The following is a 139,512-nucleotide window of genomic DNA, read 5'->3' as shown; positions in this document are numbered from 1 at the left end:
CCCACATATTATAGATCATTAAACCACTTTCATCTCCTCCCTTTGAGATGCATGCTGTTTTTCCTTTGAAAGTACCCAGCATTGTGCTGCACCAATGGGCCATGCATGGATTAAACAAAAAACAGGGTGGGGAAGATGAGAAGAGGCTTTTCTGTATGTGTGTTAAAGAGGAAAAAGAAAACTGCTCAGAGAATGCCGTCAGTGAAGGAAAGGAAGTGATCCATCACAGCGTCTGCCCACATAGCCATGTTTAATTTATTTCCCTGCAACTCGAGGATTCCCAACTTTCCCTTAATGCACATCTAACACTTAAAGACACACAAGTCTAAATGTATGTCCAAGTGTGCATAAGAAAACCAAGAAAAATAAATAAATAAAAAAATGTTATGTGGAACCAATCATTTACTGACTCACACAGACACTCCTGGTGGCTCATGCTCACATTTTCCCCCGATCAGATCCTACATCTATCAGTGAGGGGTGAGAGATGATTTTGAGCGGCTCAGTGTTTTGATCATTAGTTTGGTCTCATGGAGTGCAGTAGCAGTGAAAAATGAGACCACTATCTCATGGCCACCTGTTCTTTCAATAAGAAGAAGAACAATTCCCAATCATCTGATAGATTGGACTTGATGTATGGAGGGCAAAACATGTTGGTGTGTTTCTCCAGTTGAGTGTTTATTTGTGCCTGCCTGCCTCTGAGTTCCATTCAGCCAATATAGAATATAATAACCACTACAGAGCTTGGTGGAGAATACTAGATGTTCACAGGGCACAATGAATGTACTCTACCTGTCAGGTCACAAGAGAAAAATGTTATTTTACTTTTTTCTCAGATACGTATAATGTTAACATTTCTCAGTCAAAAGGGCTTAGTGATTCCCATGTCTTATAACTCACAGTATTATCAAAGGCAGTTTTTCTTTGCATCAAATCAGAATCTTTCCCCATCCTTATGTCCAGGAAAAGTCAAGAGGAGATGTCAGGGATGGAGGCTTACAGAGCTTACTGAGCTTTTTTAACTTTCAAAATAGAGTTATTCCACATCCTGCAGCATTTTGGAAGAGCAGATGGACATCACTTACGTGGTTCTTCACTACACTGAAGTGTTGCTATGAATTTGTGTCCATTTTGCCACCTACTTACGCCTGCTAAAGCGACATTATCAGCTTTGTTCTTGAGATGCCACCAACGCCACAGCTCAGCATAAAAAGACTTATGTGAACTATTCTCACTACAACATATGCGCTCTCTTAATGCTTGTTTAATTGTTATATGACGATTTTAAAAGGACAAATTTTTAAGAATCAAAAAGATTTTTCCTAAAAACTAAATTATCAGATGGATTTATCTCAAATAAAGGCAAAGCAAAGAAGTGATCCACATTTCTTGTTTGTTTTATAGCTTCTATCTCAGATTTTTATCTGCAGTATGTTTTCCTGTATATTAAGTTTTTTTGCCCCTTTAAGGCAAATAAAATGGTGCCTCAGTTCTCAGTTAAATAAGTATCTTAACAAATCTAAAGAGCAGTGGACGTATGCAGACAACGTTAGCACAGTTGTCAAGAAGGTCTCTCTCTTTGTGAACTTTCTCACAATGTATGCATGGATTTTTATTGGCTGTTGTTTTCCCCAAAGATAAAGACCCCTGAAACATTTTGTTCCCTTACTGATGAACTGGCAAACCATCTCACCTCTCTCCAAGGTCAGCTGGGATCTGCTTTTTTTTTTTTTTAAAGATGACAAATAGAGGCAGTGCTTTTGTTGAGACAGCAGAAGTAAGCCAAGGTAAATTCTGTTAAACTGAAACTTTATGGTGTAAGCAGGTTGTTAAATGCCCTTATTTTTGCTGTTTAGAAAATACTTTCAATTTATAAGAGTCTTACAATGCTTTAAATGGTTTAAGATAAGCTGCTGATGTCTAAAGATTTGGTGCTTGCATTGTTATTTCATTTTAGCCTTCTAAGGGTTAAAATAGGATACTGTTTCTCTCCCAACTTTCATCTTGCACAAAACAGAATAGACTATGTGCATATCAATGACCCGTTACCAGGAGATAATCACATTTTCCATAGGCCATAGTTATTATTTCTGATCTGTTGCTTATCCAGTCTTTTAAACTTTTTGGGGGCCTAGTTTTGGTTTTGTATGTGAATTCACAAGAGGGGGTCCTTGTAAGAAACTGCATGTCTGCTTTTGACATTTTGTCCTTGCTCTGAATAAAATCGATTAATGGGAAAACATCAAAGTTATTGTCTGAGCAAGTGAACCATAACAAAAAGTCTCTGATCCATGCCTTGGATTTGTGAGAGCAAGCAATTTGCTGAAATAAAATGTTGCCTGACTATATTTCTACAAACAATATATCCACCTAATATCAATACTTTTCATGTTGCCATTTCATGTTCCCAGAAGTGAATGACTTATCGGCCATCTAGTAACTAAATATTGAAAGGAGATGAAGGAACCTTCATTCAAGGAAGCAATCTTTTTTAGAAGGTTTCAGGCCTGACTGAGTGTCCTCTGAGTCCTCTATCAAACATTTGTTTTAGCAGTAAAATAACATGTGGATTAGCGAGCTGTTTCAATCAGCAGAAGACCAAAGTGCTTCTTTTCCTCTCATTATTTTGACAAGGATTATGGAGATATCCTGGCCAGACACAGGATACCTGCAAATGTAACATAAGGTGAAAGATAAAGATTTTTTAAGCATTAGTAAAAATTAACATTGACTTATTCATGACAAAGTGCTACAACATTAGAGCTAAATTGATTTGTTTTTGTGTTTTGTTACCAGATCCTTTACACTATTGTGCACTTCTTAATATTTAACACCACTTTATATGATAAGAGCAGGTAACTTAGTCAAATTACATCCCGGTGCTGCAGAAACAATGCCAGTGGCTCGATTTCAGCTTTTCTCTGACTGAGAAAATCTCTTAGCCTTTTTAAAGAAGCAGTGGAGCTGTTACTGGCATGTGGAGCAGCCAAGACTCTGGTGGAAGAGGTTGTTGTACTGGCATGTGTAATCTGTAATATACCATGACTTTACCAGGCAATGCGATTCACGGAAAACATGTTCATTTTATGCATTACTAAGCCCAGTCATTTTGTTCAGATTTGTTTCTAGTTTTCAAATAATAAACATGTCTTGGTTTGGGTGCAGACAGAAGCATACTTTTGAATATTATGCTGCATTAATATTTGTATTTCCTGATAATTATACACAGTGGAACTTCTTGTATATACACAGTTAAACTCTGTACTTAAAACTGCAGTAACTTTTTAAAAAAAAGTTTTCTTACATATTTGTTAAAAATGGCACTATGTTGTGACTCGTGGCAGTGTAGCAGGTGACAAATAAAAATCCTTCCTGTCATCCTACTGCAATCTACAGAAATGCACCGCTCCGAGAAAGAAATAATCAATCAGAATCAGGAAGAAGGATGGTGTGCACACACAATTTTGCTTATGTATGTGCTGCTCAAAATTGTTGGTTTTCTGCAGCTGCTAATGGCAGACAACACCTTTATCTGCCTTCACCAGTGGCCATGGATATTAGCCTGCACATCCATGGTAGGTTCTGCTGTGGGGAAGGAGCTGCAGTGTGGCAGAGAGCAAAGGGGAGGGTGTCACCAGTGCATACACGAGCGTGATGGAAATTGCCCCTCGAGGACAAATAAAGTCATTTGAATTTGGATAAAGCCCTCCTCCTTGTTTTGTTTGTTGTTTCTGACCAAGCGGTATATTTCTGCAGATGGCAGTTGGACCTCAAGCTGGAGACAGAGGAGCTAGATATTTTCACAGATTATCTAAATGAGGTTATACTGTCACTGCATAGTGAAAGTTTGAATAAATATGTAAAAACATGAATTTCCTATAAATGTCACATACTGCATCTTTAAAAAACATTAATAGAAATTCAGTTTTCTTTCTTGAATGAAAATGATATAATTTGTCAAGTAAAACATTTCACATTGACACAAGTCAATGTGCCATACAGTGAATGTACAGGACACACATTTAATAGAAATGACAGGAACATCAATCGGAGGGTAAGTTGAGAATCGTGTCAGCACTATTAACTTATTCAATCCTTTTCCAAGCAGGATATGAATAATTGCTTGTTTTATTTCAGGGTGATGAGTCACAGATTGCCTCTCTATTGTTATACAACCTCAGGCGGAACGTGAGGTGGCAAGCAGGGAGAGCTGTGATTCTGTGGATAAGAGAGCCAAGTCTGGCGCATCCACATTGATTTCTCCCTCCCTCTCATGCTTGTGTAAGCTCTGCCACAGAAGACGGTGCAGGAAGGTGGTGGTGGAAGGGGGAGGGACATCCTATGGGTTCTCACTCCGTGTTTGACTCCCACAGCTTCCTGAAAGCCATGATCAGGATGCCTACATGAGGAAGCTAATCCTACACATTTTTGCAAGTCCAAACACTCAGTAGAGGTGAGCCTCTCCATTTAGGGAAAAATATATATATATATATATTCCAGACGTAAACACCAGGGGGCAGTAGTATTCTTTACGATCCTCCCTTGAACCTGAATCCAGCAGAGTATGTGTGTAAAAACGAAAAAGAGATTCTCAACTGCATCTTCTCTGAAATCCTCACTCCTAAAAATCCTTTTTAAAAGGCTGGATGAAAATTCATTGTGCTTTCAAACTGACCTATTTTGGAAGATTGGTTAGCTTCTCAGAAAATTTCATTTTTTTCCCCCTCACCCATATAGTATGTTTGAATTATGAGGATTTTTAAAAGGTGGCCAAAATAGGGGGAAAATATTTGGGGCAGATTAAATACAGACAACCAATTGCAATGATTTTCACAATCTCTGTACTAAAAATAGAGCTGCCATTTCTAATAAGTCTCTTTATTTTCTCCAAATAACCTAAAGAACATATGGCAGACACGCATGCTCATCCATCCATTCATGTGTGCGCCAACATGGATATAAAACACTTTTTCCTCCTTCTTTTATTCAACTTCATAGACTTTTTAGGACATTTAAAGACACAACCATCCTGGGGTTAGAGCTGCAGACATGCCCTTTAGTAAACACAGTAATCCCCTCCTCCATGTTTTTAGGATTAATATCATCTTTATTCATAAGCATAGCAGGAAGACTACTTGCAAAGGGACACTTAAACTACACACACACACACTTAAACTGAAAGAAATGTGCATGAACCATTAGGTGTCATGTGGTCCGGCTCAGACACACGTGTCCTTGTCTTCTTTCCATGATGACATGATATGTGGGTGGCAGATTGCTTTGGTCTGACAAGAGAGAAAAACAATCAGATCAAAGATGGGGAGGAAGTTGTTGGGAGAGAATGAGCTGGGGTGGTAGAAGGCAGGAGTGGGCTGGGGTGAGGGTGAGAGCAAGTTCTCTTGCCTTTTGATTTGATGGATTTAGTCTTCATTCAAAGAGACAGACTCAAACGCACAGGAAAGACAGTTATCTCCCCTTAAGCAGTCTCTTCTAGGGTGCTGGTTATTCCTCGACAAACCTACCTTTGTAGGTTTGTTCATTTCTACCCCAACTTTTCCAGGTATATAATTGTGCCATCTACCGCATGATGCTTTGTCCTGACCATGTGTATTATAATACCTGGCAGCTGATGATTCAAAGTAATTATCTTTTCTACTCATAATCCACTGTAACAAACTGTGATGATGAAATGTGATGGGAGATTAATATCTACAAGCAGGAAGTCACTTAGTTATTAAAATCTGACATATTATATAGGAGACAACTGGTCTAAACATGGATCAGAACCAAAATGCTTTGGAATAGAGTGTAACACAAAACTTTCAGATAATATATATTAAAATATGCACTAAATTTAAGAAATGTTAAGTCAGCTTACCATAGCTGTGTACGGCATACAAAAGTCTTGTTTATGCTTACACAATAGAAGTAGTTATGAGAAGTAGGGATGAAAAGGCATTGTGTTGATACAAAATGGGGGTAGCAACTGGAAAATGGACGAATTGACTCGGAACAGGAGTGAAACGCACACATTCATGTGGTTGTAAAAACATTTCCAACTCTGCCCTCTTTTCTCCCTCTCTCGCATGGACCTCCAGTGATCATCTCTCCTCACTTACCTAACACTCTGCTATCTACCCTTTCGTTGTCTTTCAGGGATGACTCCTGCTAAGCGGGGCCGGGGCTCAGGGGCTGCATTAGTGAGGCCCACAGTCTGCAGTACCCATTACAGAGCTGGAGGAAAGGTTTCAGGTCCGATTGCCTGTGTGATAAAACATAAAAGCTGTTAGGAGAGGAAAAGGAGGAGAAAGGGGAGTATCATTTTAACAACCTTTGCAGTGCCATACGTTTGGCAAGATGGGAGCATGATTGTGCTCCTCTGAATTCCCTGTTTGCTCAAGTCCAGTGCTGATAAGACTAAGGCAAAGTCTTCAGGGCTTGTGTTTTTGCGTGGTGCCTCAGTTGGTGGCATTTTGGTCTTTTAATGTGTGCCAGAATTATATGTTTGTTAGCTTGTGTATTCACTAGTGGTTCCAGGTGGGGATTACCTGAGCACTCATTATCACTCTTGGCGAAGATCGTCATTGCAGACTTGCCTGCTCCACACTGCTCCCTCAAGTCTCTGGCAAAATACTGCTAATACTCACATTTCACTGATATACTGTAGGCTCCAGTGAGCAGCAAAGGGTACACACTGCATATAAAATGAACCTGTCTGGGAGGAATGTTTTACTTCCATCAGGGAAGAAAAAGCACGATAATTTCGAAATATTAGTGTTAAGTTCACCAAACTCTTCCGCTGAAAGCTCTTCTAAGCTGGCAGATGTATGACTCTGTCGTTCTTGTCGACTGTGTCTCATCTGAGTGAAAGCTGCTTACAAGCTGCTCCGGCAGTTTACAAATCTGTCCCCAGAAAACAATTTCACTTTCACAGATCTGCCTCACACCCATTGTTTTCTGTCTTCCTTGTCTCAAGTAGGCATTATAGCCATCTCACTCCTTCTTTGATCTCAAACTCTGTCACATTTATTGCTACCTGATTGGAGTTCTGTAGTAGCTTTACTGCTTTGTGTATTTTAATAATCGTGATAACAATTCAACTGTATTATTGCTGTTTTATCCCATGTAAGACAAAAGTTCAAAGGAAAATGTTCCATCTGTGCCTCAAAGGTTTAGACAGTTTGCGTGTGTTTTTAACCGCACAAAAGAATGAGGCCAAAGTTAACTGACTTTATGATATTAGATATGACCACTGTGGAGATTGTGATTTTTTTCCACTTTTATAGAGTCTTGTGTTTAGATAAATGTCTGTGTTATTTCAAAACTGAAACAAACATCATGGTTACATTAAAATAACTTTAAGTCTAAGGGTTTTGAAGGGCTCTGAACCTATCTGTACATACTGTGGGATTGTTTTGCAGGCTCTGAAAGCCACTTTCTAATGAGATTTTTCAACATTGATAAGGATTTAGACTATTTCTCTGCATTCTTATGAGTAACGGGATGTTTTTTTATTTGGAAGAAAAACTTTGGCATACCATATTCTTCCTAGGCCAGGCATAAAGAGAAAGCAGGAGATTAATGTCACATTTGGACACACACGTACACAACAGTTGGCAGAAATTAGTTTAACTCCTTCCATGTAGCCATCAGCCTATTGGCAGACTCCATGATTAGTTTCCTTCTTATCTTTCCATCAGTGTTGGAGAAATATCTATATGTTGTAAAATGCACATTTTTAACAAGGGTGTATACCCTTTTCGGAGACACTGAACTCTTCAAGGGATAATTGTTTGGAGATGATTCTGCTCCTCTTAATGTCTTTGGTTTTCAAATGGTAATCCGCTGGGTTTGGTTACACAGCAGCAACAGTTTCTTATGCTTTTTTGACAGTGATATATAGGGAAGATCATTGATAGAATAAACTTAAACATTTTATATTTCTCCTTGACAAAGAAGCTGTGCAGGGAATCTCTCCCGATGGCCTTGGAGCTTCATTCGCAAGATGCAATGAGGTGTGGCTGAGGTGAACACGACTATCGCTAAAAGCAAACACAATGCACTCACAAACCATCAAGGCGCATCTGCCTTTGTCTGCGGATCTGCCTCGCCGTCTTTTTCCACTCACAACCCCAAAATATTCTCCGTCACGCAGGCTCACATATAAACTCCTGTCATTCTCAATCCTATCATCCCAATTCACGCTCCCTTTCAGCTGTTTAATCACTGCAGAGGATTGTGGGACACAGTGCTTGATAGACAATAATAACAAAACAAAAGATATTAGTTGGGCAGCCGTCGACACAGATTCCAGTCTCAGCAGCACAAAGCACTTCTGACCTTGAGCTGTGTTAGAGGAAGATATAGAAAGCTGTTTGTTGGACTTCCTCAGCAATAGACCCCTCTCTCACTTTTCCCCCATACACACAAGCACACGCATGCACACACACGTCCCCTCACCTATGCTCCCTCTTAACCCCAGTCTCACATAAAACTGATGCAGTGTTTCCACTAATCCCTGCAGCTTTTATAGTTCTGTCCCACTTCCTACCCCATCCTCCCCCTCTTTCACACACAATCATACAAGACTAATCTCTTTTATTCCAACACCTAGCGGAAATGAGTGTTGCCGACATTACTGCAAGCCACGTGCAACACAGTTTCATATACTGTATGTAAGTCTGAAAGTATATATGCATATCTCTACTCTAATTCATTATGTATGCTGTTTCTCCTTTTCCTATTGATATTGAATCGACTTTCTACTTTTCCTGTAGAAGCAGGAATTTAGATTTCCGAATGTAATGTAATGTACTAATTACTTAATTGATATGTAGTCAAAAAAAAACAGCTCACGGTGCAAAGCAGCAGGGAAAACAAAACCTCATCCTAATTTAAAAATGTTTGAAAAATTACTTGCTGAATTAGAAATGAATAATCTTTTCCACAGGTGATTCTTAATATTGTGTTAACCAGCTATCACAGTAATTGATTGAATGGAGTGATGGACTACCAAGATGGCCACTTAAAAATAGTTTCACAAGAATTTTGGTTTCACACCAATAAAAGAAAATAAGCTCATGTTGCTGGAGTAAAGTGACTTTTTTTCAGTCATCAACTTCACAAAACTTTTACATCAGGGTCAGCGGCCTCTTAGCACTCAAGCAATTAAGCATCACAAAACCAAGCACAATAAAATGTGGCCCAGTGTTTTGCAGGTCAGATAAACTGCTTATTTTCATCTGGGGTGCAGTCTCTGGATACACAAACACCAGACTGTAATTTACCTAAGATCCAAGGTTTCTTTGAAGATGTAGTCCTTTGCACGGCTGGCGAGTTCCAGACGTTCATGTGTGCATCCTTACCAATGCAGCCTTTGAAGCTGTGGGCAAAGAGGAAGAAAACTGCCAGGGATATGCCTCTGTGATATCACAGGCATTCCAGCTGTGACTCCACCTTCCTGGGAGTTGTGCATGAAATCTGGGATTCAGAGTTTTTCCCAGTCACCTTTGTTCTCTGTGTGTAGTCCAGGCCTTTGTTTCTCTCCCATGTTTGGGCCTAACATATGGTTCTATTGTGCTTTGTTCAGAAATTACTTGACAAAACAGGACCTTGTTCTGACTATGTTTGTTTGTGCTGACTCTTGTACTAACTTCGTCTGGATTTCAAGCCTTTTGAATCTCCCCAAAGCTCTTGAATATGCTTTGCCTCACAATCCTTTGCTTGTTGCTTGTGCTCCTTTTGGTGCCACACTTTTTGATTTTGCTTAACTTTTAATTAATATGCGTGGATACAACTCTAATACAGCAATGACCTTTTGTGGCTTACCCTCCTCACTGAGGGTGTCAGTGAGTGGCTGTGGGACAACCTTTATGTCAACAGTCCTCACCTCAATTGTGCAGACCATACAGAGTCAAAAAATTTACTTTCTGTGTCTAAGAATTCATTTAAATTTCATCTAATGTTTTAATTTTGTGAGAATATAAATTTGGGATTTTCATCAGCTGCGGCCCAAAATCATTCCAATCACCAAAGAAAATAATTGCTTAATTTCTATATCTTTGTGTATATAGGACTGAAAATTATGTGAGTTTCCCTTTTACAACTTTTTGAGATAATTTAATTTATTCAGATGCACCTGTAAAGCTTTCTTTAAAGAAGGAACCACTGTATCTCATAGGATTAAGACATAATAGGTGGAAATAAACCTCATTCAGTTTGGTGATAATAATCACTTTTGGATGTGCATTAAAATAAAAACAATCTTTTGTGTATTCTCCAGCTGTTGTGAAATAATCCCTTTTTATTGAAGACTACAAGCCACCTTCACATTTCTTGTTTCATCTTTCCTATGATGCCTAATAAAAGATTAAGAAGATTATATCAATATAATTTAATTGAGTAATGTATAACTTTGTTGTGTGCTATGATATTTGTTTATACTTCAAAACAAATTAATTCTATATGAAGAAAGGTTCTTTCATGATGTAAAAGATGTATTTTGAGTTTTGTACGTTCAGTTTATTCTTCAGTTAGATTAGCATCTAATGTCACTCTTGTGTTTGTGTTTGTTCAGCCTGGTTATAATTTCTTTTATCCTTGTGTTTTCCCAGTTCAGTCAACCTGACTCAGAGCTGGTTCCCTCTCAGTTGTTCCACCTGACCTTCATTTCTGTACACATACCCAGCATTAATGCCTCCTGCGTTTTTCAGATCCTCCTGAAAAAAGCAGGAGGCCAGTGCTCAGTATTTGGTTCTGCATTGTTGTTCCGTTGTTCAGTCCTCTTGCTTTCTTGTTTGGGATTAAGTGTTCCCATGAAGTATGATTCTGCAAGTGACTAAATTTTACTAAAAACACTTTCCACATCGCCCACCTGCCTACTGCCTGCTCGTCATTCCTCACCACACCGCCAGCAATATATGAAAGGATCAAAGTAACTGACATCAGCCATAAATCATACTTCTGGAATTGAAAGTATGCCTAAGTATAAGATAGATTTGTGTATAATTTTCAAAGTATATGTTTTTTAATGTTTTATTAATTTTTGTTGAATAATAATTAAATAAAAAGGAAAAACTATTTGATGCATATGGCGGGAGCATGTAGATCAGTATGAAACTCTTACACTCAATTTTCACTGCTATGGAGTGTCAGCTTATACATGACAAAAGTCGAGTATTTTAAATACTGCAAAGAACCATCCACCATCCACCCAATGTTTTCTAGATGTCTTAAGTTGTCAAAGTCAAGATAAGGTTATTTGGTAGCCTGTTAAGGATGGAAACCTAGAAAATAAACAATATATGTTTGCTGGATCTATATTGCTGCCTTTACATCACTACAAGAAGGTTACCAGTTAAAATATCAGCTGAGATTGTAGAGTTTTTAGTTTCTTTCCATGCATGCTTCAGTTTTCCCCAGGTACTCCTTCTTCCCACAGTCCCAGAGCATGCATGTTCATTGAAATAGCATCCTTAAATTACCATTAGCTATGAATGTGTCCTTGCACGGTTGTTTGTCTCAGTTCTCTTGTGTTGGCTCTGAGACAAAGCAATGAAAAATCTCACACTTCTTCTAAATGATTCTTTTTTTAGTATGACTCTGTTTTTAGAATTACTTCAGGCCTCATATTTATCCTAGATTAGCAATTATGAATGGTTTCTGTGACACATGCAGGTTGCATTCTGTTTTCATGAAATGCTACAATAAAATACACATTTAACATTTTATTCAAATCTGTGAATAAACAAACATTTTCATTGGAGTATTTATTTTATTTAAATCAAATAAATAAAGGCCAATGTCTATCCATCCAATTTTGCTAATTTCTTTGCTTTTTCCCACTGAGCTCTCTATGCAGTTCTGCACCCCATCGCTTCCTTGTTTGACATAATGATATGATGCTAGATTGCAACAGTAGATTTGGTATTCCATGACAAAATTGGGCTCAACTCGTCCTCTCTAATGAGTTGGATCACTCACAAATGACAGATCACAGTACTATGATAGACTAGTGATTTGCCCAGGGTGTTCCATTCCTTTTATGTGCTCGCTACAGGGACAGACTCCAACTCTTTCATGGCCCAAAGGCAATCTGTGAGTACAGAAATTTGATGAAAATTTTATTTACAGGTTACAACTTTACTTGTTTTTTGCTCATTTGCTGCATCTCAGTGCATCAAAATTGTAAATTCATGTTAAGCCATGAAAAAAAAACAGTATGTATAACAATTTTTTCTAGATCTATTCATCATTTATTATTGTATACAATATAAAATAGGCTTTTAAAATAAAATAAAATAAAATAAAAATCTCACCATTTAACAAGCCAGAGTCTGGAAAATGAGTAAAATTGCTTCAACCTTCAATCCAGAGAAAACCAGCTCTGGAGAAATGTTAACAATGGGTCTAAAGTGAGTATCGTTGTGGCACGTAGGAGTTATGTTAAAAAGGTCATCTATTGCTTGGAGAAAATGAAGTTAGAGCTAAGGAACAGGTTTGAGACATGGAGAGCAAAGAGAACAACAACAAGCAGCATGCCCGTTTCCACAAATGTGTGGAATAGCTGAGCCACGAAGCAGATGTTGCAGATGTGAGTGGGTGTTCTCAGTCTGGAAGTCCGGGGATTCATCTCCATCTTAGTCTCCATTGAGGATTCCACTGCTTACTAGCTCATTAGCAGCCCCAGGCTTCGCTGTGAACATTTATAACGCCTGACTGGCACATTGCCAGGCTACATATAGAGCAAAGTTTAGCATGGTGAAAGTACAAGCTTTGAATTCTGAGAGGTGCTGAAGCGATGCATCATCATTTTCCATTGCTCATCACACAGTAGAGGACAGGGGTTAGGTGTGGGAGAGAAAGAAGAAACGTTTGTCAGTGTGCAGCTATTTCTGAAAAAAGGTATGGCATGTCAAGGTGCTCTGTTGCTGACACCACACAAACCTGCTTTCATCTAATTTCTACAGATTCACATACAGTACCAGGGAGCGGGTGCCACAATTTTGAGTAAACATCTCAAAGACTTTCCCCAGTGTCACTGTTGGCTTACTCCATGGTGACAAAAATTCCCATCATTAATACATGCATGCACCAATTACTCTACAAATCAATTATTTAATCTTCCCATGAATTAACCATCCAAGCAATCAGCCACATATGAGAAAGTCAATCACTGTTGATCTAATAAAAGCATCCGGCAGACTCCTGATAACAGTATGGTCTTCTTGTACCTCAACAGACAAACATGACGTAGGGAACAACTTTTTGCTAGCAGAGTAGCCCACAGCAATCTGGTATTATTATTTCCATTACTTTATCCTAATGTGGGCATTTTCTGGCATATGGTTGGCCATTTTAGCTTGAAAAGTATGGACCTATATTCACCTTTAGCCGTTTAAATTAGTTCTGTATGAAACACTCTTTCTTTGTGGAAGTGTAAATGTTGTATCGTTACAAGATTTGATTACATTGAACTTTTTGACATCTTCAAAAAAAAAAAAAAAATCTGAACACGTTTTTTCTTTTCCATTGAATCATTCTTGTTCACAAGTTCCATAAAGTTTTGAATGAGATTTGCTTTCATGTCTTGAACAAATCTTGAAAAAAATATTTTTCTGAATCAATGTGGTGTGTTAAATATAAAACGATTATTTAATTAAAAACGTAGATGATACACCTGCACTCTGGGCCGAATTGAAATGGCAGAGGCCCCTGGGGACAGAGTGTTGGAAGAGATCCCTCCTTGACATTTGAACTCAAAGTTTCTTACTGAAACAGCTCACAGAAATAGCAGAAGACAATTACAATAGGACCCATTGGATGCTAATGAACATATTGTATTGAGCCAGGATCTTTGCCAGCTGCATTTTCTACATAGTTTTACAGCTATTTAAGCAGGTCAGAATCAGATATGAATTATTCTAGTTTAGTCTGTGCCTTCTTGGCTAGACTCTATAACTTAATAGAGGAGAAAAAAATCAACACTCAACCTGTAGAGCTTTACCGACCTGAATCATTCAGCCTCCTTCAGCATCAGCTGCTCTATCGGCCTTTTACATCTACACTGGTCATTAATTGATTAAAATATCAGTAAAAGCGGTTAACAGGGACACTATGCCATTTAGTTTTTTATGCCAACAGCTGATATAGTAATACATTGATGTAGAGGTTTATGTTTATACTTGCTTTGAGATGAAGCCAGGAGATAACTGGGATCAGAAAATAAATATTTATTTTAAAAATAATGTGTTTTAACACTTCTACATGTGCTAAGCTAGTGTATAAATGTCTTACGCTGCACGTTTCATTTCTTTACCTGGTACATGTGATTTTATACACAGGAGCCTGGAAGCAGAGACACCAATAGATGCAATAATTATTTTTCCTTGGGGTATTAACATGACCTGCTTTATTTTGAGTCATCAGAGCACTTAAATTTCCATGAACATGACCTCAGGTGGTGCCTAATTAGCCACATAAACAAAAAGGTTCCTTGTTAGTACAGATTGATTTGCTATCACAACCCAATGCTGCTCCACACCTCAGTAAGTTGGTCTAAAGAGTTAATTAGAAATAAGTTTTACCTGTAGATGCTTTTCAAGACAAACAGAGAACTAATATTGGTTGCCTCTCTTATATGTGAAGTTACAGCTTCACCTACCTAAAGCTGTGCAAACATTTAGCTACAGCTAACAGGATTTATAACCACTATACATGTCACTGGAAAGTATTGAAAACTGTTCTAAATAAAAATTAGCATAAGCAGATATTTTACATCAGACTTTATCAATCAATCACATTTGCTTGTTTTTTTTATCCCCGTTTTCTTCAATTTCGGGGAAGAAAACGCACAGTAGATGAGCATACTTTAAATGCTCATCTACTGTATGAGCATATACAGTAGATGCTCATCTACTGTATATGATGATTTAACCTTGACTTTTCTCTATTAGTCCTCCACTTGTTTAACTTTTCTGAAACCTATTCTGCGCTTTGTATTTATAGGGTCCAGGGACTGGTCAAAATTGAATCAGAAAGCAGCTCAAGTTGAAATGAAAATGTTTGAAGTCGTTGAGCCTTGAGAACTACTGACCAATTTCAAAATATTGGAAGAGAAGCTGGTTTCTCAGGAGCAAAGTAAAAATGAATGATTTAAAAGTCTTGAGCAGAACTGTATGTGAGAAATCTGAGAAAGCCTTATCTTCAGCCTCCATATTTTGAGTGGGGGGATCTTCTTGTATCCTCTGCTGTTGATACCTGCAGCACTCTCAGATGCTTTCAACAAAGTGAGTCAACTTTTTGCCTGATAACAAGCTCTGATTTTAGATTTGCAATGGTCTGAAAGCATCATAGAATAAGTGTCACGTTTTGAGGTGGTGAGGTAGACGAAGCGGATCCAGGTTGTTGTGAATGAAATTATTTTAATGATAATGTCAGAAATATAAAAGTCCAGGCAGCACAGAATGAGCGGAAGGCTAATCGGCTCAATACTGGTAACAACTGATTCACTATAACTGACAACAGACCTGATGGAAGACAAGACGACTGGATAGACGACTAGACAAGGACCCGACAAGGAAACAAGGATCACAGGTGGGTTTAAATACACAGGGAGACAATCAGGGGAAACAAGGAACATGTGTAACTAATCAATGGGTGGTCAGGACAACACAGAGACTCCACAGGACACAGAAACCTAAATAAACTTACAGAAAAACTCAAATCCTCACAATTAGAAGCTTACTTGCGTTCAGTTTGTGCAAAAATAGAAAAAAAATCTTTTGAATGACTGTTTTTCATTTTAACAAAGACCCATCAGGAGGACCTAGTGCTGAATATTCTTGAAATGCTCTTTGTTTATAAGTGATACACAATGTGGTTCAAAAGAGCGATGCATAATTATGGAATGATGGGAGCTCAATAAACATCTTTTGGAGAATAGTCAAACTAGACAAAAAGGTAGAACACCTCATATCATGGGAGACTTGAAATGAGAAACATTATTGTGCTGATTTCCATTGCAATATCGGGTAGTAGACAGACAGTCCTCTAAGTAGCCCTTCAAGGGTCAAAGTGAGAGTACTTTGCCTCGTTTTTGCTGAGCTTCTTTCCATTAAAAATGAGTAAAAAGATATGAATAGAGAATTTGGTTGTCAGAAAATCCAAAGCCATTTTATTAAGGCCATGCATAAATTTCACATCTGCAGGTCAACTCTCACTTTATAATGCCTTTTTCTTTAATTGTTTGAAATAAAAAAAATTATCAGGAGTTATTGAAAGGTCGATGCATTTTTTTTCAGATCTGGATGCATACTGCTGGACCCTTGTATTCATACAGTGATGTTCTAACAGATTTCTTTCTTGCTTCTTTTTTGTGACACTTGAATGTTAAGACTTAAAAAACATTTTGAATCATCCCAATACAAAGGCCCATTTTGAACTGTGACTTAGTTTATTGAGGGGTAAAAAAATACAAATACCCAAACCAACCTGGAACTGCCAGAAAAGGAATCTTGTGAAATTATTGATTAATCTGACAGTTTTGTGGTTGAGCTGAATTTCACCAGTAATCAGGCCTTGGTTGTTCTGATTTTTTTTATCTTTAAAATCAGGAAAACACCTGGATAGAATATGTCTGATAACATGAAGTGGACTAAAACACCTAAGCTGATAGATATTCTACAGAACCAAAGTGAAAGCCAAACTTAAAATTGCTCTACAACCATCTCTACGACTCATCCAGGAGGGTACCATGGAACCCAAAACATTAAAAGCACTCACATGTCTAAGTTGAGGTCAGTGTGCATGATTTGACAATAGGCAACAAGTGTTTGCCAAGTGTTTACCCAAGTTTCCAAAAGACACATCATGATGATGCCCAAGAATATAGTAAGATAATCTTCCAATTGAACGGGGAATTTCTTGGAAATGTGTGTATTCTGTTACATTTATTGCATAACCAATAATTTTTTTTTAGAAAAAGACCATACCTATTTTGGAACATGGTGGTGGTAGTGTGAGGGTTTCTGTTTGCTTTGCTGCTCTACAAGAAGGGCACCTAGCAAAAATCCCTAAATGACAATGTCTTATGATTTGTGTGTGCTTTTAAGCTCAATGACACTTGGGTTATGCAGCCAAACAATGTTTCAAATGCAGCAAGTCCACCAAAAAGAAAAAAAAAAAAAAACACAGCTAATGAAGCTTTTGAAGTAGCCTGCCTAAAGATGCTGTGGCATGAACTCAAACTGAATATTTGTGGTCCACAATATTTAAATGCGACAAAAAGGTGAAAAGAGATGCAATCCTTAATGGAACAAATGTTCAGAGTACTATTTTATTCAGGTCAGCTGAACCACGGCATTCTGCTCATACATGCAGTCTCTACTACTTCATTTTAGGCAAAGAAAAAGAGAAGAATGCAACTGAAACATAATGTGATTATGCACCTTTGATTCTTTGTGTCACTGACACACACTGTATATTATTCAAATCAGAAAAATGGCAGATCTCCCCAAGTGAAATTTCTTTAGAACAAGCATTGCTGTCATTTCTGCTCCACTCATGATCTGTTAATGTTGATTTGATATGTTGCAAATCATGTACACTCAAAACTTTCTGTGATAATTGAGTTTCAGTGGCTTCAAAGGGACGGCCTGTGGTAAACTAAATAAGAATCATGGGGGCATTCAAAAAAAGAGATAAAAAGAAGCATTAAAAAAAAAGTCAAAACATATCTGTGCAGGATAATTTCAAAATGTCAAACACAGAACAGCAGAGCTTTGGACTTGATGGAGGGAGAGCAGATCAACATCCATTAAGCCCCCATGTGGGTAGCTTTTTTTTTTTTCTTTGATCGGCATGTCATTTGTCAATAAGCTGCTTCATTTGCTGGCCTCTGGCGGGGTGTGCATGCGTGTGCGTGTAGGGGTGTGTATGTAAGGCTGGGCATTGTCTGTTAATCAGTTTGAAATAATCAGGCCTCTGTTACTGCCCTTTTGAACCACAGGAGAAAACCCAGAGCTTGCTGTCAATCGACAGAATTACTAACACAAAGTGGGAGCTTGTTTGAGAAAAGAGAGGACAGGATGAACACAGAGATATAAAAAGTCAAGTCAAGTTTTTTGTACTGCACACTTCAGGAAGAAAGCAGGACAAAAAGACACCAGACCAGGTGACATCCTTACAAATGTTCTTCAACTTGCATAGATTATTGAATCCTATTTACAAAAAAAATGTTTTAATGGGAAAATGCAGATGCACTTTGCTTTCTTGGTGTTATGGAGATGGTGTTATAGTTTATTGTTTTCAAATATATTTTAACTCTACAGGAAAATAAATAAATTTTAAAAAATTGTGTCAACAAGAAATATTTCCAGATTTTGAGCGATTTTTATTTTATTACAACACAAAATGTCAGAATTTCATAAGCAAACAGAACAATGTTAGCATACTGTGAAAATAGCCTCTGATACACAAGAGCAAGTAGAACAAATAGGACTCTCCATGGTTTGTCACTTCTACAGCACATCAAATATTGGTTTTATTGAATTTAATGCAACAGTGGCCAAATCTATCACCCAATACAAGAATTCAATCAACAAAATTTTAATATTGAGAGATGGAATATAAAAAGATGATGACACAGTGATGTCACTGCCTGTTTTTATATGTATTTCACACATATGTCCAATTTAGAAATGCTAATCCTTTAACTTATCCAACACATGTCTGTAGAGCAATCTTCTAATGAATAATTAGGCACTAACTGCAACTGATAAGCATGTCTGCTCGGGTAGATAATATTTCAGTCCCCGGGTGTTACGAGAACAGACTATTAACATGCTCTAAAAGTACCCCGTTTCTGTGCAGCAAAGCATCATGGTACATTTAAAAGGTAGTTAACATTTCAGATGTGCTCACAGGCTTATCCGTTCTCTGTCACTACAAACAGGTGGTGATTTCACTGGTTGAAAGGAGCTTTAATTCCAGATGACTAGCAGCAAACAATATCACACGCCTGTGCAGCCAGAGAGGCCTGCCATAAATGCCACCACTGGGGAAATAGAATGTGCTAACATGCATAATCTCCTACTGCAATGTAAATATTGCACTATAAAACCCAGTCAATACAGAGTAGGGAGTATGCCTGGGTCCTCCCGTCCTAAATCACCCCATTAAGTACTCAGTATGGTGTGAACAGTTCAATTAAATTCAGTTTATCTGTGTAGCACCACTTCATAACAAAACGTAATCCTGGAGAAGGTAAAGCTGCAGGTTCAGTTAAGATACAGTTGCATTTAAAACTGTACAACAACTGGAAAACATATCAATGTAGTTTCATTGTTAAGATATCAGTTTGTGATTAAACTGCATTTTATTCACTCTGTTCCATCCCATTGTCAGCATTACTCACTGTGAGGTTTAGCTTTATAGCTGATGTTAAATTATGCTGCTGCATACAGTATCAATCAGTCCCTTATATTTACCCATCAGCCAATCTATGTAAATTATGTTACTTTCTCAAGGAAGGGACTGTTATACATTCAAAAAGAGCACTAGCTTGAAATTATGTCACATAACTGTGCTTTATTTTCAGTAAAAAAAAAAAAAAAAAGCTTTATGTTCAGAGAAAACATTGTCAAAAGATAAGAAAATTCCTATGAGCAATTAATGGAATCAAATATTTACTTTATTTACTGACCATTAAAAAAACTAAAGTAAACTACATGAGGACAAGCTAGGAATAAATAAACTTCTGGTAGAGATAAAAGGGCTCCTAAAGTAATGAAATGTTTGCAAGCCTATAATGACATTTATGATTATGAAGACATCACCATCTTGAAACCTTGTAGGAGATGAACTCCACACATCTTCTGATTAATTCTTTATCCTATCTAGGGAGGAAACAGGAGAAAGAGTTTGACTTCTTTCTTCCATATCTATGCAGAAGTTTTTATCTTTTGACCGTTCTCATCATTCTCTTGCTTTCTGGACGTCAGCAATCAAGCAGGATAGCAGTTCAGCTCTTCATCATCAATCTGTTTCCCTTACGACGAGTTTGAGTTGCTCTGAGCAATGAGAGGAGGCACCAAGTTTGACATGTTTGGCTCAAAATAATGTTTGCTTTCTCTGCCCACCACCAGGTTTTAACATAACAGCAGAAAAGAAAAGGGGTTACTTGGTGGGCTGAGTCAAATGTGGTTTTACAAGTGAATGACAAGGGACCAGATTTTTTTTCCAGGAGTTGCATAAAAATGCCTGAGGAATATTGGCAGAAAAAAAAAGTCTCCGAAATCTTAGAGTCAGACAAACAGGCAGCATTGACGAAAGAAAAATCTTGCCAAGAATCATTTTGTGTACAACTCAGACTGGAGCATGATGACAACATATCTGTTGGCTGGATTGAAACCTCACACATTTTGTTCTTTTTCTGTAACACTAAGGATCCCAGCTTTAAAATCCTACTTCCATATCTGAGATGTTTCTCCAGTGAGGAAGAAACCTGAACGGCAGCTTACGTATTGGATCAGAACACTTTCCAGGCTGATCTGTTTGCAAATGATACTTAAACCTTGAGTGACAACCTTGAGTGTCACCTTGAGTGACACTCAAGGTGAGTGTCAAGCCTAGAACAGGTTACTTTCACACAAGACGTCAGAAAATCTACCAAGATTCTCTGTTCCTCCAAACTAAATTTTGAAATGCTATAAACATGAAAATTATCATTACAATCCTGTAATAAGACAGTCAAAATAACCTGGAAATTCAGCCAGACAGAATATGTTTAAAAAGATTTCTTTTAAATCTAAAATCGGCAGACATAAGGAAACCTTTGCAGGAGCAGACCAGAAACTCTGGAAGGGGAGAGAACAACTTAGAGACTGCCAAAGAGTAAGCGAATTTCAGAGGACTCAAAATGAAATACGCCAACTTTTTTATGATTAGTATGAGGTCTTTGATCCTGATGGAATGCTCCTCAACAAACTCGTCAGCGCCAGGAATCTTAAAGAGTGTGTCTGTCTCCAGATAGATCCTCATCAGCCTGCATGCTGTGAAGTTCCTCTCTGGAGAGAAACCAGGATCAGCATGGTGGGGTCATAACACGTAATATGGAAACCGAGTCATGGCCAGACTTTTTTTTAAGTTCACACACCTAGTGAAACCTGTCAGCAATATTTTTGGAGTCCAGAGGGTGAAACAGGAGAAGACAAAGATCTAATTATGTATCCAAGGAAAAGGCAAAGCTCAGATGTCAGGACATAAAAACCAGGTCAGTGTCCGGAGATCAGTGTGGTTTGGTAGAAGTCAGATGAGGGCAAGGCAGAGAAATCTAGGACAAAAAATCTAGATCGCAATGAGGAGAACAGATGAGGGCAAGGAAAACCACTGGACGTCCACCGACAGAAGTGTTTCATAACCTGGCAGACTAAAAGGCTGGAGAGCATTTAAACAGAGCGGGTCACAGGTGAGTGAATTTGTGCTGACTGCAGCAGAGGAGGTAGGCATGGCTGAGTGGAGAGAAGACACTATTTTAAAGCAATAAATTCATAATCACTGTCATAATAATAATCATTCATAAAATAATCAGAGTTTTGTCTATTAGAAATAATTCCAGTCTGTGTGTGTTTGTAAGAGAAATTCTAGATGCACCGTTTATCAGGCTCTCAAGATCTGATTTCTACCCACACTGGAGAGGACAGTCTGTGTGACCTGTCACAGATGTGAGAGTGGGGTACAGCAGCGATCCTCAAATCCAGGCCTCAAACTTTAGGAGTGGTTCTGCACACCTGAATAAACCTCCTCTGTACACTGTCAAATTCTTCAGAGTCCTTCTAATGACCTCGTTATTTGACCCAGGTGTGTTGTAGCAGAGAAACATCACTTCCTTTTTCTACTACTCCCCATTTTGCATTATTTGCTGTTATTTCAACTTACTGGGGAGTTTCAGCTGCACTACAGCATCTTGGTCACTAAATTATGTATCTGTAGGGATTAAGGTCAATCCAGCCAGCTAAATATAATATTTGTATGAAAAGTGTGACTGAAAGCCCCTTGAACACATTTGTATTCTAAAGTTTACACAACAGCAGTCCTGTGCGATTGCAAGAATTCACACCTTGAAATTGTGAAGATTATAGAGATTTTTTTTTTTAAAAGGCCTCCTTATGTGAGTTGTGCAGTCTTCCATGCGCCACCACAGCATCCCCTATATTGGCAACAATTTTAATAGCAAAATTAAATTCTTACCTTTTTTGAAGTTTATAAACGTTGTTTACTGTGAATGAGTAAGGCAGTATTTTGTAAGAACAAATTGGGATATTTTAGTTTGATAAGACAAATTAAATAAAAATATTGCTCTTTAGGCCCCACAATCCAAAATAAATGAATTTGAGTGAAATTCATTTAGCTAATGCTAATGTTTTCACAATATAACTGGTTACTAGACTATGCAGTTAATTTGAATAAGGTAATGTAGAGTGAGTTGAACGTATTGAAGTTCGGTGTCAAGGAGTTAGACAGACAGCTTGGACATCTTTACTGTCTTTATGCTTACACATGTGAGATGTGCAGAGTGATGATTAATAGCATCTGTGTTTTTCCAGACTTCCAAATTGTTCCCACTAGCAGCTTAACAGACAGAGGTTAGTACAATTTAACCCCTGCTCACTGCCTCACTATCCAGGCCACATCCAGCATCACTGAGTCTGATTAGACTCAGAAACGTGCATAAATCATATTTTGTCAATTATTTTGTCAATTCATTACATATTGCACCCTATTTTCCTCAACTATTACAGTGATTTACAAAGGCCAGGACAATGTACAATGGGTCTGTTTGCCCTCAACATTTCACATGCAAATACCAGTTTACTGGGCTGGATGTTGCCAGGTGCGTTTGTTTACAAATCCCTGTCTATACATCATGTATCATCACATCAGTTTGTGTGTGTTTACACTTGTATTCGTTTCCTTCCATCTACATCTCACTAATGTCGGAATACACCTTTCGCACTCTTCCCCTCCATGCACCCCTCCTCCTCCGGAGAGGACCAACAAGGGCTAAAATTTCACATCGAGCCAATTAAGCTGACAGGAAGCTGCTGTGCTGGCACGAGCATATGTTTACGATCTCATTATAAACAGTCTTCCTTGTCCTGATAGGGACCGCCTCATCATTATTCGGTGCCAGGAGTAATTCCCAGGTCCTTAATTTGGCAAGGCTCTGAGTCGGCCCACCAAGACTGGAAAGCTTTGCTGAGATTGCTATTACCTGTGACTCAAAGGTGGCAATAGCTGTTTTTTTTGGGGGGGGGGGTTCTACTGATGGTGCAGGGAACCAGGTAAACCCATTCAGAGTGGGTTTACCTTTAAAAACCTTGCATTTTTGTTCAAAGCATACCTTTAGTGCTGAAGATTTTATACATAGCAATCTGTGAATGAGTAATTCATAGCTTTTAGAAGCCTGTCTTTTTCCCAAAAAACTATTATGACCTTTTGTCACATTTACAAAACTACTGAACTTTTTACCCAAAACTAGACCTTTCAAAAATGCAGTGAAAAGCATTGGTTTGTAGCACAAACCTAACAGAGAAATTTTCTCAAATTAGATACTTTCTGTTCTAATCCTGTTCTGCTTGCATACAAGCAGAACAGGAGCACAGAGGATGCAGTCTCTATAGCGCTGCACTCTGTCACCTGGACAGTAAGAACACTTACGCCAGACTGCTGTTCTTAGATTTTAGTTCAGCATTCAACACTGTCATCCCATCACAGCTCATTGCCAAACTCACAGACCTCGGCATCAGTCCACTCATGTGTAAGTGGTTGCTGGACTTCCTGACCAGTCGACCTTAACATGTCCGGCTGGACAACCACTTCTCATCCACCATCATCATAAACACTGGAGTGCCACAAGGCTGTGTGATGAGTCCCTTCCTCTACTCCCTCTTCACCTACGACTGCAGACCTGTCCATGGCTCTAACGCCATCATCAAGTTCGCAGACGACACCACGGTGATCGGCCTCATCAGAGATAATGACGAGGCCGCTTACAGGGAGGAGATAGACCGTCTGGCTGAGTGGTGCAACAAAAACAACCTGCAGCTGAACACCGAGAAGACCAAGGAGCTTATCATGGACTTCAGGAGGAACGCTGACCCACATCCACCCATCCACATTAAGGGGACAGTGGTGGAGCGTGTGAACACCTTTAAGTTCCTGGGAGTCCACATCTCAGAGGACCTGACTTGGACAACCAGCTGCTCCAAACTCATTAAGAAGGCGCATCAGCGCCTCTTCTTCATGAGGACCCTGAGGAAGAACCACCTGTCCTCAGAGATCCTCACGAACTTCTACTGCTGCACCATTGAGAGCATCCTCACCAACTGTATTACAGCTTGGTACGGGAACTGCTCTGTCTCCGACCGGCAGGCGCTGCAGAGGGTGGTGAAAACTGCCCGGTATATCACCGGGGCACCGCTCCCTGCCATCAAGGACATCTACAGGAAGCGGTGTTTGAAAAGGGCCGGGAAAATCACAAAGGACTCCACTCACCCAGCACACACACTCTTTTCCCTCCTGCCCTCTGGGAGGCGTTACAGAAGCCTACGGACCAGAACCACCAGGCACCGGAACAGCTTCTTTCCCACAGCTGTCACGCTTTTGAACGTCTCCTGACATAAAACATAAACTATAAGGACTGTACTCCCCTATCCTCTCATACAACAATAACACATGGACTATCCTCACACACACACACATCACGGACTGTTTTCTTCACACACACATACAACCTGTAAATTTTATCTGCCATTATTTATCTTGTATTATATTATATACATATATAATCCATTCCCTAACATTCTTGTATAATCTGTATATTCTGTATAATCTGTGCATACAGCTCCCATATTTATATTTATACACAATATCTACTGTATATCTCTTTGCTATAACCCCTTATAGTCCATACATACATAGTCTTGTACATCTGTAAATAAATATTTATATCTCGTAGAGCACTTCTGGATAGATGCAAACTACATCTCGTTGCTTTTGCTTGTACTTGTGATAGTGCAATGACAATAAAGTTGAATTCTATTCTATTCTATTTATTGCTAAAAGTAAACTTTTTTATCATCTATTCTGCCAAATGTAAATAACATTTTTGGAGATTAGCATAGAGGTAAAATCAATCGTAACTAAAATTACATTAACTAAATTTGGAAATTTCTTGTTCTCAAATACCAGTTTTAAATAATACTATCTAAAGTTTCAACCAGAAGTTTACATGCAACAAATAAAAAAGTCATAACTTATGTCTGAAGTTAAAATCAGATCAAACTTCTCTTTTTTATATGAGCAGAATCACCTGTATATTTATATTTGTTAAATGCCACAATAATGAAAGAAAAAATATGTCAGAGAGGTTTTTTATTATTGTCTTAAAAATCAAATCAGACTTATTACGGTCTCCTTGAACAAATGAGGGAAACCCCTGATGATGTCATGACTCTGGAAATTTCTAATACACTAACTGACACATTTTAGTCAACTGGAGGCACATGTATGAATGTATTTTAAGGTCACATCTGGAACACACCGCTTTCTTGTTCCACAAGATTTGAAAATGAAAAGAAATCAGCCAAGACATCTGGGAGAGAATCGTGAAACTGAAAACATATGGTACGATCTTGGGAACATGTTTTCATAAACTTGATGTATATCACTTGCCTAAAACATAAAATCATCATAAAATTTACTGCAGTTTGGCACAAAGTGGAAAAGTTCAAAATGTATCTGAGTTGACTTCACATTTATGTCGTGCAGAGAGATGCTCTCTCCTTGCAGCATGCAATATACAGCAATAAACTGCATGTTCCATAAAGAAAGCCACTTCCGCACTTTCAGCTTGCAGTCATTCTGACATTTCCCTGCAGGCTTTACACCTGTATGGATAAGTCACATTGGGAATGTTTTCATGAATTAAAAGTGGTTAGAACTGGTACATATTTTCATGCTCTGGTGCACAGGGAACTCTTGGGCTTGTGCATGGGCACCACATTCTGTTAGCTGCAGCTGTGTTGCCGCTGGTCATCTCAGTGTTCACACAAAAGGAAAAGACATAATCAGTCAGTGAAGCATTTAGACCATAAATGCAGTGATGGAAGAATGTTTTAAAGCTCTGTTTAAATAGCTTGAAGGGTTAATAAAAATAAAATCCTGACTGAGTCAAGAATATTAATGAGCAGCACATTGGAATCCTGCGATGCACTAACATAACAACACCAGAAGAGAAAAACATCCCTGTAAAAATCCAGAAGATTTATTCAAATTTTCTCATGGAGATTGTTTCTCTTCTTGTTACCCTGAGGAAAAGACAAACTTAAAAACACTTGGAGTTTTACTGCAGAACAGAAATAACCCAAAAAATGAACTGTCTCCGGTGGTGTTAAAGTTAATTCAACCGGAAGTGATTTCACACTGTTGTGACAGAGTTTAATATAAACATATGGCTTTGAAGTGGAAGGGAGGATGAGGGTGGAGGAAGTAGACCAAATTTCACTAGAGACTCCACCAGGCTTCTGGTGGCACCTGACAGGGGCATTTATACCATCACCTCCACTGGTTCAATGGGCCATGAAAATCTGCCAGCAGCGCATCTAATGCAGTGCTCCACTTCTGAGCACCAGCAGTCGGCCAGCTATCCGGCTGCTAAGTGAAAGTGAATCTACATCAATAATAATTAGTCCATGCCGAGCACTTTGCCCCACTTATTATCTGCAGCCATTTTGATATAGATGGTTGTTTTTTTTTTTTCCTAGCAGTACACGGCATAATTAATTCATGTTACCAGTCAGGTAAAGGGGAGGAAGTACAGTGCTGCCCCACATCAGAATGCCCTAGGGCAACGGTTTTTGCAAGGAACGGGAGCTTGTATCAAATGTGCATTCTTTGTGGACCCAAGAGAGTGACTGGAGTTTTGTTTTCTATTGCCCTCTGCCCCTGCATGGAAATTGCCAGTTTATTTTCCAGTATGTTTTTGTCATACGGGCTAGCTAAGATTTTCATGGAAATCCAAGAGAGCAAATGTTGCTTCTGTGCATCTTTTGTCTGAATTAAATCCTGCCTTCACTTGCCTCTAAGTTATGCAAGTCCCAAAAGAGTTGATGGAAAGTAAGCAGATATCACCCAGTGTGAGTTCAGCTTATTACTTCCTAGAAGCTCAGCAGGGTGCGCATGCATAGTTTTCAGGATGGCAGCAGCAAATACCACAGCAAAGCCCACTGAATGTGAAGGTCAAGGTAAATATACAAAAACGAACCAGTTTTACCAACCTACCTGGCAATATATATGTTTTATTTATTAGATAAATAACATGTGCACTGCTCAATATTCTGTTACCTGGGGCTGGACAATATCTATTTTTTATGCTGTTAAATTATTGTTGATAAAAGTTTGAAATATACCATATTACTGTCCTCATGGACGGTAAGGGTTTAAAGAATATATATATATATATATATATATATATATATATATATATATATATATATATATATATATATATATATATACTGTATATACATATACAGTATATATATATATATATATACATACATACAAACAAACATACATACATACAAACATACATAAGTGATTACATTCATTTGAATGATTAATTTGAATATGTAACAATGCTAAATGAATGCTTTGGCAGAATGGAAGGGTTTGATCCTATTTAGCCTGATAGAACAGCATTAATTCATAATTCCATAGATTCAACACAAGCATTCATTTAAGATTTTGGTCAAAATTTGTTTGATAGCATCATGCGGTTTGGTCACATCCATAGCACCAACCTCTAAAAGAAGATGTAAGAGTGAGCAGTCATAAAAAAAACAGTGTGAAAATATGTGTTTTAGTTTTAACTCTTCCACGGCAGCTTAACTTTTCTTATTTGGAGTGAGATCTTTTCTGGTCAAAAAAAGTTCAAGTTTAACTTCAAAAGGGTGAGAGTTGGTAACCCTGCTTATAAGCTTTGATCTGTCCACAAAGAACAAACAAACAATGCAATGCCAAGTTTAGATATACTTTGGTAAATGCTGCAAACAAATTCAACAGGTCCGAATCATTGTAACCACACTACTGAACACAAGGCACCTCTGTTAAAAAAACATACACTAAACATCAGGAATTAAAGAACAACATTTAGCAAGAAGTATATTTTTAACAGAAAAATCATGTCATCTTTTTTCAACTGATGCAAGATGTGATGGTTATTAAAAATACCGTTGCTACTTGTCGACACACTTGTGTGCGTCTTTGCCCTGTCTACATTATCAACACTCAATGTTGGATCTTATGAACAGCAGGTACATTTTTAAGTCAATAATAACATCAAATCATCTTACATATCTAACAGACACTTTTTCCCTCATTTATCTCGAGATGTAGAACAGAAAAGCTTTTTTTTTTACTTTGTTTGAATGTCATTTATATTGTGTAGTGTTAAACATCTGCAAATGCAGTTCATAATTCAAGTGAATATGAACCAATTTCCCTACTCCCCCCTCAATAAAAGCTCTAGGAGAAAATAGAAAATGGATTATATTAATGTGCTCCGCAAACGGCATGGCAGAAAGCATATTGAATTATTCCTGTGGTCTGCTAAGAGCTGAGGGGAAAACTGAACTCAGCCAAGTAGTACGTGTAATGACACTCATGAGAGCTACATCAAAAACCCACAGTGCTAACGTGTCCCCTGACATGATGCTGTGGTCAGTGGAGGGAAATCAAATGTGATGATCATCCTAAGGGTATAAGACATATTTATCTGTTTATCTATCCTCCACCTGTTGTGTGTGCGCGTCTGGATTTATTAGGTGCAATTGCAGAGCTCTCTGCTGACACCTCAGAGGGCAAAGGTCCTGAGAAGGAATTCATCCTTTAATTCCTCTAAATAAATAGATGGCGGGTTTACCGCAGCGGCAGTGCGGTGGCACAGGACCAGCAACACACAGCAGTCTGCCTGACTGCAACAATTTGCCTCCAAGATATGCTCAGGAGGATAGAGATCAGAACGAGAAACAGAAAGAGACAGACAGATAGGGAACACTGTGAGCGCTACAAAGTAAGAGAGAGGCAGGCTGTATGTGAGAAAGGAGAGGTAGCAGAGATGAACAGAGAGCAGCAAGGCAACCTGAAGGACACAGAGAAAATGATGGGGGCTGGGTGGTGGGGACGGGCGGAGGAGGGAGGCTTGTGTGAAAGAAATTCAGCTCATATGGGCCTTTGCCGGCTTGTAAAATTGAAATTCATCCAAGGCAGAATGCACAATCCATCATATTTCTATTCTTGACTTTTGGAAACAGAGATAGATTTAGATAAATAAAGCTGCTTTTCATCACATGCAACACATTGCCTCCCTAATCTCCTCCATAATCTTAACAGGACCATTTCTTAAATGTGCTTCTCATCCATCAATAAATGATTCTTTTAAATCCATTTTGTCTGGTACAAAAAAGAAACCAGGTTGCAAAAAACTTGTGAAACTTGCAAAGTTATAGATTTGATGTATCTAAAAGTTCAGCATAATCACAATTAGATTTAATGATCAAAGTAAAACAAGGCAAATTAAATGTAGCTTTAAACCAATGACTGTACACAACACCGGGACTTTGAAAGCAATGTTTAGCTGTAAAAGTTTAACTTTTGCAGCAGATGTTTGTTAAAACAGAACAGAATGAACATTATTATTTCTTAAAATGTCAAAAACACCTTTTTCAGCTGAAAATAAAACCATTTGTACAATAAAATTCAAGTTTATTATTAAAAACTAAAGAAAAACATGACAGGAACCCTGAAATAATGTAGCAGTAAAGTTTCCAGCTTCAATTCATGAAGTTAAGACTCAAATTACAATTTGCTCACTGTGATGGGCAGATGCTTGGAGATTTAATAGGCCATGCTACTTGGGATGTGACCAACCACAATAAGTACTGTTTATGAACAAATAAATAAACAAACAGAAACTCGCACTAGGTAGATGTTTTTTTCTTTATTTCTGCTCTGGTTTGAAAAGCATTACTGATTCCTTTGACAAGAGGTGATCATTTAAAACATACTATAGTTTCTGGACTGTTGAATGAACCAGAAAATAAGCCGCATCCATTAACATTGAAAAGAGAAAAAAAAAGTACATGTATAGACGGCACTTGACCATAAGCTGCAGGTGTTCTCATTGTAGCAAGAAATATTTAAACAGATTTTTTTTTATATATTTTTTTTTATTTTAACAAAATTTGTACGGGTAACATACACAAGTATGTGCCATAACTCCTTTTGCCAAACTGACACAGCTGTCCTCTTCATCACACAGCAGTCCAGCCTTTCAAAACCCATTGATAAAGAGCTACACACAAGCTCCATCCCATTGTTCACAGTGTGTGACAAAAGTGGTAGCTCATAGTCCGGAAATTATACTGGTAGTGAATGGAGCTGGCTGAAAGACTCACCATGTTTTACTTGTGAAGATTTAATTGTTGTATTGAAATGCAATTGCTAACACATTAGTTCAAGAACAGTAAATGGTAAATGGCTTTCACTTCTATGGAACGTTACCAAGTCTGAACATGTACACACACAACAAGCTATGATTCATTTAAGCTACACCTTTTTACATGTCATCTTTAAAAGGTTTAAAAACATTTCATGCTTTAAAACATGGTTCAAGTTAAAATTAGTAATGTAATAATTTTTTGTACATTCTTTTGTATCTTTTGTTCTAAATGACAAGAAATCAGAATTTCAAAACATTTGAAAATTTAAATTGAATATAAATTCAATGGTGTTGGACATTTATTTTCAGTGGTCACTTTGGGATAGTTAATCCATCTGGTTTAAATAATCCCGATGTTTCAATTATTTTTCAATCAAATTTTTGTTCTTTTTATCAGGCATATTCACTTTTTTGGTCCTTTGGCAGCATGCATTCTCCTGATGGAAGACATACTATCTGGTGCCACTGTGTTCGTTTCTTTTTTTTTTCCCTTCATGTGACGTTCAAAGATCAATATTATATTGTGTGGCTCAACAAAAATAGCACTTTGATACCAGGGGGAAATTGCAACAGCCCAATCTCCACTATTGATGTTGCATTTCCAATAAGCTCTACCTCAGTTTTCAGTGACATGGTTTTTGACATCACTGGTTATGCCTTCTGCAAAAAAATAACACAGGACTAGATAAGAAAATAGATCAAAAAGTTTAAGCTCCAATGCCAACAGCTATTTTACCAGTGTAAAATGTTTCACAGCAGATTGTTAAACAACCCACGGGAAGGGCAAATGAGAAGTGTGTTGGGGGGGGTGTGTGTGTGTGTATTTGTTGTGTCTGGCTGGTAGGAGAGGTTGCATAACAAACACACGAGCGGGTGGTGGTGTCCAGCCGCGAGCGAATACGGATTAGGAGGAAACTCACCCTGTGGAGATCTGGGTTAATTAAAATTGTTTTGGTAAGCTTGGTGACCTACCCAGCAAGATGTAAAGAAATGCAGGCTCCATCTGTTTAAGCGATGATAAAACTCTAGTGCTTAGTCATTCACTTTTTGCGTAATTAATGCACTATAAATATATCCCCAATTGTTACAAAGAACATAAGATAGTCGTCGTTGTTGTTAATTTTATTGCCAAGTGCTTTTACACGGACGTGCCGTCCGGTTAAACTGTAAATAAAGTAAGAAAAAACAAAACATCAATACTTAGTATTGCAGAATTCAATCAACACAAACTTAAACATAGATTTATTAGCTAGGCTTGACTAACCAGTTATAAGGCAGTTTATTCTTAGAACACTTCGTCATATAATAAACATCGGCATTCAACTATCACAGTGCAGCAAACACAGCTAGCATTGGGCTAATTAGCGCTAGCAAATTCAGCAAGCTCACGCTTAGAACAGATAACAAAAAACTCATCTCCCCACAGCTTACAGCATTAATAACTCACCACGTTGGGCAACACTCATGAACGCCAGTAGAATATGATTTTATTGTAGCTTCAGCTTGTTAGCTTCAGCTAACGGCAGTCTCGGTGCATTACTGGCCTGCCGTAAGTTTCTTCTCTTGTTTCACCTCCCCTCCACAACCAATGCAAAACAACTACAGAGCCCCCTAGCGGAATGGGAGGAGTGAATCCAACACCAATTCTCTCAATTTGAACAATAACATTGAATCCTGCATCTAAAAAAGGAACATTACAGTACAAACCATATTATTACCATTTTATGAGAAAAAACATACTTTAGCAGCCAATAATACATCAGAAATTGTGCCATATTTGACAAAAAATAAATAAATAAATTTCTGAGGTTGTGTAACTGTAGTAGAGTGTTTCAATTCTATGAAAACATAAAAACTGTCATACTAAATAACAGTTATGATCATTCATGGAAACACAGCTAATCCTTTAGTTTTAATCTAAAACAATCCCACTAAAAGTTTAATTTTAAGTCTGTAAATTATTACGCAGAGCAACCTTACAATCCCCAACAAATGGTCAATGAATTATTAGTTCTAAGCATAACCCAAAAGTGAATGGGTACCTGGGCAGCCTTACCCTATAAGCATTTGAAAGTCAGAAGGGAAAAAGTTTCACTAACTTTAAGCCCATCATATTCAGATATTTAAGGAAAGTACAAGTTGGCAATATCACCATCTGACATAAATACTGCTTGAAACAATGCAAATGTCTTGTGTTTGTTGATCAAAATTACCAATGAAAGTGTAATTCTATACTTTGAGGAGTTTCTAAAGCACACTTTGATCCATAGAAGCTCACTAACAGTTAGAGGACATGTTTTCTTCTGCAAATGGAAAAAACAAACCAGGTTTTTCCTCGAGACAGCTTAGTACTGGAACCAACTAGTACTGCTGTTAAAATGTCTCATCAAAAATGGTAATCATTCCACTCATAACTCATCAATGAAATCTAAGAATCCAATATTACATGAGAATGTCTAATTCTCCACTTTAAAAATAACACATTTCCATTCCCTGTGCATTAATTACAGGCTCTGTAATTGAAACTTATTGCATGACATACAAGGAATAGCTTTGAGAGCCTGTAATTTCTGCTGTCACTACTGAGGAAAGGATAATGTGTAACACATTGAGACTCAACACTATATCCTACAAAATGAAGAAGTCAGAACCTACCTGTTAAGAAGACATTTGTCTCTCTTGCACATTTACCCTGATAAGTTGGACACAAGCTCTATGTCTAGCATGCCCTCCATTTGTGGTGACCTGTTCTGTGATACATTTTCTGTAGACTTTTGTGTAAGTGATAACTAAGCACCCACAAAGCACTGAACTGAGCTTAATATGACAGGTGGTTAAAAAAAAGAAGTGGAGCAGCAGGAGTAGTAGCTGATGGTATCAGTGGAGACACAGGGCAGGTGGTAGAGCTTCAAAGCAGCTTAGACAGATAGCAGATATTTTCTCCAGAAAGATTTGATAAAAATCAGTGTAACTATATTGATAATGCGATTTGCATGTTCCAATTTTTGGATTATTAATGTGGATGTCTGCAACAGATGCTTTGCTCATCATATGCAAGAAAGAACCCCAAACTTGTTTTTTAGTTTTTCTTACCTGTTCAAATTGCAAATTAACCATCATAGTGTATTTCTTGACTTTATTTGAGTTGAGTTGAACTGCATTACATGAAACTAATATCACTGCTCTATTCTGGAAACACACTAAAATGGTGATTTCCACAGCTTGGCTCTGGTTTATTGCTCGCCCTCCTGCACACTCCACTGTGTTTGAGCATTTAGAAATGCTGTAAATGACACAACAGAGCTTAATTTACTTGAGCTTGTCAGCCATATTCAGTATGTCCTAACACATTTAAGCACAACGGGAAGCGATTTGCCAAACCCCTACAAGTGTTCAACACTGACAGCCACTGTGAACACTTTATGGGTTTAGCAAAAAGCAGTAAACAAACTACAGTCAACCCCATGTCAGTCCCTCAAGGAAGCGCTTTCATTTAATCCCAGATTCATAGACCCTAGAGGGAATGGAGAATTAATTTAATCAAATTGAATCCCTTCATTTCTACAATCTGTTGTTCCCCCTCACACCAGAGATTTCCTGTTAAACTTTTCTATCATAGTAAGTTTCAGGGTGAAACATATTACTTTGTCACTAAAATGAGAAGCCATCACTTTGCTTCATTAAACCTCAGATATAGCAAGGATAACAGTTTGCTAATCTGGTAGTTTGCTACTTTAATCTGCTTCACATATGGTCTACCAGATAAATCAGACAAGCTCAGTGCTGCTCCTCACAACATTGCCACACTGGGGTTATCAACACCTCTTGCCCTCAGCAATAACCAGGCTACAATAAGCCAAAGCCAAGTTTCATCTACAGTTTGTACTCTGCTATCCCTTCCTGACACCCTCACATATATACACTTTTTTGTCACAGATAGTTGGGAAAGAGAGTCTGTAGTATCTGGTGCAGATAAAGTTTTATAAAATGTGACAAGCACTTTTCTGCACTGGCAGAATATTTTAAAGCATTTTAAAGCTCTAGGCTAAATGTGTTAATCTTTTGCGAAAACGACACCTTCAACTCTGCATGCTCCCCATCAACTTGAATGATCTGAGCTGAACGTGACACTTTTTCACTTTAACTAAGTTCACAATAACTATTTTAATGCAAACCTAGGTTAGGGGTTTTGTTTGGCCAGTTGTCAAACTTGAGTTTTTATTTAACAGTGCTGAACTATGGTAATGTCAAACTGTTGAGCTTAGAGTTTAATCCAACTGTTATTCCATTAAAGTTATAGCTAATCTCCAGAAAATGTGGCATGTTTTGTCAGAAAAAAAGAAAGAGAAATCCTTGGTTTTTGTCTGGATCCTACTCTGTGGATCCTCTAAGGGGTTTAAGTCAGGTTAATGTGCTAGCCAAACAAACACAATGAGATCACTGTCAGTGTGTGTGTGCAGGTTCCAGAAAACTAACAATGAAATTGTTATCTCCATAAAACTTGTCAGTGGAGGGAAGCACTTTCTGCCACTAACTTTGGATTAGATAAAACACTGTGGACCAACTCTAGCATTTGGCTCCCCAAATTATGATTGACTGTAAAAACTTCACACTGCAGATTGTGCATCTTTCCATTTTTTCTCCAGACCCTGGGACATTATTTTCCAAGTGCAATGCAACATTTACTTCTAGGTGAAGAGAAACGTTGAATAACTAAGCATCAGTCCAGTCCTGTTGTGCCTTAGTTCAGGTTAGATGCTAATGATTTATGTGCTTCAGGAGCACCTTAAAGCCGTACTGTACAACTTTTATATAAAATTGTTTTTTTTACACGGTTGTTAAAACTATCTCTATCTATCTCTTGACAGTATGGTGTGACAAATAATCTGTGCTACAAGGCCAGAAAATATTGAAAGAAAAATGTTGTAAGAATGATAAAAAACAACTGTTAAATTAACACTTTTCTACACAAACTTGCCAATGTGCTGTAGCTGTTCCTGTTCATGTCTGCATTTTCACTACTTTTGTGATCTTACCAACAGGAGACCTCAGGAGAAAATATGTTTTAATATGCTGCTGTTGTACATGTTGCACATCATCATAAGTAGGCATCAAACATCCTTTGTCCAAAATTAAACAAAATAATGAATCTTTCAGAATCCTCCGCTACAATTTGTTTATTTCAAAAATATTTGCTCATTCCAAAGGGTAATTGTGCTATTTCTGCCCTAACCTAACCAACATACACACAGAAGGCAATCTTAATACTAGCAAGTAGGATGCAGAGAGAGGTCCGTTCATGCCTTGGACATGCTTGAAAGTAGTATTTGGCTTGATGCACACTCTTGAATGGGAAGCACATCAAAGGGGGACAGAACTGCATACTCAGTGCTGACAGAATAGTAAGTGAGTATGTTCTGTATGCCCTGCACTGCACCACTGGCCATGTGTGTTGATGATTACAAGGAATAACAATCTTTGACAGTTTTCCAGTGAAGTTCACCTGATCAGATCAGTGCAACACAGAGGTCACCGTGATAAAAAGGAAAATAATTTTACATCTTATTGAACTGTTGGTTGCCTGATGTTGAAGTGTTTACTTGGTTAAAAATAACATGACATTTTTGAGATTCAAACTCTGGCCAGTTTGACCTTATTGGAGACATTTTTAATTACTTACTGGCCAATAAAGATCATTTCAACCTGAATTTAATAGAATAATATTTCTATACTCTCTTTGTGCTTCCCAGCAAATATTAAAATACTAGAAATTGTTTCCTAAATAAATTCAAACATCAAATAAATGAGACTAGGTTTAATAAATTATGATTGACCACTTCTACAAATCTCTCCTTGGTAATTCAAAAATAAAACCTTAGAGTTTATCACAGGTTTCTCTCTGGTATCACTGCTATTGAGGGAAATATTATTTACTGAACATTCTTGTGAGAAAGCACAATTTTATTCAGTGAAATTAAAAAAGTTAAACACAGCAGTAGGCTCATGTTGATTGAGTAACTATGCCTGTTTAGCTTAACAGATAAAATATAAATATCTGTAAATAGAAACTCTTTGGACACATTGCTACTACAATTTTCAGTGTCTTATTTGGATTTGAAAACAATTTGTGGTTTTCAAAATTGGGACAGTAGAACAGTAACCTGAAAAGCAGCCAAAAGGCCCATAGTGATTCCAAAGCAGATGCAGAGTTCCTCAACTCAGGTTGGTGAATCTCTTGATTGGACAACTACTAGTTGTGCACACAACAAATCTGGTCTTTGAAAGAATGGCAAGAAAAATAAATTCCATTTTCCTTTGTGTATACCAAAAGAAAATGGAATGACTTTTAATTACTTATTAGTGACTTTTAATGGAGACTTTTAATTTCTTCAAAATTAAAAGTCTTAATTAAAATGCCTGTAATGCCACGCCATATTCACTTTTCTGCTAGTTATCCTTGAATGCATTCTCTCTGCAAATAAAGCTTGCTGCAGATTCTTTTGCAAATAAAATAACAACTACAATGTACCTATAAAATTGTTTTAGGAACCCATTCAAATTGTGTAATTAGTTTTAATGTACTGTGAAAAAGTGGGAAGTCAACCTCACAAGGTAAAGTGCAACGTATGCATGTGTGAAACTTTAAACAGTGAGGATTCGCCTCATTTAACTCTTTGCATGGTTGACTCCATACCCCTTGAATCAGTATCATTAATTTAAATATCCCCTTCTAAATGTCTTTACCTTCTCTATGTGCGGCTATGAAAACCCATCAATCACGCCTTGAGCATTTGTGGGGTTTTACCTTGTTTGTGAGTACACTAGCTTCACTGTGAAGCTCAGTACTTAGTGGTGTGCTTTCTAGTTTGTAAAACTTGAGATGACATTTATATGGGACAGTAAATGTCTCCATTATTTTGACATAAGAATCTAAAGAAATATGAGGTTTCAACTATGCTAACTTATAGACCTAAAGACCCAAATTTGTTTTGTATGATATGTGAAGAGATCAAATGCCAAACATTTAATGTCTAATTTTAATTTTAGTGCCTCACAATGTAGCTCACAATGTAGCTCTGAATGTTGTGACTGTAAAGGCATTGGCCTCTAACTGGATGCAGATGGGATTAAAAAAGCAGAATGATAGTTTGTGGTTAAAAGGTGGGCTGGATATCCTCTCTGCTGGCACATATTTTCAAATGTGATAGATGATGTGGGTTCACTGAGAAAGCACTTTTTTCTGTCAAAAGCAGGGATTAACCTCCATTGGTTGTAATTAGATGGAGGAGGCACTTCCACTCGACTACAACAGATTTGCATACTAGTGTGACTGACATGTGTTCCATTTTTTTCTGTGATTCTTTGTCATTTGCTGGTATTGAGTGTTAGCATTGGAGAGTTAAAGCAGGAAAACAGGCCATGTGCCAGAGCATTTAAGATTTGACACAGATCTGCCATTAAGGCATGACATTCACAATAAGTAAAACCACATATGCAATTATGTGGTTTTAAGGCTTCTTGGAAAAGACTAAATGTATGACAGCACAAATCATCATTTGTAAACATGTACACTGACCCCAAATATACTGTTCTTTTCACAAATTAATCTTTCTCCATATCTATGGTGTATCAAAAAGCATCTTAACCTCTTATTTTTAGAAAATGCTGATCAGTCATAGTTCTAAATGTTTTCTTTTTTTTTAGATGTCCATTTTCTGGGTCATACATGCCTAAGAAGTCCTTAAATCTGCCATGATAGCCATTCAGGGCAATGCCTGCTCATGCACTGCGCCAGATATTTACCCAAAGCTCACCTTGGAGTTTGAGTTTGCTATTATCCAGTCTTTATGAACATGTGTGAATGTCAGTTTGGTGGTGTTAGCTGACAACACCTGTTCTGCATTCAAAGATTTTATTCTACATGCCTTGGTTTTAAGTGAGTATTTAAAATAATGTCACCTTACTATCATTCTTCTTTGACATTAACAACAGATTTTTTTATCAAAATTTTCTGTAGATCAGCAGATTCTGAAATACCTAGACCAGGCAGTCTGGCACCAAAGTTACTCTGAATCTACTTTCTTCCCCATTCTGATGGTTACTTTGAACTTCAGCAAGTCATTTTCACCATGGTGTTGAGAAACGGTCATGTGATTGGCTGTTTCTAATCATGAATACATTTTACTGAGCTTTCATTGGGATTTTGGCTCGTATGTTACTCATGACAAAATATTTGGAGCAAATTTAGGATTTCTACTAGAATACCAAAAACACCAGTGACACAATATCAAAACAACAATCAGCAAAACAATGGAGTCATTCGGTTTATTCACCAACAGCTTTGCCATGCAGGTGCTCTGTGATTCATTTGCCGTTTGTCTGGATTAAGCTCTGAGCACAGACTTGAGGAGGTAAATAGTTTCTGTTGTGGTGACATTAGGATTTGGCACTGATATGTCAGTGCACCCTTACTAACCAGATTGCAAAAATTCACACATCGTTTTTTCTCTCTTGGACAGCTTTGAATAAATTTGCAGATGACGCATTTCTTCGAGACTGAGTTAAAGCAGAACAGCTAATACACTTTTGCTGATGAGTCAGAGCTACTCCATAGACGAGATTCAAGTTCAATTTCTACGATGTTGAAATTTAATTATAAAGATAATGACAAAATGAGCCTAATGTTGTCAGATGTTTAAATTGTCATACCTACGAGCAGAGCATTGGATGACAACAGTTTGATCAACAACACACATTCATGCTTGTCAGTACCAGGGTTCAATAGATAATCAGTTGGCAGCACCAAAAAGCAGGTAGGACCATTAGCTTGAACCACCTTATATAATTTACCAGCATGAAAATGTAAATACCTAAGTAAAATATGCACATTTCTACACAATCAGTCAATTTCATAGAAAGGGATAATATAAAGCATCCAAAAGCCATAGCTCTTCTCCTGAAAAAAAATCCCAACAACATGGAGGATGATCTGTTGAGCAAATTAGGCCAAAGAAAAACAGCTAATGTGTTGAAAGGTTGAAGGAAAATAGGGAGAAGAAAAATCTTTATGGCTGTAACGAGATCCAAACAGGCCAATAATCCGCTTTTAACAAGATAAGTGATCATGGCCTTTTGTCAGAACGTTGAAGCTGCGCAATCAATGGTGGTGATTTAGCCCCCCCTTGAGCTGCAGGGCCCCCTCTGTAGCACAAGTCTGGATCTTCATTTATCAGGCACATGTCTTGCACAAGACTGTGCCCTTGCCTGCAGGGTGGTTGATCAGCGATAGTGACAGAAGGGCGGAGAGGTGTGGGGTGGGTGGAGGTGGGGGGCAAAAAGCAAAGACAGAAAGGACAAGAAGGAAGGAGGGCAGGGGGTGAATGTGAAGGATAGAGATCTGAAGGCACAAAAAGGACTCCACTTGTCCAGTGCCCTGCTGTCAGGTAAATACCATCTGGGTGTTTTACAGATGAGGCCACAGCTGCTGGCATTTTCAACGCACCTCCTTCACTTTGTCCTTCTCTTTTCCTCACTTACTCTGTACTGGCTGATTTTAATATTTGTTAGATTTGACTTTGTAGAAATCATATGAAATCTCATAAGTTTACTGTTTTACATGCAATTACTGACCAAGAAGTTTAAGAATTTAAACAGTTTTCATATTTGATGGTAATTGTTCATGTTTTGTCTTTTGTTTCAGAGTGTATTATTAATTGCTTTGCTTGAAAGTCACCTAAACAACTGGAGCATCCTGATATTGCTATTGCTACTTTTTAACCAAGACAAGTTTGTTTAGCAAGGTTCTGAATGGCATTTATAATGCAAATAATAAAAAAAAAAATCTAGAAAATACAAAAAAAACTGTTTGGGTCTTAGTGGGACAACTGTGTTAGATAATATTGTCTATGAAACTGTGGTTTAGCTGGTCATGAATTTATTTATTACTGACTTGTAGATACAATTGCTTTACATAAGTGGATTCAATTACTTAAGGAATCCTATTCATGTTCATGTCATACCTTCATCAAGTTCATGCCTTGATGATCACACAAACAGTTCATGATTGAGATTTCTGAAAGAGGAACATGCTTGTGGATGACTTTATTCAATAAAATCCGATGTAGTGAATGGCATTCAGAAAAAATATATTCACTGAATGCTTTGAGTATAGTGTCAGTTAATGGTAGTATACTACTACTTTCAGAATAATTGAGTTAAGATTTGATTGACCACTCGCAAGCATCCACTGATTATGTATAGACTGTAGATCTTTATCACAAGACAGTGAAACATTCATTAATTATAAAATGTTGAGGGGAATAAAAATAGACCTAAAACATACAAATATTCTTGTTCCTGGTCAAGATCTCAAGGCGTTTTTGTAAAGATGAAGGTGTTTGTTTCAGAGATTCATTCAGAGTGTATCTGGGCTGGAAGTATGTCTGCGTTTCCCTCCTTGACCTTTCACTTTTTGTCTTGGATTACTATGGATAAAATAATTTTAATCTTAAATATAATGCCACACCACAGATTATATCATGTTAATATTTATTACAGAAAAGTGAAGCCAAAATATAAAAATACTCAAAAAAGTACTTTGTGTACAGAAATTCTGTACACAAAGGACAGGATTTCTATGTAGAGGTGGTGTTGGCTTGTTTCTCTTATGAAATTAGTTGCCCCTTTAAACTTGAATCATTGCTATGGTGCAGTGATTTTCATCTTTGATCATTCACGGTTTTTCTTGTGCAATTTATGTTCCCCTGAGGCTTTAAATGGCCTTAAAATATTGTGAGCATTTGTGTCCTACATACCTCAGTTTTATCTGAGGGCCATAAAGCTCATCAAAAATTGATTTTGAAAGCCTTGAAATACTTTTACTCCACCTCTGAAATTCCCTGCTCATAGAGGAGCAAAAATAACAATAGCTGCATTATTGAGGGAGGAAATGCCTGACAGAATGCATCATCTGCCTTCCTGTAATATGAGCAACTTTCCCTAGAGATTTGGAAGACCTGTGAACATACTCACATCCAAAGCACCCTGATAAAATTGCTCTGCTTGCTCCTAATTCCACAGTATTCTCACTGCTGTTATTGTCTGTGTCTGAGAATGTAGGTCAGCAAGAGTTTGTTGATATTCTGTTGAAAGGTACATTGCCACCATGTCTTCCACGGTCCAGTAAAACGAGTCCAGACCACAGCCTTCACCTGAAATTTCTTTCATCATGTCAATTGTGCCTTCTGTTAGATCTATAAGAACCAACCATCACCTACGTTCAGTAACAGTTAAGATTACATTCTCTAAGGTAAAACGTCAACCCTTCATTTTATCATATATGTTGTGGAATTTATGACCACTGAAAAAAAGTATAGAAAAAGAGCACACAAAACTATTTATCTTTTCTTTATATTTGCTTGATGTCTGTCCTTTAAAATGATTGTTAACTCGATAAAAAGCTCCAGAGCAGTAACACTTAGATCAAAGGTGTTCAAACCTGACAAACGTGTCAAGTGGAAAGCATTTGGGGGCCATAAGAAATATAATTTTTTTTTCAAAATAAAATTTGTAAGTAAGTTCCTTGTGTCTTTTCTATCTGCTCAGTAATAAACATGCCACATTTTGTTGAAAAGGTATCACTGCTGAGCTAAAACATGAAAAGGGTCATTCATGTTTGAGTTAAATTAAGACAAACTATAGTTTCTGAAGTAGATGCACTCATTTTTTTTCTATTATAGGAAACTTTCTTTGTCAAACTAGTTCATTGGCCTAGAAAGTCCAGTTCATTTAGAGAGATATGAACGTGTAATCAAACTCTGATGCGGCCCACGAAAGAAAACTCTGGTCTCCCTATAAACCTAAGTCTCGCTTCAGTTTAAGTGAGCTCTGGTGTGGTTTGAATGAATGCCAAGTAGACCGTAGACTGCTCCGAAGGCAGGAAGTGGACTACAGAGCAGGGCATTCTGGGCAAATGCAATCAAAACAAATTTGTGTGTCTAATGTTAGAGATAGAAATTGCTTGTGGTCTTTTACCAATGAAAAAAGAGAAATCCTACAACCACAAAAATTTGACAGCTCTCCATTTTGCGAAGAAGAAAGGTGCGCTCATGTCCTCTTCAGAGGTTTTTGTGCCACTTCCTTCTGTAGTTCTTGGTGAAGCGCCAACACATGTGAGAAGCAGGGGGGAGGGGGGAGTCTACCTGACTATCAGGTGTGAAAACCTGTAAGGTGGTCAAAAAATGATTATGCAACAAAGTTAAAGGAATCGTTACTAATTAGAATGTCCCTGCCTTTACATGATTCCTAATATTCAAAATGGAAACCCACTTTAAATTTCCTCCACTGACTGATTAAATAAAAGACTAATGTGTATCTATCTACAATACCATTCCATAGGAGGGAAGGTGTCAGTGCCTAGTTCCTTATTTTTACTTTGCTGTGATTCCTAAGGTTTCAGCTAATTGGCAATTTATTCTCAGGGAAATGGCAGTGCCTAAAGGCCAGTTACCCCTTTAAATCTGGGAATGAACAAACCACCTTTTAAGAGTTCAAGAAAGAGAGGGCTTAATCAGTCAAGTTGGGGTAGACAACCAGGTAATGGGTTTGGAGACTCAATATCTCTTCATTCATGTGTTTTTCAAGGGTAGGAAACAAAGAAATGACCCATGAAGAATAGTCTAAAGAGTTAATAACGTCTGCTCTTGCGAAATGTTGAAAACTTTTGCAGTTTGGTACATTAACCAACTTCATGCAAATCAATATATACTGTATGTACTGTATATATATAATGGCTTTTCATCATTTGTTTTTGAAATGACTCAGAAAACCCAGTTTTTAAAACCCTGATCGCATATAGATTTATTCGCTCCTTCAATGTGGCTTCCATACTTCACTTTTTTCTCAAGCTTTTTCTGTTCTTCGTGTGTCAGATCATGATATCAGGTCTGTCAAGGGCAACGCATATCAGTTTTGACAGAAGGTTGCATGTGATATAATCACTTTTTTTGCTCTATAGCAAGGATTAGGAGTCTGATAAGTGGTGAGCGCTGGCAGGCAGATTCAAGAATCTGTTGAAATGAAATGAAGAGAGAACAGTTGTTGGAAGTCAGACTCAGGCTTCATTTTTCATACTTCCTTCTTTTAGGAGCTGTATTAGCAAACAGTGGTATAGACATTTGTGAAAACTGTGACTAGTCTAAGACTGAATTTTGAAATACATTTGTTTTTTTATTTTGCTTTGTCCTTATAGGTTTACTGTCCTTGTAGGACAATACTTACAAACTCAAAGCATCAAGGGAACCAGCCAGAGCAGAAGTTAAATACCAAGATAAAGCAGACTGATAGTGACCTATGTTGTGCCTAACACCACTACATCTCAGAAGATCCTGAATATTTAAAATGCATGAAATATGATGGGTAATCATGTTTCCCTGGGCCAGATTCATGGCATTTTAAAACTGGATTTAAAAGCAGTAAGATTGTATGAAACAATTTATAAATATTTGTGTAAATTACACAAATATATGATTGAACACCATAAGGCCAAATGGAAAACAAATATCAGGCCCACTTATGTATCAACTATTATCTTTTTTTCTTATATTAAAAAAATATTTATTTGAACCAGACTTATTCAGATTCTGTCCAAGGCCTTTATAATTTTATTTTTGAATGAACCAGAAAAAAAGATTATATATATATATATATATATATATATATATATATATATATATATATATATATATATACAGTATATCCACTTAACCCAAAATTTAATGGGTGTCTTTTTACTCTAATGGGACAAAAATTTTACAAAATTCAGCACTTCAGTCTGTCAGTGAGGGCACAGAGTATTGCTGATGGCTTTACTTTCAGGCACATATACTGTGTGTTCTCCTGGGACAAACACCAAGTTTTTTCTGGGTGTGACAGAATGTCAGCAAGAAATGAATTAAAAGTATCCACTCCTCTTTGCAAGAATAGGAAACAGATACAGTAGCCAATACAGTAACGTGATGTACCGCCTGTATTTAAAATAGATGCTATGACCTTTTCTTGCACAATGCAGTTTCTGAAATAACAGGCATCAGAAGAATAGCTCATCAAATTGTCAAGTAAATGTATGCAGCATACATTGTGCATAGCCAACGTGCAGTGTTCTTTTGTTTTCAGTACTATGGAGTTTAGTAAAAAAACAGAACCTGCACAATTTATGCAGTGCACCAAGATATTTCAACTCTAACACCTTGTTGTGATGCCTGGTAAAAAGAAGCTTTTATCTTGCTGCTTTGTAGTCCTGAACCCTACAATCCTGTCAATAAATTAACAAATGACATTATATTATGTGTCAGTATATCCACTGAGATGAGATTATACAAAATATGTGCTTCAAGAGACAAAATGAAAACATATTTTTGTGAAAAATAAGAATCCATATTTCTTTTTGTTTCACAAATGATGTAAATGTTTCACATTGGATGTAAGTGTTTCACTATTTTAAAGAATCTATGATCTGTGTAAAATTTCCGAGTCCGGTTTTTGCAATAAAAATCCAAAGATTATTACTTTATAGAGCACTGAGAGAAATCACATCTCTTTTTAAATCACGGAAACATGATCAAACTCCTAGCTCACTGGTTTTCAGTTTCAGCTCAGCAGCCAAAAACGCAGAAGGTGTTCATTAACGGCTTATTCCTCAAAGTAGGTTCCTAAAGAAGACCTTAATGCTACAGAAAATTGTAATAGGACATAACAGCAGTTAAGAAATTGCAAAAAATGTTTCCAAAAAATACTCCATTTATGTAAATCTACACCACCAGATAAAAGTATTGAACAATTTCAAACTTTGCTTAGTAAGAAAATGTAAATTAACTATTTCACTGTTTTTAACATGAGTAGACACAAAACCTATCCCCTTATTGCTTTAAATGTACAGAAAATAGTAATCTATCTAAATAGAAATGTTTTTAGATGTTCAGTCAATTTTAACTTTAAAAAAGGATGCTGTGCCAATGATATGCTTACTGATGAATGAGTTTTTAATTTGGTCTGCTGCAAAGCAAAAATCTAAATAAATTAAAACACAGCTGTTGGAAATCCTAATTTATATCATGTCTTTATGCTAATCTTTGTTTAAAAAACAAAAGTGAAAACACCAGGTAATTTTACTTTCATTTTTGTTGTAACAAACTCTCTTCTTAAAATCCAAACAGCTAACTGTATTGAATTTTTTTAAACCAATGAGGTCAGAGCCACATTGGTGTTATTTCAAAATTCTGAGCTTCTACTGTCAAACCAAGCTGAAAATCCAAATGTAGGAAACAGGAGCCAAAGGGATTGTTTAAGAAAAAAATCTTCAACCACATTTACACAGTGACTGAATATTGTCTACTGCAAACACTAAGGCCTGATCTTGAAAGATTCCAAACCAGAAGCGCTAGATTACATGAGCAAAAAAAAACAAAAATAATGCACATGTTTAGGTGGGCACAATCTATAAAGTTCATCCACACATAAGGGGACTTTTACTGGCATTTGAGAGTTTATGACAGTAAGCTCTCAACTTACTTACAGATAAAAGAAAGGTTTTGGTCAAATTGGTCGTGTAAACGGAAAACTGATAGCATATCTGTGTTCTCTGTAGTCAGTATCTGGTGAGCCCATCTTAAAAAAAAAAATGCTCCTCATTTTCTGATACTGTTTTGGACCACATTTCATATATCAAAGAATGTTTTAGATTGGCACCAATAATGCAGCCAATTAAAATAGATCAACTTTTTTTACTAGGTTTAAATATTTAGGTTACATCTAACAAGCAGGAGGATGCATATTAATACTATAGGGAAATTATACTGCAATAAGTCAAAAGCTTACGTTTTCAATTTAAAAGTAGCATGCCATCTCTCAAAACTTGTAATGCTTGCATTCAAAACTTCTGCTCCCTTTCAAATATTCATTTCTCCCTCAGATTTTCTCCTCGCATGCAAACTTTGTCTTTGCGTAGATCAAATTTGCACTCACAAACCTCTATGCGTGCTTGCAGAATTTTTTCTGCTCTCTTGCGGATCAAGGAGTTCTGTCACCTAGCAACCGTTCCAGCAAATAGAATGACCACTGTGTGCTCTTGATGGGGTGGGTGTGCGTGGATAGCTACAATAGATAGCGGCATCTCCTCTTCTGGTGACGTATAGAAAGTATAGAAAACAACTCCAGCTTTCTGCTCCGTCGTCTGAGTTACGGTTGTGAGGAAGTGATGACATGTTTACAAAATAATAAATTTAGCTTTTCTTGAGGAGGCAATTTAATGGTTTTCCATCAGTGCAAAACATAAAGAAAGATTTTGGCCATATCGCCTGCAAACATTTTCGATGTAAACGCAAAACTGATAGCATGTCTGTGTTCTCTATGGTTGATGTCATGTTGATGATGTAGCCACTGAAAACGGTTAAAATTCTTTTCTAGGTTTAAATATTTTGGTTACATCCGACAAGGAGGAGGAAGCATATTATTTACACAATTTTTTTATTATTATTATTATTCTTTCCATCAAATAAAAAGATTGAAAATCTCAATGGATTCTTCTGTTTATTATTATTATTATTATTATTATTATTATTATTATTATTATTATTATTACATGCATTTTGACAAATAATGTCTTCTGTCACTGTATCTTTTTGCATGCCAATTTGCTCCAGCATTTCAAACATGCTAAAAAAAGAGGCAGATGATCTAATAAATCACATTGCACATGGTAAGTTATTACATTTGTAAATACTTCTCTCAGGATTTTGCCCTTTCTGATGATTAGCTTTCAAGTTTGCACCTGTTTCTGCATGTGCAAACCTTTTAAACTCAGGCACTAAGAGCAACCACATACCAACCTGAAGGGAAATATGTATAGACAAGAACCCAGTTAAGCCAAGAACTCAGATTAGACACAGTTGAGATATTCAAAAACACAAGAAAACCAAAATTCTGAAATCCATGCATGACATTTTGAAATGTAAACAATACTATGGTGCATGTTTTATTGCCTTCCAAATAGATAAAGGACACTGTAAAGGAGTTAGTATGAAATGGAGAATGCAACCACATGTGTATGCCTATACCATATGTGTCATGATATTCAGTGGTCCTGCCAAGTTTCATGTTCTTCCATCGCTCTGCCGTTCCTGCCCCCATTCAGCAGCAGAAAACCAGACTGAGTGCTGCTAAAGCTTATTCAGGCTCAGCAAAATTGAACAAAAACAGATTTCCAAAATATTGTCTGTCAAATGAGTCTAAATTTCAGCTTTGACAGTCAGATGAAAGTATTAGAATTTGCTGTAAACAATATGAAAGCATGGATGTATCCTGCTTCACATCAACCATTCAGGAAGCTGGTGACAGTGTATAGGCTAATAATTCACGCATTTAAGCATCACTTATCCAGACATTGTTGCCACTTGCCCATCAATTTATGACCCCAGTGTATCCATCTTTTGATGGCAAGATTCTGCACAATGTCACCAAGATGAAATAATTCCAGTCACCAAATCTGAATCCACTGCACTGGAATGAGTCAGGATCCATCCATCCATCCATCTTTCCATCCATTTTCTAACACCTTTGTCCCTAGTGGCATCAGGAGGGGTGCTGGTGCCTATCTCCAGCTAACGTTCCAGGCGAGAGGCGGAGTACACCCTGGACAGGTCGCCAGTCTGTCGCAGGGCGAGTCAAGATCCATCAGTGAGCAAACCATAGACAAGCAATAAGTGTTTAATCTTTGAAAGAGAGTTTACATTTGACCTAATATGAAATATGTTTGATTACAGGAAGAAACTAGAGTTCCCATGGAACATGCAGACATGTACAAGGAGAACAGATAAAGTCCAAGAAAAGATTGGAAGAGTACTCTTCAAGCTATGAGCAAAAGTGTTAACCATTTTTCAACTGTGCTCTGGGTGTACACCATCCATCCATCCATTTTCTAACATCCTTGTCCCACATTGGGGTCGAGAGGGTTGCTGGTGCCTATCTCCAGCTAAAGTTCCGGGCGAGAGGCGGGGTTCTGGGTGTACACACAGGAGCTAAATTTGATTCAGATTAGATGGTTTCCTTGGAAATGTATGCAATGATCAGTTTCTGTGCTATCCTCAGGGTGTGATTGGCAGGCGTGGCCTCCAGCTGCTTCTCATCAGGTGTAATCAGGAAGTGCTTAAAAGAGGAAGGTTTCTCTGAGGCAGACACCAGATGGTAAATGTCCATTGTGTTATAATCAGGCCTACTTAAAAGTGTGCTAAGTTCTGTAGAATCTTCTGCGTACGTCTTCTTGGCCTCTTTCTCACTTCACGGTTGCTTATGCAATTTGCTGTTCCTTATCATCGTTTATGTCTCTTTAGGCTCACCTTATCTGCCTCCTTGCTACTCTTTCTTCTGTACTCATGAAAACGTTACCTAAAGCGGCCCCAACGATCGCATGCCTGTCCACTCTCCAACTTTCCACTGATCATTGGAACAAATGGAAAAACCTCATCACTATTTGCAACACGCTCCAGGTCTCTGCCAACTACATCCTCTGTGGATCTTCTAACCTCTCCCTGGATCTTCTCCCCCTCTGAAACTGAAAGATTTCTTCCTCTCGATAATCTCTGTAAATTCAAATGTCAATATTGGACAATAACCAACTTGCCTCATCCCTCACTGCTGGACTTGAACACGACTTCCCCTCCACCCCTGGCTGCCTAGTTGTTCTCTTTAGCTCATTCAGTGAATCATTTTCATGTTGTCTCAAGTTTTCTGAAAACCGCTTCCAGATGGACAACTCATAAATGTAGATTATTCAGCGTGAAAATAATGTTATACTGTATAGAAAAGGACTCAACACTCAATTATGCTCTAAGTAAAACTCAGTCCTACTGGCTGCCTTCCATCACATGCATGGATCTGCCATCTCATGCTACATGGACCAAAAGCATGGCGCCAGGACAAATGGCACTGCCGAGTTGAGAAGGGAGAGATGAGAGAAGTCAGCATTGCAACAGACTGACTGTGGAATCTGGTGGAGACTTGCAGGGGCGAGAGTGACAACAGATCAATAGCTGTGATTAATTAACTTCTAATGAGTTCATCTGAGCGTTGAGAGACCCAGAAAGTTGGACATGTCCTATTGTCTCTTTTTCCATGACCTATCCCACACACCACCTCTCTTCCACATTTATTGATGTGTTTTGCAGACAAATTAAGACCACCTTGTGTTTTTATTTTTAATGTCACATCATAGCTTTGAGGATATTTTTTTTTAATAGTTAAATAGCAAATTCCCAAAATTAAGACATCTAAACTGCACTATAGATTTTTAGTTTTAGATGGATTGTTGTCTTGCATTGAAATACAATGTAGGTACTTTACCTCAATGTTGACTATTACTGTTATTGAAGATCAGTAGCAAACAGCTACTAAAAAGTTAAAATCGAGCATTATTGAGCCGGCCTGATTTTCTGCGGCCACCATAGTTAGAGCCAGACAAGCTGCAGTGAGAATTATTGAGTGACAGAGATACACTTTCTCTCATCTGATTACCCTAACAGCCATTATGATGCTTCAGAAAGTGAGAGTGAAAGTCAGGAGTGTAAAAGCAATGGAGATGAATGGTCATGTGAACACAGGGGTGGAATGGGGAGCTGAGGGGTCCTGTGTTGCTCGGTGTGCCACTTTCCCTCCCCACTCCTGAGCTCGGAGGGTGAAGCACAAGGGTTATTTGTCTTGCGGTGAAATTAGTAATCGCACTGCCATCCATCATCGACTGACCTGCTATTGATCGGCAGTGGACCTCTCTTTTCAGCAAAATTATATTACGAAAAAAGAATAACAAATGTCTGCACAGTCTGAAGTGGTCCACACTTTTGGCTGCCTCAACAGGAGGCTCAAGGAAAGAAAAACAAGCTTTTTCGTGGCATGTTAGTACGGCGTGTCAAGCAACCCCATTCACAGAGATTAGCGCTGCTGTTCTCAAGGTGACAAGCATGGGGCAGGTTTAAATCAATGCAGACTTTGAAGCCAGGGGTAATTTCTGCTAGCAATGCTTGTTTTACACCTCTGACACCTTATTGACAAATCCTATATCCTGTTCCCCTGTCTTAAATGATATACAGAGTCGAACATGCTGCCTCTATTGACTTGTAAATATTTCAGAGGTGAGTTGCATGCAGTAGACAGTTATTGTGCATCCAAAAATAACATTTTAATCTAAACTAAACATACTGCAGAGCACCAAAACTGAAATCAAGGACATATTTTTTTTGTTTAGACTTTTCCAGTCAATATTATAGGCAGGCACTGAGCTACAATTAGCCACCATTGATCAATGTTTTGCTTGTGACCAACAAAACACTATAAACAGAGGCCACTGTCTATTTCCTTGTTCCTTGGGATAGCATGACAGCAGTAGTATTTGTTAAACTTAAACTCAGTGCCCGACAGATGTTGTCATGAATGCATAGTTATCCATTCAATAAAATATTTGAAACCATTTTCAACTACCAACCATTTGTCCCCCATCGCTCCCCAAAAATTATTTATAATATTTTAACTTTTTCACCTTTTATCAAATTACAAATAAATACATGTTTTATTTGGATTTTATGTGAAAAGATGTCACAAAGTAGTGACAAGCTATGAAGGACAAGAGAATAAGGGTTTAAAAAAATACATCTATAAAAATCGGACTACTGCTTTATTTTTAGCTTTGGACACTTCAGTTATTCTAACTACAGAGACAAAACCATTTGTGATGGCAGTTTATCGTTGTTGTGAACTATTGCATATTATAACAATTTTGATTTATTTTCACAATGACAAATCCAATTAATGTTGTTTGAAAACCCCCAACAAAAAAAATAGCATCAGAATTGGCATTTTTACATTTAGCTCTACTGTTGGTTTGATGAGAAAAACAATTAATATCAATGAGTTTAAAATTATTATGCACAATGTGTGTGCCATCACAATAAAACCCACAAATATTGATATAATTTGTATTTCTTGTCATCCACCTCTAAGGGCCATCCTCTTTTATTTACAGGCAAGGCAATGAAAATATTACTCATAAAAAGTTCCCAGTAATCCACATTAGTCCAGATGTACAAGCCTGATTGAGATCTATCCAGTTTCTCTACTGTGACTGCATCCAAAAGGGCATCTACTGAATACAGACTTGAAGGGAGTAAATATTTATACATTACCATTTTTTTCAGAATAAATATTTGTAACTGTAATTTTGTGGGAAACAGTTTTTACTTTGATGTTAAATTGTTTCTTTGTATATTTTGTTTAAAAAAATTCCAATTTGTACAAATTTTCTTTGTACAACAGGTGGAACCATCCAAGATAGTGATAACATTTTTTAGACTCTAAGATTACTGATTTTAAGTGTTTTACTAGATTCTTCTTTTGTATTGCATGTTTCCCATGACCTGCTCGTCCTGTGATTGCTCTGTAAGTTTCCCTCATCACTTTGTTATTAGAGAGCTGCTGTAGTAAATCTCTGTAATTATGTTCTTCACTAACCTCGGACATGACAGTAGCGAAAGATGCCTTTAAAAACCCTTGCCACAGGGAGGCTGAATATAAACCAATGTTTGTAATTTCAGATTTTTATTTTCAACATGTCAATTAATTTCCTTACATTTCAAAATTATCCAGAATTTATTTATTTTTTTATTTTATCACTCATGCATAACCCCATGAAATACATATTAAAGTTGGTTGCAATGTTACAATGTTGCATAAGGACATGAATATATTTGCTCTATAGAGAAATAGTGACATACCCACAACATAGAGAAAAGGAAAATGTGACAGAACACATTGAAGTGCTATCAGTTACACGGCAGCTTTCAAATTCCAGGAGGAGGACGTTGAAGGGGTAAATTGTTATTAGTTAGATGTGGTTTCAAATATCTGTGAAGTGACTGCTTAGAGAAACATGAATACATAAATGCTGAAAAACAGTAGCAGGACAGAGATTAATGTGAGGAGTGTTATAGACACTGGCAGACACATGGGCTTCGGTGTGTTTGCATAGAAATGCACACTGGTGTGTGTATGAATGGGTAAATGACTGAATGTAATGTAAAGTGCTGTGAAATCCTCTGACTTGACAAACCACTATACAAATGCAGGCCATTTAGCATGTGGCTGCAGATAAGATCACTTGTTAAATCCGCTATGTCAAAATGTCAAAGCACTAAACCGAGGAGCTACTTACAAATAGTCAACTTGTTTACATTTTCAAGCTTCATTCAGATATTTTATGCAATTTATAAGTACATAATTCTTAAACTTAGAAGAGAGATAAAGGTCTACAAGTACCTCAAAGACTTGTTAGAAAAACAAAGCTTTTAAGCTTCATGGTTTTTAGTTTAATTCTGCTTCTCCATTCTTTACAGGCCACAGTAAATGCACTTTTCCGCATGTTTATCATGTTCCCCTATCCTTATCTAAATCCTCCTATTCCTCCTCACTGTTCCAACCTCAGTTTCCCCATGGATTCCCTCACAAACATTAGATAGCCTCTCAGTCATCCAGAGTTGCATCTGCTTCAAATGTTTTTGCACTCTGGACTTTGAACTGTGGATGCCCAAGGCACTCACCAGAGACCTGATAGGGCCTGTGGTTTGGCCTCCAATCTGTCATATCTCGCCTGCAGCCATAAAGAGACAGACCCCCCCTATCTTCCTCACACTTCCCCCACATGCAGCACATTAGCTTTATTGCACCCTCACACACATCACAAGTATTGATCACATCGACACGTTATCAAAACACTCTGCTTCTCTTTCTTAGAAAATTATTAGATTTAGCTTACATGAAAAAAACATGAAACCACTTTAAAATGTTATGGGTAACTCAGGCAGATTTCATAATTCAAAACATTATGAAATGTTAAAACTTATTTTGATTCTTATTTACATTTGTAACCATAGTTTACATTAATGCAATACAAGTGAAGTCACTGAATGTCATCTAGTTCATACTTCTTTCTCATACAGTAGTCCAAAACAGATCAGAAAATTTTCCTCTGAATGAGAAAAAATAAATAAATAAAGTGTTTGGAGCAAAACAGCCAAAATCTGGGCTTGCTGTCTTGTTTAATAATATGTTGAAGCATGAAATCAAACAAACCATTTTTTTGCTCCAAAGTCCTTCAGCCTGGCTGAAAAGAAGAGTGGGATACAATTCCTCCACACTGATTCAGTATATGCATTACTAGTTATCAGAAATACTTGATGGCAGTTGCTGCTTCCAAGAGTGCCACAACCAGTTATTAGGTTTCGGGAGCAATTGTCGGGGATATTTTCAGACAAGGCCAAGCTGGCCCAGATAGTTTGATTGAAAATGATAAAATAAATAATGAAGAAAAATAGATTTTAAAACTAGACTCTGTGCTTTCTCTGGTTATTTTTGTCTAATGTAAAAAATTTATTATAATTTTCCATAATACGTGTTACTCATTTTAAGATTCTTATTTTAAAATTGAGTTAATTTATATTTGTGTCTTTAAGTCTTTTTACATGTGGAACTAGATAATTTCAAATCAAATTCCTGACAACAATGATGTTTTAGAAAATTTTATTTTCAGCAGTCATTTTATAACCTTGTTTAAGTCCAAATTCCTTTGATCCAAAACATACTTCTGCATACCGCTGCAGTTGTACATCAGAATATATTTTTCTGAGATTGGTTTTTGAAAAAAATTTACCTTTGTTTTCACTATTAGCATTTTTTAATAGACCAATTTGCTATTTATAGAGCACAATTCAAAATATAAGTTTTCTTTCTTTTTCCCGTACCACTGGAGGCCTAAATTCACTACCTATGAGATTTATCGAGCTTGGTCAGGCTTATTGTTATAACTAGACAGCTAAGCCCACATTTAAGCCACAAAAGAATTGGACAGAGTGGTAAAGCTGACTCTGTACAAAAGATGGGGAATATAACGTGAAAGAAAATAAGGTGTTCCAGGGGAAATAACTCTTTTTGGTGGAGTTACACAGTCTGTTCCTTTCAGTCACAGACAATAACTGATATCATTACATAAAACCCAAATTGTTATAACACCAAAGCTGTCTAGTGACCAAGTTTGAAACATGGAGGTGATTGAGCTTTCACAGTGTCCTTTATTCCTTACATCTTCTGTTTTTGTTTTCACCTCTAGTGGAGTAGAAAGCCCACACAGATTTATAGCATTGCCCTGTTTTTCTCATTTCATTGTCCATTTATTGTGGATTTATAATTTATTGCCTCTTGGTGCTTTGTTGTTTATATTGTAAATTTTATTTAGACTGTAATGCAGTTCTGTCAATTTTTATTCCTTTCAAATGAACTCCATAAATAAACTGAACAAGAAACATTGACATTCCATGGTGCTGTGAAAACCTAGTTGCACCCTTACATATTTCTTCTATTTGTCCTTTTTTTGTTATTCTGAAATGTTTAAGGTCAAAACAATTTTGCGTAAAGTCTATAATGTCTGCCCATGTACACCAGTCAGGAGTGTGAATTATAACCTGTCAAATGTCCGACGGGCTTCAAATTTTCCCGTCATTTAAAAAAATAACCGGTCAAATACGGAAAATATTTCATTAACGCAAGCTCTGGTCTGGAATGACAATCCCACAGGCTTAGGAATTCCAGAAAACTACCCTGAGATTCCTTATTTGCAATCTGAGAAAACACGGAGTAATGGCGACCCTTGCCAGTGGCCAGTCCACCAAATGACTCCATTAAATGGTAAATGGACTGAACTTATATAGTGCTTTTCCAGTCATTTTGACCACTCAAAGCGCTTTACACTAGAGTCACATTCACCCAGTCGCACTCACAAACACACACACATTTATACACCGATACGCAGATCGGTAGGCAATTTGACATTACTTCATCAATTACTCATGCAGAAGTTCACAAAGGAACACAGAGCTACCTAGAGCACTACAAGTCTCACTTGCCTCAATTAAGGTATCCATAGCAAAGTTCCAAGGAAAAAAACCTCTAGTGACCAAAAAAAAGCCTATCCAAACATCCCCAATAGCGGAGCAGCCCATTAGCCAAGACAAAAGCCTGGCACCAACTGAACAACCCTGGCTCAGACCCCACCTCTATCAGGCCAAAAAAACAAACAAAAAAAAACAGCCAACTAGATCAGCCACAGGACAAAACAGCTCCAATCCTAACTCCATGAACTTTCCACCACCCACAAACTGTAACAAGAATTCTCCCATAGGGCCAGCACACAAACGTCAAAAACATGGAAAAAACATGGATGCCATAAATAGCCAACCCAGAACCCACCCACACAGTGCAAGATCCAAACACAGACTCTACTCCAAACACCCTCGCCACGTCCCGCTCTCCACCACACGGTATGCTGCAATAGCAAGACAATGTCCCTGAACGAAACCTCCCCAAACCTCTGCATGCAAACGCAACAGAAGGGATGCCACCGAGCCATGTAACCACACTGGATCTTCTGACCCAACAACAGGACAGGATCGACAAGCCTGACAAACAATCCCTGCCAGGCGGTACGCACTCTGGGGCGGATGGCTCCCACCGACAATGCTCCTGCAAACATACAACACTGCAAATCTGAAACATGTCCACAGACATCCCTCCTGGATACGACGGTGATCCGAAAAGGAAGCCACCCAACTCCCTGTCCAGCGCCGGCAAACCCAGTGCAATTAAAATAATTCTACAAAGATTCCAGAGATTCTAACCAGATTTAACTTTGATGTAAAATTGTATCGTTTTTTTAGGGGGGAGGGGACATTTTTGGCAATAAATCTATGAACAGAATAAATCTGTAAGGGGGCAAAAATGTTCTACTTTATATGCAAAGTCATCACATGCAAATTAATGTGTCCCATCATATTTATGTCTTTGTGAAGGTTGTACTGTCCTTATCACAAACTTTTCAAATCCAGCACCATGTCTCTTAATCTATTTTGTAGGCTGTGCTTGGAGCTTAAACATCAGCTGCCTGTAAACCCTCGTGAAAGAAAAAAGAAGACGTAATTTTCCCTTAGCCGTTCTATATGTCTCTGTTGATTTTCCGGGAGGATGAGATCATTGTCAAAATTGTAGCATCTGTGGCAGATATGTCAGCTGTGTTGTCTACAAAAACCTCCCACTGACACCTCCATAAGATGTAGAGAAATTAAATCGAATCAAAAGGAATTTCTTCAGCCCTGCTGTTGCGGAACACACAATCACACACAGAAATATGAAATGTTATTATCATATTTGCACAAAAAACAGCCTAGAGGAGCTTTGTCTGTTGTACCTTGTGGTTGTGTTTTTCTAGCTTATTGAACTCATCAACTCAAGATGAATGCCCACCTGATTGCAGCCCTACTCCGCCATTTACCTTTTGAGGAGATGCAACACGATACAAAGAAAGAGAGAGGGGCAAGACTTGAAGGCTCAAACCATTAATTTCCCTGGAGAAAGTGTGCACTCTGCTTGGAGGGCCAGAGTGACCTTTCGCTGACAAGTCTGGAGCGGCAGAGACAGGAGCAGTGGACAAATGAGATATTAGAATACAGCAGCAAGAGGGGATGGAGGAGAATACAGACACCAGCAAGGCAGCCTTTAAGTCATGTACTGCATTCCCAGGGAGAATTTAAAAATATGGACTTTTAGTACAGTTTATCATATTGTTATTAATGTTAATAATTTGAAAAGTGTGGTCTGCATATGTGTCCCCTTTACTCTGATACCCCTAAATAAAATCCAGTGTAACTAAATGCCTTAATTTATCTAACTAGTAAATATGTCCAATCTGTGCATAATTTAGGCATAAATTGAACTGTCCTGTGAAAGGCTCAGAAGTATTACAAAATACTGGTGAATAAGTAGCTTCATGAATACACTTGAAGTTGTGACAGTTTCTCAACCAAAAACTAAAAGAGTCAGGCACAACTGAGAGATGTGACAGTTTACCTAAGTTGACAGATTGCTAAGAAGCAGCTGAGAAGTCCATGGCAAATCTGTTCCAGTGGGAGAATCTGTTGACATGAAAACTATCAGCTGTGCACTCAACATATCTGGCATTCATCTTGAGTTGATGAGTTCAATAAGCCATACATACTTTATTAAAGGGGGTAGCAAGATAAATGTCATTGCTGAAAGAAAGACAAACCATGAAGGGGAAAAAGCAAACACGTAAAAGATGGCGCTCTGATATGATGAGACATAAATTACGAATTTGAGGTGGAGCAGGAGGAGTGGACAACAGAGACATTAGAATACATGAGACATAGATGAATACATGCTGTTGGGATTGTTTGCTTTTTTTGTAGCTGTGAAGGGAAACTGGTCTGTGTTGATAGGTAAATACATGGAGATAAATACATTGCAATCCTGGGAACAAATCCTTTAAAGGCCAAGAAAACATCTTCCAGAGGGACAATCGCTCTAAGCACGAAACCACATCTACAAATATATAATTTGCATAAAAGAATATTCATGTGTCACAATGACAAAGTAAAAGTCCAGATTTGATTCCAATTGTTAATTTTTGAGAATAATTGCAACTGTTGCTCAAGGACAATATATATATATATATATATATATATATATATATATATATATATATATATATATATATATATATATATATACTGTATATGCCCAGTCTTAACATAAGATATTCTACAAAGAAGAATCACCAAACATTTCAGTCTACCAACACTGGTAGAGACATACCCAAAAGGTTTTGCCATCGCAAGAACTGTGAACAGTTGTACAGAAAAATTGAGTGAAATACAAATACCACACTTTGCAGTTTTGTGTTGATCTATTAAGTCTTAATAAAATGCTTTGTATATTGTTTGTGTAAGTTTCAATATGACAACATGTAAAATGTTCAAGAGGCATGAATACTTTTGCAAGGCTTTTGTATGTTATTGGAGTAGCTTTGCATCCCATGTTTTGATGAATATAAAACCTAAAATGAATATTATAATTTTACTTAGAGTAGATTTTTTTTCTTCACTTGGTCACTCACTTTAAGCATTGAAAAATTGAAAAACAGATCATTTTAAAGTGCTTCTTAATAAAAAGCCCTAAAAAGCTTTTTTGTTGTTTCCATGATAAAGCAATAAAATCACAAAGCCACAGAAGAAATTTAGGCGTCTTCATTGCTTCAAGCTATGCAAATTGAAGTAGCAGAAGATTAGAAGAGGCTCTGCACTTTTTTCTCTTCCCTTCATTTTCTGGTGGTGAGATAGAGCTTTTGTGAAAACCCACTTAAAACAGTCACCAGCTGTGCTGAAATCTTGTCAATCAGCATGTTGTTTATGAAGTTCTGTTTAAATTTTCTGCTAAAACGGATACATAAGTTATTACCATAAATAGCAATGCACTTGCACTGTTGTTTTATTCCTGATGTTATGTTTTTGTTTTTGCTAATTGTCAGGGCAGCATTCAGCTATACTGGGATTAATTTTGTGCAATTCACATACTGCATTTTGTTAGAATAAAGTGAGAAAATGAATTTACATCATTATTTAATGATTTTTGGCATCACATGACTGTCAAACAAATTAATTGTACAAATTAGCATCATGTGGGAAAATAAAGTTTACTTAGGTTAACAAGCACATGTACCTACATGCATCTCTATATTGAGCTTCTACTTGGTACCCAGACAACAATTCTGAGGACATGTTAAAAAAAGAAAAGAAAAAAAGGGTATAAGACTGTATCATTGTGCCTCCAGTGTAAAAGCACTTTCAACATTTAGTATAATGAAAGTGCTATACAGGTTAGATCCATCTATCCATCCATTATCCTCTGCTAATCCAGGATCATGTCACAGAGGCAGCAGCCTAAACAGAAAGGCCCAGACTTCCCTTTCCCCAGCCATATGGAACAACTCCTCCAGGGGAGTCCTAAGGTGTTCCCAGCGGAGAAACACAGTCCGTCTAGCACAACCTGGGTACCAGATGCCAGAGCCACCTCAACTTGGTTATCTCCTGGATAACCAAGCTCCTCACCGGATCTCTAGGGGAGAATCCAGACACCCTGTGGAGGAAACTCATTTTGGCCGCTTGTATCAAAAAACCTCATATTCTTGTCCTCTTCTCTAATCTGTGGTGCTCACTTCTGACTTTAAGACAATGTAATTTCAATAAATCTGTTTGTTCTTATTAAAACAAAACATATTTCTCTTGATATCAAACCTCAAGAGAAGAGAAGTCTAGGACACTAAAGTAAAATCATTTTTAAAAAAAGCATTATTTCTATCACATTAGAGAGTTTTCATCTATTGAAATCCATTTGCTTTCCAGCCAACCTCTAGTCATCTGTTAATTATAAGTGTGAAGATGTGATCTTCATTGCTGTAATCTCATAATATCTATCATGCACCCACACAAATAGAAAATCAACAGCAGCCCCAGCAGTGACTAATGACTAACACCTACTTGTTTTCTCTGAAGTACACAGTTAGCCACTTCAGTTCAAGAGATATAGTGCACTTATGCACATTGCTTTGTTTGTACTGAAAATATATGACAGACCTGGGCACTGGGACTGTCAGAGGAGATACTTAGAACGGAAATGTTTAGTTTACTATATCATAGAAATCAATATATGTAAACACAAAAGAATATCGCTGCCAGGGTGAGGAAACATTGTGCTCAATATGGGTTAAATAGACTCAGAAACTGATGACTACATGAGACCTGGTGTTTTCTATACTGATTCTGTTTTATAAAAGTGATATGGAATGAGAAACGCTATGAGAAACGCTCTATACCATAAGAAGGAACCTTTAATCAGGTTTGAGTGTCTGCATAATGAGAAATCATGCATAAGTAGAAGCAGTCAGGGAAGATAGAACCTGTCGTTGTTTCTGAATTAAGAATGTATCATATTTACTCCCTTGAATTAAACAACAGTTTGTTCATTATTTAAGAACAAATCCAGGACATGCAAAGAGATTCAAATTCCTATTGAAGACTGAAATTATTAAAAAATCATGCATAGGTAATATAGAAATGTATATATGATGGTGTTTTGTTGATTATTGGCTTAATCTAGTACTTGATTGCATTTGTCATTTTATCAAACAAATACATAAACATTATGACACTTGTAAACTGAGATGGGTCATAGGACCTTCTTTCCTTCTCTCTCAATGCTTAGTTAAAGCAGAGAATCCATTTTTGTTATGCCAGTATTACTGGTGCCAACAACATAGCATGATCAATCAAATCAAAGTGTTTTTCGAACAGGCTGAGGTTGCCAGTATCTTATTCAGAGGAGCACATCCAATCGTGACATCACAGACACTTCACAACAAATTAGATGGGGGCAATTTCCATCTAATGATGTTTATCGCTTGATGTGGAAATGTGGGGACTTAATCACATTTCCTTCTTTTGGTGTGAAACTAAGTGTTTATCCTTGCACCAAGCCAACACATTTCTGTTTAGTGATATTTTGAGGACATCATGATTGGAAAGTTATCTACACAGGACATTGAGTCACTTCCTGACAACAAGGACAGTTCCTCAAACTACAAGGAAATTATTTTTCCCGTTAAACCAATTAGGGGATTTGACAAAAACACTTCCTTCATTATTCATCTTAAAGTGTGTCAGCCTTGTCAAATAGGAGTTGTTTCACCCTGATCTAAGTGTGGTTAAATAGAACACCTCTGTGAATGAGTAACATGTCAGAAACACAGATACTAGCTCCGGGTGCTGCTAGCCTGCTTCCGTTGGCTCCTGCCAAGAAATTAGTTCTATGAAGATGGCTTGCTGAGCTTTGGTAATTAAACTCCACATATCCACTGATCTCCTTCATCTCTTCCTGCATCCTTCCTATCTCCTCCCTCAACCCAGTCCTGATCCTAAGCAGGGATACTGAATAAGTAATGCAGGTTTCCGAAAGAGGGTGTGTTAATTGGCTTGGTTTTATGAGTGCAGAGTGCTCCTGCTGACCCTTTTTCCGAAGAGATAGCCGGTAGCCCTGGGCCAGAAGCCTGGAGAGAGACAAACTGGGAGCTGTTAGGCTCTGGACTGCAATGAGATAGTTGCCTGTATCTTTTCTATATTAAAAAATCATTTCACTCTCCTGAATGCAAAGTTTAAAAAGAATGAGCAGACACATGTAGAAAGCATGTCTGGTCAGTGATGGAAACTTCTTGAGAAATAGAAATAGATGTGTTTTTTTTCAGCATTTTGTTCATACATGTTTATGTTGTTTGGCTTATTCCAGTCAATTTTGAGTGGGTATTTTATTTTTGACAGAATTAATACTTGAATAGACCTCTGTTATTTTCAGGCATCATTAGACAGTGATGTTGCATTAATCTCTGTCTTGAGGACACTGGTGTCTTCATGACACCATTGTCTCATATGTCAGTGCTTTTGTGCAGCAAGGGGTTAACTCAACAGAATACACAATTAACTATCTCTGTCACACAATTAGATTTTTGCCTTGCACTTCAGTAGTGTGGGAAGATGAGAATGCATTGCTTTACAATACATTTAACGCTATAGCATACATAATTCTTCAGCATTTGTTGACATGTAAAGAAATATGCAGCATGCCCACCATAGTGTCCATGCACCACACCTACCATATCTGTGCAACTGATACAGAACAGGCACAACTGTTACTCAAATATTGAAGCAAATACCCATTAAATGTTGCAACATTGGGCAAAAGTGTTGTTCTTACTGATGGAGTTTCACGGCCATGAAATGACACATGTTTGAAACTTAAAGTGAAACTAATGGCATGACCTGCGTTTTCAAGAATTCATCTAATATTCATTAGACTTTTTAGGAGAAGGAGAAGTACTCTATGGAAAAAATCAATAAGACAGGTTATATGACCACTTGGAATCAAAAAGGTTTAATGGAATAGAGAACAGTCACACAACAGTAACTTTATGACAAAAGTAATGTACCCTGTCCTGCTGCAGTTAATCATTATTTCTGTGAATTCTACAGCCTTTGTCCTAATGCACATGCACTATTCACATCAGGAGTGCATTAAAAGCAAACAGAGATCTAAATATCCTACTCTGTCCTGTCCGGCTAAAGTCTTCTTTGTTGCTTGGTCTACATGGACTAATTTGTCAAAATAAATTGAGAATCTTAATTTTGCATTAATTTGGAATACTCTACTTATAATGGAATTTCTAAACAAAATACATGTCTATATGTAGAGATGAAAGGCTTGCATTTTTCTTAAAGCCTTCCAAGGGATATTAAATGCTCTGACGTCTACATTGGTGAATTAATTTCATGTTTTGAAAATGTGGCATGTCTTTTCTCGTTATTCATCACATGGAAAAGGTTGTGTTTTAGACCACTGAGCTGCAATCTTGATGGCCATGTCTTATCGTCTTTTGTAGGCTTAAAGACAAAAGATTTAGATTCTGTTCAAGATTGATTGTTTGCCTTCAAACACTTCCAGTTTCTCACGGTACAGCCTAATACTTTGAAAGATTTACCAGCAGAGATTCATTTAGATTTAAGGATGGACATGCCCTCAGTCTTTCAATCTGGGCCTATTGATGTGTGACACATGACACTGAAATTTGCTGATGCTATCATCTGATCATATCAATACACCTATGGAATGAAAACATTGTATTAGATGATTCCCCAATACAAACAAAAGGTGAATTATAATACTAATTTTAGATTAAATAAATGATTGTCTTATAAGGCTTTTCATAAAGTCATTTTGAATTTAATAGAAGTTAAATGGGTTGGTGGTATTTTATGTTATTAATGCAGACTGCAATTATTTTGTTAAATAGATCAAACCTGACAATACCTAATTACATTATGTATCACAAATAAAAAGAAAGGATCATCTAATCTGTTTCAACAGCACAATAAAAGCTTGGAACTTCCTCCAAACAATCAGTTTTATGTTTTTAGAAGGACATTTCCATTTAAAAGAAGACTTCTATGGAAACATGTCATTATTTTGCAATTATTACAAATATTTTTCATGGTCTTATCTAATGTTTGAAATCAAGGAAAAAGTCTGTAGAAATGAAAGTCATGTGAAGAGCTGCTGGCAGCAGAGACTGCCTCACTGAAGTGAGGAAAATTAACTAACTTCATTTAGGGTGTGTAATTGACTTTACCAGACAGAGTGAAGACATTAGACCCCTAAATAATCTGAAATGGGAATTACTAAGGGAAATAGAACCAAGAGTAGGGTGTCAGATAAAATTGAAAAACGCAGATTAATAATCTGGCCCAGAACAGACCAGGAATTTCAGACAGAGCAATATGGCTTCTTTGTTGAGGGCATGTCAGGACAAATTGCTCTGTTGTCCAGCTGTTACATTGTAGCACAAAGCCGACAACATGAAAGACATGTTTTTGATCACAATGCTGGCAGAGCAGCTTGTCTTGTGAATACAATGACCACAGTGCTGTATATGAAAAAAGAATAAATCTGTGTCTTTATGAATAAAAAAAAGTGACAATAAAAAAGCTCTAGACAAAAAATGTCACTGAACAGAGGACAGAATATTCTTGAGCTCAAAATGCTACCAATACAACATCACTGTTGATAAGATAATTATGTGTTCGTGTCAGTGTAAGCTTTGGTTACTGTTGCCAGAATTTACAAGAACATTTTTAGAACATTTGAGAGTTTACAAAGGTCGATTGACAGCACAGACCCGTTTATGTATTACCAAGCTTCTACAAAGTGCTTTAATGTGAATATTGATAATACTGAGGGCCAGGAGGAGATTCTCCTGCAATGGCACTCGCCTTTCAGAGTCTGACCCCTAACATACAAATTCAAATATTTACTAAATTAAAAAACTTGTTAACCTGACACATTTTGAACATGATTATGTAAACAATGTTTTTTTTTAAAAAAAACTTCTACATTCTAAATGAACTGAACCACAAGCTAATTTGAAAACATTAAAAGGTGGTCATAAAATTTACACAATTACAACACCATTCAAATGCACAAAAAACATGCAATAAGTCAGTTTTTTAACTGAATTAAGCTTTGTGAATATGCTTCAACAATATTCTAATTTATTGAGATACAACTATATTTTGAATTTTTAACTATACACTTCTTGGGTTAGTGTGAATGTCGAACTAGGCTGTGCTAACTGCTCAGCAGGTAAAAGACTTGTGTGACCAAACTTGTTCTCCAGAGTGAACTAAAGTTCACCACAACTCATAGTTATTAAAAATAATTACTCAATATGTTTTAACATCTTACTACTTTTAATTCACCCAACGGGGAAGATTCTGTGAACTCTGATCTGCTTGTTTTATGGTTTAAAATGACATTCTGTGAAGAATAATGAGGATCCTTCTTGATTCATCTAAAATAAAACTGAGTCACAACTGATTTACTTTTTTCCCAGAAGCATAAGGAAAACAAGAGTTTTTAAAGTGAAACCAGGGTCTAATTATGTCTGTTAAGATGGGAGAACTCTTTGTTCAGCATAAGCCTGCCAACTTCTTAAACTTTCCCCAAAATAAGAACTTTGTGTAAATTTAGCCCAAACCAATGGTATTTGTTAATTAAGCCCTCGTATATGGATAACATCCAAAGAAGATTTTAATTATTTAAAAAATGTTGTTTCATAAATCCAAGTTCTTAAAATAAAATGTTTTTAATTTCCTTTTTCTGCTTTGAAAAGCCTGAGGAAAAACAACTATATTTTTAGGCCTTAGGCAAGATACCAAAATGTTGATGGTCTTGTTATAATCATCCAGCGTACTTCACACGCTTGCTGTAAGAGGTGTGAAAAATCCTGGGCCCTCTGGGAACTGTTATACCTTTATACCTTTCTAATCTAATCTAAATATGAAAGTTTTCATCCCTGCCAACAGGTTTCTTACAAATATGAAGAAGGTAAACTCAAATATTACTCTCTATTGATAGAGGAAAAGTCCCAAAAAGCCAATTCTCCAAATGTAGACAGCTATTTAGGATTTGATTTTAAGTCATTTTAAAAAGTCATGTCATATATATATATATATATATATATATATATGTTCACACTACCCAGAATATGAGATCAAATCGACATAAGACAGATGCACAAAGCCTGTGGTCATCCAAGATTCACAATTTCTTTCCATCTTTCTGTCTTCTTGTTTTTCCTTCAGCTCTTTCATTTCTCAAGTCTCTCACTTGAGAAAACAAAAAGACAGGAAATCAAGGTCAGGCACCAGACCATGTGAAGCTATATAAGAATAAATGTACCAATTCTTGTCCTTTTTGACCCATTGACAGTTTCGAGGAATGTAACCTACTGTATATGGCCAAGTTATATATGAGTAGTGAAGATGTCCACTTCCTTTCCACTGTCCGTTTCCTCCCTATCCTTATGCATGAAACACAAAACACCACAAGAAGTGATGGGTAGGTAGGTGCTTAATTTACGAGACACAACCCAGTCCACATTGCCGGTATTTGAGTGGAGAGGAATCTAATTAAAAGTGGCAAATGGAAAGAAGAGAGAGTGAGTAAGAGAGGCAGAAAGTGAGTGAATCAGCATAATTACAGCTTAATGCAAACAACTCCACATTGTCTTTATTCCAATGAGTTAATGAGGTTACAGACTGAAAAAAAACAATTCCATCACAGCTATTGTCTACTGCTGGCCACCAAGGAAAATGAGCTGTCACCCGATCTTAATGGCAACAGGGTTTTCACCCAAGCCAGAATTAATATCTGACTCCCAGGCCTAATGAGCAAGGGCCTGGCTAACAGACTGAACATTTTGTACTGGAAGTTTGGAGGAAAAAAAAGGCAAAACAAAAAATAAGAAAAGAAAACACAAAATAGAAATGGCTGTTGCTTGGGAGTAAGCCTGGACTATACTTCAGAGGTACTGTTTTAGTTCAAAGAGTCTTATTGGGAGTGGTGTGGTGACAAATTCCAATAAAAGGTGTCATATAGTTTTTACAAGTTATCTATTGTAACAGCTATGTTCTGTTAGTTGTGGCTGAAAAAAAAGTTTTAGTCATAACCTGTAGGTTATGGTTAATTACATTGCTAATTTGTACCCTTATTTCATACATGTTGCATTTCTAGTATTCCTACTTCCATTTGCACACAAACCATTCCATGTGCTTCAACAATAGCATTTTATTTCCTTACTAATCTCTATACTTAAGTATTTTATTAGTAATGAATAAATATCCCAAAAAAACACTTCAGTCATGTGTATTTTAATTTATTTTAATTTACTGTGTATTGCACGTTATTTGAGGTTTAATTATGATCTCTTATTTACCTGGAAGCATTGTACCCTCAAGCTTTGACTTTTTGTCCCTTAACTTCCTACCTATAAGAAACCGCTTTTCATGGCATGCCTGCTGTTTTTTCTTGACTTATTTACTGTTTTACATATAATCCATTCATCAACTGACTAAAATGAAGACGTAAAACCTCACCAAATGTACAGTACAGACCAAAAGTTTGGACACACCTTCTAATTCAATGGGTTTTCTTTATTTTCATGACTATTTATAAGGCAAGAAATCCCACTTATTAACCTGACAGGGCACACCTATGAAGTGAAAACCATTTCAGGTGACTACCTCTTGAAGCTCATCAAGAAAATGCAGAGTGTGTGCAAAGCAGTAATCACAGCAAAAGAACCAACCGTCTCAGAGACAGTTTTTACCCGATAGCAATAACAAAACTAAATGCAATCAAAAACAACCATTAATCATCATGAATGATGTATGTGAGAATGTGGCTGTTCTTATTTATTAGTTTGTTTGTTTTTTACCAGTTATTTGTTAATTCTTACATTGTGTGTGAATTGTGAGACAGTTATTTTTTGTTTTTAAGCATATGCACTGACTGATGGCACTTTTTAAATTTTGTTGTTCTTGTGACAATGACAATAAAGATTTATCTTATCTTATCTTATCTAAAAGGTTGCTACTTTGAAGAAACTAGAATATAAGGGGTATTTTCAGTTGTTTTACACTTTTTTGTTTAGTGCATATTTCCACATGTGTTATTCATAGTTTTGATGCCTTCAGTGTGAATCTACAATGTCAATAGTCATGAAAATAAAGGAAACTCATTGAATTAAAAGGTATGTCCAAACTTTTGGTCTGTACTGTAATGCAAAAATAACCAAAGTAAAAACAGAAATGTAAAATGCAATGGAGAAAATGAAAAGAAAAAACAATAGCAGGCAATTAGGTTCAGTCATGCACAACTGCATGACTGAATATTAGGAGGATCAAATACAAATAGAGAAGAAGAGAACCACAGGGTGATGTAAAAAAAAAAGTTAGAAGCACACATCTGAACAAATCCTCAAATAAGATGTAACTCAACTAGAATGAGATTTATGATTACGTAGCAGATCTGTAAGACACCCAATTAGAGACAGAAAGCCAGCAGGAAATTTACATGCCTGGTTTTGTTTGCTTTGCTCATTTTTAATTTGGGTGCATTGCTCCTCAGTAAGACACAGTCCAAGAGGGTGCCTCTTTCATGTCGGTACCCAGGAAGCCATTATTATTCTATAAACAGTCCATAGCTCTTTGTCTGTCAGGATTTCTATTGCTATTGCTTTAGGAAAAAAAATACATGGTTTGATTATAACGTTTAGTGAAACAAATATACTTACGTTACAATCATATTTTTTATGAAGTGACAATGATGCACCTGTATGTTTATTTACTGAATATACAGAAAGATAAACAATTTGCTTGTCATGTTAGGAACTTTCTTGCCAACACATACAGTGCTGTAAAAATGTTTATTCCATCAGAATTTTTTTTTCTAATTTTGTCTTTTTGTCAGGCTGAGGTGCCAATTATAATTAAAAATATATATATATCCAAAACAATCTATAAGAATACATTTTCCCTTCTCTGTTGAACGTCAAATTGATTTTGATTATTAAATACTTTTGGGTTGGTGTTAATTAAAGTGTTCACACTCTAGTTAGTGGGTAACCTCTTGAATATTAACTAAAGTAAAATTAATTAGAACCTGTCTAACCCAATGAAGTAGGCTAAAGAAAATGTAAATATTTATTTTTTTAAAACTATACGAGGGCAAATAGTATTTTACAGTGTTGTATAACTCACATTCTAACAACTAATAAAACTGTGCCTTGTATTGTTTTTTACATATTATATAAAGGTTTATACTTTACAAAAACCTTTTGTGCTGCTAAGCCAATAGGGATTCCCTCCCTGATTAGGATTTTGTTTTACTTTTTTTCTTTTTATACATATTTTCCCCTTTTAATGAATCAAAACATTTCTTTATCAGACTCCATCTGCTTCTGGTTTAGGCAAAAGCTAAAAAAGCAATATGGCCTAAAGTGACAAATGAAGCTATACTTATACTTATACTATACTTATGGCCACACCGGCCAAATGCAGCGGAGAACTTTACGAAAGCAAATGCCAGCACCATTTTTGAATATTTCTGTAATTCTGAACCTCATAGGAGACACAGGGGAAGATCATTCAAGAAGAAATATGGATATGCCACAGGATGAGTTAGTGTAGAAGGCCTCCAGGACCTTTGACATAATCACAAATTAAATTTCATGTCCAACTTGCTCATTCTGTAATATAAACTGAGTAAAATCCTTAGCTTTTATTCATAAACTGTGATTAATATTGAGCCCGTTGCAGTTCCTGTAGCAGCAGGATACAACTAACTTCCCCATTACCAAAGGAAGTCATTTATGCCCCTGCTCTCCTTTTGATCTGTCTGACTTATGATGAAAAGAATGGTAGAGCTCCAGCCTATAGGGATCCGTTGCCTTTGAGACTCAACAGCTTGACTCATTTCATTACTGTCATGAATTAAAGATCCTCAATCATATTTTTTTTTACTTCACATGGCAATGATCTGCTGTTAGTTAATTTATAGTTGCTTATTGTGGAAGGTGTCCTTTTCACTTGCTCCCTCATGTCTTTGTGATATATAACAGCAAAATGAGAGGAGTATTTATAAGCTTGTTATTTAATGTTCTAGAGGAAGTAATCAGGTGTCATGCACCCCATAACCTTCCTGGCCTTTGGAAGTATCTTAGCATATAATTATCCTTCTTATATATATTTAGGAGTGATTATTGTCCGAGAACGTCGTGTTGCAATAATGTAGAAGTAACAACGTTGCTTTGACTTAATTAGGATCCTTTTTGCATGCAAGGCTTATTCTTATTCTGTCGACAGCAGTTTCTGTTTGAAGAGTTGGTTATCACTTAATATGCCTCCAGAACTGGGTTACTCTGGTACTGTATTGTCTGTTGGTCTGTGCAAGACAAAGGTGTTAAAATTAAAAACGTGCTACTAATAATGTTAAGTAAGGAAAATACACAGGTGTTTGATGTCTGTTTCTTTACACATGGTTTTATTTCCATCTCTTTACCTGAACTAAGCTGTCTCTGCTTCAAAAGCAAAGCTATACAACAACGTGACAGGATGACACTCATGCATGTGTTTACCCAGCCAGACGTATTTGGATAAAGTAGGAGAGACAAAGACAATCACGAAAGGTGACACCATTTTCTTTTGTGTGGGGTGACCTCGTTCTCAGCAGGTTGCCGTGGCGGCTTTGGCCCACGTCTCTACAGGCCATCTGGCTCTGCTCATCCCCACTGAGAGCAAATACCAGGCGAGCAGCTCGTTGACATATTCTGATGGTGTGATTCAACATTGGTGGTGGTTGTAAGCTTGGGATTAGCCTATTCCTGTTTCACTGGTCTAAACCGTCCACCTGACAGTGGCTTCCATTCACCTGCTCACTGTAGTAATCTTTCGGTTATTATCTGTCTCAAACTACAAAGTGTACTGTAATTATTGTAGGCATTAATATTGTGCCAGGCATACAGAGACTTAAAAACATTTTATAAGCCTTGATTGTTCCATGTTTTGCCATATTTCAACCACAAATTTTAATGTATAAATTGAGATTTTATCTGCTAGACCACCACAAATTTTCCCTCTTTTGATGGTCTATCAAATCTATTAAAAAAAATAAATAAATAAACAAGCACCAAAATAACATATCTTCTTATTCCAACTGATCAGTCTGATTCTTTTACATCGTGTGATGTCATCAACTCAAATACATATAAAGCAGAGTAAAGTTTTCCTGAGTGGAAATAAATACTTACCTGCTGTAGTTGCAGCTGGTCTACATTTGTTAATCATGATGGAAGTAATACACAGTGAGGTAATATCCTTAAGGAAGTAAGACACAGTAAGTTACCAATGTGACGTCTAATATTAATCTACAGGAGTACCTTGGATATCACCAGAGATTCTCTGTTCCTCAGATTAAAATATGTTCTTTTAATGTTCGCCGGTAGGGGGCGTGTAACACCTAAAGATAACGTTCTTGTGTTGAGACCCCCAATTCTCATGGGTCTGAGCAAGGCTCAGCATTACATGCAGACCCGATGAGCGCCGCTGAATTAGTGGTACTATCAGCAGTGACTATTTAACATCTAGTCACTTAGTAAATGTCATCACTAATATGTGCAAAATAAATGAAAGGTTCTGTGCATCTAACGCGTCGTGCATATCAGGGAATTGTTTGAGTTGCCTATTATACACCAGTACTTTCGTAAAATAAAGTTTATTCTAACCAGACAGGATGAAAATCTTTTTTTTTTTTTCCAGGTGGTGTATGAGAACTTGACGAAGACATAAAAGCAGGAGTTTCTCTGGAGAAAACTCGGGTCCCAGCATTAGGCTTGGCTCTGTGCCTCTATTTTAGAGCTTATTTTTCTATGCATGTTGTGCGCCTTGAGTCCGATACAAATAGATTCGCCGCACGTCATCGTCCTACACAGCCACACCACCAACCCTAAGCCCCTGCACATAAAACATTCATCAGAGCGCAGGCACGGCGCTACAAGAAATGGCATTAGGTCTGCGAGTCACTCTGTAAAATCTGGAAATTTCACCACTTTCTATTAATAGCTTTAATGCGGGTATCATAAAACGCTGGCAGGAAATAGCCTGGAGACATTTTTTTGCCATTATAAATATTCCAACTTTTCTTTTTGAATAAAAGGGGGGATATTTTTTTGTACCCTGACACATAGCCATAAAAGATTCATCCTTTGAATTTTCTCTCCCCCTCTCTTTCTGTCTCTTTTTTCCGCCAGACGCACCTCGCCGCCCCGCCCTCATCTCCTCCCCGCCCGGTGAACGCACACGGATGCGCACCAGTGCGGCCGTCGTCCACGCTCATGCCGCACACTTTCCTCTCTGTGCACTTGGAAAATATACTGTGACAAAAACGAACAGTTGATCGTTGATCGAACTGGATGTGTTCTGCGATTACAACCTTTGGATTCAGTGCTGGCTTCTTTTTTATGTTATTATTTTGTTAATTCTCAACAACTGCAATAACACTTTGAGCTCTTTTTCTTTTATTGTTGTTATTCCAGAGCTGTCTGCTCGTCCCACATTTTTCGGGGAGGTGTCGAGTCTGCTGATCTAAATTTGGATATTTACTGCTGACTTTTTCCTGAAATCCTCATCCACATGACTGAGCCAGGGTACGAGCGGAGACGTGGCTCCCCACCTGGGAAGACCTACGGCTAAAGTTTGAAGGGTGCAAAGCTGTTCGTTTCCCCCACCTTTACTTGCTGGGATTTGCATACACCCCAGAAATTTCACTAAATAACGGATATCTCATCTATCTCTGCGCACGACCGGGAGTCGTTCGACTTGGATTTATAGCGCTCCAGGATTTCACCCCCATCTAAACCATGAGGACCGTCGTTTTTGATGGTAAGTAGAGAATAAGTTTTTATTATAATTATAATAATAATTAATTATTATTATTATTATTAAATTGGAGGATTTCGATGGGTTTGTGCACACTGGTTAAATCCACGTCGATGCGTTGTGACAGAACAGTGGGAGAAATAAACCAGCTGCTCTTATTGGAGTTTACTCCGCAGGCTCTAATGTGTTTTAGAGAAACTGATGCATAAGCCATGACGGATAATACGACAAAACGACCTTTAATTTGCATTGTGACAATATGTCTTTTTATATTATAGGACAATGGCCAACATTAGTTGGTAATGCAAACGACCTTGACTAATTGAGTTATAGTTCAGAATAATTATTAGCTTCTCCGCTGTTTCTCTATATAAATGAGCCAGAGTATTCTGTTTATGGTGACCAATTTCGCAACTTAACCGAGGCATCCGCTCTGACTTTTTTTTTTTTTTTTTTTTTTGATGGAGGCTGCAGATGGTCCGCTTGGCGGCTCACTAACACCACATCCCTCTCCAGCTTCTTGGCTTATAATTAGTGTTTTTGTGGCATCGCCGCTCGCAGGGTGCCGCCGCCAAAGTGAGGGGAAACTGGGCCGCGTCGCTTTTGGACTGTGTCTGGAGGTGCAATAATGAGAGCGCGGACGCGATCACATTCCCGCCAGAAATGGTTAAGAATTTAATTCCCTGGCGGGTGGGGGGGGGGGGGGGGGGGGGGGGGGGAGAAGGGAAGCGCATGTTGTTGGCAAGCCAAGGGTATTTTTTGTGCGTGCGTGTGCGCGCGTGCGTGCGTGAGAGCGCGCACTTTTGCGCGCGGAGGGAGGAGAAATCGAAGAGGAAGGATGGAGAAGCACCTGGCATGCTTGTCTTCCTGCACCTGCATGTACCCGAGCCTACTTTTATGTGCAAAAAGCTTATGTTTAATGCAGTGCAGAGATAATAATATGGACATGGTGAGTGCTGCTTGACAAGCAGCACTATGAGATAACTCTCTCTCTGTGTCTATCTCCCTCTCTCTCTGCGTGTGTGCGTACCCGTGCGCTATGTAGCCTCTTTAGAACCTTTCCAAGGACAATCACCTACCTTCTCTTGACTGATAGTCATAATGGGGATTAAAACCCAGTCCTAATGTGTTGGAACATACGTTTGTGGTGTAGAGGTGGGGGTTAGGGTTGGGGTTAGGGCTACAGTAAATCTAGTCAGAGATGGTCACAGATACTTACTGGACTGAATGGAAGGCAATATAGTGTCCCAATAGAGATAGAAATACAAACTTTTATATGTGTACTTGTTTAAGTTGCCCTTTCAAAATAGTTACTGGTCACTTCATCCTTCATCTCATACCTTTCTGTTTTTTGGTTGTTTTGTATTGGATTCTTCAGGTACAAAATGGAAGAGTCTAATAGGCTTCAGGATGTTTTTTCAGCAAAGCTGCAAAGAGCATAACCACCACTTTAAAAGTAATTTTCTATAATCTTTGGGCAGTCTGCCAAGACAGTGTGGCCATATGAAGCCAATAAATAATATCTACAAACCAGAGGCCTCTTAGTCACTTTAGTCAGATCATATTTAGACATATTTTATAAGAGCCAGGAGACCTAAATGAGGACTAATACCAAAATAAAAGAACAGAATGCAATACTAAATGTACAGACACTACATATTCAAATTACATTAACAAGTATTTTTGTGTTACTTGAACTCCACAAATCTTGTAAGTACTCCACTGCAACAACAAAGTAATGTCATGCATTAGGTAAATGGATACAAAATAGTCTGTATGCAAGTTTGAAATGGAAGAATGAAGGAATGAAAAGAATACAAGTGGGTTATGGGTTGATGAAAGGGAAAACTGACCAAGAGCTGACAACTGACAATTTAAGTTGTTATTCTGTAAGGAAATGTGGTTATGTAATGCTCACATGTAATATTGCAATCAGGAGCTTATTCATAGTTATTTTGGTTTGACCACTGTTTTATAACATTTCATAAGAGCCAGTTGGCAGAAATGAGAATAAGAACCAAAATAAAAAGAAGTATGATGTTATTTAAAGTCCACCCCCAAATAAAAACATAAATTTTGAACTTTTTTCTAGTATGTATCTGTATAAGTCATATAGAAATAATTACTTAACAAAAAGCATAACCTCACATGCAATGAGGTATGAAGATGAGAACAAAATGGTTTATTTATACTTACAAATTTGAACAAAAGGTATAAAATGGCAGAGCAATAGTCTACAATAGTGTAAGATGCAAACTCACCAAGAGCCTGTTTAGATATGTTCCTTTCAGGGACCAAAGTTATGATTTGTGTTAGGGCTAATCATGGAGTTATTCAAATAATTAGTAGTCAATACAATATCTTAAAAACAATCTAAATATAAATTAATTTGTAGATTTGTGCTTGCGCTTGTCTGTGTTCCTCTTTAGACCATTTTCTAGTAAAAACTTATGATGTTAAGGCCAGTAGATCTTATTTGGACTAAACTCCAGTTTAAATGTGGTGTACTATATTTTTCGGGGTTAATGGCTTTAGTAAGGATATTAACTAAGTTTAGGCTAAGCTCAAGGTTATAGGGTTTAGTATGTACCAATAATGGTTAAGGTCCGGGATAGCGCTGAAGCTTATTTTTTGGACCCATTAAACCACAACATTCCACTCAGAGATAAACAGGTTTTTACTAAATATAGTCCGATATGGGGAAATACCAGGCTTGTTTCCACACATTCTACTCAGAGCAGATGCAAAAGAAAGTAATCTAAAATGAAGGTTAAAGTTTTTCCATTTACAAAAAAAAAAAAAAATCCTCAGATTGTATTTCTTATACACAAGTGTCCCCTGCTGTGTTTCTTCTTCGGTTGAGAAGATCCTACTTGTGGTTTTGTTTAACAGTTGTCTGTTTGAGGCAACCCTTTAAATTGGTTCCATTATTCTTACTGTTAGCATTCAGTCAGAGTGCTCACAAAGTCTTGGCTGCAGATACATGTCCATGGAAAGTTGTGACAAACCCCAGTGGGCAGATGCAAATTGTGAAATTCACCTCAGACTGTAGATCAGACTTGGAGGTTTGAATTCAGACGTAGGTCAGGGATAGAGTTAGTTAAGTGAATGGTACTCAATATAACATCCTGTTAAGAATAAAGTGTTTTTGTATTTACGTGTGTGTATCTGTACTGTCTAGTTTGTTACATTAGCATGTGCTACAATCCAGTTGCTACCCAAAGTCGTAAGAACACGCAGTTTCTCCCTCTCTCCAAACACACACATAAACACACAAACAGAGATATGTAGAGCTTATACAACATGCTGTACACACTTTATCTTCCTCACGATGTTCATTACTTGGCTAAAACTGGAGGATTATGGTAAGAAAGCCGCAGATTATTGTGGACCCACAAAATAACTCTGCATCTCACAACTAGGAAAATCAAAGAGGCACATCTGCTTGTGTATTCTCTTTGATATGTCACAGAATGATGCAAATTCAAGTGCACATTCCATCACGGTGCAAAGAATGGCTCTGGGTTCCTCAAACCCTCCAGGCAAGTTTTCATCATCCAACTGGTGCTGTTGTGATTTAGCACCAGGCTACTGACACACACCTATGTCTGATTTCTTTTTTTTTTATTTCTGCTGCAATTATAATTGGTATCCATCTCTTGGGCTCCTGATTTGGCTGAGAAAATATGGCCTGTCGTGTCTCGTGTTTAAAGTGTCAGGGTGAGGAGGGACTTTAATTTACACTCTTTTTCACCCAGTCAGCATATGATCAAATGCCTCTGTGGGAAAGCTGTTGCTCGGGGGTGCCGTTGCTCCCTGTCTACTGCCAAGCAAAGCCAATAAAGTGCAAATGAATGGATAAAACCATTATGGTGGAACTGAAACCTTTTTCTTCAAGAGTCTTAAACCACAACACAAGGGTTTTTTTATGTCAAATTAGTACATTCCCCCGCCCATCCACAAAAACTTTCAGCTTTGTTAAAAGCAGGCCACAAGATGGATGCAGAGAACATTAAGCTTTTAATGGATAGAGTATTTCTTAAATCAAAAACAGGCCAAAAAATGACTGATTTGCTGAAGGGGAATTAAGTGAGAACAAACACCAAGTCATAACTTCCCAATGAGACAAGACGTCTCAAGTCTCTTAAAAGGGAATGTAAAATTGATCCATCTTAGTGCTTGAATGGATGTTTACACAAGCCCAGGATGAGAGCTACCTGGATCATGTGTGTGTGCGTGTGGGGGTGTGTGTGTGTGTGTAGTGTCCTGTGAGTTATGGGGAGGTCTGAAGAAGGTGCAGGTAGTAAAACGGAATAAAGACAGAAATATATTTTCCTGCTGAAGTGTCTATTATCAGGATGCTCCAGGATGCTGCAACAATGCGCTGGAAAGATTAGCTGCTACTTTGGGAATGCAGCTTACATTAATTTTTCACAATTGTTCATAATCAGCCAATATGACCAATGAGTGCACCATAGTTCAGCACAATGGGCTCTTTGCACGTCAGCTTCCACGTTCGGGGAAAAGCGGCTCGATCGTTTCCGATCTACTGAAAATGGCACTTTACACTGGGTATTTGCAGGGCTTGTCCAAGGCAACAATTAATGATGTACATCAATCCGAAGCCCCAACAAGTAAGCTGGAGAAAGGTTTTAAGATGTTCGCCTCATTATACACAGATACGAAGGTGAGTTTTAATTTCTTTAAACTTTGTGGCTAGCATTAGCTTTAGCTTATGCTAGTAGGCAATATTCTCGGACATTTTTCTTGTAAAAATGTGCTATTAAAGTATCTAAACATTTTTCATCCATTCTAACGGACAATGTTTTTACCTTATTTTCAAGTATATTACGTGCATTTATTGTTGTTAGTGTCAGAGACCAAGTAACGGGGGATTTTACGGTTCAGGCTTTTTGCTCATGAAGCATGAGGAAGCACAACAACCCCATAGCTTAACAGTAGGGCAGCTCTGGTGTCAGAGGTCTAGTTCAGCTGATTGTTCATGTTCAAAGTTGTTGCTTAGAAAAATATGGCCGTGTTCCTTAAGGTCTCCGTGTTATTTCGTTTTATTAGTTTTGCATGCTTCGTGTGAAGCAGGATGGTGTTTACAGCAGTGTGTACAGGCGGATCAGTTGCTCGGCTGTCTGGCTCTGGTCTGCTCTCTCGTTCCCGTACACTCGCTCTTTCAGGGTGAATACAGAAGTGATTCCATGGAAATAACACAGGAGGCTCCTTTACCTTCTTCTTTAGGTTGAAGAAGCTGATCCAGAGAGAAGTGAAGGCTGTAAACTTTGCTGTGTTAGTTTTAACTGGTAGCGACGAATATTTACAAGCCACCGTCTTCTTAATTCAGGACCGTTTAGAAATCAATGAAAACTTAGAAGCCCATTATATTAGGAAGGCAACAAAGTGCATAGTATTGTTTTATTTGCATCTGAAATACTACTTTGTCTTTTCTAGCTGTCATGGTAACTCAAAGCGGAAAAAAGAGAGCCGCATTTGCGCATGCGGTTGTGACGTCAGCGCGGCAGGTGCAAAGAGCCCATAGCAGTCTGCACGGGTCACTGAATTGTAATGTAACAGCACACACGACCAGAATTTGGGAAGAATAGTGACCAGTGCTGCAGACACAGTGATTGTTCCTGCTAAACTACAAGATTTCCAGCATTTATTCTCAACTCTCCAGCCTGATTGTCCCTTTCGGTTTTGTTGGATTTAAAAGTTGTAGTGGGGGCGTGGGGCGGACTGTTGAAACAGCAGCAATACTGGCACCTGTATTTGACTAAAATCATGACAAAATATAGTTGATGATTTCATTTTAAAAATATATTTATATAATCAAGGCCAGCCATGTTGTACCAGGATGTCACCACAGTTGCAGTTGAAGTAGTTATCTACATGCTTAAAGGTGGAAGAGCAAACTTAACAAGATATTACTAAACTTGTAACAATTGAGGACAGCACCTGAGCATCAAGGACTAAGAATCCCAAATAACTGTTAAAACCATAATTGCTTTAAAAGTGTTAGTTGTTTTGTGTTCATCCGTGTTTTTTCCAAGATGTGCACCAGTATGCCTGTGTATATTCTTAGCCCTCCGAATTATGTATTCTACCACTGACATAAATTGAAGACAACCAGTCTTTTGCTCAAATTTTTCTGAAAACATTTCTAGACCTATCCAGGAGACATTTTGAATTCTGGAGGCATGCAGTTGAGCATGCAAGTTGGACTGAACTGTGAGCCTACAGAATTGACAAAGAGTCCTGGATATGTGTCAAAACATATTCAGGAAAAACTGAGCAAAACTCTGATTGCCTTCGATTTAAGCCATTGTAAAGTGCACTGGTAGTTCTGTGGCAACTTGTTGAAAGATCAAGATTCTGAAACACCAGATGTGATGAAAGTTTTTGGCTGATGGACAACAGTGGACTCTCAAAAGTAAGCATTGAGTTCAAATCAGTTTAGTCGACAGTATTTATTTATTTATTTATTCACAAAGAAAATTCGAACAACAGAAGTGTAAGATCGAAAAAATCTAATCCTATTTAGATAATTTACATCCAATTACTTACACAAACTTGAAGTTTAATAATTTAAACCTTTAATCCATAATATAGAACCATTATATATGACTACTGTACATATTATGGTTATAGTAATATGTATATAACCATATATTACAACTATAATTATATTACAGTTGTAATTTATTAGTTAAAGCCTGAGTTCATAAAGGTAATTGCAGCAGTCGCTCAGTCAATCACTTTGTGTAGAAAGTAAAGGCAGTTAAAGAGCAACAGGATGGCAAAAAGTACGTATAGTTAGTCACATCAATATCTTTCTCAATGGCTCTGTTCAATGAGATACAATTAAGACAGTTATCGGAGTAATTTTTCATGCTTTTTAATTAAAATAACGTTTCCAAGGTGAAATAGAATTTTAATGTGCAGGAAGTTTATGAACACAATCCACTGTACATACAAGTAATTAAAAAATGATGTAATGCAGTATTTATAGCTCCCCCACAAAAAAAGTCACTACCTCCTTCTTTTCTCACATGCAAACATCTATCCAAAGTGTAATTGCTTTGTAATTCTCATATAACGTCTCATAGAAGTGTTGACATTTTAAGTTTTAATATGTCTAATAAGAAAATAAGACACACAATTACAACAGGGACATAACACGTCAGTCCTCAAGGATCGGTATTCTGCATGTTTTGATTCTCTCCCTGATGATGGTTACTATCTCCTCAATATAAAGATGTTTGAAAGAGATCTGCTAACAAGCCATCATTTATCCAAGTGCATTGAACCAGGGATAGAACCAAAATATGCTGGATACCAGCCCTTGAGGACTGCCTTTGGAAATTCTGAGTTAACTTTTGCTTTCATCCTGAATATGGACTTGGGAAGCCACATAAATGTGCAGAAATAAGCACTCTGTTGTTTGCCCATTTTTACAATACTTAAAAATAGAAGCTCTTTTTATAGAACACCAGTTAATGGGATCAGCAACACATTTTAATTTACCTAAAATCTGTGCTGTTGTATAGCACAACCAGTACATGCAAGAAAGAAACATTTATGTCAGATTGTATCCATCTTCCTATGGATTTCTCAGTGTTTACAGGATAAGGATGTCAATACTATATGCTGCAAAGCTAGGGGGTATTAATGCCTAAGTTCCAGTGACAGACTGCTGTGAGCTATCCAGGAGTGGATCAGCTATGTTCACTGCATCCTGATGAGCACACTGCTTTGGGAGCTTCTTTAATTGGCCGCACCCTTGAAGTATCACTTATACCGCACAATCACACATACACATGCATATCCTCAGCAACACACACACACGTAGATACACAGATGCATGCTGGCCCCAGATATCCTTGGAACCCACTACTCTAGGTTATCCAATTCTTCCAGCCCTACACCGCTAATCAGCAAGACAGAGGAACTAAGTGGATAAACGAGCGAAATTCCATTTGTTTATACACAGGAAGCTGAGGGGTGAAATGTAAAGCAGTCGAAACAGAATATGCTATTCCCCCAGATTGCCAGTCCTTAATCCTCTCTGTGGGTTATTATTGTGCTGTTAGAAAATTTGGAGAGACAACCTACTGAGAACATGTTGCGCCCCTACCCCCACCAGAACACAAACACACACATACACCCTCAACTTGTTTGTTAATATGATAAAAGGAAAATAAATGTTAGCTCTCATCTTGAGTAGGCTGTTAAATAGGGCCAACTAGATGAGTTAGTGCAATGAATGCAATTTCAGGATGACGCAAGTAGACTCACTTGGGGGCATGTATTTTTATTTTCATAAAAATCCGCTGGATCATAATCCGTCAAAGCCTTTAGTGGCTTTACCCCCAAACAGTAAATGTATAAAAAAATGGCCTGACAATATTGAGACATAAATTAAATAAACCACAAATTCAAAGATAAAAGCTGCCCATCTGAGTGAATGTGCTTCTGCAAAGGATTCTGTAATGGCAAAGACATTATGTGGTGTGAGCTCCTAATGTGCACAAAGAGAGATGGTTAATTTGTCAAACGCACTTCATCTAGTTCTGTAGTGGAGGGAACATCTTTCAGTTCAGTCTGTTCTTTCATGAAATTCTCTGACAATCCTTGAACCAGTGGCCTCTTTTCTATTTGTGCATCCTTAAAAGTTGAATGTCATTTCTAATCTTGTTGCAGATATGGAGGTGTGCAAATAGCTACTTGAACACCGGTGACGCTGATTATACCACAGTGGGAAGTGACTGATGGCCTAGTAAATTGTTAATTAGGCAGAGCAGAAGCTGCTCTTAAATTAGATGTGTGAATGGATACATTGTCAGCCTTATAAGTCAACCCGTCTTGGCTCTTCCTTATGCAGGCTGCACTGCCATTCAGATGAAGTAGCTCACTGATCCAGGATGTGAGCAGCGTCAGAGAGAAGCCAGGATTATAGATAAATACCAAGAGATGGAAAAAAATGCCTTTTACATGAGAGTTTACATTTTTAATAGCCATCAAAATTATACTACAGGTACATTTTAAAATGTATGTCTGTGGCTCAATACAAAGCTATAAATGGCTCCATCTCAATTTGCCTCTTTACTTATTTATGCTTCATTTCATACCTATGCGTCATAACTTTGGCCCATCCTTTGTACCTGTAAACAACCCATTTTGTTGCCTTGTTCTCAAACGATTGTGCATAAATTTGTATGTGGTTTTAAAGTACTTTCATAAATTCCGGAAAAAAAACCCATAAAACCCAAACACCTATTTTTTTCAGGTTTCCATATTCGGGGAGATTTAAAAGAAGTCAATTTGTTTCAAAGGTATTTTATAAAAGTTAACTATAACTGATTGTGCTTTGGTAAAAGGATAAGTCACCATTGCAATTAATCAGCTACGTACATACTACCTTGGTTTTATCCAAATATCCATCGCTGTTTTTTTTCTTTTCTTTTTATAATCTTTTGGCACAGTGGTCTGTATTCTGTAATATTAATATGTTAAACTTTTTTAATCAATCGCATTTATTAAGGGGTTAATGTTGACAGCTGTATACTAGATTTTAAAATTTTCATCAGGTGATACCTTTTGTTCATACAGCAATGAATGAGGTGAGTTGCAGGTGGGAGCAAAGGATTTGTAAAGCAGGAAAGACATAATCCTACAACAGCTAGAGGGAAGTAAGACACTAAACATTCTCGGAAGCATAACAGTGGAATCAGAGGAAATCCCACTTGTCTCATAGTAAGAACAGCCTATAACCTTCACTTTGCAAGAACACTTAGGTTTATCTACATGTAATTCACAGACCAGCCTCCACAAAGCAAAACATTCCACAAAGGAAAAGAGCTCCTTTTAAGCTGGTAAGTCTTGTGTCCAGGTGAATCAGGTTTTGCTCACAGTCATCTAGGGGCTCAAAGTAGGCTATTCTTATTTAAATGCAAATCTGACAACCCTGCTTCATCTTTGCTCTCCTCTGTCCCTGTGGACTGTGTGCTAAATGCATATTCTTCCATATTCTGTATATTGCTCTCTTACTGTTGCTTTCTCCAACTCAGCTTACGCTGTGTTGATCAATCTTCTTTTTATAATTCTATTACCGTTTCACCCTGGAACACCTTGTTGCTGTTTCTGTCATCACTCTCAGGTGTAAATGCTGATTATCTTGTGTAGATATCAGGCCATGGCAAATTAAATGTGACCACAACTAGCCTGCCAGGACGTCCATTATAATGATATCTGTAATCTGCTGGGCTCAGGGGAGGCAGTGAGGATGGTTGGAAAGATAGAGGGAGGGTAATGTGAGGGGATTTATTACGGATCTGGAGGCTGGCAGGAAAGAGGCAAGCATGGACTTCAGCCACTTAGCCCACAATGGGTTTCACATCGACCATATGTTATGCATGGCTTCAGAATTATGTGAACTAAAGTTCCTTCCAAGATTGTCACATCATCAGTAGATGAAATTAGAAAATTGTCTGTCATGAGTTAGTTTTCCCCTCCTTTGTCTGTTTTTGTTTGACTGTTTCAGACAGTCAAAAGGTTGGACTGTTTCAGGCATGTTCCTTATTCATGTGTTTCTGAATTATAATTGGAGGAATTCAGATATTTACAAGTCATTCAGTACCCTATATAAACTTGAAAACACAGCACCTTTAAAGTGTTGTTATGTAAAATACTATATTTCATCAGTATTGCATGGTCTACAGTAGTAATTTGATTGTGTTCCACTTACAGCAGTCATGTTATCCATAAGATTTCAGAACTGATTATCTGTCAGTTCTTTTTAAAACTGACAATCTGTCTTAACCAAACTTTTCACATTTTTGTCCGTTTGCCATTTCAAAATCAGATGAAACTTTTGCTAGTTCTAGCTAGAGATTATGCCACTCAGTTTTCATTTTTTACTGTTATTTTTGGTTATTCATTTATCCCTCACCCCTTTTAAATTTTTTTTCTACACCTGCACCCTCATAAAACCACAATGATTTCTCTGTTTCTGACATGCAACAAATCTCCCTCTGCTGATGAAATTTCTGTATAATCGTGACTGCTTTTTGAGTTAACCAAAAACCATAGCTCTTACACACTTAAACTCCATTACAACTGTTCTTCTGAACCTTGCTGAAAATCAATTCCATGCTGATACAATTTGTCATCTGGTTGGTTTTTCCTGGATTGCTGCATTTTCCCCGGAAAGCCAGATTTCCAATAACATTTTGAGATTGCAATACCCTGAAATTTTATAGTTTGTAAGTGGTTTAATTCCACATTTCCAGAGATACCAGAACAAGAGACTACAAAGTTTGAGAGAGAGTCAAAACCCAAAATAATGTGTACTCTAAGGAAAAATAAGCTATGATGTTTAAAAACTGATTGTATGTCTTAAACGTAACATACAGTAGTTCTAAAGTCAATCTTAAGTGGAATGATGACAAGAAGTGATATCTGATGAAGCTCAGAATGACAGACTGATGTACATTGGTTTGACTTTGTCTTGACGCCCCCATATCTTGAGGTCTGCGGGAGCAAAAATTTTTTTCCACTCCTGCAGATCTCACATGCTTGTTCTCATGCCTGTTCATGTTTTCAGCAAAGCCCATCATCACAGCAATTATCCCAGGGAGAGAAATGAGCCCAGCCACCTCTCCATTTCTGAGCTGTAAACAAATTATGCTGAGGGGGTCTCAATGATATCTGTATGAAAAACAAAGTAGTCTGAAGTCAATTCAGTCCCACTGTGCCATCTTAGGTCCTCGACCAGCAAATTCTTGTGAGAGTAAAAATTGCCAACAAGGAATGAAATTGGCTGTAATATCAATACTTTTTGATGTAGTCTGTATTTTTAGTCACTTTTTTGCTGTTTTTCCATTTTGCATCTGTCTTCTAAAGTGCACCCTTATCCATTTGTTTGGGTAATGAGTGTTGACAGATCAGCATTTCCTCTGTTAGCATAAATCAAAGCCAGAAATGTACACCTGGCACTTTAATTAAGCACTTGATGAAGTTACTACTGGCATATGCCTCTTTAAACTTAATGCAATTCAACGTGATCCCAATAAGTCAGAAAAGGTTAATTTTTCTGACATTATTTTGTAATTAACAACACAACTTGCAGCATGAATTTAAGCTCATTTGTATTGTGGAGATTCCAGGTGGTTTAGCAATTGTATTTCGGGTAATTGACAGGTTATGTTTTCTTCTTTTCTGTAGCCACGCTAAAAGGCATTAGCATATTGAATTTGTGCCTAGCTGTTAAGTATTTCCTACCTGGCATTTAAAAGGCATTACAAGAACAAGCGTCTATTGAAATGGTGAAATATGAGACAGGACAGTCTTCAGCCCCTTTTTGTCTGCACTCACACACATAATTTAGAAGTACCAACCTAACATTCAAGTACATATATATGAAAGTAAAAGAAACGGGACTGCCTAAATCTGCTGTTGTTTGCTTGCTTACTTACACAAGGCTTAGCAGGTGAACAATATTTTTAGTAGGGGTAAAGGGTTCATGTTACTCTCCTACAATTTAGGAGAGTAACATGGTGAAACAGACCGGAAATTGCTTTGAATTCTCCTCTAGGTTAATGACATTTGTGACTCCACAAAGCCCCCTGAATCCTATTTACTGTTTCTGAATCATGACAAATCAAAATGGAGAACTTAAATCTGATCTTCACTTGGAAGGGGCTACAATCACAACAAAACAGACTTTGAAATAAAAGGAACAGCACGATAGAAACACCTTTCACATTCTTTGATGCCCAGGTAAGAAGAACATATATCTTAGAAATCTGTGTGACCCTTTGATCAGCATTGTCTCTGAATAAAGGTTGTGCCCATGTCCCCATAGTAACAAATTGCCATGTAACAATTTCAGGTTTTAGCTTACACATAAAAACCTCTTCCAATAAGTAAGTCACCCTTTCAGTAACGGTGGGAAACATTAACTGCATGTTATGGAGCGACAATGTCCATCAAAAGCTTCCTTGAATTTCACTACCGAGATGAAAAGTATCCATGGACAAATTGGAGAAGTATCCATTTTACATCAAAAACAGATTTTTACACTTTGGCATTCTATCAAAGTCTTGATAAATATGCCTTCCGAACCTTCCAGCTTTTATTCTGCCCATATCACCAAAGCACCACTCATCTACAACCTGTGATTTATGGTCTGTGTTTCAAATACATGTTGTCTAGCTCAGAAGATCTTCTGTGAAATTACTTGCGTATGTCAATGTACAAGATAGTTCTCACTTGTGATTTGTTAGATGTCAAATTGCACCAGTTGGAGAAAATGGTTGGTCAATGAGGGTAATTTCCATGTTTGCTTTTGCTCACTTGATAACTTGAACTGGTGTGTTTGAAAAACACGATCTTTACGAAAACATTTTGAATCACTCAACAGGAGTTCATACCAGGTTCCAGTTATTTTGTTCTATTATTGGTCAAGATTTTTTTTTCTCAGTCCTTGCTTTTGCTGTAATCTGCTAAAAGCTGTTAGAAGTAAAGTAAATCATGCCGCAGATGTTAAAAATAACATTTTTACAATATGTCAATATGTACTTCTGAACGAATAAAGCCCCAAATTATAGAACATTATTTCCTGTTATAAATTTAATACCAAGATTGGTACATTTGAGTTATTATGTTTCTTACAGTAATGTTATTAAATAGATAGCGACACTATGGGGAAATTCAAGTGTCACTGCAGCAAACAACAAAATTGCTAAAAATTGGCCATCTGTGTGTCATCTGTTTTCAGAAATTTATATATATATATATATATATGTATATATATATACATGTATATATATATATATTGTTGTTGATTTTCAATATATTCGAAAGTAGATTAAAACACTAGGGAACTAATTCCTCTCTGTTCCATCCAAGTAATGATGTGAAAGATGTGAAGAAGAAGTGGATCTGGGTCAACCCACACCTTTGCCAATTTGTCCACAAGTTACTCTTTTGTCTCAACCTAGCTCCATTTTAAAATTGTAACCCCAATAAGTCAGTTGCTCTCTACTGCTGGTCAATAATTTTTGAAAAGAAAATGTTCACAGTACTTACGGAGCTTGTAGACTCTCGATCAAACTAAAATGAACACAGCACTGCTATTAGATATTATTAAATTTCCATTAGCAGATTAGACATGAATCTAATCTGATAAGAGGTTTGGGTTTCCTTCTACCTAAGGAAAACCCAATCTCCTGGGTTTTCCTAGATAGAAACATTTTAGACTAATTTGAATAATTATTCAAGCTTATTATACTGTTTGATAAATATAAATTAGCATGTATGTATGATTGAATTGAAAAAAAAATTCATACAATGCCTCAAGATGATATTTGTTGTAAATTGGTGCTATTCAACACTGAATTGAGTTTAATTAAATTTATTGCATTCACACAACCAGTGCTTGTTGATATGGGAACAAAAATACATGCAAAAATAAACATTATATAGCAAAGTGAATCTTGTAGCAACAATTAATAAAAGGCAACACTTACACTAGACTTAACTGAAAATGTCTATCACACGCTTGGTTGAGCTGTTAATGGAAGCACTTTGGTGGGGAAGTATTTGGACTCATTTAGAGTTTCACTTCAATTCCCATCAGTTCTATCCATACTTTATTCTGTAATGGAGATAGTCTGAGTCAAAACCCTTAGCATCATGAATAAGAAAGTATAAACAACCATTAGGTATTTCTGTTACGAGAGCACTGTGCATCAGTGCTCTCTATACACAGCAATTGGCCGGAAACAGAAGGACAGGAGACTGGAAACTTTATTACAGATGGGAATAAGCGACGAGACATAGGCCCTCTCTACACCCATCTGGACATTTTACGAGATTTTCTACTTTCCTTCCACCTTACATTCACTTGCAAATAGAGTTTTGGTGTCAAAGTCAATGATTTTTTAACCATATCCACAATATCACTCTTATGTTTTTAAATTTTGCAAAACACATCTGCTCCATTTTCACCTTCTGTCTTAAAAGTGTTTTTTAAAATGTCTGCTTGTGGTCTATACATGTCGACTGGCTGTCCAGAGGGTATTGAAGGCAATGAAATTAAGGCTCACTTGGCACATGCCCACACAGGTTTTCTGAACTAGAAACCACAACATTGGTAATGTTTTTTTATTATTATCAAACAGAGTCAGCACATTATCCTGACTCTGCTTTCCTTAAATGTCAAAAGTAAGATGAAAATGTTAAGGACTGAGAGGAAAAGGAAATAGCGTGAAGGAAAACAAGAATTAGAGCTAGTTCTGAGTATCTCTAGCCATAACCAACTTATGTTGTGTTTTGGAAGCTACATTTTCTGTATTTTTGTCAATAGTGCGAAAATATAGCATTGAAGTTGAAATTTTGATTTCAGTTTGCAATGTGGCTCCAAAGTATTATTAAGTATTAATATTTATGGACCTACTCCCATGCTGTATGTCTTACAGCATTTTTTCTGAAATTCTAGACAGTAAAGATGTTTTTCTTTCAGAAGAGAACTTATCTGTCGTATGTCTATATATTGACATATCTATGGATATTCCTCATTCTTAAAAGTGTGTGTTTTTTTCCAGTTCCATACTTATTGGCAAAAAGTCAGACACCTAGCAGTCAAAGCAGAAATGATTTCAATTTGTTTTATGTTTCTTGTTTTTTCTACTCATAACAGCAAAAAACAAACGTTTTCCACTTTAGTGGAATACAGCTCTTCTCTTTCAGTAATCTCAAACATGTTTTCATTTATATTGACAAGAAGATGGCTCCTATTTTTTCTCCTGATAATGGGCCCTGCTGATACCTCATCTTCTCTGGTGGAAACTTTTTCCATATTATGTAACTGCCACTGAAACAGCCTTACTGTAACGATCCCTCTGTCAGTTAATCATCAAACTAATTATGTTTTTTTTTTTTTTTTTTTCTCATATCAGCAGCGAGTGAGTGCTGCCTGTATGTAATTCCTTCTTTATCACAGAGTGGGTTTATCGGCTCTCCACTGTTGCTGTGAGAGCTATCCTCTTGTGTGCCACCTTCTCAATGAGATAGAGTTGGAGCCGAGCATATTGGGACCGTATTACAGTATCGACTCCTCATCCACTTAAATGGAGAATAAGCTCCTCTTACAACTAATTAGGGCCATTAAGAGAAGGAGGGGGGAGAAAGGGTGCATACGCTAATGCAGTTTTGCACAGATAACAGAAACATTGGCTCATTTTAGCGGCAGGTCAAGACAGGAGTAATTAACTGCTTATTAAAGTCGCAGTGTGACTTGTTCGTGACTCGTCAAGATGGTGGCCTGGGCATAGAGTGCTGATATGGGTGTCATCGAAACTGTGACTGATTGCTTCCCAGACTTCCCACTAGTTGGCTCAGACACTTTGCTAGAGATTCACCTTTTAAATAAAATCCATGGCAATATGAAAACAGAATAACTTCAGATGTTTTGCCTTCAATAGAATTTAATGAGTGGATGTGCTTTTAGCTTCATTAGTGAGTAAATGTTTGAGTCTATGCATTAAATTCATATGAAAAAAGAGAGTAATGTAGGGATAGAAGCAAATCTCTTATTAAATAAAAGATGAAATGTGATTTCTGTGTTAGTAAATGTGTTCTTCTACTGCTGATTTTAGAAGGAACATGTCACTGCACATACAAGTGCCTTTGCTGAAAGTTGATTTGGAACAACAGTCTAATGTAACCGTTGGGAAATTACATGTTACATCACCAAAATTAACATACAAAATTGTCTATCTAGTTTTGACCTACAATGTTCCAAGTTGTTTGTACTTTTTCCCCATTACCATAATCTGCCACTCTAATGGAGGATTATGCAGGTTAAATGCATGAAGGACTTGCATAATAGCTACTATGGTAGAAAAAATGTTATTTCGGAGGAGCCATTAACAGGCTGCAGGCTAAAAGCATAAAGTGTTTTGTTTGCACTTCTTTACGTAAACATATGCTTATCACACGAACCATAATATTAATTTATATTTCTGAATATCCATCGAGACAGGTGCAGCCTGTTTCTCTCTGCGGGGTAGGATGTACAGATAAGCAGAAATTACACATAAATAAATGTTCATTGTCCAGATGTCGATTAAAAAGACAAAACAAAGCCTAGCTTCTGCCACAAGAAGCAAGATGAAACAAGATTGCTTTAAGAGTTCCTCCACCTTAGGTAAGCTGTTGTTAAGCTGAGTATGCGGTTATCTCTCATCTACTGTGCTGCATACAGGAAGACAGGAAAGGGAAGGGAAATAAGGCCAAGGCATTCTCCTGGCATATCGACTCCTTCTTCAAAGAGATTTTAACAGAGCACCAGTTTTTCTTTTATCTTCCTTTAATTCCAAGGATGCCATCCCAAATTAAAATGTAATGTGACCAAAATAAACCCAAAACACAAAGAACTAAAAATAATAATAAAAAAAAGGAGTGTGCACAAATAATTAAACTGAAATAATTCAGGTCATATTTTCCACTGCTCCATTCTAGCATTTCTTGGGTTCTATGATAATAAGCCAAAACAACTCTTAGGTTTAAACAAAAAAAATCAGGTTGTAATAGATGAATCGTCATTCGTGGCACAAGAACTTCCAATAATAAAACATCATGATATCAAAATGAAGTCTGTTTCATTGCTGTTATCACATGGTTTTGTCAACACCACAGTAAGAAAAAAAAAGAATCTTTTGGCAATTAAAAGCCACTACAAGTCTCATCGCCTAGCCTACATGTAGTACTTGTCTCTGACATTGCAGCAAAATAAATAACACATTGACAAAAGATAAAAGAAAAGCATATTAGTATGCCTCTTAGTCATTTTATCTCAAGGAATGTCCTGGTGTGGTTAAATGAATTAAAGTAAATAATCTCCTCAAAGTGTTTAGAACTATGAATCTTATTTGGATGTTTTCCATCTAAAAGTCAATATGTAGTCTGCAAGAACACAAAAATTGTTTTTCTCTTCATCCTGGCAAGGGCATTTCATACAGTACAAAAGAACAAGTTCAGAATGCCTGGGAAATCTGTAAAGGTCTCTCCCACTGCAGAACACCCACTTCATTTATGTGGAGGAAAATAATTATGATTTTTTAAAATTCAACACAAGTCAAAGAAAATTTGGAACATTTTTAGCTATAACATTTTTTTCCCCCCACAATCTACATCACAGTGTGCCTAAATGATCATGTGGGCAGCTGTTCACCTTTCAACTACTGCACTTTGTTCAGACAACAGGGATAATCATCGTTTCAACAAATTTTCCTCAGGGGGATGTAACACCTACACTTTGTTGACTCTTTTCCAAATACCTTTTTTTATTTCCTCTGGTTAAATTTAAAATTCTTTCTACTTTTTCTATACTTTTTCATACTTGTTCCATACTTGTTTTAGTTTAAGTCTGTAGGGAATATGAAATAGTTTATTCTGGATCAACTACACCAAACTGCAAAACATACAGTATGACTGCAAGACAAAAATCCTCCTTCTCTCTGCCACTCTGTGCATGTTTATGTATTTCAAAAAGCTGTCATTTCTTTGAAAGTTTTTTTTTTTTTGAAAATTTCTTTTTGCCCCTCTTTGTATCTTAAAACAAATCCTATCTTTCAAACACATCCCCTTGGTGAGGTATACATCCCCTGCATTGCCATGCAGCAGGAAAGGATGGAGTGTCACCACAGTTTCATAAGTTTCTCAAAGAAACATTTCAGCTGCCTCTTCCCCGTACGACATTGCTGTCACCAACATGGCATGTTTTAGATAAAACAGGGGAAAAGAGACCTTGGAAAATGATCTAGCGGGATTGGTGATGGCGCTGAAGATCAGACAGCAGCGGAGAACCCAGGGAACTGAGAAAGGCAGTTTAAAAAAGGGAATAAAAGCATGCATACTAATGCCACTCTCTGCACTATGGTCTATCTTTTTTTCCTGCTACTTTGCATAGTGATCTTTTCTCAAGATTTAGATTTCACTTTCTGTACCTCCTTCTCAATTTTCCCACTGTTTCAAGCTGAGGTTAACGCCTTTCAGTTGTGTCAATCGATCATCCTTATTTCTCATCCAGCTGGCTTTACCTTGGTGTCAACCTGATAAAGGCGACCAAACTGCACAGAATTAATTTTCCTGTGATATAATGTGTTTAATAACTTTTCCAGCATATTGATTTGGCTAATTGACTTAGAAATAACAGTACTAAGATAAATGACTTGGTGCCTTTATTATATTTACGCCATTAGCTGTGTACTGTACCGGAGTGACTAGTGGAAGAGCTGCTCAGATGGGTTATCTATCTGAGAGGAGTTGATGAAAACAGATGAATGTGACTGATGTTGACTATCAGCTTTTAGAAAAAGGGTGAGATCATTTGTAACAAATGACTATGGGAGACCCATGTGGCTATACATCAGTGACGTGCGGTGAGGGGAGGCAGGTGAGGCATAGAAATTGTGACTCCACAACTGCAGAGTAAGAGACAGTAACAGCGAGCTAGTCATACACTAAAGTCAAGTGCAGTGATATATTTATAGTTTTCTCCTCTTACCACAGCAATCACTTATTAATAATCGCAAAATAAACATTAAGCATAAAACCATACTACTGCAACAGGCTGAATGTTCTGCTCTTTGTGTGGGAAATATTTGAGTGGTTTTTTTTGTGGCGTTGTTGTCAATTGGTATGGCAACTAATCTACACGTAGCTGAACTGATACAGAGAGCGAGAAAGACGAGGTTTTGATTTGTACTTTTAACAGTTTTTCCCTGTGCTGTGGAGCACAGCACGAAATTAATAATATCTACATCTCAGAAGTTTGTCTGAGTTAACGGAATTATTCTACGCCGGCAGCGCGGATATGCATGACATGTAAAAGAATTATCTTTTTGCCCTCCAGCGTTGCACACATGCGCAAAATTTCCTTTTGTAAACAATAACATGTAGGGGGTCTATATTTGTAAATCTGATTATGATTAAGTCAGCCTCACCAGCTATGAACCTCACCGCACATCACTGATATACATAATGTTATACTCTGCAGTTGTGCCTATTTATTATGTCTTAAAAACATGTTCATTTTATTAAATCAGATATAGGATTGTCTAAAAAAACAAACAGTATCTAATTTTCCTTTTCCTTGCATTAGGTATTCTGCTTTATCAAGCATATTGGCAAAATGAAACACCTAAAGGATAGGCTTTTCTGAAAGTATTATGCATCTGGGTAACAGTCTTAAGCATAACTTAGATAACTAGACTATATAATCATAAAAGCTTATTTGTCTTTGGCCCACTTGTTTTGGGCTGTCATATGCCAGAAGTCAACAAATTGCTCCCTTTAAAATTCATTGGCTTTTTGAACTTGCAAAGTATACCTCTAAGCATTCAGGAGGTATTTTTAAAATAAGTGCAATGTGAAAAAGACTTGACTTGACTTGCGTTGGGGAAAAGAAACGAAAAGCAGTGTTGAACTGCAGGGTTGGAGGTTGGACAGAGAATGTCAAAACACAGCTCCATAAAAGAAAGCATGTCAGATGCTGGCATGTGTAAAAAGTCGGCATTCCCACCAGCAACAAAATGCTTCTGAACATGGTCCATAATTCCCCAGAAGCAAAAAAAAAAAAAAAAAAGGGATTCAAAGAAGCTCCAGGATAGTAAATGGATGCAATAACATAACACCTGCTGCTTTGACTGCCCTATTCATAAGTTAGCCTGAGGAGCTGAATGTCCTCGCTGCACTTAATGGGCAAAAATGGTCTACTAGTTTTATTTTTTTATGAAAAATATTCACATATCATCTCCGTCTTAAAGTTATGAACAGTTGTTGCTTAAAGTAAAATTGGCTATCTGAAATATTTACCTTCTTGAAAACTTTTTAAATTGTGCAGAATTTTCACTTGTGTTTGGATTCAAAATGTCAGAAATGTGTGGAAAAATAATTTACAGACTGATACACATCTGCAGAGAAGTAAACCTTTTCAGCTTCTGATTTAAATTGTAATTATCAGATGAAGTTGAGGAAAGGATCTCTCATGGAATTAGGTTAAAGAGTATTCCACAACGTTACCTTACAACAAAGTTACTTAGCGACTTTGTTGCAATAATTAGTATTCAGACCTCAGTGATGGCTTGGCTCTTTTAATAAAATCGCTGTGAACAGCAAATTTAGTGTCTTTTTGTGGAGCTTTTAGAGACTTTTGGAGACTCGTAAAAGAATGTGTTGTTTTACTTTATTCAATGTGCATCGGGTGCAAAACGACAGGTGGCCTTGTTGTTTTGCAGCACTCCCTCTGAGCTGCTTTTAATTTTTTTCCCTCTGTATCTAGACTGCAATTAAAAATGAGCATAACCAAATCCTCTATTACAAGGCACTTGATGTAAATGGTAAATGTTCATTATTTAAGATAATTATTTGCTCTAAGATAAATCACAAAATTTCTATTGTCAAAAAGAAATTGACAATAATCCTGTATAAGTAAAAACCAAAAAGAAAACAAGACAGAAAATTTATAAAAAGAAAGAAAAAAAGCAGATAATCATAAATAAATGAGTGAGTTATGTCTCTTTATGGGTAATTGAGGGAGGAAAGTATGAAACTAACACATTACAAAAAATTTCAAATTTGGTGACTTTTAGGGCAGTTTGCTAGTACTCAGGATATTTCAGCAGGCCGCCATCATTGTTACCATATGGCATTTGACAACTGACATTATCCATCAGCTAACAGCTATCAAATATGTCCAGTCTCATGTTGCAATCAGTATTTAGTCTGTTACTGTTAAATTTCATATTTTAATCAACATAAAAACTCAGAGTTAAAGCTAAAGGAAAAAAAAATGTAGCAAGAGTGACTTGCTGTGAATTGAAGAAAGCTAACTTTTTAATCTGATGTCTTTAGTCCTTTAGATTATGGTCATTCATCCCCTGTCATTTCTTGCTCACTTTGCATGGCCTGGAATAAAGTAGGATAGTCTTTAAATATAAATCTTCCTCATAAAATGTAGCTTAGTAATAAGCACTAGCTTGTGAATGTAAATTTATGCAATGAGCTTTTCTACTTCTTTTACTCAAAATCCTACATATACTGTAAGTGGTCAGCTTTGAATCAGTTCAGCATGTTCTTTAAAGTTAAGCCTCACTTATCAGTCCTTCTTTCCCAAACAACATGCTCACCAAAAGTAGGATAACAAAGAAAAAAAATGACAGTCCAAAAAAAAAGGTCTTACCTGATTTTTTATTTGAAGTTTAATTTGTCAGGTGCAAACACAAGGACTTTTTCTCCATTACTTGCAATGCAACCTTCTTAAATGGTCCAACTGCAGAAATAAATGTACCTGTAAACACATAATGTTTCTTTTGTCAGTGAAGAATTCAACTGTAAATGCAATTTACACTAACATGCAAGTCAGGTATGAATTTATTCTTGACATCAGTGCAAAAGCTCATGAGCAACTTAAGAATACTTGACGTAAGAGAAATGGTCTGTATTCTTTGCATTTGGTGTCTATTTAAAGCACAGTCCATCCATGATCCCTACTTTTTCTGAGCCACAGAACTGGAGTCCACATGATTGAGGTGATCTTGTCTCTCTGACTGACAGAATCTCCTGATGAGCAGATATTTTATCGACTTTGTTTGGGGGAGCGTGTCAAGTCGCAATGTTCCCAAGAACATCTACATTTCTTTAGGGAATAGACTCCAAATGGTGACCCCAAGTCTGATCTTTAAAATGTCAATTTAAATGTAAGCTCCCATCAGATAAGTTCTCCCACTAGGATATTAGTCCTGAGAATATGCCAGAAACCAACTGTTCATTTCTAAGTGGAGAGTCTTATTGACAGAAAAGCCTTTTGGATAAATGACATTTGTAAAGGTGACAATTATCCAGTGATATTTTGATTTTCTTTTCACTTTTGGGTTCATTTTGCTTGCAACATTTCAACTGGCCCACTATTAGTGAGCATCAAACGTGAAAGCTTCTCAAAAAAAATATGTCCCTTGTGTAACCACACACATAGAACAGGGAAGTATTTTCAGTGCAAACACGCCTGATAGTACATTTAAGTATTCAAGCGGATTTCCTGCTGTGGCTCGCTTATCCCTTCTTTGTGCCTCAGTTTAAGGGAAAAAAAAAAAAAACATGAAAAACTAGTAATCCACGAGCCTGTTTCTCTTTCCAATAAGGTGAAGGTTTTGCATTTTTATTCACGCCTGCATCAGAAGGCAGTTGGTAGAGAGAAATTTGTGTTACCCAACTTAATGGGTCTATCCAGTTCTAATGGGCAGTTGTTTATCTTGCCTGTGTAATATCCTTGTGGTCTCAAGACTATGCTGCACTGTAGGTCATAACGCTCCTGTCCTGCTCTGTGTCAACCAGTTATCTCTGGTAGGGAACAAGCTCTTTAGTGAAAAACACAGCAGGCAACATTGTAAAAAGCTGCATAATGGAAAGCTTCACTTTGAAGCAAATATGTTTTATGGTTGTGTAAAAGTACCACGACTAAGATGAGCATTTTGTCCAGTTGAGGTAAGCAATACAGATCAAATAACACGTCACGAGGTTGCATTTATTGATTGCCTATGCCATATAAATCATAATAAACAGAAAAAAAACAAAAGACAAACATGAGAGGGCTGAGGTACAGTAAATATATTAGTCTTATGAAGTCGTTCTTCATGTCTTGCTTCAACATAGTCAAATTTTCAGTGCTACAGGCTTCTATGATTTTATTAAAGACTCAATTTTTTAAAGACTGTTAAAGACTCAACAGTTGGTACTGTTGCCTTGCAGCAAGAAGGTCCTGAGTTTGAATCTTGATTTGGGCTCTTTCTGTCTGTAGTTTGCATGTTCTCCTCATGTATATGAGCATTTCACTTGGATACTCTAGCTCTAAATGAGTCAATGCACTCGTGGTTGTTTTTTCCAATGTGTTTCTGTGATGCCCTATAATGAACTGCTTACCTGTCCAGGGTGTACCCCGCCTGTCGCCCAATGACCATTGGACATAGGCACCAGTCCAACTCACTAGTTGACTCAGTGTTGTTGTGTCAGGCAAAATTACTTTTGACTCCATGTTATCTTAGCTCCAAATCATTTTGCTCCTTTGTCAGTTTGTAGCCCCCACTTCTTCATTCTAGTTTTCATATATATCTTAAGACTTTTGATTTTAGTAAACATAAGAAAAATGCTTATTATTGTTCTTTTAACATTTATTAGCTCTTAAGAGATATGAAAAGTTATGACCTATGTAATGACATAGGTATTGCCTTGTAAGCACTTTGTATTGCCTTGTTGCTGAAAATGTGCTGTATAAATAAAATTACCTTTACCTTTTACCTTTATGATAAAAAGAAAATATTTATGAACCACCTCCTGCTGGTAGGTGTTAAGTGTTGGAGTCACATGACACTGTTATCATACAGTGCACTATAATTAGATTTTGGAAAATAAAATCATTGGCTGTCAAAGCTAGCACAAAATGTCCCCAGTGCAAATGAACTTTATGAACGAAATGTGCAGTGCTAGATGGTTGGGTTTTTTTGTACCAGAAAAACTTCAGGCACAAAACCACCAAAACTGCAAATAACAGTGGCAAATTGTTTGTTTTTCCACTAACAAAAGCAGTTGTCAAAGAGTTTTTACCAGAGAACTCAACTTGCATAGTTGACATTAGTTAAAGGAAATTGTGCATCGGTTGGATGTTGTGTCAGCTCTTCTGTGCATTATTCAAAGTATGCAATTCTCAAAGATTGTCTATTTGGTGTGGGTATTTTATTAAACTCAAAGACTACTGATTATGTAAAAATATTTTGGGGCTTGCATCACTGTTGACCTGTTCTGTGTTTGAATCTCTTCTCCCTTTGAGTGAATCCCATCTATATCAAGTTTGCAAACTCTCCCAGTGAATGTATGGGTTCTTTCTGAGTACTTGGACTATTGAAAAACATGCATTCTACAAAGCTTTTGGTTGTGAGTTTGTACCTGCTTGGCTCTCTGACCTGACCTGGGTGTGCTCTACCATACAATACCCACTGAAGATCATCAGCTGACCTACATTCCTGTGAGGAGGAAGAATGTTTGGTTGGATGTATCAATATAACCAAAGCTATTTTTAAGACTTTGAAACTCTTGATTCCTTGAAAATAAGAAGATTAATAAAAAAAAAAACAGTTATCATCCATCCAAAGGCTTTTTCACAGTAGCCATTACATAATAACAACTGATGAATGGAGATGGGCTTTTGTTACTTTACATGTTCAAGGCTGTGTGTTTTATCCTGTTAACATTTGATCCTGTAACCCTAATAGCTGTGTTCATGTTTCTAAAAGTCAGCTTTTCCAGACATGCAATTTATTCTGTCTATATAAATAAATGAAGAGTTTTAATTTGTGATCATTATTTTAAACTGTCCAGCTTAATTGCAAAATGTCTTGCAATTAAATGGAAGTGACATTGCACCCTCCATGACCAAGAGTAAAGTGTAAGGACAGAAATTACTTGTTACAAACTATGAGCTTTTAAAACACCTGCAAACGGCTGTACAAATGGAAAGAGCACTGCAGATATTTCTCTGCCCTCACTGGTCAAAGTTCATGATGACAGGATGATATACTGTGCTTATAATGCTGGTGTTTGTTCAATTAAACTTCAGGGTTTTTTAACGAGATTGCTGGTCCATTAAACTTTATCCCTCATGCAATTGAGTCACATTAATTTTGCACCATCTCTTTTCATTTTCATTGTCATTAAACAACTTTATGTTATTTCCATAGTCCAAAACAAGTTGAATGTGAAAGCGTTCTGTGTTTGTTTTGCTGTTCTCACCTTAGCCCTTCAATGTTAAATCTTCACACAATATTTAATCACACTGGCAGTACACAATGGAAGATTTTAAAAGCTGACTTGAAGAAAGTCTTGTTTGTGGACTGTATTCTTTTTTCATCTCTTTCAAAATATAAATCTCTATTATAGAACTGAATTTAGTCATAATCCATTGAAATAAAAGTACACATACATTTGAAATTTATTCACATCTATCTATCTATCTATCTATCTATCTATCTATCTATCTATCTATCTATCATAACCTGTTCTCACTTTCTCATAATTACTGGCATGCACTGTATTGTCTTGTTAGGAAAAAGGAATGAACACTAGGGGGCAAGCTTAAACCTGTCTCACATGTTCCATGGTGTGTTTTAGTGTTTTCTTTTTCCTCTTCTTAGCTCATAACACTTCTTTTTGTTTTGTTTGCACCCATCACCAGGCTATATGCTTGTTGCAGGGTGTGAATTCTCACGTTTTATGTGATGAGCCGACTTCATAAGTTTTATTCCTAAAAATTGATCAAAGTGTTTAAGAGTTTGTAATGTTCTGTTTGGTGGGTTGTTTACATTTCTGGTGGTTTAGAATAAAAATGAATTTCATCTCCAGATCTTTTCCTCTGCTTGCAGATATTGTAATGTCTGTTTTTGCAGATCAACTCTTTAAATGCACCAGCCTTCCCTTGGCCGTTTCCTTGTTAAATTCTTTCTACATCCTTCATCGTTCTCTTTCCCACTTGTGTTCTGCCTCACGCCATGGGTTACAGCTCTTCCAACCTCTCTAGATAGAGTGCCACTTCTTGCAGGTGTCTCCTTTGCAGTGTCTGACTCAATTTGCATCATTTATCTCTGTGCAGTCTCATCCCTGACCTCCTGATCAAATCCCAGCAGCTGATGAGAGCTTTCATCCCATATTTAGCTTACTCGTGTTTCATGCGGCAGCCGCCTTACTTCCCACAATTCTTTGCTGGTGTAGGAATAGTGACCGCCTGTGTCTGCTGGTCTCTGTGTCTGCTGTGTCGGTGTGTTCGTTGTTTGTTAGTAGGGATTGAAGAACAGATGGTGTGCTGTGCTTCCCCCTGCAGAGGGTGAGTGATTCAAAGTGCAGCATCATACAGGATGGGCTTTGTACTGCAGAAATCGCTTCTGCTAATGCATCTACATGTGACTATATACCAATATAAGTGTTACTGTATTTTGCTCTGCAGACAGAGTAATCCTCTGAGGACATTTTTTAAGTGATGTTTATCATACATGTACTTATAGATTTCTTAAACATATTTCATGTAAAATAAAAAAATCTAATTTTCTCACAGTAAAAACATCCAGATTTCTAAATTCTTTCTGGTTCACAGTCTTAAGATGTATAGGGTTTGTTTTCAGTATTTTCCTGAATGCGCAACAGAGTCCCCCACGATGGTCAGGAGGAAAGAGAACCTCAAGTTCAGTGTTGATCTAACTTTTGTATTTTGTGTCACGCAACAATACAACAACTGAAAATATTGTGTAGAGTATGCCGAGTTTACTCCTGTCCTTCTTTTCTTCCTGGGGCTGCTTCTTTTATCCTTGTATCCTCCATTCTATTCCCAGACCCCTTCCTGCTTTTATTCTCTCTGTCTGTGCAGAATTTATATATAAAGCATGAAATATCTGCTAAGACATGACAATCTTTATCATTTTAAAATTCAGATTTGATGTATAAAATTGAGAACTCTGGGAAGTTAAGTCTGAAAAGGTCTGTCATTTACACATGAGATTTCTGTAGGAATGATTGTAAATATAGGTTTCATTTATACAGTACACATACAGTTTAGTAAATGTGCCAGTTAGTCTAAAGGCTATTTATCTAAAACAAATTTTAAACAATCTGTGCTATTCACTATAAATCAATAGAACGTATTTCTGCCATAGTCTGAAACCTGTGAAAAAGAAGAAAGGAAGAAAAGAAAGAAAAATGGGAAACGAATGGATGGATAGACAAACAGATGGATGCAAGGGTGGATGGAAATGGACAACATTTAAAGAGTTGAAATGGAAATATTTAGTTCTAATCATATACTTTCCCAAACTGTGTGGAACTCTTCATATATTGAAAAATATATATCTTGAACACTACTTTTACACATTAGTTCTGCATAATACTTTTCTTTCTAGATTAAAATTGAACTCTTTCCAACACACAACTGACCAATTCTCAGGAGCTATCCTTAAGAATACCTCATATCTTATAAGATGTCATTTATTTTTAAAATTTTCAGTTCACTGTGGGCATTCCTGCTTTAATTAAAATTACATTTGTTGGCATCCTGGACCCACACAGACTTCCAGCCACGCCCAGCAGGATGGCCGGGGTTTCTGTGAAGGCTCCTTCTCTGGAGACACCTCTTGGCAAAATATTAACAAGGTGGATGGATTCATATTACTCTGATGACTTAATGCAATTTACTGCCACTGATATAACCAAAACACACCAGTGCCACAGACTTGTTTGCTGAGTAATCTACCATTTATATCGCTCCTATTATGCAGTGCAGATTCATATCTCCTGCAGCAGGAGTGCATTTTTTAAGTGCTAATGGCCAGCTTGTGTTTTGGCCAATGTCAGCCATTGAAAAATCAAGATTAAAACTCTGCTCAAGATAATCATAACAAAAGCCATGGGATTAGTCATTGGAGATAGTCAAGGTCCTTGCCCACACAGCTAATTGAGCTCTTATCTCAGCCCAGGCAATAATGCTATTAATCATAAATGAAGGTCCATACTCATGAGGAAGCTGTGCAAGTGTGGAGTGTCGTGATTTTAAAGGTTCATTTACAGCTGTGTGGAGACTGTGAGGATTCTCAAAGGTATTCTGTGAGGTATTTTACAAAAAAAAAAAGGCTAATTAAAGCAAGATGTGATTTGTTATTTTTCTTCATGTGTTGGATTAGTTCCAGCATGAGGTTCTTGTCTCATATTGGTGGCTAGTGAGGCTAATGATAATCTGTGGGAGGAAAATTTGTTGTTCAGAGCAGATGCAAAGCTTCACTTTTCTTGTTTACCCCTCTTTTCCGTAGGCGGTTTACCATAGATGCAGACAGCAAGAAATGGAAATGCAAACATAATCTATTGTTAAGCACTGGAGTCTTTCCACAGCTGCTATTTTTTGATGCCCTGTAGAAATGCACTTGCATACCTGTGAACTTTCAGCAGCTCTCTCTGCTGTCTGTTTTCTATGACTCTGAGCTATTTTCCTCGCTCAGAAGCATGTTTACAAACACGTCTTGTTCTCTTATGAACTTTTCTTCAGCAGATTTTCCTCACAATAGAGCAAACGTATTGTCTTTGGTGCAGCAGATTCAAATCATGCTAACTTTTATTTTACAGTTGATAATAGAGTCTGTCAGAGAGCTCTGAAATTTGTGTGCTCGCATTGGCGTGCACTCGTAAATTAGCATAGTAGAGGCAGTTGGCCGCGTTGGGAGTAAAGAGGAGAGGTGGTGCAGGAGACAGAGATACGAGCTCAGCACAATGATTGAAATCCCTGCCCTTAGGTGATGGCTGCTAAGGTGATCTGGCAGAAAGTGAGAGCCTCTCTAAGCAGAATCTGAACAGATGGAGAGAAGACTGTAAAGGTTTTTGTTTGAGAAAGGATCAGGAGGGATTTCATCCAGTGGCGTCTCTTTTTGGTCTTTCATCAGGGCTGTGAGTTATGTAGTGCACAAACATTTAGGCATAATGTGAAGAGGCATGTGTAAAAGCCAGTAGCTAATACAAATCCTTCACAAGAACATAAGAGCACCTCCTGCTGTATATGTAACAAAGAGTTATGGGAGGTTGTTTAGAAAAGCGGATTAAGTTAAAAGACTTAATGTTTTGTATGTCTATATGCCAAGCACTATGTTAAAGGTGTCAGCTTACATCGACAAGGATATGAGAATAATTGTAATAACCTGTTTTCTCAGTTTCCATTTAAACTCATCTTAACATTTTTTTTATTTAACAATTAGCATCTAATGTCTTAAGATATTAAGTGTAGTGATTTGGGCTGATATGAATATCTAACATTAATATTGAAATAGTATTTGCATTTCTGTTCTACAGAACAGGTATTAAAATAATCTGTGTCACACCATGAAGCATCAACTGCAGACAAGATGTTGCCAGTGTTCATTGCTATGTCATAGTAAATAAAAGGTGTATTTTTGACATGGATCTGATGGTCCATCTGTGTGCATTACCCTTTCAAGTTCTTAGAGTACTAGTACGGCTTTAGCTATGGCTAACTTTCTTGGCTCTTTTGGTCTTTTTGTTGTTACATTGAAATAAAATATTTCCCTGCAGGTATCTGTGTAATTTCAGTCCAAACTTCTTCCTATAGAAACTCTTGTGTTGTTGCTAGACAGAAGTGGCAGGGATATATTCTAATGACTAAGCTAAACAGCAATTTCTTCTTTTTTACAATTCATAACACATCAGTTTTATAACCTGAAAAGCAGCAGACTACTGGTTGAGCTAATTTATATAGGATATTTTGTTGCCTTGTACTGAGCATTAAGTATAAATCAGTGAAGCATGGATGGCCAGAGAGTACCATTAAAAGCTCTGTAATGCATTTATATTATTCACACATATAAAGCACATTAGCACTAGGTGTAGAAATGGCTTTCATATTACAAGCCACCAAGAGCTTACAAGCTGAAGCTCCGGGGAGAAAAGAACAGCTGAAGGATGCAGTTTAAAAATACCAGATTGTTTTTCTCCAGGGCTGGAATGACTCATTACCCAGGCAGCAAAGCAGGAAGTCTTGTCAGTTGAGTCGTCCCACAGTACAGTGGCACTCAAATTGAGCCAGCGCATCATTTACAGTCCTGCAGTCATTTTGGGAATGATGACAACAGTAACACACACACACGGTTTTATACACACAAACACCTCAGTCAGAACTCAACGAAAAATTCTGTGCAAATTGTGTTGTTTTTTGGTTTTTTTTCTCTGAGGGAGAAAAATTGTCTCAGGTGGCTGCCATATGCTGGCCTGAGCCTCACATTCCACTCATCTCCTGACTCACTTATTCACACGAGAGAGGTATTTCGAGATGGCCTAACCAACCCATCACTCAGACACGGTGACATTTCCACTAGCATATCTAGCGCAGCGCTTATTTGATGTCCACTCTGCCAAAAAGGTGTTGGCCTCGGTCAGGGATGGGCCCAAGCAGACATGAAAGATATGCTGAAGGGGTTATAGGGCATACAGAGGGCACACTGATATGACTCTAAGACTTGTATCATCCCTCACCTGAGAGATAAAGAGGAGGAACGATGACTTCCCTGTGGGAATTGAACATGGTGTCAGCATTTGACCTTTCAAATGAAAGAAAAAGTGACAGATCCAAACAGGTCATGGAAGTAAAGAGTCCCATATCTGGGCAAATTGACGGAAATATTAGCTGATAATATTGCAATTCCTAAAATGTTACTTATTTGCACTTGGCTGCTTTTTGTTATCTGATTCGCAACAGTTTTTTATCCTCTCTTGTCTCTACACTTCATATTTGAGTTTCTCACCAGACAAACTCATCTTTCTGCAGCAAGTTGCTTTGTCTGCTGATGATGTGACCATATTGAGACAGTGGTAAATAATTCACAAGACTTTCTCTTTATTCTTCCAAAGAAGGAAGTGAATGCTTAAATGGTTCTCTCCTGGGTGCTAGAGTGACTTGCCATAACTCTGGCACATCTTTAAAACAAAATGTAGAATTCAAAAGGAAGATGTGACTAATCTCACCTTTGCAAGAGTCCACAATGATGATCTGGTTAATTTGTACATGAACCGTGACAAAACTGGAAAGATGGCAGGCTAAAGTCCTATTAGCATGGAATAAAGATTATCTGGTGACCCCATGTAATAAATAAATTACTCCCTAACATTTTTTTTTTTTTTTATGTGATTAAGTGATATTTGCACGAGATAAACAAAGCCTGAGATTTTGCTAAAATTTACGAACAGCTCCTGGATATGATGTGAACTCGCTGTTTTGCGTCAACATAACAAATGACATCAGTTGGTATTAACAATAGTGCCAGCACAAGCCATGTGTACAACAGGAGGCTACAAACAGAAGAAAATGACTGTTGACTCATATATATATATATATAAGGTTTTGTTGGCTCTAGTTGCCTTTATTTGAAAGTAGTTTGACAGTAAACAGGGTAATGAGAGAGGGGGAAGACATGCGGCAAATGTCGCCAGGCCGGGAATTGAACCTGCGACCACCGAGACAAGGACTATGGCCTCAATATGTGGGTCATGCTTTGCCCCTGCGCCACCACAGCACCCCCAATGACTGTTGACTCTTACTGCACACTGCAACATATGATGTGAGCCAACATTTGCATCTGGTTTTCCTCCTGATCTTCAGCCTTTTCTTTTTGATGCTGGACTCAAAAGGTTTTCAATGCTAGAGTCAGAATGTTGCATAAACAACATGAAAGCATGCATTCATCCAACCTTTTATATTGGTTCAGACTGCTGTTGTAGTGATAGATAGTGATAGTTTGTTATAGTTTTCTTGACCAATTTTGGACCTCTTAATTCCAAATGAGGACTAAAAGGCCAAAGCCTTTCTGAGTATTATTGCTGAAAATGTCCATACCCACAGTGTATCCACATTGTGATGGCTACAGCCAGCTGAATAATGCATCATGACAAAGCGTAAATCATCAGAAACTGGTTCTCAAACATGACAAAGAGTTCACTGTACTCCAGTGGCTTCCACAGTCACCTGATCTCAACCCATCTAGCCACATGTCAACCCTAGAGATGTGGTGGAATAGAAGATTTTCATCATTGATGTGCATGAATTTACTGCAACTTTGTGATGTTGTCATGTCAATATGGAACACAATCTAAGAAATGCTTCTGACACCTTGTTGAGTCTATGTCACAAAGATTTGCAACCCAATACTAACAAGGTGAACCTCATAAAATGGGCAGTGAGTTTATGTTACATGGAAATGCTGTCATTTTCATTACATTTTTGTCTCAAACAAATAATTTTAATTTGAAAAGGATTATGTTTTTTTCAGTTATTTTCATTTTTGGCAACATGTTTGTAATCTGTCAATTATATTATGTCTGTTCTCAGTGTCAGAGAATAATTAATCTAATTGATACACAGAGAATTACCTGAGAGATTATTTGACACACACTCGTACATACAAAAACATATGACAGTCCTTATAATGTTTTCTCCTCTGTTCTTCATAACTGTTCTCACCGTTTCCACAACAGTATTTTACTAGTCATTGTCGTGGTTGTACTTCAAATGTGTAGCACTTTAGAACATAAGGAAGTGTGTGTTTAAATGCCTCTTTTCTTCACTTTCACTTTAATGTATACAGCTAACATCAACTCAACAGAAGCAGGCCATATTCAATTCACTTTGAAAGCACTAATTTTTACAAGCTTTGGTTTAAGTAGAAGGTCTGGGATAAAGAATGAATCAGATGTTTGTGCGGAGGCAGGCAAGTATATGAGATCCTATACATCACCAATGTCAAAAATCCACCCACACATGTTCACAGAGTATTGCAGCCTTCGCAAATATTTGCTGGATTCTCAATAGTTTTCACCGTGCAACAAAATCCCAGTGCATTACTTCAACAAACCCTATTTTGGAAAGACCTGTGAAAAAAAACCCCTAATGCAAAGCACTGCTGAGAACATAGCTCTTATTGTAGGGCAGAGCAGCATAAATAGGGCTCATGGTATTGGCCCCATCACATTTGTTTGCAGGAACTGATTCTGAAGATGAAAGGAAGGAGGAGGTTTGTCTTTTTCAGGTCAACATGCCTCCAGGGCTGCCTGAACATCTGAAATAGATGGATATATGAGAAAGCTGAGCAGAATTAGTGAACGCTTGTGCAATAATCCACTAAAATTATTTATTCCTTTAATTTTATGCATATAGCAAAAGCTTTTTCTTCCTCTGGCGTTTTCTTATACATGCTTGTATTACTTCCAATGTGGTCATGGTGAGTCATACACTGGCACTATGAGGAAATTTAAACAGCTGCTCAATGTGATAATGACAGCTGCTGTTCACATTATTTAGCCAAACACATTTACACTTTAGGAGATATGATTATTGAATCGGTTGAATAGGACATTTGAAAGACTGAACTAATATTTTTATTTGACAAAGTATGTGCATTATCATTTTAAGGTATCTAAGACAGCAGTCACTCTGTTGTACATGCATAATTAAAATATAAAGCATTTTAAATGACATCAACTTTAGTCTAATTTGCATGTGTGACCACTGTCAGGTGAATTGGCAAACAGCAATTCTTATTCCTTCATCTACCAGTGGGACTGACATGCAGTACTTCTTGCAGAAAAACCTTAAAATAAAGTTATTTTCTATTCCAATAGCAGAATCTAACTTAGAAACATTTTGTAAAGTCACACTTTAGTTGAATGAAGTGGATTTATTCTAAGTCTCCATAACAACCTTTAGACTCAATGATCTGTAATGAGGTGGGCCTTTGAATCCGTTTTAACTTTTCTGTGGAGGATATTACTGGAGTTTAAGATAAGTATGACTTTGCCAGGGGTTCCGATCCCATGCATTTGGCAATTCGTGGTCATTTCTTCCTTGAAGTTTATAGTTATGTCAATGTTCGCATTGACATACAGCCCTAAATTTAATTGATAAAATAATCCTACATTATTTAGGAGTTTCTAATCATAAGCCATGTCTCTAAATATCTTGTAACTTTGATATCAGGCTTGTTTTGCCTGTAGTGTGCAATCTGATAAAATTTGAGGGGAAAAAGCATTTTCTGTGGCTCCGTGCCCTGGTCTTTTACCCTAGTTTCCTGCTGTTGGATGGAAACTAGCCTGATGAGAGATATGAGCCTCAACAAAATGTAGTAAAATGCTTTATAGTGTTAAGAAAAACTGTGGAATTGGCTGATAGTACGTTAACAATGTGCACAGTTTAGAAATATTGATTTTTGTTCTTTCAAATAGCTAGCTGACTTGTGTGGTGACAGCCCATCTGTTCTACTTTCAGCATGTTAAGACAGCGGTGATGTTTTCCACTGTGATGAATAAAAAATCTCTGCATAGTGTTGTGGTTGTGGGTATGGGATGAAATATGCTGTTTGCGTCTGATTCTTTTCGGCACTATAAATGTGTTTGCATTGGCATGTTTAGTTGCATTCAGAGATTTATTCTGAGTTTAAAAAGAAAAAAAAACTGTTTACAGTTTTTTGGGGGGGTTTTTTTGCCAGTTCCCAGACAAGTTGAGGTGACTGCAGATGACACATCTGCAGCCAGTCTGCACAGTCAGCTGGACGATTTAACAGACTCCAATATTGGAAAACAGGAGAAGAGTGAAAAAGGATGAGAAACCCATCACTGCATGAAAAGTGTCTCAATAATGGTTTGTCATCTGGAATATTTTCAGGCTAATTTTTTTACCATCTTGCCTTCAGGCACTGAACAATATGTGTCATTTACTGCATTTTCATATGAGTGTAACTCAGTTTGCTTCTCTATGCTATGCATTACATCCGCCTTTGCATTTCCCCAAAGTGACAAACGGGACTTTTTTTATACTCAGAGTGAGCATATAAGAGTAAGATTGAGTGTCTATGTCAAGAGGAAGGCAGAAAACGTTGAACTCATTTTTAAAACCACATCAACATCTAGTATTTTATTTTATTTCTATTCTTGGTAATAATTTTTCCATTTCTACAATGCTCTCCATATTACCTCTGGTAAAGTAAAAAAAGACTTAAGTAAATTACTTTTTTCTTGCAGTAACAATGTCAGAGTGAAATGTTTAACCACATATCTAAGTGTGGCAGTGAGATTGGGGAAACCCTTCTTTAAGAACCAATTGTTTTATTGGAATTAACCTGTGACCCACTAAAAACTAGAAAACAAATGTTTTATTTGTGCTTTTTTATTTTGATAAGAGCCACTTTTAAATTCAAATGAGTAATTATAGAGTAGCACTTAGCCCTATTTACCTGGGATATAAAGATAATGTCACACAGAGGCCTATTTTCTAAGATTATCTTCAGAATGAGGAATAAGAAAGAACAGTAAAAGAGGAACTCTGTATTTTCCTGCATTAGACTGTATATCCACTGCAGAAATGAGACTGAATAAACTGCAGCTGAGTAAAAGAAGTTGTGTGATTTGCTTCCATATTACTTAGATTAATGTATATGTGGCACAACATGACCAAATTTACAAACCATTGAAATGTGAAATGGGAAACATGTGCAGGCCCTGTTAAGACATTACTATGATTAATATTTTCCACCTAGATTTTCACATATCTACTGTGTTACTAAAGCTATAAATAAAAAGTTTAAAATAACTCAAACTTTCAAGGCAAGGATGGACCCAAGTGTATTTTAATGCAATAGAAAGTGAGGAGGATGGTGAGGAGGCTGAAAGAATAACCAAAGCTATAAGAAAACTAAGACAGGCATCTAGAAAGTATCAAACCAACAACTTATTTAAAGTTTTATGTGGCAATTCAAATATTCATCATAAGTAAAAGACAAAGAAAGGTTCAAAAAGTAAGGAAATAGTTGGATGGAAGGTAATAGCAAAGAATATTTTATAAATTATCAGCATTTTTTCCAACCCTGTTCCTCAAGGCACACACCCCTGCATGCACACCTGACTTCAATTGATGTTAATGGAGGAAAACATCTAAAACATGCAGGACAGTGTGCCCTTGAAGGCCAGGGTTGGGAACCACTCTCGTACACAATGACCATGATGCATTAGGAACAGCTGAATAACAGAATTTGATGTGAAAACAGCAATTCCAAGCAGCTCAGTCCTTCACAAACAAAGACGTGGAGTGCCTTCAACACAAACCGAGAAAATACCATTGCCTGCCATGTCCAAGATGGCTATCTTCTGATGGCTAATTCTATCAGCATAATGCACCATGTCACAAAAATCAAAGCACCTCCAATTATTCCTTATAAAGCCTTATGTGGAACTTCAGTTTTTAGTTGTTGCATAGGACGAAGGGCAGAGAAAGAAGGGGAAAATGTGCAGTAAATGGCTTGGGGACGGGAATCGAATCAGGGACAACTGTATTTTGGAGCCTCTACTGCCTGCTCTACTACTGAGCCATGTGAGACCCTGAACTATTTCCTTTAATATGATATGAGTTCACTGTATTTCAGTGACCACCACAGTCATCCACTCTCAATCCAATAAAGTACCTTTGGGATGTGGTGAAACCGGAAAGTCACATTATAGCTATAACTAACAAACCAGCTACTCTGTTAGGTTTTCATACCCATACGGAGCAAAATCTCTGGGGAATGTTTCTGGCAAGTTGTTGAATTTATGCCAATAAAGAATCTGGGCATCTCTAAAGGGCCAACCCAGAAGTAACAGAATGCACCTATAGGGAGGTCAAAGAGTGCAGTGCAAGGCATATTTAAATGTTAACTTTTAAGTCACCAGAATTTTTTAGGTTAAAAAAAAAAAGCAATCTCTTTAGAATAGGCCCAAAGCAGAACACTGACATCGAGTCTGATGTGGAAATCAACTTTTGCAGTTGATTTCCACATCAGACAGCAGAGGTTCTAGCTCTATAAAAAATGCATAAAAAGATTAAAACACTCCAACACTTGCTATCGCTTCAAATTTTTAGTACATAAATAACAGAAATTTGCACAGACCTAGTCAGTTTTCCGGGAAACAGTAGTGAAACCTCTTTACTTCTTCATACTGAGCAACTCAACAACTGAACAACTCAATCAATTCCTCATGGAACAACTTTGGTTTGCTCTAGACTAGTCAGATTCAATATGACATACTGTTTGTTTTATACAGCTTTTTCACTTACTTCTTGCACAAACAGCAATTCATCTACAGCCAATGTTTCTTCAATAAGCAACAGTGCAAATTCTAAGAGGGTTGTTCCCGAACATAGGACTTTTAGAGTAATGAAACTGTCAGAAAAAAAAAAAAAATCAACTTAAGTCGCACATGTTTGTACCCACTCTACTTTGAGGGCTGCAAGTGTAACAAAGTGAATTATTCTTAGGGAGTTTAAGTATGCCAAGAAACACAGACGAATTGAAATGAATTGAAAATGACATCAAGATCTTTGACATCTGTATTCAGTCATTTCAGCATGCCTTGTGGCCAGGGCATTTCTGTGTGCTTTCTCATCTTCAGATGTGCAAACATGCAGGGCATCCTGCGGGTGCTGTCACTCCTCACTAGCTCTGTGAGCTCACTCTAGACATGAGGAGGTGTTAACATTATCCGAAGCTGTCATCCAATATTTACTAAGGCCATTATCGTTTTCAAATACTACGCCAATGATTCATTTGGCCTTATTCACTCACATTTCAGTGAAGTAAATAAACTGAGGGCCTCACAGCCTACCCAGTTTCTCTCAAATCATTTTTTTGAGAACTTGACATGTAATCTTGCAAAAACATAATTCAGGGATTAAAATAACATTTTGACTCTAAAATATTGTATTTTTTTATTTCAAAACAAAAAGTGTTGATGTACACATCAGTACATGTAAGAGAAACCATTCAGTAGCCTAGCTGAGATATTTTGAGCATGTTAGAACCCCAAAAAGGGGTGAATACAAATGTTGTTACTTGAATGAAAACCTTTTTCTATATCCACTCTGCAGTCTTTCAAAGATCTTAATCAAGAAGAAGACTATCATTCATTACTCACTTTTTATTACAACTTTCTCTTGTGGTTACCAAAACGGAATTTTAAAAGAAATTGGTGCCTTTTAACTTGAGTTCTGTAGCAGACATAGTGACTTAAATCTTGGTTTTAAGTCACTTAATAGTACTCTTAACGGTCTTTACTTATACTCTTGGTCTTAGACTATAGAATTTTTATCTCATATATTCAGAATATAAGTATATAAGCAACATAAAAGCTAAGACCACAATTCTGACAGATGCTGTTGAACATGTTTTCCTATTAAAGGACATGGTACATGTATTAGCCAGTTAAGTTTGTGGAGTGTTAGTGCACAGTTTTCAGCCGAGTCCCCAGATCTACTCCTCGAGAGCCACTCTCTTTCAACTTTTAGATGCATCCTGGTTTCTTCATACTTGAACTTTGTACCACACTGGAGAGTTATTTCAGCAATTGTATTTGAATGTGATGGTGCATTTACGTATCTTCAGTTTGTAGGGCAGGAGCTGCAAAACTTCAGCCGGGCCTAGTTGAGTGCTAGATGTCTTTAGCACCATATAGGAATTCCATACTTGTTTTCTCAGAGCTTTTGGCCAACTATAAAATAATTTCACAAGCAATCCAGGCAATAAAAAAGTCTCATGAGGATTAGCCTGAGGACTTCATGATAAAGCAAGTCTTAACATTTTGTTGTGAAGAACTATTGGCAGAATTTAGTTGGAGCACACAGGATATTTAGAATACTATGTAGAAGTTCAAATCTAAACTGACATAATTTCTTTCCCACCTGGTTGTTTTGGATATGGATTTCTGCTTAAATCCATCCAATATCCACTTCTCCATGTAGGGTCACAAGGGAGTTGGTGTCTATTTCCAGCGGTTATCGGGCAAGAGGCAGGACACACCCTAGATAACTCTGATCAAATCCTAGAAAGTAATTTGTGTTTAAGTGAAAACAAGAATGTTGTAACACAAGTGGTAGTCTGCCTAAGAGACAGCACCAAGACGGCAAAGACATATACTTTAACAGACACCTTCATTTATTTTCTTTCTAGCCTTGTGTAGATAAGATAATGCCTTTTGCCCTCTTTTAAGCAAAAATCTTTTGGCTGCACTAAGAACAGCGCAAAATTTATAATAGGGCATTGTGAATTGTTTGCCTTCTTTCACTCGAGGAGAGCATTTCAACACCCCCGCACGCTTATGCTTGGGAGATGCTTACATTATTTTCTGCTTATATTACTTATCTTCTGAATTTTACATGGCTTCACATGAGAAAATTGCCCATGACTGTGACACTCGGGGGCGGGCATGAAGCTGGATTTCATCCATTCTGCATAACCTCTCGGGCAGACTTGATTCCCGATGCCCTCCATGGAACATTTCATAGTGAGCTGTAGCAGAAATGTGGGAAACCACTTTGGTTTCCTGCCAGCACTATAATAGAGTTGTAAGTAAAACACCATTTTTTCTTCCTAATCCAGTGGAACTTTGCCACGTCACATTAATTAATCCACTTTTGTGGTACTTAAGTAGACCTGACTCTATTTTAGCCATGACTAGTGTATGAGAAGAAAAAAAACATAATTTTTTACCTTTGCTAATTAAAATTTCACAAAGTGTGAGACAGATAATTGTTGATGTGAATAGTATCTTTGATCTGCTTTGCTCTTTTATACACTACTCAGTCATTATACAATCACTGTTTAATTCAGGTGGTGTTCTGTTTTTAGTAATACCGACTCAGTGTAGGGGGTCATTAGATCAAAGAAATTGTAATAATATATTTTCGTATCATTTCATAGCAGTAAAACAAGGCATTTGTTTGATACACATAATGACAATTATATTAGTGGTGCATTCTTACAACTAGAGACCTAAATTTCAAAGTTTACAAGGCAGCTAAGTAGGTTAAATAGGCAGTGCATTGAATGAGCAGGGGTTTTGCGGGGCTCTAATCACTGGTATAGTAATAAGATTTTGGTCATTAAGGAATGGATGTCATCTTAAACTAGTGTGACTTTTCTTCAGCATGAACGGGACATGTTTATGAATGTTTTCTCTTTTTCTGCAAACTAGTGCAAACCAGTCAATCAGGAGTTTCTGAAACACTCAGACCATCTAGCACCAATGCCCATGCCTCATTCAAAATCTCTTAAACCTTCTTTTTTACCTCTTTTTGATTCACTTTGAACTTTAGCGCATCATCCTATTCTGTCAACCCTAAATGTATTGAGTTGCTGCAGTGTCACTGATTCGCTACTATGTCAGGAGTCACTTGAACAGATGAACTTAAAGTGGGAGAGTACATAATTATGCAAAATCCATACCAAATCCAAGTGAACCAATGTATGAGATAGCAAAGAATGCCTTAAAAAAGTGCAGTTAATGCTTGACTGCATTTATTTATGGGTTTAGTTTTCAGCACACTATATACTGTTGGCAGTTTGCAAATGTTGAGCACAACACAGTGCTGACTGATATCCCGCTGAGTAGTGATGAGCATCTGGGAGGTCAGTGCATCATTGAAGGGTCGATGGTAATTTGATGGCTGTTGTTGAAAGGGAGAACTCCTCACCTCCACTCTCCCTTCCAATTGCTTGCCAGTTGAGAAGGGATTCGATCTGACACCCCTCTGATTGCAAGCTCATTTTATCACTGTCAGGATATTGCCAGTCAACTGCCTATTGTTACTGCTGTCACTTCCCAGTAGTTTGACATCACCATCTCTCTGCCGAGCTAGAAAAAAATGCTGTGTATTGATTTCATCTTTCAGAAAAGGAGGAATCCATGTATGTGGAGGCTGATAATGTACATCTATTCTGACTGTTTTTAACATAGGAGTCTGATGCTGGGCTGGGCTTTCCTTCTGCCTGCAGACCTCCGGTTCCTTCAGTTATTCATGAGCCATCTGCTTGGGCAAGAGCTGCGTCAGATGTGTGTCAAACAGGACCTCATCTGTCCCTCCCGTTCATCTTCTAATTGTGTCATAGTGTGCAATCTGAGGCTGACACTAATGCCCCTGCAAGACACCCTGATTAGCTAAGGGACTACTGCCTAAGTCTCTGGTCTGTCATGTCCTAAATAACCTGTTTCATCTGATGACTGCATCTATATTTAAGATCACAGCATCTGGTTCATTAATGTTGTAAGAACAAGACCTTTTAATTGTACAATTGTCAGTTTTTTTTATCATCTGGAGAGACAAAAAGGGATATAGTTTAAAATGTTTCAGTCAATACTGAAGCAAAGAAACATTGCCAACTATCTAGAGAAACAATTTTAAAAAATCATATAAATAAACCTATATTTAGGTAAGTATTACCAGGTGCAATAAGGCAGATATGAAGAGTCCAATCACATCACTTGGTTTAAAATCTGTCTTAAGCAACAAAAATAGCTATTTTGGACTTGAAGTTGAAAGCTATCCAAATAGATGATACCTATGGTCATTTTATGTTTACATAAATTTATTGATTAAAAAAATCAGTGCATAAAATGTCTGGGCTAAAAATTATGATAGGAGAGAAAACAAAAGTCAATTCCATTAGATTTTTATAGCAAAGGCATTGCAATTTTCATCCATACATTGTGAGCAATTTGATAATTTAGTGAAGAATCGTACAAATGTGCATAATTTCACACTGCAACTGATAAAACTCTTCTCAAGCACATCGCATAGAGCTCTGTGTGAGAGGGTATGGCATATCTTGACTTCAGTGTACCATAGCTATGCACATTTGCAGTGTTCCCAAAGTGCTTGATCTTCATTTTACAAACCTTTCACATAAGTGCATGTCAATTCCAGTCTTCCCTGGCACTCATTGAAAACCAAAATGAGCCCAAATGTTTCCCTACAACGTAGACGGGGTTGGTAGACTATCTCTTTCCTCAATTTCTCTAGTTTTCTCGTTGTCTTGGAGCTTCCTGCACATGCATATGTTTCAGGACTAACTGCATGATAATGGCAGGACATCCCACATATTAAAAAAATGGAGGCCGACACCCAGCTAATTTTTTTGGGTGGGGATATATTATATTAAAGACAATCATCATAATTGGGGATTTGCATGTCTTTTTTGCAACTTGACTCATAACTTCAGTGGAAAGACTTAAGACTTGCACTTTGACTTGCAAAATACTGACTTATACCCTCCCCTTCATTCAGGCAACTTTTACATTACAAAGTGCTAAACTCAGTGATTTTTACCTCTAGAAATAACATTTACTTCACAAAAAGAAATATGAAGAAGGAAAAGTAAGGCATTTGAAAACTTTACTTCCAGTAACAGTGCAATAAAAAGGTCAGCGTAGTCTTTTTCAACTCAGCCTTATTCATATGAATATGCCCTACCAACCAATTCCTTTGCTACTCAGTGGTCCTCTTGAAAATGAAGACCATTTTCCCCATATAATAAAACTTTTCACAGGCTTATGAAGGGAAAAGAGGTTCAAAGCAAACTTTAATAGAATATTCTCCTGGTTTGCTGTGACCGTGTGACTGTAGGCTACTCTGTAATTCTCACATTTTTCCCCAAAGAAGCAAGAAACTCCACATGGGCAAAAGTAGAAGCACATGATTAGAATGTGCTTCAAAAGTTTGAAGCAGAACAAAAAGCACTGATTTACTGTAAGAAAACTACTTCTTAACTTTTAAAAGTTTTAAGTGGTAAAAATAACTATATGCATTTTAAATTATTTACAACTGCAGTGGTACAGTTAAAGAAGACTTGATTTCTCAGATTTTCATCTAATACAGTTATGATGAGAAGTTTACATATACCCATGAGCGTTAAAGTAGCTTTACTGGTTTTACTGACCTGCCTATTTGTCCATAAAGGAATATTTGTATGTCTTTAATATTTTTACAACAGAAGTGACTTAATGAATGTTATTTTAACTTCAACTATCAAAGGCAATAAATTCTAGTTAGATATTATGAGTGACTGAAGTTGATCAATCCCAGCATTAAAAATGTTAGTTTGACAGCACTAATTGGATCAGTAGAGGATCAGGAAATTTGGGTTAGATATAAATTGAATTGTGAATTTACACAAGCAACCAAAGGCCTGCTAGTGAATAGATTCATGGTCAAATAATACAAAGATTAATTTGTCTATATAGTGTCAAATTTTAAATAAAGTAGAGGAGAGTGTTTGCAACCAGATTTTCATAAGTCATTGTGCTTCAAATTTGTACTCATAAAAAACAATGTAAAAATAAGTATTCAAAACCTATTAAAATCAGTAATCAACACAAAGTGTAACTTTTTATAAAGTTAACCTTTTTTTCAGTTCTTTAATTCTACCTTTTTATTGGTGAAATTCCTGATAGCTTTTAGTTTGTGATAGTGTTTTACCCTTTCCAATCGTGTCTTCATCTTATCTGCATCAATTTTCCTTGACTGGTTTTCATACAGCTATCATTACATCTGCATTTCCTCCAAGTTTCCCATTTGGGCATGATATAAAAACAATGCATGTATGAATGGACTTGCATATGATATATAACACAGCTGAAAGAAATTATAAGTATATTAAATGACAGCCTGCCTTGCAGCAACACAATAATGTATAATTTCAGATAGAGGCCAGGAGGTCCCTCTGGAGAATGATGTGATTCATCTCTGACAGAGACATCACTTCCACTCTAAGCAAAGGGATAAGACATGTTAGCTGTCGCTTCTCGTTCCCTGTCCCTTCAAAGTAAAGCTACCGTGATGAATCAGAGGCCGGCTGAATGTGCTGTTCCAGCATGCCCTCTGTCTGCTTTGTGCATTTTGGTGCATGGAAAAATGTCGGAACGAATGTTGCATTTTAACTATAAGACAAAGGAGCAGTGAGCATTTGTGTAAAGCTGCAAACATGCCAGGGACATATGCAAATGAGTGAGGAATCTGGATATGTGATGCCCCGATGAGTAAACAAAGCTGTCTGCACCCACTCATTCCACTCATGTTGACATCTTTATGTTTTTTCCAACAGAATGTGATGTACTCTGGCTTCTGCTGGGGCACTGGCAAAACAACATTTAAACTGAAGCCACGGTTTGTTGATTTTATTTATCCACTCCACTGGCTTTCAGCTTTTTGGCATCTGAAACCAAATTTGTGAAACTGGGAAAACATGTCATAGGCCATCAAAGTACACAAAAGTTCCTGTAAAACATACACTTTTCCTTGGTTGTACTTAAGTCTAACCTTTAATTTGTAATGCTATTTGAGCATAAGCCTGATTTTGGCCTAATCCCCCTTTAAACAAACACCTCAACACTTTCCTCCTCGTCATTGTATTTAGTGCTAGCTAAGTCTTATCTCACCGTTGTATCCAAAAGCACGAAGTCACGAACTCTTACAAATCTGAAGAATGTACAAATCTCTGAATGTTGACAAATCTACTGTAAGTTGAGAACAGAATAAAACAAATCTGGAGAATGTGCTCCCAGATGTAGTGACTTTTCACTAATTCAGAGTTGATAGCAGCATTGATTGGTTATCTTAAGTAACTGAAGACCTTTGCTAGAAAGAACCCAGGTGGCTTCTAAATTAAATTGTGTAGAATCTATACTACATGACACAATTTGACTCTCTTCTTGTTTTTTATGTTTTTTGCTTTTAGATACCAGGATATTCCTCATGCTTAATCAAACAATACAGAGCCATTTTTACTACAAACAACAATCTAAAAATGGTTCAGACCACTGATTGGTAAAAACAACTATCATCTGTGGTTTCCTAAATGAGCCTTGAAGTCCTAAACATACCAACACTTTACAATATTCTTTGAGAAAAGAAAATGTAAATCTGGGCTCTAGGTTTTTGTTTCTCTGCTGATACATAAAAGATAAATAACCCAAAAACAAAGATTTGATACGACTCATTTCACCACTTAATTACAATTAGGTCTGATTTAGTTCTTAATTTGTTACAATTTTATTCATAGCAACATGATGCAATAAATTTGGAAAAGGCAATAATGTGATGATTTGCTGCTGAATGAGAATAAGTATTAAATTGTTTTAAAAAAAATGTCTTTGATTATTTAGCTTCACATCATGATTGCTACTGAATGACCCTAAAATATGTGATGCTACAAAATATATGTATCACTCATTCAGTACTGAATAGCGATCAAAAAAATTGTACAGTTGAGCCCTGCTTATTCATCATTGTAGATTCACCTATTCACAGATTTTTCTTTGAAGCATAACTCCAAGTCTTTCGTAGAAAATGTGCCTATTCACAGATGTTTTTGTGAAGCATACCTAAAATATTTGAAAGAAAATGCAGCCTAGGCAGCTGCAATACCGTAGTGCAAGATTATGTGACACATTAGAGCCCCAATGATTTTTCTTGTGGCTGACTGACTGTACACCCAAGAGCAGAGATAAGGAAAGCCATGGATGTTAGCTTCTCAACTAGTGCCATGACGGTTTCCACTTTGCGTATTAATGTAGACTGAGTTATATCTGGTTACAGGTGTTTCAATAGGAGGTCTCAAGTATGGTAGAGTTCTGCCAGTTGTGTGTGGTGGTGTCCGTATCCCCTGCAATTACCAGGAGTCAACTGTATTCCATTGTTTAAAGAATAGGTGTACCTTTGAAATATATCAACAGAGTGCCGATTAGAGCACCATATATTAAAGCTGCAGAGTATTTTTTGTCTAAATTGAGTCTTTGAAAGTACTATCTAGTTGCTGTCGGTATGTGTCTTTGTTTGAAGTTAATACATTATTTTAAGTCCCATATTATTCTCCTGACAGGAAGTAGTCTTGATTTGCTTGATTTTGTTGATAAAACCGGTTAACCCTCTTATTATGATCCTGATTGCTGCGACTGGGTTTGATATTATATAGTTACAAACATAAAGACTGTGACAGCACAAAAACATTAAGGAAGTCCCCTGCCAACTTCTAAATCATTTGGGTACTTAGTAGAAAAATAAATGGTAAGATAATAAAAGACTAAATCACAATGTGTATTTCTGTGTCTGTTAATTGTTGTAGTGTTTGTGCCTTTTCAATGTGCCTTTAATTTCTCAATCAGGGACAAATAAAACTTTATTGCAATAACTGGAATAAAACTGAAAACTGTGAGAAGAGTGAAAGCTACTGCAACTAGCTTACAGTTAATTGCTAATAAGACCAAAGTCTACATTTGGTTTGGAGCTTCCTACTAGTTCCCATGAAAAGGGCCATTTCACAGTTTTTCATAGTCAGTCGTTCAAATCCCCAACTGCTTAGAGTGATTAGTAAAAAATAAAGTATGCTTATAAGGATTATATAAAATAAAATTTGATATTTCTGAAACCTTGAATCTATTTGTGAAGATATAAAAAGCAATATACTCTGTGCATTTTTGGCATTAGAACCATCTCTTAATGTAGACAAAAAAATACATTAAGAGATGCAATATACAATACAATATATAATATATAATATTGCCCAAACCATGTTAGTCTTGTAAGATTAATGTATTGTTACGTCCCTCTCTAAGAAAAATGGCTTACGCAGTGCTTTTTTTTCTGCATATTAAAAGTTAGCTTCCTTGTGCGTAATTGTTTTACTCAATGTGAACACATCAGATATTTGAGTACTTAGAAATCAACTAAGATACACATGTAGTACAAGCAACTAATCTATAGACACACAAGAATGTGTTGTCTTTATTAAGTTGTTATCAAAGCTTGAATCTGTGCAGCAGTAATAAGTAGTTTATCCAACTCTGAAGTGAAACTATCTCAAATGGAAAATGAAGCAAAGAAGAGCCAAGATCAAACCATTTCATTCAATAGAAAATTTTCAAGAGTATTTCCATCATACAATTTGTTTAACATACTTAAAGGAATAAAAAATATAATACTTAATGCTTGAGTCGGTTGCAGGGCTGTATAAATTTGTATTTAATGTGAAATCTTGTATTAAAACGTTGTAAACTTGTTGGTATTGTCCTTCACATGAAGTCCTCCCCTGTTCTCATGCAAATAGAAACCCGTCAAGTAATTGCAATGCTGCTCTCTGTCACTACGGTGGGCTAATCTGAATGAAGCTGTGAGGCACAATAGGCCGCCAGCAACAGGATGCAGTGATTTCAGCAGTGATTAACAACACCTTGTAAGATGCAACATGATTTACTTGAAGATGAAAAGATTAGAATTGTGACTTAGTAAGAAAAAAATATATATTTTTCTGCTTCTAATCAAAGTGACATTGCTGTAATACAATTGTGTGTCTTGAAGAAAAGAGGCTGATGGTAGACTACTTTCAGCTGTACTTTGACAAAAGAGAAGATTTGAAAGCAGTCAGCAGCAATCAATTCTGCTAATGTTAAAATAAATATATTTATTTTCTGCATAATGCAAGTTGAGACAAGGAAACTTAATAGTGATGAAATCAATAAGCAATGTACCATATTGCTAATTAGTAGCCTAAGCAGTTTACCTGCACCATTGTGAAGGTATGTTGAAATTTGTGAAAATATCACACTGTTAACACAAAGAAGCTACTTTTCATCATTAAAAGCAGAAAATGTCAACTATTCCATGCCAAAAAACACATATAGCAATGTTATGTATAACAAATAACTATGCTTTTATTTGATACATTGACACATGACCTGAGACTTGGAACCCCATTTTGTTTGTTGATAGTGTTAACACTCACTCAGTCACAAGTCAAGATAATTTAATGTACACATGTCCGTTTCTTTCAACTAAACATATTCCTAAAAATCCAGAATTTCATTCTGTTTCAAAAATACAAGGAAATAATGTCTAGGTTTAGCAGACAAAGCACTGACACAGGTGAGGGAGAGTCAGCCCAGAGAAACTCTATACAGCCAGACAACACATGGGTCACTCAGAGACTTTTGCTAGCATTGAATTAGAAGAACTTAAGACTCAATAAATGATTAAAAAACATTATAGTTGTTTTAGAACTAGAAACTTTTTAAATCCTTGGTGTACCTTAATCCTGGTAACTGGGCTATGCCTACTTTATGTACTCCTAAATCTGTCATCTTATGAGTACCACCACAGTAAAAAGTTGTCTCCAAATATCACCACATTGATATATATTTTCAAACAGCTTCATGGCAGCGACCTATTTAATTCCTTCAGATTTTCTTTTAAATAAATTCAAACATGTTGCATGTTTGGTGGAAGAACGTTGTTCAGTAATGAATTTCAGTTTTACATGCCACTCGAAGTCAGAATTAAATGTGAGAAAATTGGATGTTTCACATGAACCATTACCACCAAATCCAATATCGCTGCCAAGCAACAAAAAGTTGTCTATAATTGGAACCAAAAAAAGCTTCCTTTGTTGAATATGTTACAGCAAAATAGTATAAGAATTAACATGGACAATACATTTTTCATGCTATAGTTTATGATCTGTCTTTGTGTTAAAACATATTTTGTTTTGTTGTTTTGTGTGTGTCTATAACCACTGGATCACTTTGTTCATATTTGCCATCAAAAAATCATAGATACAAACATTTCTTCAGATTACCACAGAAGGCAGCCCCAAAACCACCTGTGCAACAGTTTGAAAACCATTACTGCAGATTGAACCATACAGGATCTAATCTTAATATTATATAAAGGCTTCTGTTTGGATACTAGAATTGTTCAAAGAATAACGCAATTTCATCAGTAGAATTATTGGGGGTTTGACGACATTTAGGGATTATTTCTTTCATTTAACAGTTTCTAACAAAAACAAGACATATTTTGCTTCGTTCTGTGGAATCCATGCAATGACAGGTGAAATAAACTGTTAATGAACTGGCAGAAAAGAGAGAGGAGAAAAAAGTGAAGACGACAGAGGAGATACACGAAGCGTGCTGTGAGGTAAAATAGCGCTATTGTTAGTCAGTGCTGAGGGAAAAGTGCTGCGGTGCAGAAAGAGTGGAAAGTCTTGACAGCTTTCTGGTGGCAGTCTGACGGCTGAGCAGGGAGGCTGGAAGGAAAGTGCAGCAGAGGGTTGCTGTCAGGCCACACCAGAGCCCCGTTTAACAAGGTCCAGAGATAAGCTGCACCACAACACTTTGCAGGCGAATGAGAGGGGGGTGAGTAGTGCGATGTAAGGAGGGATGAGTAGAGCTCATGCATTTTTCCCCCACTCTCACCACCTGTCATGCCTGCCATCCCTCGAATTCCTTACATGTGTATTGGAGCGAAGATTGGAAATTTTGAGGAAGGACAGGAGTTGAACGGGATTCAGAGAATTGGAGGAGTATCTCCCGTTGTATGATTATCACAGTTTGTGACATGTTGACATCTTCATCTGTACATGAAGGATGTGTAAATGGTTGTAGATAATGTTCATTTTTTACTGAGCTGGACAGCAGTGTAATATCAGAGTGGATCGTTGTATGCTGTTTAATATCGAAGTCTGATCATTTATATTGTAAAGATTGAAGGAAATTTGATAAAGCCATTTTTTTCTTTAGTTGTTAAAACTGATTCTGGCAGAACATAGTGAGTCAACACAGAAGCTGATCTTTAATTATTTGATTTTGATTCATATCATCTGGTAACTCTAAAACCTTGTTTTACAAATTTTTATGAAAATATCATGCAGGATGTGTTACATGTACTGCTCAGAAAGGAAAACTGATGAGTCGCATTTTTATGAAGATAAAAGTTGGAACAATTTAGTATAAAGGAGCAGTGGATTTGATAAATTGCAAAAACAGTCTATTACATCTTTATTGTGAGAAAATGAACATCTATGATCTCCTTATATTTCTAATGTCACAGATTAAACATTATTGATGTCTTTATATACACCCATAAGTGTATGGGTCTGCACAGTATATCAAGAGTGTAAGTTTAAGCCACTTTAGTGGAACTTTTTTTTTTTTACAACAGAGCTACTTCCATCTTTCACATAATCTGCTGAGGATAAACTAAGTTACATTGACTTCTAGCATGACCTTTCTAAACCTATTTGATATTCTGTTTAAAAAATTTCAAGATATTCCCTTAATGTGGTAAGAATTTATGGTCATTCCTGAATATAAACCCTAACACTGAGACTTTATGTAATAAATAAAGGGTAATGGTGGCATAATTTAGCTCCCTCCAAAATAATTTATTGGTTCTGGCTACCTGGTACCACTATCAAATTTTCATTTTTTTTTCTGCTTGGCATGGTGATTTTTCTCCCACAATCAGGCACAATGTCAGCGTGAGGAACACTAAAACACCATTAGTTATGTCTGCCTTATTAGATCAAGCTAATTCCATACAGCAGCCACCAACCCAATTCAAAATGAGTCAACAGTTGAGAGGACTCCTGCTGCTTTCAATCCAAACAACATCAAAGCTAAAACATCCAGTGAATCAATTTTTAAACTGGATTAACTGTTCTGTTTTTTCGTGTTAAACATCAAGCTCATTTCAAAAGAATATTTGGAATTTTGTTTGATTTTTATTACATTTCAGCTGACACTTATTCAAAAGAGACAAATAGCACATTTATTGTCTAGGGAGCACTGAAAGGTTGCCTGTTTTATTATTTTGTGTGTGCACTTGCCAAGATTCTCTTTTTTCTACAGATTTCCAGGTTATATTTATTTAATATTTACTGATCCACTTGTGTCTTTTCTTAATGTCTCCACAGGGGGGCGACTCCTTTTCCTGGTGATGTGGCTGAACCTATTGCCTCAAACTGACAGCTGCCCTGCCAAGTGTGTGTGCTACAGTGAGCCCAGGCCCACTGTGGCTTGCCAACAACAAGGACTGTTTTCGATTCCTACAGTGATTCCTGTACGGAGCCAACGGATATTCCTCCAGAGTAACAAGCTGACAGTGGTGAGGTCCACTAGCTTCAGTTCTTGCCACAATCTTACTGTTCTCTGGCTCTACTCAAACAACATAACCTACATCGAGGCTGGAGCCTTTTTTGGTCTGGAAAAACTGGAGGAACTGGATATTGGAGATAACAGCAACCTCCGCACCATTAATCCAACGGCCTTTCGGGGTTTAACTAAGCTGCACACCCTCCACATTCACAGGTGTGGCCTGTCAGAGCTCCCTGTTGGGGTTTTCAGAGGAATGTTCTCTCTCCAGTATCTTTACTTGCAGGATAATAACATCAGCACTCTGCATGATGACACCTTTGTGGACCTTGCCAATCTCACTTATCTCTACCTGCATAATAACAAGATCAAGATAGTAACAGACAACATGTTTCGTGGCGTAATAAATCTGGACAGGCTACTGCTACACCAGAACCAGGTAATCTTTGTACAACCCAGGGCTTTTAGTGATCTCGGAAAACTAAAATCCTTGTTCCTGTTCTTCAACAACATTACTGTCTTGACTGGGGAGACAATGGATCCTCTGGTTTCCCTTCAGTACTTGCGCTTAAATGGGAATCAGTGGATTTGTGACTGCCGTGCGAGGACCTTGTGGGATTGGTTCAAACGTTTCAAAGGCTCCAGTTCAGAATTGGAGTGCTATGTCCCAGAGTTCCTGGCAGGAAAGGATCTGAAACAACTGAAAAGTGAAGAATTGGAGGGATGTGTTGAGACATCACAAATCCAGACAACTCTCTTTAACTCCAAGGCACAGTCTGGGAAATTTTCCTCAACTGAAAGCCCTCTAGGGGACAACATTCCCAAGTGTTGTCTTGGAGATAATGACAAATCCTCCATCCTTTCTGGAAAGAGTCGCCAGATCACTAATAATCCCCCTAAGGAAAAGGAGAACATGTCCAAGACCAAATACAAGCAGCAAGAAAGAACAAAAAATGAGACCCAGAATAAGCAAAATGATGGGCCACTGGGGACCTTATCCAACAACCTGGACAAGACATTGGAAAACCTAAACCCTGAATTCATAGAGAATCCAGAATCATCTACAGCATCAAACAAAAAGAAAAAGAAGTGTTCCAGAAAAACAAAATTGGATTCCCACTGCAGTAAAAGCCAAAGCTCTACTTTGCAAGTGCTGCACTTTCTCATCATTCCCATGATTTGGATATCTCTAGCCATGTCTTAGGACTCCTGATAACACTCTGCACAAAGGACTCAAGAATGTTTATGCTAATGACAATGATACAGAAGATCCAGTGACGCCTACAACAGACAGTGACTGAGAAGCAAGGAGTCATGTTGATCCAACGTTGCTGGAGACAAACAATAATAAAAAGAGTACAATAAAAGAAACGGATGCCTTTACAGAACACTACAGATCTAATGTAAATATTGATTTGGTGCCCAAAATTGTTTGTTCTCTATGTACTCAACTGTACTGTGTCTAAGATACACTTCGGAGAATCCTCCTTTTTCCCCCCTTAAAAGCTTTTACTGCTTAGACAGACCACAGGAAGACAAAATGAAGGACAAAAAAAGGTGGGGAAAAAAGCTTCATACAGGAAATCAGAGACAGAATGCGCACAAAGAATGTTTGGTCTGTTTAAAGAAGAAAAAAAAACAATCCCCTCTCATTATTTATTCAAAGTCATACATTTGTTGTAATGTTCTTTTTTATGTTTATAAAAACAAATGTTTTGCCTCCCCTGAATTTTAGTTCTATATTTTCATGACAGAAAGGATATATGGGGAGCATTTATGAAATGAATGATGTCCTTTTATTCACTGGGGATTGCAATGGAATCATAGATATGCATTTTATTTTACTTGTGTACAAGTATGAATATATTATGAATAAAAGTTCTTATTTCATAGATGTTTATTTGTGTGGTATTTTTCTGAAATACCAAAAACACTTGATATATGTTGTTCTGTTTTCTGTGGGTTTTTTTCAGCCATTGGCCTAGTAAACCATTCGATGGCCCTTTGGCCATTTTTGTCAGTACAGCCATTTTTATATGTATGACTTGCAAAACTGTATCATTGGAGATGCATTTTACTTTGTTAATCGTACTCATCTGAGTTTTTCTCTAACAATTTAAATATTTTTACCTTCTGCAAAAATGTTGATAGTGAAAGGCAGACTTCTTCAGTCTACCTCTGTCTGTCACATGTGACTTGCTGCATGAACTTTGTTCAGATATCCCCTGCCATCCTGGGAGAGCTGTTGGAACACTATTCACTACATTCGTTGACCTGTAAAACAGAGCATCATGGTTAGGAAGTAGGATAGGAATATTCTTTAAGCTTTGTCTAAAGAAAATTATTGGCACTATAATTAGACCTGAAAAAATAACACCTTGAAAAATCAAATATTTAATCACATAGTAGTATGATAATTCATTTATTTCTAGGAAAAACTGATGCATACACTCTTTCTCTGAGACCATCATTGGCAAGGGTGAGTTCAGCTTTGTTAGAGCAACAAAATAATGTGCAAAATATATATTACAGTTTTCCAAGCCATGCACACAAACATAGATTTGAATATATATTTTTTTCTATTTTCTTGCTCATTACTTGCAATGCTAGTATACATATCATTGACAGTACCAACATCTGCTTGGATGTCAGTGGATTAGTGAAATGTTCTATATTTTACTGATACAGTAAGGACATTTTGAGGAGGTCGTCTAAAAGTTATCTTGGTTTGATCAGGAGTCAATATGTCAAATTATACAAGAGTCAACTGGCAAAAAGGGAATGAGAAACGGAATTAAAAAAATGTATATGACAATGTTTTTTCCAAAACATATATAAAATTTTATATGAGCAAAGGTATGACTATATTTTGATAATTCATTGAAGTACCTATGAAAATAATATTGGTTTTTGTACAGTGGTAAGAAACAACATGCTTGTGAGTTCATAGTGCCAGTTCAAATTTATGAAGCAGTAGGACAAATAGGTGGAAGGGTAACATAATTTATTGTTTGAAATAAAAAGGTTTGGGAGCAGATTAACACATTGTAACTTTGTTTTCAGATTTCTGGAGTCATATTTTCCAAATTACTGTATTATGGGAAAAAAAGTTGGTCTTGTTAGAATTAGAGTAACAGTCCTCTTTGATCCCTCTCATCTCTAGGTTGTGTTTTTGCTCTCTTGATATTGATGTTGCTATAAACTGCAGAAAGAAAATACTATAATCACTGATGTTTCAAAAAAGTTCAATGTCAGCAACGACCCAGCCACTATGTTTACTAGTTTTAAATAAGTGCTGCACATGAAATGTGATGACACCGAATGATTTGTCCCAGGAAGTTTAAATAAAATTCAGAATATGATTAGAGGTTTATACATTGCAAATGCACTGCATCCTATGTAAGTGTGCATGAAAATTACATAGAAATATTTTAAAAATGACATCTTACATCAAAACATTGACTATCGGAGCAGCAGAGACCCTCAAGGCATTGCATAAAAAACTAGTATGAGATATTAGAACATAATGCTTCATATGAAACATCCCTTCAGGGACAAATCGCCTGAAACACATCCATGCTGGGCTGTCCACTGGCTGAGACAATGTAGTGTTACAGTGTGCTTTAATCTATGCTGAGAACTTGTCACCAATGCTCAGTTTATCTTGCTGTATGAGAAATCTTTAGAAGACTGGGTCCACACAAAGACCTGAAGCTTTTTTTGATGTTGTCAATTAGGGGTATAAAGTAATAGAACCTGAGAAAATTGATTTTGGGGAGAAAACAACAGGGAAAAATAACACAGTCCCAACCCCCAGCAAAAATAGCTTCATTGGGGTTTGTATCCGTATATGAGCTGCAGCCTTCAAAGATACCAGTAGTTGCACATGACTCATTCAAGCATCCTCTGTATATCTACATAGAGTTTCATAAAAAAAAATAGGGGCTGGGGATTTCCTTAGCCAAGTCCCGCAGCTACCCTACATGAGCAATACAGCCTGCAACTCAGCTAGACTTAACTTCATCTATCCAGTTGTTTTAAGCAGTAGTCGTTTTATACAGACTGAAAGCAAACTTAAATAAGTAATAGATTTTTATTTCATATATATTTAAAAAATACAATGAAATAAAATTGTTTCTATTGTTGAGAGTATATCAATGAAGTAGAGTTTTTCGTCAGATCTAGGAAATCAAGTGACACTTTGGAAGGGAACAACATTTGAAATCTTTCAGTAACCAATAGGCGTGGAGGGAGCATCCAAAGAAATCACTGCAACTTCTCAGTCAGAAGTAATATTCATCTACTAGTCAACCAGCTGTTAGTCTCCAAAACTTCCATTACTGCACTGCATTTTTTTTGTTATTCTGATAAAACCAAGCCTGGCTTTAAGACTTTGAAGAGGAGACTCATACTAAGAATAATACTAATAATAACAAAACAATAAACCACAAAACAACTCAAGATCCTAACATATTTTCACTTAGAACCAGGATAGTTAGGAAATACTTTTTCCTTAATACATTACATGATATTACTTTAGAATATGAATGTCCTGTTTGGTATGTGGTATGGGTAATGATCTGAAAGACCTGAGTGTGAAAAAATCAAAAACTGAAGAAATACATAAGAAGGTAAACAGGACTGTACCTAAAAAGAGCTTTTATACTGGTTACCATGCTAGCTATCTCGTGACATCAGTATTTAAAAAGTTTGATAAATACAAACATGACATAGCAGTAAAGATAAAGTTATACATTAAAAAGACAATTAAATTCATACATTCTTTGTCAAAACATACTTATTCAATTGGCCTGGAATCGAAGGACAATTTAAATGAGTTAATTAAGGGTCTTATTTATTATAAACCTTTTATTTTTGATAACATCAAATGTTTTACAAATATTTACATCTGTTTTTTTTTTTTTGCAGTCAGTCATCAAATGAGTGAAAGACCACAATTTAGCCTTATATGTAGTATATTTATTCTTTTGTCCGTAATTTATACAGCTACCCTTTGGCCACGTTGACTGGTTCCTAAAACATAATTTAGATAATTATGGAAAAAAATATTAGTAAACATGCAAGATGTACAACTGCAAATGCTCAATGGTAATTTGTATTGTTGCTTATGGGAAAAAGATTTGCAGAGCACAATAAAAAAAAACACATGCATAACATAACACCTATATTATATAGGATTTATCAGTTTGATAAATCAACATCAAGTACAATAAATACATATTTGTAAATTATCAGATCATAAACAGAGACCTTTATTATGTTTTACATTTATTATTTCCTTTTCAAACAAAATTCAATAAATAGGCTGTTTATACAATACCTCTGGGAAATTACAAAAGGGTTAGCTAAATACATAAAAACAAACAAGATGAAAATCACTTATTGTGATTTATCAACAGCCTTACAAAAAATTCCTACCCTGATAGAATATGAATATTTCCTTCTCTCAACCTCTCAGCATTATATCACCTTGGTGGTGCCACTACCAAAGTTACATTTAAAAAGTGTTACACAGTGAAAATTTGTGCTTTGTCATGTCAGAAAGGAGACCCTTCCCACTTTCAGAACCTTTCCCACTGCCAATGTATAAGATTCAATATGCAGTTCAATATAAAAACAATGTATAAAGGAAGAATAAAATAAACTGTTTGTATGTGTCCCAACATGTCAACTAATACTTGAAAGAACCTCTTAATTCAAGTTGAACATTTAGTATTCTTCAATAGGAAGATGTTAAGTTTTCGGAAAACTTCTCCAAATCTGTCAGATTGTGATTTCTTGTGCACTGCTGTTTTCCTGTGATCCCACATACTTTCTATTTATTTTAGTTCTGGACTATGGTTGGGTGATTCCAAAACTTTATTTTTGCTGCTATTAAAGCCCACTCCACACATCAGCTCACTGCCAGATTGCTAAAGGCGCCTCAATGAATGTTTTGTTCAGAAATCGTTAGAATCTGGATTTGAGAACTTACTTCTCCTCTACAAATCCCTCCTGATTTTTGGCAGCTCACACACTTTTAATCTCCGCTGGATTGACTAAAGCAAATTGCTTCATCTACTGTCTTCCACATCTGCCAGGCATAAACTCGTATATACAGTAGACTCACCTGCTTGCCCACTTCTCGCTTTTCCTTCATGTTACAGGTCCCAAGTGTCAGGACTGTGATGTACACAATCTGAAGAATAGTAAAACAATATTCAGCAATTATGAAAAAAGCGTTGCCTTTAGCATCCAGATATACTAATTTACTTGTTAGCCAACAAACCTTTTATAGTATACAATATCAATATTTTACATTACCTATTTTTTTTATAAACCTTGTTTACTGTTTACCCATTTTCACATCATCATCCTTCACTTAGACGAAGACAACCAAAGTATAGTGTATTAAACAGGATAAATCAACTATTTATAAAGTTTTACTGCACTAAGCTGCTGATTAACTGGTCAAACTTATTTAATACTGATCAAAACAGAATTACAAGACTTACAAACATTATATACAGAATTTAACATGGCATTATTTCAACTTTAACCTCTGAATTCCCACGCTTCATGAACAAAGAATAGTTTCTCTAAATTTAAAGTCAACTAGACTCAGTTTACTCTCAGACTCTTAGCTACTTTATAAGACACCAAGCACCATTCATTGAATATTATTCTAACACAAGCAAAATAAAACTCTTAAAACCCGGAGTTAGTAAGATATCGCGGTCTTTCAATCATTTCACCCTGTGAGACTTCCCAGGTGCAGATTGGCTTCCTGTCAAATTGGCTGATAAAAACCTCCAACCATTAGCAACTATTATCACAGTGTTATCAAATGATCAAATGAAAGGCAAACATCTTACAGAGCAATTTTTGTGAAAGGACCTGAAGAATAGTAAAACGGGATTCAGCGAAGACCACGGAAACGCTGCCTTCAGATTGTGTCTGAGGGAAACAGGAAGTCCGCCATAAAACCAACCCTGAAGCAACGACCCCTATATAAAGGTTCCGCTTCGCCGCTACTGCCCACATCTCAACCCCAGTAAAGCAATGTAAATACAGGCAGAATAACATTACAAAAAATTCTAACAAAATATAATTTATTCATTTTTTGAAAAACTTAAATAAATTGTATATGAAAATATTTCAAAATTATATAACAACCAAAAATAATGTGGGGGCACCACATTCCTCTGAATTACCTTAATTCAACTGGACCTTTGCAATACCTCACCACACTATCTTAAAAGAAATGGTTCATAAATCTTATTATTAAACTTCTGCAAATTTCATGGGAACTTTCCTCGTACTGACTCTTCTCACTTCCCCAGAATTATGCTGGAGTATCTAGCAAAACTCTTTTCACTTCCAAACCTTTAAAAAGTCAGTATAATGTATTTTCCATGTATGTAAAGCCATTTTATAGCACAATTGATATGTCACCTTCAGTTTTGAAAATGCTCTATATATCATACATGATTTAAAAGAAATTTGAAATTGGGCCTCTGTCTCTTTATGAATCTCCTACTCTTTCTGACACACCACAACAATGCTTCTTATTATGTTGTCAACTGTTCTTAGGAGCACTGGACTGAGAAGCAGTCTGTATGATACGGCCAGCAGGTGCATAGTTCACCAGGAAGGAGACCGCAGCTCAAAGGAGGAGTTTTGTGAAAACAGGAGGCAAATGGCTGCCACGGGAGATTCAAGGATTCCTCAAGCATGCATGAAAGGATCAAAGCAACACTCCAAGTATGTTTTCAATGAGGGAATAACATTTTAAAATGATATAAAGCTCAAAAAGTTGATTTTAAATAATACATTTTCTTCAAAAAATATTTAATCCTACTACTTGCAAATTTCTTGGTAAGCACTTTGAGTGTGCTTCAGCACCCAATGTGACATTGTGACATCTCCATCCCTTTATGACAACAGTGTACCCATTTTTAGATAGCAACTCCCACAATGTCACAAAGCTCAAATCATCTCAAACTGGTTCCTTGAAGTGAACAATGAGTTCACTGTACTGTAGTGACTTTCACAGTCACCACATTGCAATCCAATAGAGCACCCATAGGATCAGTCTAAATGGGATATTTGTTTTATGAATGTACAAGCAACTAATATGTAGCATGTGAGATACTATCATGTCACTATGGACCAAACTGTCAGAGGGATGGTTTGATACCCTTTTGAACTTTGAGCCATTGAGAATTGAGGCAGTTCTAAAGGGAAAAAGTGTACCTTATAAAACTGTTGGTTCATATGTTTTCATGGAGAGACTGAATGACAAATAGCGGATGGGTGTGAAGATAAGCCATTAGGGAAGAGCAAAAAAACAACATCTATTTATACTGCTTGAGCTAAAAAGTTTTTTTTTCCTTTTAACTTGGTAATCCTCATTAACTGGGTAAAACAACATTTTTCACATTTAGATTTTTCACCCACAACATTTTCCCATTTAACTCTTCTTAAAAATAAAATATCTTAAAATGCAGCAAGAACAACATGACCATGCCTGTTTCTCAATGGCTATTTGTTCACTGAAAATGACCTGCCTTCAACTCTAATGCAAATTCTGGCAGACGCACGATGTCTCTTCCAGAAAACAGCCACCTTTGATCATGAGTAATAAGACATTTTTTTTTAGCTTCAGTGAATGTGACTGAAATATTTGATATTATGGCTTGAGGCGAAGGCTTATAAGTGAAAATTTAGACTGCTCACTGCTGAGTACTTTGACAGAGGGTCTAAAACAGTTTGCTTGCTGGTCTGCATACTAAATTCTCAAAGTGTATCAGTCTTTGTTTCAATCAAATCTCTCCACAATTCTCCATCTGTTGCTATTTTGCATTCTATTTCTGTTACTATCATCAAATGTTTGCCTGAGTTTATGATTGTATTATCACCTATATATATCTAAAGCTTTAGAAGTGAAAATGACTGATGTGTTTAGGTCTTTTCAAAATAGATGGGTTTATCAACACAGCTTTAAAATGAGCAAAAGATCATAAGACTTTAGAAATACTCATTATCTTCTTTATGCAAATTTAGATGCCTCAGGTAAAACACAAGACAGACCAAAATGGATATACTTATATAAATATGTATATCAATATCAATTATATACACTTTTGATATTAAAAATCTTTTAAGAAAAATAAATAGAGTGTTATGTCAAGGATGTAGTATTTTGTTTCTTCACACCCCTCTTACCAAAATAGACACAAATTTCATAAATGGAACAGGACTTGATGCTTCACAAAATACTCTATATTTTCACAATTATAAACCACATAACATGTGATACTAGATACAAGACAATGGTTATGGCAGCTAAAAATATCCCCAAAGAAAAACATGCTATATTGTTTTTGTATTTAAAATTTAAACCAGATGTTCTGCATAAAAAAAAGACAGAACTCTTTTTTTCTCACTGAACTCTGCTTAGTAAAGTTCAGACTGATTCAAAAAATTTTATTTAAATGTCCTAAGGCAAAAATGTCTCCAGAATGCTATAGGATGTATAATATTGTTTTTACACATCTTAGCTGTACTCAAAAATATACATTCTGACCAACAGCTGTATATTTAGCATTGCTTTATGGAGCATAAGTGCTTACATAAGTATTATGAAGTATTATGGCTTTTCACAAAGATGTTGCTTTATTTTGCACTACATGTAGCCTTAACAGTGAAACTTTGAAAGCCGAACATCATTAGGGAATTGAATCTTGTAATTCAACCACACTAGATCTGCTTAAGTGGTCTCATGAGTCAACTTCACAACTGTCACCATACTGGCATCAACCCCCAGAGCGCACTCAAAAGGTCATATCAGCAGGACCTCCTTCCTGATCCTCTTTTAAATGATGGGGATCATGCTTCTATTTTTGTCAGGACTGGGCTGCATTTCACGCGACAAAATGCAGCTGAGAAATAATCTTTGAGCATTTCAGACTGACATGGCCTTAAAGTAAGGCATTCATCCTCTGAGAAAGGTTAGATTCATTTCAAACTAACAGGACATAGACTGCTAAGGTAAAAAAAACAAACAAACAAACAAAAAAAACAGCTAAGTGTTACAATGTTCATTTTTATTATGGAGATAATTTTAATGGTATAACCACTGGACTATATAAAGACATTTTCTAAATTTCCAATAGTACAAATTTGATCATTTTGAAACCATGTGAGCTTTTTCTGAAGAAAGAGATTAGCTGTATTGTTCACGCTGAAAATCTAACCATTTGTGTGTTTATGATTTTTCAGTAACCATTAGGACGTAGAATGGTTTTATCGCTAATTTTAATACAGAAAAATAAATGTTAGATGTTCACATCCTGGCTTCAGCAGAGGGAGATACACTCTCCAACAAAGCTGCAGCTACCCACTGTGGAGCTTTTGCAGTAGATTAGGCTGATATCCAATAGGATTTGGTCCTACACACCTCATGAAAAGCACTGTGTAAATGGGTCTATCTAATGATCCAACTTAATATGATTAAAAAGAATAAAGCTCTCCACATACACATCCTCACCACCCCTCATACACACAGACACAAATACACACTCTTTTTCCCATTAGCCATTTTATGCCAGTTCATGTGGAGATCTGTTCTGATGTGGGGTTATCATCTGAAGACTAGCATACTGTCCAGTAATCTGCTCCAAACCAAATGTCCCCGTCTGTCAACAGAACTCACACAAGGGCTACTAAATAAAACACTCACCAACATTCTGAGTGGTTAATCCACTGTGGACTAAAATAGAGTCCAAACTAAAAATAACAAGTATAATAATCCACAAATGCTTATGTGAATCTTTATCAATTCAGTGTTCTTTTAAGGTTTCCCCAAAGCTTATCTTAGGCAATATAAAAAAAAAAATGTGTTTGACATGGAAAAAGAAACCATTATGCTGAGGAGCTAAATCAGTGCTGGTGTACACTTTCATGTAATTAGTGACATACTGACTAACTGGCTCAGGATCTAAATTGAAAACAACTTTCTTATAATAAAAACATTGGATTGGTCCCTCCTGGTTGGGGGCCCATTTATCATTTACCTCCTAACAATAGCAAATATTTTTGCTGCTGACTATAGCCATTTTTAATACATTTTCTTAAACATTTTGCCCTTCAAAAACCCACAGACCTGCAAAACTATTTTTTGAAGCATTGCTATGTGCTGAGGACCATTGTGGGGCCCAAATCCCACCTTTTACAACCTGCATTCAGATTTTGCAGCTCTGAAAAATGTGAATATGCACATTAAAGGATCACTCTTTTATTATGAAAATATCAGTCTTATAAACAAGACTACAACTACTAGCAGTTTGTCATTAAATTGGCTCTACAGTTCAGCAATGGCTTCATGCATAAAATAGTCAATGAACAGACAACCCTTCATCGTCATAGAGCATTTATTTTTAGGTGAAAACCTCAAAATTACACAAATGTTTTTTCATTGCAACATTCCAACATCCTGTCCCATTGATTATAGAATAAAATACAGAACTGCAGGACAGGACAGAGTTACATCTTGCATTAATGCACTCTCTACTGCTAAGCCATCTTCACAGTCAGAACATGCTCTTAACAGGAAGAGCTGGGCAAACCAACATTTCTTGATGTACCTCTGGGGCTTAGGGGGACTGATGTACAATTCTTTACACTTTCATGGCTCCAATTTTCACTCTCTAATGGAGTGAAACATGCTTCTGTACTGAGGAGTTGAAAAAAATTTATCTTGTGCACCACACTGCAGGCTAGAGAATAATAAAACATTAGAAAATGTGATTAGATTGATTTCCTTGTTGAGCTACTTTGATTTTGTGATTTAAGTACAATCTGATTTTAATGGCCTACAACCAATGTATTATTTTTGATTTGGTCACAGCTAAATCTTTCACCCCTTTCATAATATTTCACAAAAAGGGGCCTTTGGTTTGGCCTTGCTACATTTGTATTTTAATACAAAGTGAATTAGTTTATTGTTATACAATCTTGTCATCTCTGTCTGTCCTCACATTTATTCCACAAACCTTTTGAATTATGTTTGATAGCAAAGAAAACAAGACACAAAATGAAAACACATGAAAAACGATGGAGCAAGACAGTGAAGGAGCAACCAGTGTTGCTGATTATTGCTGAATAACTCCAGCTCATCCCATCTCATTAGTCTGTTCGTGATTAAGAACTACTCTCAAGATGATGCCATTAACCTGCCCACACAACCATACGCTCTCAATGGGGCTTTACAAACTAGGCAAAAGAAAATTGCTGGCACTTTCTTTTTGACTTTATTGGGCATTGTTTAGATGGTGAAAAATAAATGTCTGTCTGTCCGTCCGTCAGTCCAGACATTTACAGTCTGATACTAAATTAGACTAAATATATGAAAAGCTAACAGTGAGTAGGCAAGACTTTCATTGGCATTATTATTAATTTCTTCAAAGTTAGGAGTTTGTACACATTTTCTCCATATTTGATATTTGGTCGTATTGCCTTTGCCAAGTATTGCCTTTATGACCTGGGTAAAATGTTTGTCGTATCCTTCCACATGTTCCTCACAATAGCTTACTAAAATTTTGGCCCATTTTCTTGGACAGAATTGGTGTAACTGAACATGTTCAATACTGACATCACTGTCAGTACTGTCACATATACCACATCTATATATATACACGACTGACAGTGATGTCCGAGATATATGTGGTGGTATTTCTGCTAAAGTTGATGTTTAGGGAGCCGTATCTGATCTGATCATAGTGAAAGAGGGGTTCTGCAATATATCCTCTCTTACAGTGGAATATATAGCCTTTTCCTTACTTTCGCTGTTCATAATCCCTGCCTATGTGTCCTTATCTGATTGTGACCCCAGCCATGAGCTTCTCGGTGTGAGATTACAAACATCTGGCGGGTCATCTAGTCTCAAGCTGTTATGTTAAACCCAGCAAACAGAGAGGGCTTCTGGACAGCCATGGGGAATTTTAGTGATGGAATATCCAATCCAATTCAAGTCCTAATGTAATGCTTTGTCATTGCAAAGTGATCCACCACATAATGCCCTGCTGGTGTGGGTATGTGATTAAAAAGCGTAATCTGAGTGCTCTGTATAGACTGATATGCGGTATATCACTTCACAGCCCAAGTTTCTCCTCTTAGCTCCATTTTGCTATTCAATTCGGAAGAATGTGTAAAACAGAGCATTAGTGAAAACAATGAAAGTGAGGGAGAAAAACAAAATTATCTGAGGAAGGTAAGGCTAACAGGAAAGAGTTATTTTTGAATTAATCAGTTTTTCTCCATGTTTTCATCTGAAGTGTAATGGTGTTGTGTTTAATTAGCAAAACTATCCCATGGCTTAGGTTGGTTGTGATCTTTTGAATGTATTTCCATTATTAAGCAGATTTTATCACCTACACAGAGAATTACAATGACACAAGTATATCTCCCCCCTCAGCCATCCCAACACAAACATTCTCAATCACACTGCAGAGAAAAACTGCTTTAGGTGACATTTGCCTTCCAACTTAAAATACATCTTCCATATTTCTGGGAAGTGCTTCAGAAAGAAGTGCCTAAATTTTGGAGTGGCTAAACTAGAATCCAAACTTTGATCCTGTCAAGAATCTGCTAAGGGATGTACAGCCCAGAGTGATGGCGTTGGAGCTTTTTGATGAGGCTTTTCCAACATCAAAGACCTGGAGATGGACACTTGCAGAACGTGTGCAAAAATCCCAATGGGTTACACAATGAGAAGTCTTACAACCAAAGGGGAAATAAAAGCTTTGACATAATTTGACATAATTATGTAGAATATTGAAAGCTACTTCCAGGAATAGAATATGTACTGGAGAAAGCAATGTCAGTATTATTCGCTGTTATTTATTGATTTTAAGGTTTACGAAGAAAAATACATTTAAAATAAATGCTTTTTAAATTCAGGTATTTTGAAGAAAACGTTTTAGATAGATAAGAAGATAATTTTATGAGCTGGATTTTTGAGAGGAAGAAATGTTGGAAAAAACAGAAACACCTTCATGTAAAAACATGCATAATGATTAGCTTCAATATACAACCAACAAAAAATGCAGTAATGTAGGAACAAGAAGATTGTTGTTCCTAATCTTTATTCAAAAAGATTTTGTTCTTTTCGAATAAAGAACAAAATCTTTATTCCAAGCATGTGAGCAGTACATGCTTAATGAACATCAAAATATGTTTTAAGTAAAACTATTGATGTGGCAAGAAAGTCAAAATATATACACTGAAATTTCATAAAAATTACCTTAAACTTTCACCATTTCCTGTTTGTAAAGGAGTAGGAGGAAAGAAAAGATTGACTCCTGTCCTCTGTTACTAGAGTTAGCAAGTAAATTTAGTGTTAAAACAAAAGTATTTTTCTTAGAGTATTTTACAGAAATATTCATGTATTTTGTCTTACTATCATGAGTCACCTAGAAATTGTGATCATTTAACAACTCCAAAATGAGACAAAAGAAAAATAAGATATGCAACATTTTCAGAACCATCCCCAAATCTAAGAGAAGTGGTTTTGCATACCTAATCATCTATCATCTTAATTAGAGACAACAACAAGTAAGCAGATGTCCAAACAGCAACTGTGTTTTTCTCAGCAATTGATGCACAATCTGACTCTTCCGATTACATTTTCAATCCACTCTCATTAAAGTTGAAAAATGTCAGCTGGACCATAAACTGATGTTTTGCATTTTCAGCAAAGCTGTGGATCCTATCAAGTGACTGTACTTCAAAAAAACATAAGTTGCACATTATGCAGTATCCTCCTGCACAATACTTCCTCCCTTTACTTAACCCATGTTCTATAATTTGAAGTTCAGTAAAATGAGGTATAATTCCTGAGTGAAGTTTGACTTGACCAAAAGTAAGTACCATTCAATTCCAGGCAGTAAAAATAAAAAGTTGTGTGATGTAAATATCTTTCAGAAGAAGAGAAATAAAGAAGATGGAGTAAGACACTAGGAAAGAATAAAAATGAACTATTAAACAAATTGTGAATGCTCCACGTTTCTATCATCCAGCCGCTTTTCCGCTGCTATTCACACAAAGAACTAACAGCTGGTGGCAGAAAAAGGGAGAGTTTGTTTTCATGTTTGTGGAGAGTTGAGGCAATTTATTGGACTGGGATTTGGCAAATCAGAATTCATTGCTGAAACTTTCTGATCCTGGAGGTTCAAGGGCTCTGAATAAACAAGACTGATTGTTTCAGAGGCATGCATATATTACATCTGTTTGAGCCAGCACTATTACGCACAGACAACTATGGGAGTTTAAGCCAGACGTATTGAGGAGATTTTGAAGAAAAACATAGCAAAATCAGTTAATATAGTTTTCTGTGCAAGGCAAAAAAAAAACACAGAGAATTTTTTAACAAAGTGCTCAAGTCTTAAGACGTGAAACATCTGATTTAGAATGTACTGAAACCTGCACAAATAATATGGATTATAAGGTTTGTCAGGAGCAAAATACAAAGATCTGTTTAGTTCCGTTTTTATTGTAAGCATAACAACCAGCAGAGGAAATGTGGAAAAGAATAAACTTAAAATGTCAGAGTCCAAATGGTCCATTTAAGATGAAGAACAAAAACCACATTGACCAGAAAGTAATCATGGGCTCAATTCCTAACAATGTAAACCAGAAAATGTACTTCATACATAACACATAATACACATAATGGAGTTGCTTTTCCATATTTCTGCTCAGCCT

General features: G+C 36.9%; 1 protein-coding gene and 1 long non-coding RNA gene across 2 annotated transcripts; one reads left to right on the top strand and one right to left on the bottom strand.

The window, feature by feature from the left end:
- Window positions 1-59,173: 59,173 nt before the first annotated feature.
- LOC116730033 (uncharacterized) lies at window positions 59,174-131,499 on the bottom strand. Its single transcript, XR_004341241.1, has 5 exons — window positions 130,623-131,499; window positions 129,878-129,946; window positions 125,878-126,021; window positions 94,631-94,738; window positions 59,174-62,214 (listed from the first exon to the last, which is right to left on the bottom strand). It is a non-coding gene; the product is annotated as an uncharacterized LOC116730033 (long non-coding RNA).
- Window positions 71,795-125,645, top strand: rtn4r (reticulon 4 receptor). The gene is made up of 2 exons (XM_032578974.1): window positions 71,795-72,378; window positions 123,570-125,645. The coding sequence occupies exons 1-2, from the start codon at window positions 72,357-72,359 to the stop codon at window positions 124,949-124,951; spliced, it is 1,404 nt and encodes a 467-aa protein (XP_032434865.1). The 5' UTR covers window positions 71,795-72,356; the 3' UTR covers window positions 124,952-125,645.
- Window positions 131,500-139,512: the final 8,013 nt, after the last annotated feature.

The sequence above is a fragment of the Xiphophorus hellerii genome, chromosome 12, assembly GCF_003331165.1.
Source record: "Xiphophorus hellerii strain 12219 chromosome 12, Xiphophorus_hellerii-4.1, whole genome shotgun sequence".
NCBI classification, from domain to species: domain Eukaryota; kingdom Metazoa; phylum Chordata; class Actinopteri; order Cyprinodontiformes; family Poeciliidae; genus Xiphophorus; species Xiphophorus hellerii.
This window is presented reverse-complemented; position numbering and strand designations above follow the sequence as displayed.

Excerpts from the sequence above, each read along its gene's own strand:
- rtn4r (XM_032578974.1), top strand. The coding sequence starts at position 72,357 with ATGAGGACCGTCGTTTTTGATG. Across the intron at positions 72,379-123,569 it reads GAGGACCGTCGTTTTTGATG|GGGGGCGACTCCTTTTCCTG; the intron begins GTAAGTAGAGAA and ends ATGTCTCCACAG.